General features: G+C 34.0%; 6 protein-coding genes across 14 annotated transcripts; 2 read left to right on the forward strand and 4 right to left on the reverse strand.

Moving 5' to 3' along the window:
- Positions 1–7,507: 7,507 nt before the first annotated feature.
- Positions 7,508–32,655, reverse strand: LOC140054950 (carboxy-terminal kinesin 2-like). 3 transcript variants are annotated; one of them, XM_072100092.1, is made up of 13 exons: positions 32,602–32,653; positions 19,803–19,976; positions 19,448–19,697; positions 18,404–18,463; positions 17,747–17,990; positions 16,791–17,169; positions 16,473–16,601; positions 15,512–15,802; positions 15,021–15,167; positions 14,145–14,283; positions 9,139–9,352; positions 8,862–8,937; positions 7,511–8,242 (listed from the first exon to the last, which is right to left on the reverse strand). In XM_072100092.1, the coding sequence occupies exons 2-13, from the start codon at positions 19,905–19,907 to the stop codon at positions 8,198–8,200; spliced, it is 2,079 nt and encodes a 692-aa protein (XP_071956193.1). In that variant the 5' UTR covers positions 19,908–19,976; positions 32,602–32,653; the 3' UTR covers positions 7,511–8,197. The 3 variants fall into 3 exon arrangements, 2 of the variants coding, with proteins under 2 accessions (XP_071956193.1, XP_071956194.1); XM_072100093.1 differs by having other exon boundaries at positions 7,512–8,242; positions 19,933–19,976; positions 32,602–32,655; XR_011846589.1 differs by lacking the exon at positions 9,139–9,352 and having other exon boundaries at positions 7,508–8,242.
- A 191-nt stretch (positions 32,656–32,846) lies between these two features.
- Positions 32,847–39,784, forward strand: LOC140055314 (lys-63-specific deubiquitinase BRCC36-like). The gene is made up of 7 exons (XM_072100625.1): positions 32,847–33,385; positions 34,778–34,897; positions 36,344–36,431; positions 36,872–37,025; positions 37,386–37,555; positions 38,332–38,403; positions 38,808–39,784. Exons 1-7 carry the CDS (start codon positions 33,281–33,283, stop codon positions 38,951–38,953), a joined length of 855 nt encoding a protein of 284 aa, XP_071956726.1. The 5' UTR covers positions 32,847–33,280; the 3' UTR covers positions 38,954–39,784.
- Positions 39,785–39,928: 144 nt separating this feature from the next.
- On the reverse strand, positions 39,929–63,362 carry LOC140055312 (uncharacterized). 6 transcript variants are annotated; one of them, XM_072100623.1, is made up of 24 exons: positions 63,199–63,362; positions 61,337–61,512; positions 60,814–60,981; positions 60,537–60,552; positions 59,964–60,106; positions 59,535–59,702; positions 59,108–59,275; positions 58,687–58,845; positions 58,257–58,424; positions 57,827–57,994; positions 57,397–57,564; positions 56,780–56,836; positions 56,422–56,500; positions 56,105–56,183; positions 55,444–55,510; positions 54,158–54,309; positions 53,322–53,692; positions 53,024–53,116; positions 52,754–52,852; positions 52,487–52,582; positions 52,226–52,315; positions 52,013–52,066; positions 45,408–45,458; positions 39,929–40,527 (listed from the first exon to the last, which is right to left on the reverse strand). In XM_072100623.1, exons 1-24 carry the CDS (start codon positions 63,317–63,319, stop codon positions 40,472–40,474), a joined length of 2,967 nt encoding a protein of 988 aa, XP_071956724.1. In that variant the 5' UTR covers positions 63,320–63,362; the 3' UTR covers positions 39,929–40,471. The 6 variants fall into 6 exon arrangements, with proteins under 6 accessions (XP_071956724.1, XP_071956720.1, XP_071956723.1 ...); XM_072100619.1 differs by having other exon boundaries at positions 59,964–60,131; positions 60,385–60,552; XM_072100622.1 differs by lacking the exon at positions 58,687–58,845 and having other exon boundaries at positions 59,964–60,131; positions 60,385–60,552.
- Positions 63,363–74,226: 10,864 nt separating this feature from the next.
- Positions 74,227–78,850, forward strand: LOC140055610 (uncharacterized). 2 transcript variants are annotated; one of them, XM_072100947.1, is made up of 9 exons: positions 74,332–74,345; positions 75,158–75,537; positions 75,751–75,923; positions 76,160–76,361; positions 76,743–76,907; positions 77,298–77,552; positions 77,996–78,160; positions 78,253–78,394; positions 78,631–78,850. In XM_072100947.1, the coding sequence occupies exons 2-9, from the start codon at positions 75,285–75,287 to the stop codon at positions 78,731–78,733; spliced, it is 1,458 nt and encodes a 485-aa protein (XP_071957048.1). In that variant the 5' UTR covers positions 74,332–74,345; positions 75,158–75,284; the 3' UTR covers positions 78,734–78,850. The 2 variants fall into 2 exon arrangements, with proteins under 2 accessions (XP_071957049.1, XP_071957048.1); XM_072100948.1 differs by lacking the exon at positions 75,158–75,537 and having other exon boundaries at positions 74,227–74,345.
- Positions 78,851–78,950: 100 nt separating this feature from the next.
- LOC140055611 (NSFL1 cofactor p47-like) lies at positions 78,951–91,460 on the reverse strand. The gene is made up of 9 exons (XM_072100949.1): positions 91,227–91,460; positions 89,382–89,527; positions 88,744–88,833; positions 86,925–86,999; positions 86,419–86,679; positions 85,815–85,952; positions 85,343–85,477; positions 83,118–83,177; positions 78,951–79,538 (listed from the first exon to the last, which is right to left on the reverse strand). The coding sequence occupies exons 1-9, from the start codon at positions 91,332–91,334 to the stop codon at positions 79,406–79,408; spliced, it is 1,146 nt and encodes a 381-aa protein (XP_071957050.1). The 5' UTR covers positions 91,335–91,460; the 3' UTR covers positions 78,951–79,405.
- Positions 91,461–94,145: 2,685 nt separating this feature from the next.
- On the reverse strand, positions 94,146–111,124 carry LOC140054444 (CCR4-NOT transcription complex subunit 4-like). Its single transcript, XM_072099428.1, has 17 exons — positions 110,878–111,124; positions 108,577–108,646; positions 107,517–107,585; positions 107,252–107,364; positions 106,619–106,708; positions 106,398–106,458; positions 103,832–103,918; positions 103,357–103,521; positions 102,537–102,604; positions 101,824–101,961; positions 100,846–101,321; positions 100,114–100,404; positions 99,249–99,524; positions 98,911–99,018; positions 98,585–98,692; positions 98,067–98,156; positions 94,146–97,166 (listed from the first exon to the last, which is right to left on the reverse strand). The coding sequence occupies exons 2-17, from the start codon at positions 108,601–108,603 to the stop codon at positions 97,159–97,161; spliced, it is 2,175 nt and encodes a 724-aa protein (XP_071955529.1). The 5' UTR covers positions 108,604–108,646; positions 110,878–111,124; the 3' UTR covers positions 94,146–97,158.
- Positions 111,125–111,630: the final 506 nt, after the last annotated feature.

Here is a 111,630-nt window from a genome sequence, read left to right on the forward strand (position 1 = left end):
GGATCCTCGAGTACGATGATATTGACTGAGTAGGCCTCATTTTTGCGTAATTATCGTGTCCCTCTGTCATATTTAACATAGCCTAAGCCTATATCCAGTAAATTCTTGAAGAGTTTGATATTGACTGTGTAAGTTCCGTGTGGCAATACTCGCGTTTGGCGATAAATAAACAAATGTCATCTACTGGGACTCGAACTCACGAAGATTAGTTAACAAGAAAACTAAACTATTTAAACTATGCATACAGAGCGCCTTCTTTTTGTTATTCGCCCTTTACAGATGATGCGAAGAAAGACTGTTTGTGATTGGTCAATACGCTCGGTAGTAAGCAGGTACGCGCGGCGCGCTGAACATCCGTTGATTCGGCTCGAAGAAGACGAATTATTATTAATTTACCTGATAATATTGTTATTATTATTATTATGTAGACTTATTGATGGAATTTCTTCTGTTAATTTAAAAGACCTAGGCCTATATGAAACGAAAAGATGAGTAAATCTGTGAGAATGAGAAAAAGTCACCCAAGCTGAGATTCGAACCCGGACCTTCTGCTTGTTATTAGACCACTGGAGCATTTCATCAAAGATTGTATAGCGCCGCTACTCAATTGTACGCACGTTCACCTGAGATCAAATTGATACACCCTCATCTATCAGTATTTTTATTTATGATTCTCCAGAGAGAAACATTTTATATATACATATAAACACATTAGGCATAGAACATAAATTCTAAACCGCCCGGTGATATACTGAAATTTAATTAATTTGAAACGAAACGAAATATATGAAAAAAATAAAAGATATATATAGGCCTATAGTATTTTCCGGAGAAATCTTATGTAGGAGAATTTTACATTAGCACTCTCGGAGTGCCGTTTTATAGTTTATAATGTACCGGTATATGATTTGTATGACTTAATAATAACTAGATGGTACGCTCGCTTCGCTCGCGTACCATCTAGGTCGTGCCCACAGATGGTTCTCGAATACATAATAATTTCAGCGTTAAAAAACTGGCGATTTCAAATGTACGTACCGCAGAACAATAATACGTGTTGTTTACAGAAACGAATAAATAGACACTGTGGATTTATGTACTCAACTAAAATTAGCACCCTGGGAATTACTTCCGAAAAAGAAACTTGTCACAAAATGAGACCATAATTGTTTAAGTCAAATTTAAACAAACTTAATTTGTGTTTTATATGTAACATTAGGGTTGAGGGATGGGAAAGAGGATGGGTGCAAAGAGGAACAATTTTTAAATATATTCTTTATCCATTTAGTAACGAAATATTAATTGTTTTCATGTTTTACAACTAATATACCACTAAACACAGTGAAACATTGCGTTGTGATACTTGAAACTATCACCGTCCTAGTCGATTGAAAAGTACAGTACATGTAACGATACATCACTACGACGTGTATATGTTTATATAATGTAAAACAATTTGTGAAAACCACCTCTATTCGGGGCAAATCATAAATTCGATTTAGTCGTCAATATATAATAAATTATCTAACTCAACTTAATTAGTAGGCCTAATGGTTTTCAATTATTTCTTAGAGCCAATTCATACTTAAGTTGGTTCCTACCCTACCCACCAAAGTTGTTCTGCGTTTAGGGCATGTGATGCACTGTAGGCCTATCCTCTACTGGATTTACAACGCTACTCATGCCAGTGAGGGAAGGGTGATGATGTGGGTGGTTTAACTGCAATAATAAACATTTGTACATAATATACGGCGACTGAAAACGCTAGCTCATTATCCGTTTAAAAAAAAATGTATATGCAACCTCTGCAGCACAGATTGAAAAAAAAATGGATCGAATTTCTGTTATGAGTATACAGTACTTGCCTTTACGACGCCTGCGGGAATAGACACTTGTGGAACAGAGATTGGAATGTTCCATTCATCGCAAATCAATACATTTGTAAAAACATATATTAAATCTATCAAAATAGCATTTTTTAAATAAAATCGGCCTGTCTTCAACATTATGATGCTGTACCCGAACTGTTCAACCGGTTTTCAGCTATTAAAAACAATTATCGTAGGAGGAGATAGGAAAATGCGAAGTGTCCTCGTATTATTGTGTGCGGGTATTTTTCAAATTGGACATCCATTAGACAGTGTATACCACGATCGGAAAACACCCCTATTTGGGGAAAATCGTTGAACCTAAATTCGTTTTAATCGTCAATAACTAATTATCGAATTCAATTTAATTAGTAAACAGGGTTACATCAGGTGGTTAAAATCAGTACCGAAAGTACGAACCAACTTTACATACCATCGAGTAAACATTCTAGAAATAACGTGCGATTTACCGAATTTTGCCCTTACGTAAATTTATATATAGATAGATAATAACATGTATATTGTGTGATAAATAGAATACAAAATATAGTACAGTATTGTGTTTATTGCGAGTCAGTGTTATTTGTTTGTTAGGATTGTTTTCTAATATATAATAGCTTAAACAATACAAACAATAAGTATTATTAATTTGGCAATAGACGATCGCAGACATTCATATTCATCAGCTGCTTTTGATGAAAAATAAGGTTGTTTAGAGAATTATACAAAATCCTAATCCTGCTACATGATTATGATTGTCCAAAAGATGTCTCTTGTTTCGGTGCCTGGATTTTGATAGGGATTTGGGAGGGCCTCTGAGAAAGGGACCTCCTGGTTTGTGATGGATGGAAAAGGTTTGTAACATCCATATATATGTTATTTTTTTGCCTTTTGTGTTTATATATATATATATATATATATATATATATATATATAAATCCAAAGGCAAATTACTGAAAAAATGACAATGCTGTGGGTATCAGTGGCTGGATCTCAATGGAGATACAAAATAAAAGCGATAAGCTAAATCAAAACGAGAAGTAAAACAGCCAGAAAAATATATATAAACACAACATATATAAACATCACAGGCACAGAAATAGATTCTAAACCGCCTGGTGATATACTGAAATTTAATTAATTCATTTGAAACGATAAGATGAGGAAATCTGTGTGCGGGTCCCAACCGAGACCCGAACCCGAACCTTCTGCTTGATATGCAGATGTCCTAACCATTAGACCACTGGAGTATTTTATTTACGAAGCGAGATCTTACAGTTAGTTACAAAGGTTAAAATGCAAATAATTGGATCATTATAATAATATAAAGTTTGAGGTAAAGTAGACCTTCTACTACTAGGTACCATTAGTGGTTTCTTCGTTGTAGTATACAGTTCTTCTACATAGCGTTTGGAAGAAGAGCATGAGTTAACGAAGTAACTGCTAAATGGTAAGAAATCTTTTTTCTTGTTCAATCTCTAATTCTGTAGGCCAAATTATGTTGATTGGTATTTTTCAGGGTGTTTTATGTTGGTCTTCAATTTAGGCATAGAGCGTTATATTACAAAATAGGCCTACAAGTTTCAATTACAAAATATGATAGGTAGTTAAAAAAACAAGTTTGTTACGAAAATACTCAAAACCATTCATTCTGCGGTCTACTATTATAGTCCGAGAAATCACATTTACAAAAATGCGTGATGCTGTTAGCCATCACTGGTACCATGTTTCACCAATGATGTTGACACCAGTCTACCACGATGAGGTAGCATCTCCAACTTCAGACTGGGATGTTTTTTGTTTGTTTACGGAACCATTTAAAAAAAATAATTTTTAAAATAATACATTTAATGATTTTAATTTGTATTTCCTACTAACCTAAACTTAGCAAAGTGAAGATAAGTTTACATTATCTTAACTATTCTAATTACAACTTACATTAACTGAGAAAGAAATATTATTTTAACAATTATCTTATTTTAATTATTATTATTGTTACAATATTAAAATCTATTTACCTTCACTAGGCATATAAGCATATTATTACAATTTATCATTCCGTATTCTTTTATGATAATAATATATTTACTTTTTACGTTTTTACGCATTTTTGTTTATATTGAAAGGAAAAATAATGTTGTTTTTCACCCATTTAAATGATTTATAAATTCTTATTTCTGCATTTGAATTCATCTAAATTTATATTACTTATTTAATCATTTATATTGCACATTGTATTAAATTGTTTCTCATTAATTTGTCTTAGAAAACGATATTCAGTATATTAACTAAATTTATTTAAATACCTTAATTTGTCTTACATTATGTTGTCTTAACTTATGTTAAATGTTTCTTAATCTTATTGTAATTTGTTTAACGCCTCTCTTCAACATTCTCCGAAAAGAATAACTCTCTACTTATTTCAAGTTTCCCTATAATGGCGTTTATTACTATGTATGCTATTGCGGATGGCTTTACTGTTGTAAGAAATATTTTATTCGTTATCAAATATTCTACAGATTCGTGTCTAACTGTTTCTATTCTTCGTTTGTTATTGTTGGTTGTAGCCTTGATCATAGCAATATCGCAATAAGTATGAACAAAATCAAGACACGTGACACTATTGATGTTTACTATCTGTAATATTTTGAATTCCATTTGTGCTATTTTTTTTAGGATTAAAGTAGCCAAGATTCTGGAGGCGATCACAAGCATAAGGGATGATGTGTTTAGATTGGTATCGTTCAGCACATTTCAATGCAAGGCAAAAAGATGCAATTGCCAATTCCTCCAGATCACCAAGCTTATATGCTGTATTATCACAATTTAGTAAATTTTCTATAATTGTAAGGCTACGATGAACTATATCATAATCGATTATGTATTCATAACGAATGAGTTCAGATCGAATATTAAATACAAATTCTACCATATGATCTTTGACTGATTGTGATTTAAATTGTGCCCATGGATTTTCAGATTTATTTTCTGATTTTATAAGTGTATCTATAGTTGACTTAGCAATAGCATTCTCTCTGACATAGGGACACCCCTTGTTTCTTGCCCTTTTATTCCTCACTTTGAGAAACCTAGCGTACTTAGCGGCGGGATACTCATTTGATCTCACCGTATTCCGGGCTTCCTCTAAAGAAGCATTAAATCTTCTTTTAAATATCAACTTTGCCATGGCAGACGATGTAAATGTAGCAAATTTAATAGGAAATATATATAGTCTTTCCAAACTGAATGTGTACAGTAAAAGCGTTTTATTTCGTTTTAATAAAGAGCAATTTAAAACACTGTTCACCGATTGAAAGAATTTGCAATTCTCACTTTCTCAATTTGGAATGTTCGTTAGTTATATTCGAATATTTGATGACGTAACAATAGGTGCGGCGCCTTATTGTACGCACGGAAATAACTAATGGAACACCACTATATTAATTGACAGCTCATGGAAACCATCAATACGGTACGCGGTAAAGAACACAGCGCAACAGCTGACGTGTGGTTTGTGGCTTATTCTAGCTGCCGTCATGATGCTCTTCAAAATTACGGAGCTAAAATTGTATAGCTCTATAAGATTTTTCACTAGTCATATAAAGAGCTGTAAAACTCTAAATTTACCAAAAAGATATGGGGGAATATAGAAAGATAAACAAAAACATAGGCCATAGGTTTTGATTTAAAACAAGAAAGACCAAGATAGACTGTAGAGACCTATTAATTTGTTTTGAAGAAAAGAAGATCGTGTATTTTGTTTTCTTTTGTTATGCACATACGCCTAACTACTATTTTTCCATTTTAAACCGTTTATATACGCTACTTACAGTGAATCTATTCAAATGCATGAATCAAGCAAAGAATATTATACAGATATTGCCTGCTTAAAGGTTAAATATAAATTTGACATCCCCGAGGGAATGATATTTTGTTCGATGGAATATATTTCCCTAAGCGCCAATTTTATATGTTACCGTTATATACAGTATAAGGCGATATATCTGTTAATATTACGTAGCCAACAACAAGTAGAATATCTGCTGAGTCAGTTTCAACCAACCATGTTCACGTATTTACATAGGCTATGTAATATAAAAATATAATGTTATTGAACCAGCTTTTGGTTGACCTACCATTACCTAATTAATACTATAATTAACGATTACGGTTACGATGATGTTAGTTATACTATGTTAGTACAAACGTACAGTGATTGACTTTCAAGATTACAGGTTATCTTTACGCACAGTAACTCTACACACTTCGAAATCAGTCCATTGAACACCATGTGACCTGCTCTGGCAAAGTGAAACATAAGTCGAAAATTAAAAATGTTCAGATTTTATTCTATCTAGTAGAAAATGTAATATCCTTTACTATGATACCAAACTTAATATTTAAAATAAAGAGGATCTTGAGATATCGTACGTTATGTCGAAGCATGTATAAAGAAATATACAAATAACAGTTTTGAGAAAATCATGATTGCATGTTAGTGTTATTTAAAAAAAAACACAAATTAATGTTTGTTAATCTAATAGTGTCTACTTTTTAAGTATCACACATTCACAAAATATGATACAATGAAGTTATTTTTTGTAGGATGTTGATTACTGTGACAATGTATACAAAAATATTTCCACATGCTATGTTAAGTACATACTTATGTTTCTTTTAAGTACTTAATTAAAATGGTATAAAAATGGGTAAATTAATATTTTTACACTAAACAACGGTATTATTCTTAAAAAATTAACTTAAATGTAAAATTAAATTAAGTTATACAGTACAACATTACCTACCATTTCTTCTACTGGATTTAAGTACGTTCTTAAAAGTATACTTAAATCTTACTGGCATCTCAGTTTTGTCTCTTAATGTTCCTTTAAATTTTGTTCAAATTTCTTTACGCCCTCATCCCTCATGTACTACCGTTCTCCTGACTGTCCTTTGCGCAGTCTTCTCAGTTATTGGCATTTATGTTGCATTGCTTTAGATTATTATATGTTCTTTGTAGGTTTTCTCTGCCTGCCCTCTCGTTCTATACCGACTTTAGAATGAGCTAGGTGTCAGCGGGAAACATACATGGGATGCCAAGACTCTCGTATTTTGACTCGTCTCCCGGCCAAACATGTGCTTTAGGTTTTACACATTTCTCCCGGATTACAAAGATAACTTAATTTTGATGTACAGTACAGGGTATTATGTGTTATTTCTGCATTAAAATACAATAAAAATGCTTACACACAAGCTTATACACACAAACAAATTTACGATATTTAAACCATTGTACAGAGTACAACAATGTGTGGTCTTTTTTTTTTCTTAACGGAAAGGTAGGGATTTCCCACATAGACGCCACGCGATATCACTTACGGTGACATCATACACTGGCCTCTTACCTCTCAATAATAGATAGCGCGCGATTGACCTAAAAAAATACCACCATCCTCCTTTTTAACGTACATGCACGATTATCCTTTGCAGAACAAACAATTAGGTGTTTCGTCGGAGCCTCGTCTGAGTTGGCCTTTACTGATACGCTAAGAAATGATTATAGTACAAGACTTTTTTAGAGTGAATTGAATAAAACGCAAGACTTAAAACACTTAATACAGTATAACTATCAGCATTTATTTTAGCAATATGGTGCAATAGCATCCAGTCATTTTGTCAAATAATTTTACCGTTTTTGTTATTAAAAGTACAGTACTAAGCAAAACGTTTATACAGTAGGCCTACTTACAGTATTTAAGAATGTTATATGCATAATTATAAAACAGTATATTAAAAAGTTGTTCATAGAGCAAGGACAAAATTAAGAAATTAAAACAGTATCTGGGTTAAAAGTTGAATTTCAGTTGTTTTAGCTTAATGCCTATAGTCTAGACTATGAAACTACACTGACACAAAACAAAGATGTGCCTAATATGGTAGTGATGTCATATTATCGTGTCCTTTGGCCACATCACATTTTTTGACGCATACAATTTGATAGTGTAGACAGAGCATAATATTCCATAAAATATTGGACTTTGATTAAAACCTATTTTATTTTCATTTTTTAACAAATCAAGCATTAGATAGAAGCAAAACACAATCAACTTGTTATTAAATCTACAACTTAATATATGCAGACTACAATGAAAGGGCATGCAGTCTAACCCTCTTGTGTTTGCAATAACCAGTGATGTAACCATGACACCAGACTTTATTAAAATCGGAACAATTCATCTAAAGAACTACTTCTACAGTTACAGTACTTGTAATTGATGGCAGTATACTGTATTAAAAAAAGTAGTAGAAATTGTCAGGTGGTTCATTATTTATTTCATCTTTTTCTGAGCTGTTCCAATATTACACTGATTTACCTAGAATTTAAAAAAAAGTTTTATTAAGTTAAAAAAGTTTTGGCAGTCCTTTATACAGTAAATTACATTATACACTACACTTTTCAATTGATGGCATCTAATTGGTTAATAGCAATGGAATAGTTCTTGTCATGCTCTCTAAAGCTTTTTTCCCATTAACACGAAATGCAAGTGATGTATTATTAGAACTGTCGCTGGTTATTGTTCAACTCGCTTGCATTGTATCTATGTCTTTGTGTTGCGTCCTACTGGGAACCAAGCTTAACTGCATTCCTAGGAGAATGATTGTCCTGCGCATGTATGTGCTTCCCCTAAATTTAATTGGTAGATGCACATTGATGTATAGTATGCCTGCAATGGCTTGTGTTTAAACTTGCAGACAAAGTCCTTGATTAAGTGCTTGCTTGCCTACCTTAACAAAGGGCTGACTGTGAAAACTGTGACAAAATAAAGCCCTTAGTCTCACTATATCCCATAACTTTATCTGGGAATACGGTATAGTCTCCAGATCCTCTTGGGATATATTTTGAACCATGCCCCTCAACCCAGTAAATATTTGTAAACTATATACTAAGTCTATAACCTACATCTTTACATCACAAGACTATTAAAGACCAACCTTTGTTGCGAACCTCAATGAGCACAGTGACTCGGAAATGTTTTCTTCTTTTGGTGATATGTTAACAAACATCAAACTATTATTAAGAAAATAGAAATGCATGCTTATACAAAAATTGATTTGTAAATTAAGAATTTCAACTTGCAGAACTACTGCACATTGTTTAATGAATTCATTTCATCAACTTAATACGATTTTAAAAACCTGCTGGTTTATATTTATTTTATAAATACTAATCCAATTAAAAACTCAATAATAACCCTAAATAATGTCTTACGTTTTTGAATTTCCACCAAGCGAGCTTTGTAAAAGGTATGTCAGCTTACTATTACGATAGGGGATATGAGACCCTTTATTACCAAGGGACATGATGACATTTCCAAGATTACTCAAACTTTTGTTGATATTTTTGGTTTCTCGTAATCGATCCCCACTCGATCCAGAACTAGTAAGACGCTCACTACCAGCAAGATCTATCAGGTTCAGAGTTCCTATTTCAGACAATGTTCAAATAAAGTAAAAGGCATTAGGAATTATAAAGTATTTTCATTTTTGTGGATATAGTACAAGGAAGCAGTTGACTGTGGATATAGTACAAGGAAGCAGTTGACTGTGGATATAGTACAAGGAAGCAGTTGACTGTGGATATAGTACAAGGAAGCAGTTGACTATGGATATAGTACAAGGAAGCAGTTGACTATGGATATAGTACAAGGTAGCAGTTGACTATGGATATAGTACAAGGAAGCAGTTGACTGTGGATATAGTACAAGGAAGCAGTTGACTATGGATATAGTACAAGGAAGCAGTTGACTATGGATATAGTACAAGGTAGCAGTTGACTATGGATATAGTACAAGGAAGCAGTTGACTGTGGATATAGTACAAGGAAGCAGTTGACTGTGGATATAGTACAAGGAAGCAGTTGACTATGGATATAGTACAAGGAAGCAGTTGACTGTGGATATAGTACAAGGAAGCAGTTGACTGTGGATATAGTACAAGGAAGCAGTTGACTATGGATATAGTACAAGGAAGCAGTTGACTGTGGATATAGTACAAGGTAGCAGTTGACTATGGATATAGTACAAGGTAGCAGTTGACTATGGATATAGTACAAGGAAGCAGTTGACTGTGGATATAGTACAAGGAAGCAGTTGACTGTGGATATAGTAAAAGGAAGCAGTTGACTATGGATATAGTAAAAGGAAGCAGTTGACTATGGATATAGTACAAGGAAGCAGTTGACTATGGATATTATAGTACAAGGAAGCAGTTGACTATGGATATAGTACAAGGTAGCAGTTGACTGTGGATATAGTACAAGGAAGCAGTTGACTGTGGATATAGTACAAGGAAGCAGTTCACTATGGATATAGTACAAGGAAGCAGTTGACTATGGATATAGTACAAGGTAGCAGTTGACTGTGGATATAGTACAAGGAAGCAGTTGGCTGTGGATATAGTACAAGGAAGCAGTTGACTATGGATATAGTACAAGGAAGCAGTTGACTGTGGATATAGTACAAGGAAGCAGTTGGCTGTGGATATAGTACAAGGTAGCAGTTCACTATGGATATAGTACAAGGAAGCAGTTGACTGTGGATATAGTACAAGGAAGCAGTTGACTGTGGATATAGTACAAGGAAGCAGTTGACTATGGATATAGTACAAGGAAGCAGTTGACTGTGGATATAGTACAAGGAAGCAGTTGACTATGGATATAGTACAAGGAAGCAGTTGACTATGGATATAGTACAAGGTAGCAGTTGACTATGGATATAGTACAAGGAAGCAGTTGACTGTGGATATAGTACAAGGAAGCAGTTGACTGTGGATATAGTACAAGGAAGCAGTTGACTATGGATATAGTACAAGGAAGCAGTTGACTGTGGATATAGTACAAGGAAGCAGTTGACTGTGGATATAGTACAAGGAAGCAGTTGACTATGGATATAGTACAAGGAAGCAGTTGACTGTGGATATAGTACAAGGTAGCAGTTGACTATGGATATAGTACAAGGTAGCAGTTGACTATGGATATAGTACAAGGAAGCAGTTGACTGTGGATATAGTACAAGGAAGCAGTTGACTGTGGATATAGTAAAAGGAAGCAGTTGACTATGGATATAGTAAAAGGAAGCAGTTGACTATGGATATAGTACAAGGAAGCAGTTGACTATGGATATTATAGTACAAGGAAGCAGTTGACTATGGATATAGTACAAGGTAGCAGTTGACTGTGGATATAGTACAAGGAAGCAGTTGACTGTGGATATAGTACAAGGAAGCAGTTCACTATGGATATAGTACAAGGAAGCAGTTGACTATGGATATAGTACAAGGTAGCAGTTGACTGTGGATATAGTACAAGGAAGCAGTTGGCTGTGGATATAGTACAAGGAAGCAGTTGACTATGGATATAGTACAAGGAAGCAGTTGACTGTGGATATAGTACAAGGAAGCAGTTGGCTGTGGATATAGTACAAGGTAGCAGTTCACTATGGATATAGTACAAGGAAGCAGTTGACTGTGGATATAGTACAAGGAAGCAGTTGACTGTGGATATAGTACAAGGAAGCAGTTGACTATGGATATAGTACAAGGAAGCAGTTGACTGTGGATATAGTACAAGGAAGCAGTTGACTGTGGATATAGTACAAGGAAGCAGTTGACTATGGATATAGTACAAGGAAGCAGTTGACTGTGGATATAGTACAAGGTAGCAGTTGACTATGGATATAGTACAAGGTAGCAGTTGACTATGGATATAGTACAAGGAAGCAGTTGACTGTGGATATAGTACAAGGAAGCAGTTGACTGTGGATATAGTAAAAGGAAGCAGTTGACTATGGATATAGTACAAGGAAGCAGTTGACTATGGATATTATAGTACAAGGAAGCAGTTGACTATGGATATAGTACAAGGTAGCAGTTGACTGTGGATATAGTACAAGGAAGCAGTTGACTGTGGATATAGTACAAGGAAGCAGTTCACTATGGATATAGTACAAGGAAGCAGTTGACTATGGATATAGTACAAGGTAGCAGTTGACTGTGGATATAGTACAAGGAAGCAGTTGGCTGTGGATATAGTACAAGGAAGCAGTTGACTATGGATATAGTACAAGGTAGCAGTTGACTATGGATATAGTACAAGGAAGCAGTTGACTATGGATATAGTACAAGGAAGCAGTTGACTGCGGATATAGTACAAGGAAGCAGTTGACTGCGGATATAGTACAAGGAAGCAGTTGACTATGGATATAGTACAAGGAAGCAGTTGACTATGGATATAGTACAAGGAAGCAGTTGACTATGGATATAGTACAAGGAAGCAGTTGACTATGGATATAGTACAAGGAAGCAGTTGACTATGGATATAGTACAAGGAAGCAGTTGACTATGGATATAGTACAAGGAAGCAGTTGACTATGGATATAGTACAAGGAAGCAGTTGACTATGGATATAGTACAAGGAAGCAGTTGACTATGGATATAGAACAAGGTAGCAGTTGCTACGCTCGCGCTAACCGCTCGCCAATTCGCCAATGGCGACTGGAGTCTCCATTTGGCGAAAATAAATATTGCCTCGTTCGCCAAATTGGCGAAAATACATTTCCCAAGCCTAGGCCTAGCCTGATCGGCGTGACTTCTTATGGGAGCGAGAATTTGCCACACTTCGGTACTTTCTGACAACATGTCACGGTCACTGACTCGGGTATACTTTTTACCGCCACAGCATTTTATGAAACGACATGACGATCGCCGCGTTCATTTTTTAGTTCTGTGTACACATGCGCAGTGCGATGACGTTTTAATGACACACAGCTAATGTGATTGGTTCGTGGCCGGCCGTCGACGTGATGATAGCGAATAAAAGGGGAAGTCCCTATTCTTCGACGTAGAAAAACTTCGAGAAGAAAACAAAAACATGTGGACGAATACTTCCGTAAACGTATAATCGGTTATGTTTTGTTGTTGGTGTATTTGAATCATTAGAAATAGAGAAAGTAGGCCTAGTACATATATTTCAGGACCGAATAAACAATGAAAAGAAATATTAATTTATGTCCTTGATTGTTCAGGTACAGTACAGAAAGAAAGTACTGCAAGTTGTAAATTGCTAAAAAATAAAATAATATTTTTTAATCGTAATCTTTTCCTTCGTGCGTGTTTACCTACTCAACAGCGAATATAAATATAAATTTCCCACCATGTAAATGTAGAGACACGATCCAACACAGGTGAACCTCAACGAACAGGCCAACTAATAAACATAATATTGCGAACGTCCAGTCCATCCAGAAACGATGCCGAAAAAAAGATCATGGCAATTCATTCTAAATATAGTATCAGAACGTTCAATCGGTCGCTCAAAAAGACTGCCGACAAAAGACCGCAATTACAGACCTAGTTTTTTTTGGTCACATGGCATGAAACGCGATACTCTGCTTTACAGCAATCTTTCACGTGTTTTATTAACTCAGTACAAGAGGGTGGCTGCCGGTCTAACGACGATTAATAAGATCGTGTACCTGGATTTTGTGTCACATGACATGAAACATAATACTCTCTTTACCCAAAACTGCTCACATGTACATGTTTTTCCCCCTCCAAATTCTGATCGGGCCTTTTTCTTTACGCATGTCGTAGGCCTAATCATTTTAAAAGGCCTAAGCCCTATGTTTGTATCTTAATATGGAATATATTATTTTGCATATATTTTGTTGGTGTCCTAGCCTAGGCCTAGGTGTCGTCGTTTTTATAATTTGTAGGTATTCCGAGGTAGGATTTATTAAAGAATTTATAGTATAGGCCGCCGAAACAGGCTAGCCTCGACTCTCTCTACTTGAGCCGAGGTCCACCAGTCCGATGTCGTTTCGTCAGCGGATTTCCGTCAAAAATTATTTGAATGTAAAAGAAATAAAATAACAAACAAATACATGCATTATTTATTTAATAAACATTTTTGCGAATTGTTATGGTTTTTTAAATTTGGCTAAAGGATTTTCAATTTGGCTAATGTTTTTAAAAACCTTTCCTTAGCGCGAGCGTAGAGTTGACTGTGGATATAGTACAAGGTAGCAGTTGACTATGGATATAGTACAAGGTAGCAGTTGACTGTGGATATAGTACTGTACAAGGTAGCAGTTGACTGTGGATATAGTACAAGGAAGCAGTTGACTGTGGATATAGTACAAGGTAGCAGTTGACTGTGGATATAGTACAAGGAAGCAGTTGACTGTACAATACAAATAGAAATAAATTATTCTGTCTAACCTTCACATACTTGTGATGTCAGTTCATTTGAACCATTCAGCTTTAGACGAAACACGCTATGTGATCGAGATGATCTTTCATTACAATCTGTTGCAGCAACAGAACGATTACAAGATGCTTTTTCAAGTAATTTCTTCACCTATTACAATTACAAGGTGTAAATATCATGATACTGTAGGTATTTAGTAATACTGTAAAAGTGATAATGGCCAAGAACGTTCCAATAACTAGCCAGTCAATTTTCATAAGCTTTACAATGGTGTTTATTTCGTAAAAATTGAGTAAATATTTAAAAAGTTATTAAATTTTATAAACTTACAAATCATTCAATTAGTTTACGAGAAAATCGCGTTTGAAGTTTGAAATTAAATTCTTTTTGATAAATGCTGAAAACTCACCCCGTAGCAACACAATATTTTGGTCTAAAGTAATCTGCCAGGGTAGTCGGTTTGGACGTATTTTGGCTGATTACGTGAATTTCTAAATGCCGACAAAGAGAGAATTTTGCCAGATCGGGTCACATATAATTAACCCCTATTAATGCATTTTTCTATGATTACTTGTAAGTTTTAATAAAACAATAATTTTTTTAATTCAATATCAAGAGGGAAACCCATATTCCATAAGAATTTCTTATAGAAAAAATAGTTGAATCATTGAACTCCAAATTAGCTGTAATGAAATTAATATTCAAATTAGATTTTTTTTTTACTCCCAACCGTAGACCAACCAATTGTGCGCGACGTTTTCATTATTGTAGCTTTACCTCTCTACTTTAACTAAAATAAAAATCTATAGTTTTAAACACATTACAGCTATCCAAATTATTCTGGTAGTAGTGTTTGCCTATTTAAAAAAGAAATTAAAAAAATGTACCTCGTTTTGAGATGTAACATCTACCAAAGTAAGATTGGTAACTTGAGAATCAGTTTTAATTTCATGCTTTAGTTTGTCTTCTCCAGACACCAACAAATCACGGATCATTTCATTGTAAATTTCCAAAAAGGATGCCTGCATTGTGTACTATGAACAAATGTAAAAGCATTGAAAATGTTAGTGTACAAAACAGGAAGTGAACAAATCATTGCCAAAAACTAACCTTAACTTACTCAATTCACTTTGCTAGCAACTAATTATTTGAAAAACTCTCAACAATGTTAGATGGACACTAAAAGATTTAACTGAACAACATACCTTTCTCAATTAAATATCACTTGAATGGAGCTCACCAGGATTTTAGTTTTAGAGTTTTTAACCTTGTACATTTAATTTGATTAACATAGTCTGCTAAATAAATTTATACTACACTTTGCAAACAACTAATCTAGAATTGTTTATTTTTACTAGAGCTTAAAAGTCATCCTTACTGTCCAACCATTAGCCTCTAATTCATCCACACATTTAAATATCTGTGCTACTGCTCTAGGAATCATTCCCATAGTTTCTTCATTGGGATTATTTGGACCTTCCATTGTATAAGTCTTTCCACTTCCGGTCTGACCATAAGCAAATATACATACATTGTACCCATCAAGGGCACTCTGTACCATTTGCGAAATTTCCTCAAAAACTTCAACTTGACTGGAATCTGGACTGAAAACTCTATCAAAGTCAAATGAATACTTGCTTCCACTTGATTTTCGATGCCCTACACAACTCTGAAAGAAAAAGCATTTGTTGTTTTTTAGTTTGAAAGTATATTTTTCTGAATATGCCATTTTTATGCCAGATTGTATTGTTTAATTCTCGCCTTTTTTAAAGCGAAATCATTATTTTTGTAAATTATTTTTGAGAAAGTTAAACTAGCATGGCCTATTCAATGTGTGATTTTATTAGATACTAGTGAAGATCCAATTTAAATTACAGTAGAACACCCTTCTTTGGGACACTTCTGTTAATGGAACAGGGACACTTTGGAGCGCACCAAATGATTGATTTAATGGAACAGGGACACTTTGGAGCGCACCAAATGATTGATTTAACCCACATTAAAGCTTGGTTTCAACTAGAACGGAACGCAAGGACATAAATTGACTAATTACAAGCAATGGATTATTCAAAAATGTTATTGGTCAACTCGCTTGTGTTGCTTGGTTAAGTATAAACTACTTAAATATTTATAAATCTTTTGATCAGTATATTATATATTTTAAAGTTAATGTGTGTTTTCAATTTATATGTGATTTATGTATGTGGTTTGGAGTATTGGAGAGCCACTTTGATAGTGCTTGCACTGTTGGCAATCCTCAGGGTACTCCATCCACGCTTGTTTGTATAATGTTGGTTCTTTCTGTTTGTATACCTGGAATACAAATAAATAAATCTGACCTCGTCAACTTTATCCATCTCAAGGACATTGCAATCAATTCCTGTAAAGTGTAGATGGTTTATCTCTCCACAGGTTTCCTTTTCTTCATGTAACAGAGGACGTACTCTACAAAACACACGTATGTTTCCCTGTTGCAATGTAAAATTAAAGAGAAAAATAACAAAAAAACAGTTAATAGTTGCATAACTTCAAATATCATACACATAACTGGTGGTTCCACTACTTCTACTTGTTCTCTAAACATGAAAGGGCTGCAAATTAACTTGTTAGATGAAACATTATTTTAGAAAGCTTCATACCACACATTTTATACATACTTTGAGTTCCTGGACAGTATTATGTAACTTCCTTCTTACTGATTCCGCCTCTTGTAAGTTAGACTCATTCACTTTTATGGTATCTAAGTGAGTTGCAATTTTAGCATGAAGACTAGCAATTATCTCCTCTTGGTGGGTACAAGTCTGCTGCGACTTTTCAAGTAAGCCCTTAATAGATGCCACTTCTGCTTCCATGCCTACTTGATCAGATTTCATTTGTGCAATGTTACACTTGAGACCAATACACTCCTTATGCAATACCTCTATTTCTCCCTCCAGTGATTTCTTTTTAAGCTCTAGTGATGAATTCCGTGCCTCTAAGTCTTCTGTTTCACATTGGTGCCTCCTCTTCATAGTGGCAACCTCGTATTCAAAATCTCTGCAATAGAAAATAATTTATGTGCATCATTGTACAGTCAACTCTTCTAACACAATTGGGATATCTGGGTTTCTGTAAATGTTGTCATTTCAAATCAAATCAGTCTTTTATTCCATTCTTCACATATAAAAAAATACAATAGCATTACGTCATTATCAAAAAGATGCGACATTATCAGAGTGATCAATTGGTGATCCCAAAGTTGAAAAAAGCAAACCCAAAATATTTTATTGCATAATTGAAACAATTGTGCACCAAAAATGTTCAATTTAACATGTTGTCAAGTCTAAGGTGCCGCAACCTATAGTCATAAAATAAGCACAGGTTTGTAAAACCTCCTTGACCATATAGTTCTGGTTGTAGAACAAGTCTCAAAGCTTGTGTGTACATTTAAGAACCAAGAGCATTATCGTAATCTGAGCAATATTAGTGCTGTAACAGACAAATGAGTGCCATTTGATTTACAGTTTTCTGTAACTTTGGGACTGTTGTCACTGTAGAAGTGCTTAATAAATATGAAATCACCCAATATATAATTATAAATAATACAACCAATAGTGCAGAAACCATTGTATACCTTATATTCCTTTGCAGTTGACTTATTGTCTGACAATTTTCAGATAAGATTTGATCTTTTTGTGCTACACTTTTCTGTAGACACACATTCTTCATGTCAAGTCGTTCAGTTTGTTGATTATTCTCATTTAGATTCCTTTGAAGGCTATGATTAGTCATTTCTCTCATCTCCATTAATTTTTCCATATCTGATAATCGTCCTTTCAAATCCCAAGCTGGTCTTTTTTTAGGAGCTGTAACCGATTCTAAAATAGATAGATATAGCAGATAAAATACCACTGAACGTGAAAAATTTATGTAAAAATATTGACTATTTACTGTATTCTTTATGTTAGGCTACTGAACCGAATTCATTTAAAATTGGAAAGTGCACATTTTGTCAATTCACAAAAAAAAACCTTAATCATTTTGTTAAAAAAGCGTTATTAATTATTCTTATATTCGAAACTTCGAAAATTTAATTTTACAAACTGTTGTTGATATTAACGGTTAAAAAAATAATTGAGAATGAGTCAAAACATTAATCCTCTTTTTTAGGGTTATTTTTCTTTTAATAAAAAAAAATATAGTTATTTATTTTTTTTAATTAAAAGAAATCTAGTTATTTATTTGTTTAATTAAATTGAATCTGCTGAGTATAACGAATGGTAAAAGGTACTTTTTGTAACTGCCACAGGTCGGTTTCCGGTTTTGCTTATTTTTGTACTAGCTGCACAACCTACAAAAAAAAACAGAAGGCATTTAATTAGATTTAAATTTTTAATAATAAATTTTTAATTTTATTTTCACACCAAACACAAAGTTACAGATAAGAAGTCAATATATTTGATCCACAGTATGGTCACCAAGAAAAAAAATGACAGTGCAAACCATTATTACCTCAGCCAGAATGGCGAGAAGTTATGAGGTCAATCAGTTCTGGGTGTTTTGCAAAGATTACTTAAAAAGTTTTCATAAGATGTTAAAGGATGGTTTCATAGCTAGGCAGAGGTTTGTGCTCTCTTAGCTCCCTTCTAGTTTAAGTTAGTATGCTTATTTCAGGAGGCTGCCCTAACTTTTACAGAAAATTTCATAATTACAACATACATATTTAAAGATGTATTGTCCCTTTGACTAATTCCAAAAAAATAAAAAATAATAGATTTCGAAAAAAGGTGGGTCATTTTGAAGTATCATAATAGTTATTAACTATCACCAAAAATTTTTCGAAAAAAAAAAAATTTAACTGAAATACAGACGTTTTTTTGGTAAAAAAATAACTTTGACTTCCAGTCAAAGTTTTCAATCAAAACATATCCCATAATGAAACGCGCTTGTTTGGCTACTCTGTATGCATAATCATAAAACTTCCTCATGATCTGTGTGAAAATACCTTCTTAACCGTGACGAGTTGTAAACAATCCTAATTTAGCATATGCATAATGCGTACTCATGGTTTGAAATCTTTGTTTACTTTCGCTCGTGACGATTTTCCAGATGAAATGTAATCAAACTAATTTACCTGTTAATTATGTAAACTTGTTGTTTTTGGCTCAAATTTTCGACTTAAAGTGAATAACTTTAATATTACTTTGATATGGCCACTTTAAATTTAGAATATTTTGACCTTCATTTTTTTGTGTTTCAAGGGACAATACATCTTTAAGCTATAGTAACATAATTACTGTATACAAAATAGTACTGATTTTATGAAAACATGTACCTGTTCTTTTCGTTGATTGTTTCTTAGCAACAATTTTTGGTTTCCTCAACTCAACAGACTTCTTGGGGAAGCATTTTTTAACCTCTGGTGCATTTACTTTTGTCTTTTTTGCAGCATTACTTTGTGAATTTTCAGGTAACTGGCGTTTAAATTGAGGCTTTGGAAGCTTAGACATGATTGGCAGTTTACTGGTTGGACAAACTTTTGCTACAGGAGCACTTGAACCATGAATGCCTGTAGTTGGTTGAGGCTTAAAAAGACATGATTGATTGTGAAAATGTTGTCATAATTATGGATACAATTATACTGTAAAATACTGTTAGTGTTATCAATGAATCGTTTCATACAAACTTACAGTATGCTTGGTTCCCACTAGAGTTGACCGATGGCAAGCGACAGACAGTTTGAATAATCCATGTCCTTGTGTCGTGTCTCTAGTGGAAACCAAGCATAATGACATAACAATATCATAGCAAAAAGCTTACACGACCAATTGATGACATTTTGGGATTTCCAACCTTATCTTGTTCTGAAAAATAGAATAGTAGACTTGCATTACAATCTATTTATTGTGTACAAAGAGTGATTAAGATGTGAACATTCATAAACAAGGGTTGGTACACTCCTTGAAAAAGAAAACGATGTTGCATACCCAGAAATCGTTCGTCGTACATACAGTATGGTGCTAAAATGTCTGATTTTTTTAAATAAAATTTAAAGGGAATTACCCAGAAACAATTTGAAAAAAATATATGTTTTCATGCAATACTATCAAATAATAAATTAATAAATTATAAAGGGGAAATACAGTAAATTAGGACCTACAGTATACCCCTACCTCTCCTGTGAAAGTATTGAAGAATGTTATTAGTGCTGGTGGGATTTGTAGTGCCGGGCAGGGCCACCCAGCATGGGCACAACCCTGCCATAAACAAAGGACCACAATGAACACCTAGATGTAAGTTAACAATGATGATCAAAGCCCAACAATACAAAATAAATAAATACAGTACTTAACAGCTTCATTAATTAAGCCAATTATTACTAAGCCATCTATCTATAAATTAATAGTATTTTTTTTGTTACGGATGGGACATATTTGAGAATATAATACAGTCTTAGAAATAAAAAAGAATAAGATTCAAAGTAGAATAAAATGTATACATATATGGCCAACGTTAATTATGAAAATCAAAAAGACTTAAAAAAAATTGTTTATTATGAAAATTGTATGCATCACAGACAGGACGGCAAATGGACATGACTTTTAAGAAGGTTTACATATTGTAATACAGTATTTCTCATTTAAAAGAGATTTTAAAATTTGTTTTGTATTATTTAATTATGTTGCCAAATTGTTGTTTTAGATGACTGTTTTGTGATAAATAAACAACAGGTTATCAGCCTACAGCACAAAAACACTTCTTAATTCTTAAAATAGTGCCATCCCATCCATAACAAAAATGTTCCATCTGTAACATTCAATAAATTTTGATAGTAATCGCTTTTTTAAATAAAAAATACAAGTTTTAAACATTTTTTTAAAATCTGTTGCAATTTATGAAATAAAAAGGATTTAAATGATGTCCTGTCCTGGCAGCGATTTCTTTTTTCGTACATAAGTTGGGGACCCCCTCATGAAACGTCACCAAATAAACATGAATAATTCATCAGTTAAATTTTCTTGTTCCGTGTGCACCCAAGCGTATTGCGATACGATTCTAGGCCTATCTCCGCTGTTGTTGCGGCGTGCGATTTCATAGAAGAATAGCTGCGTTTTGTGTGGATTGTCGAAATAATCAGCCTTTGGTTTATGGTGTTTTTAATATAATTTATTACTAAGAATTACGTATTAAAAATTATAGTTTCTATTAATACTATTAGGCCTAATTATTAGTCTCTAAACGAAAACCCATGTCTATTCTAGTAGTAGCTGTGTGTGTGACGTGTGTGTTAGGTATATGCCACAATCCGAGTAATAAGTCAGCAAAATTAAACAATAAACATTACATAAAAATACATTTTTTATTCTCGTGGGTCTAATCTTCCCATCTCATGTGTTCATATACGCGCATTTTTAAAGTTCCTTTGAGTAGATGCAAATTGTTTGATAATAAAATAGCAGAATCAAAAAAATACAGTACACAAATTATACACATTCCTTATTCTTGTGGGTCTGAGCTTTCTTTGGGCTATGTCCAATGAATTACTACTTAGTGTAATGTCTTGCCGATTAGCCTCGACTCGACACATTTTGCATAGTGGTGTGTGTGTGTGTGTGAAGAAGAGTGCGCGAAGGCAATCACATGAATTGACTTAGAATCCTAGGCCTGTAGAAAGTATCGTATCGCAGTTGTGTAATGATCACTTCTTGTTGCTATACGCTTGGGTGCACACGGAACAACAAATTTAACTGATGAATTATTCATGTTTATTTTGTGACGTTTCATGAGGGGTCCCCAACTCATGTACGAAAAAAAAAATCGCGTCCTGGCAAGTTGAGTTACAGCTGTATGTATGGTCAAACCAATAAATATAAGCTAAATCATGTACTATCGAATCTTTATATTTCTATAATAATTAAGTTTGCCTGCCAATAACTCAATGTATATTTCGTTTAAAAGAACGTATCACATTCAACCTGTAAAAAAAGAGAATAAATTACATAATAATGTAGATTGTTATTTACGTCCGAGAAAAAGAAAACCTGTCGAAACAATGACAATCAAAGCGCACACGGCGTTCCATACAAATTACCGTTATTGAACTAGCGGCCGCTTCGACCGTAATCCGTTCTCCCCCCTCCCTGAGCTGGCATTTTTCGGTAAAATAATTACATAAAATCACGTTTTTAAGTGAAAAATGTTTTGTATTAACATTTTAAAATTCAATAAAATATATTAAAAAATTAGTAAAAATAAAAAATAATATTTAGGCCTATTTAACCTCATTCGAAGAATGTCAATATTTTAATAGGCCTCTAGGCAGGATATGACCGGTCGGTGATTTTTATGAAACGCCCAGTGCATGCGTCTTTTAAGACATTTCGCGTAGTGATGTCCTAGTACATAAGTTCATGGTCTTGGTTTTTTGCTAGGCTCGCACTGGCCGATTGCCAAGTTGCCATGGGCAAAAACGTTTCTAGATTGGCGAAAAATCAAACGGCTACTTTAGCCATTTTGGCGATGACATATGATAAAATAGATAATTCAATAATCATTTTGGCGAAAGCATAAAGTCCAACTAAAAGGTCCATTTGTCGATCTCCAAGCATTTATTTTGTTCGTTATCACGTTGTTTACTTCAAGCTCCATTTTTCGTCAACTTGTTTCGGTGTACCAGGCGTCTCTTTGTTATTTCGAAAGATGGAGATAGCAGAGGTAGACTGCACAGAGAGACAGACGTTACACGACACATGGATGATGAAGTCTACCCAAACTATCACGTGTTGTGCGCTGCACAAACGATCGACTACGTAGCCGACGGTCGGCTAATTACCGGGATTGTCTATTTTTCGATAGGGGTGTACTTTTCAGACTAAAAAGAAACATTACTGTATAGTATCTTCGATGAATGACGTCTTAATCTTATCGAAATGAAAAATGTATGCGTTATGCATTTTAGAGTCTTCCAATTTAATGTAGTTTCATATTTTACCCTTAATAAACTTCCCTCGTGCGTCAGTGTAAACAAAACAACATGCGGGAAATGGTAGAGTCTAACGGGATTTAGCTAAACACACATGTGCATCTGAGCGGGGCCGGCCGCCGACTTCTGTGTTGTTGTTGTGTAAATAAATAATAATCGGGATAAATTTCTCGCCCTGACATAAACGCTTCGGCGCAGCCTTGAGGGATGGAAAGACGTGTACTCTGTGCTTTGGCCTATATTATCTTACGTTTAACAACGATACGAGTGTTCGTTTGCTAGGAATTTTCCTTAATATTTTTAGCATACGATATACCGTTGCGTTGTTGTACATAATTTTGTAGGCCTGGGCCGGCGGTTCTGCACTTTCGCACCTCTTGAGCATACCCAATTTAAAAACATTAACCCGCTGATCGGCGGTGATTCTGAGTGATTCTAGGACACGATTTTCGCCTGGTACGCCATGGAAGCCGTCACACGCAAACATGACCAGCCAAGCGTAAAAAACAAAAGTAACAGCGTTCAGTTTTAGGGGATTTCAGAAAACTGTAAAATGTTTCTTATTAAATTGATAACTGTATGAATGCTGAATGATTAAAAACAATTTGAACAATTGTTTTGATCATGTAAAAAAAATACAAAAAAAATATTTTTTTTAATCATACAGTGATTTAGGCATGGTTCTTTTTCTCAATGCCTTACAAAAATGTTCAGGGAACAGTGTTGACATAGATAAATTGACTAAAATGTTTTTACCACTATATTTCAAAAATTTTAAATTTTGGCTATAAACCGATTCATTTGGCTAAATAAAAAAATTTGACTTTAGCCATTTTGACTATAGATAAACTGATTTGACTAAAAAAATATTTTGACTTTCGCCAAATGGCTAAACAAAATGAATAGTTAGTGCTACCCCAGTTTTGTGTCATGAAAATAAATAATATATAATTACATATTACAATTAACAACACAGCCAAGGAAAGTAGTAATTGGTTATCCGCACTTGGCGGATAACCTCTTGTTATTGTCAGGATCTTTTTTTTTTTTTTTTTTTTGTGATTGTAAATATCTTTTTCATCTTCTTTGTTATTATTATTATATTAGTTATCCGCTTAGTAGCGGATAACTCCTTGTAATCGTCCTGTTTCATCATATTTTTTTTTTTTTTCTGTATTATACTTCTTTCCTTCTGTCATTTTTGTGCGTCGCGTTTCTCTAAAACTTGTAAACAGAACATATCGTAACTTTGTCAACATATCGACATTTACGTGAACTTGTGCACCTCCTATTTTTGAATGACGTCAGAGTTGCGCAACGTGACTTACGCGCGATTTTATGAATTTCAATGATTGATCATAGACTAAAAACGAAACATAATTTTGTTTTGACACTTTGTGAAAATTTAAGTCACATCAAGCGCAAACTTTCTATGGATTAAAAATAGCATGTTTCACAAAAAGTTACGCGCGCACGCGCGTTTAAAATTTTAGAGTGCGAAAAATCAACTTCTAATCAACTTTCTATGCGTTTCATGTCATTTTGAGCATGTCAAAAATTCCCACGCGCGTGAAACTTTTTACGCACGCGGTACACACGTAGCGTTAAAAACATATTTTTTTCGCGTGATTTATGTTTTTTCAGCCTTTTATAGTAATGTTACCAACTTTTAAACAATTTTGACTTAAAATTACGTCATACGAGCACGTCGAATTAAATAATTTGCACGCGTTTCTGGTGAAAAAGTTCAAAAATTCGTCAAAATTATGCCTATTTTTAAACAGTCATAGATTCTAAACTACATGGAGAACTTTTTTTAAATTACATATTCTGGAAGTTGATGAGTTGTAGATATTGAATCATGCATTAATATGGCTAACCGGACATTGTGACGTCATCGTATGGCCACGCGAATATAAAATATAGGATTTTTGTCTCTTTCGTCATAGCTCATCACATTTAATAGAGCGCATCTCCACTTATTCGTTGTCCATTTTCACCCCGATTTTAATATATTCTAGGTCAATCAACTATCTTTTGCATGAATTAAAAATTTTTTAATTTTTTTAACGTCATCATGCCTAAAAATTTAAATTACATTGGTCATTAATTTCATCTTTACAGTAAATTTTAATCTGTTATAGCTCGTAAGAATAAAATGTGATAATCACGATTAAAACGTTTTCAGGAAGCTATTGTATAGTAGATACAAAATCATGTGAAAATTTTGCCAATCGAATGTTGTGACGTCATCATATGGCCAGTTAAATACAAAAAGTCGTATTTTCATCTTTTGCGTTATATTTCATTACATTTAAAAGATAGATTCTGAAATTTCTACTTTTGCATTTCATTTTGAAACCGTCAAGATGTTAAAAATTACAATAAAATACGGGTCCCGTAATTTCACCTATTTTACACTGTTTGTGATATGTTTACAGATTGTACTGTGTTACTATGTATATGACACAAAATAACAGAATTCAGAAATAACAACATATCATATTCTTCAGTTCAGGTCATAATGCCTTAATATTTTTCTGTGTGCAATATTCTAACGTATGACGTGCACGTGGCGTTTGTCGAGCGGATAACTAACTCGTCAAAGTGACGAGTTTCATGTCTAGTTCTTCTTTCTTTCCCGGATTTTTGTGACCAGCATATCTCTATTACTTGTGAACATAACTTTGTATAACTTGGTAAAAAGATTGACATTGAAGTGTAGATGTGCAGCCAAGCTTTTGGACGATGTCATAGCCGTGTTGCGTAAGTTACGCGCAATTTTATGAATTTCTATTACTGATCATAACTATAGAACCAACAAATATTCTTTCATGAACCTTAGTGAAAATTTAAGTCATATCAAGGGCAAACTTTCTATGGATTAAAAATGGCATGTTTCACAAAAAGTTACGCGCGCACGCGCATTTAAAATTTCAAAATGCGCAAAATTAATTTCTAATCAACTTTCTAGGCTGATCATGACATTTTGAGCATGTCAAAAATTCCCACGCGCGCGAAAAAAATTACGCGCAAGGTGCGCACGGAGCATGAAAATCATGTGTTTTTATCTTGAATTGTAATTTTCCAGCCTTTCCTAGTCATTTTAAAAAAGATTGACATCATTTCAAATTAAAATGACGTCATACGAACACGTTGATTTAGACAATTTGCGTGCGTTTTAGTTGCAAAAGTGACAAAATATTGTCAAAATTATGCCTACTTTGAATCTATTATCAATTTTTTTAATTTAATATGTAAGCAGATATGTTGTAGATATGCATTCATGCAGAATCTTTACCCCTCGGATGTTATGACGTCATCGTATGGCCACACGTATGTAAAATATTGGATTTTTGACTGTTTCGCTATTGCTCGTTACATTAAATAGAGCGCATATCGCTTATACGCATTCCATTTCCTCATATATTTTAATACTGTCTAGGTCAATCAACTATCTTTCGCATGAGTTAAAAATATCTTAATTTTTATGACGTCATCATGTCTAAAAATGTAAAAAACGCAGTTCACCTTTTTTCATCTTTACAGTAAGTTTCAATCGGTTATAGCTCGTCAGAATAAAAAGTGATAATCATGATTAAAACGTTTTCTGAAAGCTATTGGATTGTAGATACAAATTCATGTAAATGTTTTGCCAATCATGTATGTTGTGACGTCATTATATGGGCAGTTGAATTCAAAAGGTCATATTTTCATCTCTTGCGTAAAAGTTCCTTGCGTTTAAACGAGAGCGCATCTCTCTTTTACGTGCCCAAAATTCCTCAAATTTGTATTAATGTAATTATTTAGATAATTATCTTAATATAAAATATCTTTATATGTCAATTTGATGACGTCATCGTGTTAATAATTGGATTTAAAAGATGGGTCTCGTAATTTCGTCTATGCTACACTGTATATTACATACAATGTATTCTGTAAATACTGTAATATGCTGTATGCTACAAAATAGGTACAATTCAACACTGTAAACATACTTAATTCATGTCATAGGATGGCATAACAATTGTCGAAGTTCATAGTTTAAAGTATGTGCATGTTGCGTTTGCGCGGATAACCCGAACTCGTCAAAGTGACGAGTTCAAATCTAGTTTTGCTATGTTATTCTTCTTTCTTTCCCAGAATTTTGTGTCACGTGTATCTCAAATTCTGATCAACATTACATCGTATAACTTTGTCAGAAGATTTACCTCTATCTGTAGAAGTGCAGGACAGCTCGTTTTTTTACTTTAGGGTCGCGCAGCGTAAGCTACGCGCAATTTTATGAATTTCGCGTATTTAACATAGACTAAAAAGCAAAAGTCATTTTGTAATGACACTTGGCGAACATTTAAGTCATGTAATGCGCAAACTTTCTATGGATTAAAAATCGCATGTTTCACAAAAAGTTACGCGCGCACGCGCGTTTAAAATTTCAAAAGGCGAAAAATCAATTTCTAATCAACTTTCTACGCGTTTCATGTCATTTTGAGCATTTCAAAAATTCCCACGCGTGCGCAATTTTTTTACGCGCGCGTGCGCACGTAGCGCAAAAACATCATTTTTTTGCTTGATTTTTGTTTTTCCTGTCTTTTTTAGTAAATTTACCAACTTTCAAACAATTTCAACTTAAAATCACGTCATACGAGCACGTAGAATTAAATAATTTACGCGCATTTTTGATGAAAAAGTTCAAAAATTTGTCAAAATTATGCCTTTTTTTAAACAGTCATAGATTCTAAACTACGTAGTGAACTTTTTAAAAATTAAATATTCTGAATGTAGATGAGTTGTAGATATCGAATCATGCATCGATTTGGCTAACCGGACATTGTGACGTCATCGTATGGCCACACGAATATCAAATATAGGATTTTTGTCTCTTTCGCCATAGCTCATCACATTTAATAGAGCGCATCTCCACTTATCCGTATTCCATTTTCCCCCATTTTTATATATTGTCTAGGTCAATCAATTATCTTTCGATTGATTCACCATTTTTAAAATTGTTATGACGTCATCATGTCCAAAAGCGTCAATAAGTTTGGTCACTTATTTTCACCTATTCTGCACTGTATACAGTATATAGTGTATACCGTATATACTTAGACGTGACACAAAATAGAGGGCGCACTCACATTTTTTTCAATGGCATAATCGTTTTTCTGCGCGCAATATTTTAACGTATGACGTGCACGTGGCTTTTGCGCTGCGGATAACCTAACTCGTCCGTAGTGACGAGTTCAAATCTAGTATTTAATTGTTTTTAATCATTCGAGAAAAAAATTCAGTGCACTCCATAATTTTTCTCGTGTACTGTAAAGTCACGTTGTCTCTCAGGACTAATTAATTAATAGAGTATTAACATTCTTCGAATGAGGTTAAATAAATATTATTTTTTATTTACTAATCTTTTAATATCATATTTTATTGAATTTTACAATGTTAATACACAAAATATTTTACTAAAAAACGTGATTTTATGTACTTATTTTACCGAAAAATGGAGTAGGCCTACAGTAGTTCATACAACTGCTGACTGAGGGGGAAACATGTTTTTTTGGCTAAAAACGATCACTTTCGGTGATGTTTTAGCCCTTATATTTTGGAATCTACAAGCCAGATTTTCCTAATTATTTCTTTAATTATAATTTATAATAATTTATACAGGCCTCGAATTTGGGGATTTTAGGGGCAAGGCCATTTGGCCTCCGGTTTTCATTGATTTTAGGGGCACCAAGGCCAAATGGGAGGGCACCAAGGCCATTTGTTTTAAATCAAAGGGGCAAAATTAAAAAATAGCTTTGTTTCCGGTTGAGGGTGGAATTTTTTTCAAAAAAAAAAAATTCTTCCCGCAAAATGTTTTGGGGATTTCCCCCTTTTCATCAGATTACGTAGTAGTAGTAGGACTGTCTACAATACATATCTTTTTGTATTTCATATAAATATTACGTGTATTAATACGATCTACTGTATAATAAATAGGTACGATGTTCAGCGTTTATAGTTTACCGTCCTGTGTTGAATGTTTCGTTTAGTTTTAAATAATGCGATAAAAAGGCATGTGAAGCCAACCAAGCAACCCCAGAACAGGTATAAAGACCCTAACAACAGCAAGCTTCTCAGCCTTACCATGGAGGTATAACCTCCATGGCCTTACTTAGCTAGCAGCCGACGGACGGAGAAAACATGATACAAAAACAATTTGTTTGTAGGCCTTACCTACAACTATTCATACACAGAGTGTTAACCACGGTAAAAATCAAGCCAATGACATTATGTAGTAGAATATAAATTATAGTTATTTTCCGAGTTTCGATTTCTGAAGTTTTTTGTTAGTATAATCCATATTTATAAGAATTCAAAACACGGACGGACACCGACCCCTTTCTCTCTCCCTGTTTAGCCTTCTGCACGTGTATTGTGGACTATACCATTTCCTTGAGTTCGGTAAAAACGCGTTTGGTAATTTAGTGTATGACGTTGTTAAACAAGATTTTTCGATGATCTGTCTGCTGGATTATTGAGGTGGGTGCGATAAAATATAAATATGATATACTTCCAACGATCTTCGGGTTGAGGTGCAGGTTTAACTTTGGTGCTAAAAGTAAACACCCCTAATTGTACACGTATAATGGACTACACCATGCAGGAACGCACATGGTATTTTCTTATCAGAGGATGCGTGTACGTCAAAAGGAATTGTTTTTCCAATGAATTGAATTGCGTGTGTTCGACCGTATCGGCGGCGGGAGGATAGGCTAGCTAGGAGTGCGTGTAATTTTTGTTCATCGAAGGCGGCTAGCTCGATTATTGAGGTGGGGTGGTGCGACTTTAATACATTCAGTAACCTCCGATCGAGGAACGTTTTTAGCTTGATTATTAAAAGTGTACACCCCTGTATTTTAATGTACTATCTATACCATGATTTACCACGCACGGCGGGCCGGGATGATTTTGATTACACAATGTTCGATGTTTTGTTAACTGTTTGTGTAAATAATAAATGCGTTTTAGGGAAATCCCCTTGCAACGAAGACAGGCGATAGTTTTGCGTCTCGTCCGAGTCGTGTAAACAAATCTTCTTGACATTATTTTCTATCTAATTCAGTGATTTTTATTGTGGTAAAACTCGGGAAGGGCACTCGCGGCCAACGTAAAAAAAGGGCAGGCCAGTAGTGGCCGTAGGTGCTATTCATTTTCGAGGGCATTGAGGCCAACTGGGAGGGCACCGACGGCACTGGCCGCGGTAAAATTCGAGGCCTGTTTATATACTAAAAACCGTGATATAAACTTTTGAATAGTACATCGTTATCCCTAATATAAATAGCATTTCCATAGAAAATAACGTTTTTCTGACGGCGACTCAACTTGGCCTAATCCCTAGCGGCCTAGTCCTGAGACATTGACAGTGTGACTTTGGACCTGCCTGGTGGTACACGCGAGAAAAATATTATGGAGTGCACTGAATTTTTAACTTGCTTGATAGATTCAAAACAATTAAATTATTAAATCATCCATCAAGCCCGGGCCTACTACTTTTTACTGGGCTAGACCTAGGCTTCAATGTGATGTGGATGCAATGTATAGATGGTCTACAAACTAGCAGTTGCCATTTAATTTAAAATGGACCTGAAATGGAATTTCGATTTTCAAGAAATTCACACATGTTATTTAAATGTATAAAATTAACACAAACCCATACAAATAAAAACAAAATGTATAGTATTTTGAGTAAAAACGAAATTTTAAGATACCATGGTAAATTAGCGAAAATTACTCACGCCATTGCAATATTCTATTTTAACGGCCGTCGGAAGCCTCTATATTCACGACGTCACATATACACACGATGATATATCGAGAGCGTGTATGCCGCCCGATAGTCAGTGAATGATCGACGGCCTGGAAAGATACGCGAAGCGTTGACACTAATACAGTCGACTCCGCCTAAGTCGAACCTAGGCCTAGCATTTTTTTAGGAAATCTGTAAGTCGAAGTTCGCGTAACTCGAATTTTTATACCGGTCCCATTAGATTCGACTTAGGCGGAGTCGACTGATACTAATTTATTCAATATCTAATGTTGTTGAAATATAGGTCCCTAAAATGTACTTCGTTTGTTCTAAAACCCGAATTTAGAAGGCCTACCTCCCAAACCTTTACTAGGCCTAGGCCCCCCAATCCAGCGCGCGGAGTCGATCCACCACCCACATCATGCGGCGAGGCTCCGTTTCATGTGCATCCAAGGACCAAAGCGATATCAACAACTTGCTTCGCTCATTGTCAAGCCAAAGTAAAAATATGAATAAAATTCGTTTTCGAACTGCCTGATTCGTGACAAATAAATTATCATCTCATATTACTAATTTAATTATGCTAAACTAAAAACTAAAGAAACTAACACATTTTAGCAGTATAAATTACGAACGATATACAAAATACAAAGTAATCCATTTTGGATATAGAAATGGTATGTCTCAGTATTTTATTGGAGAAGGTCTTTCCAAAGTGATCATTGAGAGTGTAACACAAGAAACCGATCTGGGGATTTTAATAGATCATAAATTGAATTTTTCGGCTCGTACTACAAAAGTTGCTAGATCTGCAAATATGATGCTGGGGATCATATGTAGGTCCTTCAAATATCTTAATAGCTCTAGTTACATGTATCTGTATAAAGCTATGGTTAGACCCAAGATGGAATATGGAGGTAGCTCATGGATCCCACTATATCAAAAAGATAAAGACAGACTGGAGAAAGTTCAACAGAGATCAACAAGGCTGGTGTCCGAATTAAGACACAAACCATACGAAGAGAGGTTGAAGGCTTTGGACCTACCTACGTTAGTATTTAGAAAGAAAAGGGCTGATGTATTACAAACATTTAATAAGTATGAGAAAATAAATGATGAGAAGCTCTTTGCAAAATCTAATTATAAACAAACTAGAGGACACAGTTTCAAAGTCTCTAAACCCAAGATAAAATTAAACGTTAGAAAGAGTGCATACTCGGTAAGAGTGTGGTAGATGATTGGAACTCATTACCCAGTCATGTAGTAGAGGCACAATCGGTCAATGAGTTCAAATCGGGCATTGCTAAATATTGGTCTGACCACCACATCAAGTTTCGCCCGTACGTACGTTAATGAAGAGTTTGCAGTTATGACGATGGAGGGACAAATGAGCTAGCCTACCCTACTAGGCTAGGCCTAGTTCTCAATGTCCGAAGTTCAAGGTAAATTCAAGGTAAATTGTAGCCTGGACTAGCCTCTAGGGAGATCCGCCTCTAGCCTAGCCTAGTAGGTTGGTTCACAGGCTAGGCCTAGCTTAGCTAGGCCGTACCGTAGTAGGCCTAGCTAGTTTTAGGGTCCTAGCCCTACTAGGCCTACTAGGGCTAAGCCTAATGTAACGGCGGCTGAGGAAAATCTAGGCCTAGCCTAGCCTAGGCCTACTTACAAAATAAATACTTGAAGAAAGATATATAAAATAAAGCAAATACTGTACTTCTTTAGCTGTTGTTTTGTGGTGGGTGAACTCCTCTGTAGTTGATTAACGTCGTGCAAGGCGAGCTGATGATATGATTTTTTGAATACAAACGCTTTTATGTGCCGCCCATGCGCAGCATGTGTGAGGTGTTACGTTGGCAAATCAGATTACTCTGATTGGCCAATTTTCAATTCATACGTAGGGACATCGCAAGTAAATAGGGGGCGCTGCACATATAGTAAATAGAGGGCGCTGCGCAATTTTGTCTCACCGTCGTACCAGGAAATTCCCGGTGACTACGTAATTTTAATAATTCTTCTTTTCGATATAGGTCTAACTAGGCCTAGGCCTAGAATTTGATCTTTGGCGCAATACGATTAATAATAATCTGTTAATATAGGCCCTCCAATTATTTCGTAACAGGGTCGGCTGTTAAACTGATTAATGTTGCTAGGCCTAGGCTAACTCTAGGCTAAAGTCTAGCCTATTCAAGTTGATTTTCAGCAGCAGCAAGGCCCAGGGATACCCTCTAGGCTTAGTAGTTCGCAGGAGTGAGTGAGTACACTTGCTTCGCTCTCAAGCAAGGAGGAGGAGGAACCACATCACAGAAAATAGCCGTGCCATCTAGCTAGCCTACTAACTAAGTCTACTCTGGCCCTACAGTGTCTATAAATTGAAAAAATAACAAAAGTCTACAATGGCAATATCATGTGTACATTTAAAAGCAGGTGCATATATGGTATGTCTTACTCATGCTCTGTCTACAGAACGAGAGGAAATCATGGGACTTTGCATTGGAGAAGTAAGTTTTCATACTTTTAGTTTCATACTTACCTAACCTTACTAGGCTATGTGCTGGATGATGATACTGGTCATGTTTTATTTTGGTCAGTAATGAAATATGTTTTCATGTTTTATAGGCCTATAAATAATATACCACTAAATACGGTAAAACATTTGCGAATACTTTGTTAAAACTGTCACTATATCATTTATAGTCGATTGAAATAGTAAATATGTAACGATATACCACTACAACGTTTATATTTTTTGTAATTATTAATTAATACAAACGTTGAGAAGCAACTGTCAGTAATATAATAATAAAGTTTATTTTAATTAATGTGTTTATATCAGCAGGGCCTACCCACACTCACAGTAATAAAGTTTATTTGTATATGTGTTTTATATATCTAACAGTACCCACAGCACACTCACAGTAAGAAATTTGCGATTCAAATGTCGACCAAAAATGGTTAATACGTATTTACAGTATTGTCAAAGTATTTCAATACTAAACTATAGCTAAAGATTTTAAGTATATCCCCAAGGACCCATAAATTTACCTATTTGTGTTACACCAAAATAATTATACTGTGACTTAGAGATTGGAATGTTGCATTCACCGCAAATCAATACATAAACGTATGTTAAATCTATCAAAATAATGTTTTTTAAGAAAATCTTCAACATTTTGATGCTGTAGGCCTACTCGAACTGTTCAACCGGTTTTCAGCTATTAAAAACAATTATCGTAGAAGGATAGTAAATGCGAATAATTAGGGCCTACCCACACTCACAATAATAAAGTTTATTTGTATATGTGTTTATATATCTAACAGTACCCACAGCACACTCACAGTAAGAAATTTGCGATTCAAATGTACATATTTTCAGTATTGCAATACTATATCTAAAGGTTTTCAGTTTATTCCCCGAGGACCCATACATTTACCTACTTGTGTTAAACCAAATAATTATACTGAGACTAGAGATTGGAATGTTCCATTCATCGCAAATCCACATTTGTATAAACTTATATTAAATCAAAATAGTATTTTTTTTAAAAAGTCTTCAACATTATGATGCTGTACTCAGTTTCAGCTATTAAAAACAATTATCGTAGAAGGAGACACTGTAGGTAAATGCGAAGCATCCTCGTATTATTGTGTGCATGTATTTTTCAAGATGGACTGGTTAAAATCAGTACCGAAAGTATGAAACAACTTTATATACCATACCATTGAGTAAACATTCTAGAAGTAATGCGCGATTTACCGAATTTTGCCCTTACGTAAATTTATATATAGATACAGAATTACCATGGAAGCACCAAATGTTTGTTGTTATACCATGGTTATACAATTCTTAAGTTCTTTATTAGATTATTGATTCAAATGAAATTTGTTTATAGGTTGATGTAAATCGTGTTGTGCATATTGTATCTGTTATAATGCTGAGAAGATCTGATAAACGTAAAGACAGAGTAGAGATTTCACCAGAGCAGCTTACACATGCAGCTTCTCAAGCTGAAATATCCTTTTTACTGTTTAATGTATTTTTTGGACCACATTATACAGCATTATATACACAGTTAACTACACATACCCTCTAGTCCCCCTCTAGTAGTTATACAGCATTATATACACAGTTAACTACACATACCCTCTAGTCCCCCTCTATTAGTTATACAGCATTATATACACAGTTAACTACACATACCCTCTAGTCCCCCTCTAGTAGTTATACAGCATTATATACACAGTTAACTACACATACCCTCTTGTCCCCCTCTAGTAGTTATACAGCATTATATACACAGTTAACTACACATACCATCTAGTCCCCCTCTAGTAGTTATACAGCATTATATACACAGTTAACTACACATACCCTCTAGTCCCCCTCTAGTAGTTATACAGCATTATATACACAGTTAACTACACATACCCTCTAGTCCCCCTCTAGTAGTTATACAGCATTATATACACAGTTAACTACACATACCCTCTTGTCCCCCTCTAGTAGTTATACAGCATTATATACACAGTTAACTACACATACCATCTAGTCCCCCTCTAGTCCCCCTCTAGTAGTTATACAGCATTATATACACAGTTAACTACACATACCCTCTAGTCCCCCTCTAGTAGTTATACAGCATTATATACACAGTTAACTACACATACCCTCTAGTCCCCCTCTAGTAGTTATACAGCATTATATACACAGTTAACTACACATACCCTCTAGTCCCCCTCTAGTAGTTATACAGCATTATATACACAGTTAACTACACATACCCTCTAGTCCCCCTCTAGTAGTTATACAGCATTATATACACAGTTAACTACACATACCCTCTAGTCCCCCTCTAGTAGTTATACAGCATTATATACACAGTTAACTACACATACCATCTAGTCCCCCTCTAGTAGTTATACAGCATTATATACACAGTTAACTACACATACCCTCTAGTCCCCCTCTAGTAGTTATACAGCATTATATACACAGTTAACTACACATACCATCTAGTCCCCCTCTAGTAGTTATACAGCATTATATACTCAGTTAACTACACATACCCTCTAGTCCCCTCTAGTAGTTTTAATTATGTTAGTGGTACTCAAGTCAATGCATTGCAAGTATTGCTTTTTAATTTCTATTTTTCTCACGACACAGATGACACATGTCATCTAAATCATAGCCTTGAATAGAATATATTCATGTTTCTTGTAATTTTCGGGAAAATGGAACAATATAATGATTTTTAATAGAACAAATTCTGAATCCAATCTGCCAAGTGCACTATAGTGCCAATTTCACAATTTAACAGTCAATCAGTACAGCAACACAGATTACGCAAATAAAAACCTCGACCATCACAGGATCTGATTTATTGGTGAATGTGAAAAGACTGAGCTGCTGGAGTAATGCATCAAAATACAATTGTCTTCATTAACATGAATTTGCTTACAGATTAGCACTTCAGACTGGGAAGCCATTGCGAGTTCTAGGGTGGTATCATTCGCACCCTCATATTACTGTTTGGCCTTCACATGTTGGCAAGTTTTCATTCTTTTTTATTTCAATGCTGAACATAATAGTTAGCTAAACAGATTTTTTTTACTTTCGAGTTCCTTTGAACAGGCCCATTGATATACCAGGTATTTTTAGCATTACTGTTAATTCAGCAAAGGATAACCAAACAATGAATATTGTTTTACTAGAAATATCAAACGTTTTTCAAAATGGTGTCTGATTACACAACTATTTAATTTAAATTATGTGCTCGGTTAGATTAGATGTAAAATGTATTAGTCTGTTACAGTATACCAAAAAAAAACCATCATCGGATCTAGAAAACTAAGACCTAAGGTATCTTAGTTTTCTAGATCTAGAAAACTAAGATATCTTAGGTCTTAGTTTTCTAGACACTCCAGAAAATCTGCCTACTGTAATTTTCTTTTTACATTTTTATGTTTTGTTGTCACAAATTTAACAGATGTTCGAACTCAAGCTATGTATCAAATGATGGATGAGGGATTTGTTGGATTAATTTTCTCTTGTTTTCATGATGACAAAACCAATAATTTGGGACATGTTACAGTCACCTGTTTCCAATCTACCAATCAAAGCCCTGAGGGTGAACCCCCAATGTAAGCCTTTTCTCTTACTTATTTTTTTTTTATAATTTACTTGTGCCTGATCGTCTGTAGTGTTACCCCTAAAAGTGTAGGCCTACCTTCTGATCTATCAAAACTACTGTAAGGCCAGACATAGACCTCAGGCTTATTGTATTGTTTGTAGAGAAAATTTAACCAGTTATTGAAAAGAAAGAAAGACATTTTGGTTAATTTTTTCACACAATTATTATGTTTTGTTTTTTTCGGAAATAGACCATCTGACCACAATTTAGGTGACACTTCAGCTGTAAAGCTGCTTTATTGATGAAATAGCAGTGTTTAAGGGCTGTGCTAAAACACATCATTGACAGACAGCTTTTGTATAAATTACAGGTATGAAAGACTTGAAATACCATTTCATATAGTACGAAATGAGAGTATTAATGAGCCATGTCTTAATGCTTTGATCCAACTACCAAGAATATTACATGATGAGGAGGAGGATGCATATAATCAGTCCCAGCTAGTAAAAAGCAACCATTTGGAAGTACATAATAGAGCAGGTATGCAATATAAGGACTGTATAAAGCTATATTTGTAGTTATTCAAATATTCAGCATGGTGTATATATAGACATTAGGGAGGTTTCGCAACGCTATGAATATGATAGCGTCACACATTTGGTAAACTTTTGAGCTGATCCCCATTTCATATTCGTAAAGCGTATTCATGTTTGCTAATATCACTAATCATAAGTACAAAACGTATAGTTTTTGGTCTATTTCGCATTGAATCAAGAATGATTATGATTATAATATAAACATAGATAATTTATTAAAAGATCTACTAAAAATGCAATTTTGATAAATAGCAGTGTTTAAAGTCTGCACTCGCTCTGACGTTACACTACAATAGGCCTGCCTGTACTTGCACAATTTACCGCAGTCCTATTTTGAATGGCGCCCTCAATGTTATGTTGCCATGCGAAACTATGTGTTACTGGCTTATGAAAACGAACACGTTTTTGTGATGTATCTGTTTTCGTTATCGTATCCGCAAGGTTACAAAACCTCTGTCTTGCGTACACTGTATACCAACATAATGGGTATAGTCATTACATAAAGGGTGTAATTCTAAATGTTGGTTTGAAAACCAGCCAATTTACAGATCTAAAACCTTTAAACCAATTTTTTTTCAATTTGAGTTCCTCTTTTTATCTCTTTGTGAGGTGAATTGGATAAAACAAAAAAAAGAAAAGCTTCAAGTTTCTGAAATCTCAAAATTTACATTTAAATACCAGTCTTTATAATGCATATCTAATTTCTGTGTTATGTTGAAGAAATGGATCAATTAAACGAGGGGAACATGGTGTGTGACAATCGGATTCTAAATGATGTACACAATAGTGCAGGTAATGTAAAATCAGATGGCAGTTAATTTTAATACAAAAGTCAGTGGATTTTGTAGCCTGTTCTCAAGATCTACAAAATACTCCAGTGCTGTAAAAAGCTAATCCCTTAGTTGTCTGCTGACATAGGGTATTTCTAAAATTGTAATATTTAATTCCCTTTATTTCAATGGACAGTTTTATTTGCCGTTTGTGACCATCCAACAAAAATAAAGGAAATTTCTCTGTCACTATGTTTCAAGAAACAGTAATTCAGGCTTTAATCAGGATTAATGGTCTCCCATTAATTCATTGATAACCAATCTTTATTCTAAATTCCTCAGACCATTTGTGTGACTTACTATAAAAATGTGGTTAAAAATAGGTTATTCATACATTTTTTTTGTATTTCTTTTACAAATATTTAGTATTTACCAAATCTGTATGTCACCAGCTTGAAGTTTTAACTGGACCTCTTATGCAGTGTCTTCAAAGTCGTTTGGAAAAAAACAAACATATATTGGAATCATTGAATAAAGAAAAGGAAAGCATTCTTCAGCAACTTTCAAGCTAAAAATAACATTCAAAATTCTTTAGAATAATATGGTTTATTCAAGGCTGTCATTAAATCTTCTTATATTATTTGAATGTTATTTTTACAGCACTTTTACCTTATAATAAAAAAAATAGGATAATTCCAAAAAAGACATTGGGAATTCAACATTTAAATCTACTGTATCATTTTCAAGAATCTGATTGACAAGACAAATTGTTGGAAAAGAACGCAATGTTAAAGATTTTTAAAGTGGTCGGAGACATGACTATAAAGTATACATTGTGGTTAGGAAAGTTGGTTTGATTGGTAATCATGTTAGCAAAGTTGCAGTAGGCCTATATAATATGTAATTCTGGTTGAGGAGTTAGTAAACAAGGAAGTAATGAAGTTTTGAGTGTGGTTATTTGAGAAACCAAGGAGAAAGACAAGTTAGACAGTATGCTATTGCCATTTTACTTTTTTGCTAAATAAAAAAGTATTATATATAAAAAGAGGGCAACAACATTATTTTTTAATAGATTTTTGAACAAATAATTTCATGAAAATTGTTTGAAAATTTTCTTTTTTCATAGAATGAAATTATTTGTTCCATTGCATGAATATAAACACATGCATTATTGTTTGGTAACATACCTACTTTTAACAAGGGCCTAAACCATTCGAAATGACAGAACTTGGACGCGAAGTAGAACTATTATACGGCACACCCTATAGGTTGATCGAACGTGGTCAGTCACTGTGTAATAAATGATATGAACGTCCAAAACGAAATCACATATAATAACATTGCACTATCGATGATTGCAGTAGAACATTTATTAATATCATTAGATTAACAATCTTGTTATCAAATAACCAAATGTTATAAAACAAAATAAAAGACTGAAAAAGCATTTTGCCTACATTATGTGTCTTTATTCATTAATCAAGGTTATAAAATTCATACATCATGAATTAAATAAAATAATCAATACAATATAAACAATTGTGCAATTGAACAGACATAGATCACAAGACCAAGACAAGTTGGGTCCTCTAAATATACTGAAACATTGCACACACAAATCTAAAAATAACATTTCAAAAAGTCTGCAAAAATAGTAAGTAAGTTAAGTTTAAATCATTACGAATTAAGCATTTATAAAAAAAAATCTGTGTATAAACTAATAGTAGATTTAATCATAAATCATTTATTCATAAAACATCTTCTTCATAAAATAATAATAATTGTGGTCCACAAAATGTTCTAGTGAAATCTTTAGTAGTTTATAGTAACATATCTATCCCAAAAGGATATTATTCGCAAAAGCCTTGCGTATCAAAGTTTTATTTTTAAATTAATCCCATTTAGACCTGTTTAGTTTACATCGAAAAGGCAATGTTATGAAATTGTTACTGTAACAGAAGTGTATCATTTATTATAATATTATTAATCAAGATCAGTATGCAACAGGAAAAAAAACTGACATCATTATCGTCGTCGTCATCATCAAGCCGTACTTTTTTGTAGATTCTTGTTACACATATGTAATAGAATTAAGAGGATTCATCATTGCCATGCAATACTTCATATCCGGTAGGCCTACACCAAACTACAAAATAAATTGTAAAATACATCGGAAAGCTGCATATGGAATATAAACAGCGATATGAAGATGTCACATGGAGGTTTGGAGTTATAAAGGCCATGTTACACGGGCGGAAAATGCGTAGCTTGTCCCACGTACAGTAAAATCTGTATCTATCCTCAGCGAAAACCGCCCTTTTGCTTCTCGCTTTGTGTAAATTGTCATAATATAAGGAATTCTATATTTTTTATTACCGTTACCGCTCGTCGTCTGTGTAAATTGGCATTAAGGCTGAGGCATGAAGTCTATAATTATGATAATAAAAATGTATGGCTTACATAGGAGTTAAAGTAATTGTCTTTACTAAATTCAATAAGCATAATCACAGAAAATGTAGATAGATTTTCACAATAATGTCAGTGCACATGAGAACACACATGATTTTCAATTGAAAGTGAATAGTAGACATTGGTAAATGGGGGTAAAACAAACCTATTCTGTTCATCTTTCCAAGGCCATAGAAGAACCAGGAGAAGAACTGAGAATAACATAAAATACAATCATTTTTTAAAAATAAAGTACTGTATTTTTTATATATGAAAAACAAAGTTCATCAATTGCCAGCATTTTAACAGCAGAAACAATTATTGAGACATTTACACACAATTTTAATTTTTTTTGTGGCTATTGAGATTATCATTGAATTATTGTTTTAAACAATTTTAACAATTATTTTTCTTTTAAATTAAAATGACTTGTAGTATATACTTAATAGGCCTTTAAGAATACTAGGTTTGCGTAAAAATAAGGTAGGTAGGTAGGTATTTTTTAATGTATTTGTTAATGAGATATTTAAATAAAGGAAAACAATACTTGTATATGGCACTTTTTTTCATCCCTTAAGACATCAGTATCAATATATGTTTTCCCTTCTTCAATTACATAGATAATCGGCCAGGGTAGAGGTACACCAATATTAACTTTTAGGCTTTCTGGTAGAGCAAATTTTAATAATTTTCAGCATAAAAAGAAAATCACAAACGTTACGGTCTTACTAAACACCACCAGATACCTGCCAGACCAACAAATCCTACCACCAGAGATCAGCCACCTGCTTGGAATTGATTATTAATGGTATATTACAAATTTCAAAGTCTAATTCTGTCAGATAAAATTGAAGTGAAAAGTTGAATTTCTCGCAGTCACAATCCCAGAATCGAATGCCTTTTATCATCCTATATAACGAAACGAACGCGTTCAACCGTGTCTCTTGTGTATTGTATACTGGTCAACTGTAAGACACTATCGATGCTTTTTTGTTACTAGGTCAGTCACATAAAAAAATACACTAATCGATTGCGCGATTTCTTTCATTTGTCATGTTTTTATCATGTTTCGTATGGCAAAAACGGTAACGATATCATAACAAGTAACATACAGGTACATAATGAAAGTAAACATGCAAGTTCATCAATGGTTTCAGGTACTTTTAATGCCAACAATTAGGTGCTAATTTAATCAAACGGCAACCATTTGATTTCTGCGGCAAATAGCGTAATTTAACAAATTTGCGGTCAATTTTCCGTAAAATTCTAAGAAATCGGGATTTTCTTTAATGATTCTTTCCTTTTATTTAGTAACATCGACATTTATTGGAAATCATGTTCGTCTTCGCATCCAATTAAACCTTGTTTTGCTAAAATAGCCTTCATTCATTAATTTTTGTTTGCTTCATTTTCTTTTGTACCAATTTTTTAAGGATGTCTTCGTACATTTTTATTTTTCTAACTATACTGCGTGGTCCGAAAATAAACAAAAAACTAAAATAGCTATTTCCACCAACGGCAAACGTAGTTGAAACCAAGAAGATGCAAGATGATGACTCAACGTGAACCCGTACATTACTTCTACCGCGTACGGTTGAAAATCTACCGATGAAATCAGAAATTTTGTTTTAAAACCCTTTATAACATTACTTCCTAAGATAGAAATATGGAACAATATCGTAATAGTGAGAACTAATGTTATCAAATCTACGTTTCGCGGTACATCCGAGGTAGATGAGGTAGATATCCAAGGCGGAGATTTGTCCCGAGGTTTTTCCATTGTGCTCGCCTATGTCAGAATTAAGCACAATTTACCATCACTAAAGGAAGTGTAGACGATGGTTCTCGGAATGATAATGACTCGAGTAAAAGGATTTAGAAGGACGTTCTGGCTTGGACGTTTTCGGTCGGTTACCATTATTAAAATGCTTGATATTCGTAAAACTAACTCTCTATTGTCCACCCAATCTGTTAAAGTCGAGTGGAATGTGTACTCGAACACTACGATCAACATCAGTCGCAACAAATCTCTATTGTCCACCCAGTCTGTTAAAGTCGAGTGCAACGTGTACTCTCGAATACTACGATCAACATCAGACGCAACCAATCTATGTTGTCCCATGGAGGGTTCCTCCATGGTTGTCCGCCCAGTCTGTTAAAGTCGAATGCAACGTGTACTCGAACACTAGGATCAACATCAGACGCAACCAATCTCTGTTGTCCGCCCAGTCTGTTAAAGTCGAGTGGAACGTGTACTCGAACACTACTATCACCACCAGACGCAATCGATCTCTTTCCACCCAGTCTGTTAAAGTCTAATGCAACGTGTAGGGCCTACTCGAACACTACCGATCAACATCAGACGTAACCAATCTCTGTTGTCCACCCAGTATGTTAAAGCCGAGTGCAACGTGTACTCGAACACTACGATCAACATCAGACGCAACCAATCTCTATTGTCAACCCAGTCTGTTAAAGTCGAGTGCAACGTGTACTCGAACACTATGATCAACATCAGACGCAACAAATCTCTGTTGTCAACCCAGTCTGTTAAAGTCGAGTGCAACGTGTACTCGAACACTACGATCAACATCAGACGCAACCAATCTCTATTGTCAACCCAGTCTGTTAAAGTCGAGTGCAACGTGTAGGCCTACTCGAACACTACGATCAACATCAGACGCAACCAATCTCTATTGTCAACACAGTCTGTAAAAGTCGAATGCAACGTGTAGGCCTACTCGAACACTATGATCAACATCAGACGCAACCAATCTCTATTATTGTCCACCCAGTCTGTTAAAGTCGAGTGCAACGTGTACTCGAACACTACGATCAACATCAGACGCAACAAATCTCTGTTGTCCGCCCAGTCTGTTAAAGTCGAGTGGAACGTGTACTCGAACACTACGATCAACATCAGACGCAACCAATCTCTATTGTCCACCCAGTCTGTTAAAGTCGAGTGCAACGTGTAGGCCTACTCGAACACTATGATCAACATCACATCAGACGCAACCAATCTCTATTGTCCACCCAGTCTGTTAAAGTCGAGTGCAACGTGTAGGCCTACTCGAACACTATGATCAACATCAGACGCAACCAATCTCTATTGTCCACCCAGTCTGTAAAAGTCGAATGCAGCTTGTACTCGAACACTATGATCAACATCAGACGCAACCAATCTCTATTGTCAACACAGTCTGTAAAAGTCGAATGCAACGTGTAGGCCTACTCGAACACTACGATCAACATCAGACGCAACCAATCTCTATTGTCCACCCAGTCTGTTAAAGCCGAGTGCAACGTGTACTCGAACACTACGATCAACATCAGATGCAACCAATCTCTATTGTCAACCCAGTCTGTTAAAGTCGAGTGCAACGTGTACTCGAACACTACGATCAACATCAGATGCAACCAATATCTATTATCCACCCAGTCTGTAAAAGTCGAATGCAACGTGTACTCGAACACTACGATCAACATCAGACGCCACCAATCTCTATTGTCCACCCAGTCTGTAAAAGTCGAATGCAACGTGTACTCGAACACTATTATCAACATCAGATGCAACAAATCTCTATTGTCAACCCAGTCTGTTAAAGTCGAGTGCAACGTGTACTCGAACACTACGATAAACATCAGACGCAACCAATCTCTATTGTCCACCCAGTCTGTTAAAGTCGAGTTCTACGTGTACTCGAATACTACGATCACCATCAGACGCGCGCAACCAATCTCTATTGTCAACCTAGTCTGTTAAAGTCGAGTGGAACGTGTACTCGAACACTACGATAAACATCAGTCGCAACCAATCTATGTTGTCCACCCAGTCTGTTAAAGTCGAGTGGAACGTGTACTCGAACACTACGATCAACATCAGACGCAACCAATCTCTATTGTCAATCCAGTCTAAAGTCGAGTGCAACTACTATCACCACCAGACGCAATCTCTGTTGTCCACCCAGTATGTTAAAGTCGAGTGCAACGTGTACTCGAACACTACGATCAACATCAGTGGCAACCAATCTCTGTTGTCCACCCAGTCTGTTAAAGTCGAGTGCAACGTGTGCTCGAACACTACGATCAACATCAGACGCAACCAATCTCTATTGTCAACCCAGTCTGTTAAAGTCGAGTGCAACGTGTGCTCGAACACTACGATCAACATCAGACCAAACCAATCTCTGTTGCCCACCCTATCTGTTAAAGTCGAATGCAAGTCCAATGTCGTCTGGAACAACATACTGAATGTCCCCGGGTTTCCCCTGTCTACTTTAACCCGATTGGGTTATTTTACAAAATGGCTGCCACCTTGACAATATTTACCATATGTTGACAACTAGTAGGTGTAAGTAAACAATACGGTCAAAACAAGCATTTCTAGTCATTCTTACTGAAACTTTACCATTATTAGATTGAATATAAATAGACGTCTTTTGAGTATTTTGACACCAAAATTGTTTGACTACATCCACTGGTTTGTCAACATATGGAAAAGTGGCAGTCACTTTGAAGCAGACCGGGTATTGAATAGTTTGAATACGTTTTCACAAAAAGGTCGATGATACCTACCGAGACCAGAACACAAACACAACGGACATAACCAATTGCTATTTAATTTTCCTGAAAGCAATAATACAGTAATATTACAATGAATTAACAACAGTCATTAATGCTGTTAGTGCTTAAGAACGTACGTAAATAAGTCAAAATACTATTTAATTTTAAATCCTATTGTCTTTATGGCTTATAATCAATTTTCTTTTGAGAATTGTGGAGGTGAGTTAGTTTAGGACAATAGTATATTTGGATACTGAAGTTCTTGTATGAAAACATTTGATATACTGAGAATTGATTAATTAAATCTAAAACCGTAAATAGGTAAGAATGAAAAAAGCCGCCCAGTCGAGATTCGATCTCGGAAACTTCTGCTTGATGCAGATATTCTAACCATTAGACCACTGGGGTTTTGATTGGATGGTGTAGTACGGCCGCGACTACAGTACTACATCTCAATCTTGTAGGCACGCGCAACATAGATCAAATTGATACTCCCTCTCTGATACTTAAATGAACTAGTTGCGCAAGAACGCTTACGTCGATAACCTAAAGGAAAAGTAAGCAGTACATACTTCTTAATTTAAATTCAATTAAAAGGACATTCACAAATATATTTTAATACGTCATAACTGCCTAATTGAGTTGTTTTTGCATCGACATCTATTTGGGAAAAATATTTTGATAATTTGAATATTGATTGGAAGTCATGTTGGTTATCTAAAGTTTGTAAAATGAAAGATAAAAAATTAATCTATATATAAATTTACGTAAGGGCAAAATTCGGTAAATCGCGTGTTATTTCTAGAATGTTTACTCGATGGTATATAAAGTTGGTTCGTACTTTCGGTACTGATTTTAACCACCTGATATTATAACCCTGTTTACTAATTAAATTGAGTTCGATAATTAGTTATTGACGATTAAAACGAATTTAGGTTCAACGATTTGCCCCAAATAAGGGTGTTTTTCGATCGCGGTATACACTGTCTAATGGATGTCCGTCTTGAAAAATACCCGCAGACAATAATACGAGGATGCTTCGCATTTTCCTATCTCCTCCTACGATAATTGTTTTTAATGGCTGAAAACCGGTTGAACAGCTCGAGTACAGCATCATAATGTTGAAGACAGGCCGATTTTTTTTAAAAAATACTATTTTGATAGATTTAATATACGTTTATACAAATGTATTGATTTGCGATGAATGGAACATTCCAATCTCTGTTCCACAAGTGTCTATTCCCTCAGGCGTCGTAAAGGCAAGTACTGTATACTCATAACAGAAATTCGATCCATTTTTTTTCGTTACTAAATGGATAAAGAATATATTTAAAAATTGTTCTTCTTTGCACCCATCCTCTTCCCCATCCCTCAACCCTAATGTTACATACAAAACACAAATTAAGTTTGTTTAAATTTGACTTAAACAATGTGTCTCATTTTGTGACAAGTTTCTCTTTCGGAAGTAATTCCCAGGGTGCTAATTTTAGTTGAGTACATAAATCACAGTGTCTATTTATTCGTTCCTGTAAACGACATGTATTATTGTCCTGTGGCGGTACGTACATTTGAAATCGCCAGTTCTTTAACGCTGAAATTATTATGTGTTCGAGAACCATCTGTGGGCACGACCTAGATGGTACGCGAGCGAAGCGAGCGTACCATCTAGTACACTTTAATTACAAACTGGTAAATAGAATTTTAGCAACAAACAAAAGGTTGTTTATCTGGAAACTAAAAGATACTAATATATGTGGTAGATGTGGAGCGGTACAAGATGAGGAGCATATGTTTTTTACTTGTAAATTTATTCAAAGTTTTTGGAAAAAAATAGAGATTGTTTTAAAAGGTACCAATCATATAAACATATCTTTTCAAAATCTGGTAATTGGAACAAGAAATATTCTTACTGATTTTATATATACATTTGCTTTCACGGTTTATAAACAAAAGATACTGGCTGATGTTACAAATAAAAGTTATTTTAATTTATGGAAATGTTTTAAACAAGGAATTCTATTCAGAATGGAATGTGATATAGTGTATAAAAGAGAGGAAAGCATAAAAAAAATGGGAAAAAGTAAAAAATATTATTTTAGCAATGTAAAAATGTATAATTGTTAAACAATACAGGCTAAAAACACGAGAAAATATTATTACGACACAATACTTAATGTTCTTGTATGTTTTTTTACCTTACTAGTTTTATTTACTGGTGGTATATGAGTTACAGTATATTTTATTTTGTGATGATCTAATGGCAATTGTGAACCTAAATTATGTGATGTATATTTTTATATAACTTTTGTCTATTTTTTAAATGCGTTAACTTTTTATATATGTAAAATACTCAAAATAAGAAAAACAAAACAAAAACTATAAGCTGCAGAGATAGTTTTCTACTACTGATACAAAATTGATATAGATTACTGTAACAATTGTAAAGAATGAAATAAAAGTGAGTGAATCTCACAAAAGACAAAAAAAAATCTATTTGGCCTACTCTAAAACCATAGGTAACATTCTGTCGGAAACGGATTCATGATCTCTTAAGATGATTTTAACTAGGCGAAATTGTTTGCGCAAATTGAAAACGTCAATCAATCAAACAATCAAGTTTACATTTATTTCATTCAAATCAAAATAACAATGAAAAAACATTTCTTTGAATATACAAATAGTTTATGAAATTAAAACAGACTGGAAAAGAAAGAAGTGTCTAAAAAATGATAATAAATTTCTTATAGTTTTGAAAGTGGCAAAGTCCCAAAAAGTAAAATAAAAAGGTAAAACCAAGAGAAACCAGGCCATAAATATTAGTAATAGCTTATAGTTATACGCATGCGTAGAGAGGGATTTGAAAGAGAGAAACGCATGGATTACGCTTACGATTCGCATAGAGAAAAATCGGCTATATGCATGCGTATGTTTCCATCTTCCGAATCCATCTCTTAAGCCTATTTTCCACTAGGCGAATTTGTTCACGCGAATCCAACGTTTCGAAGAGAAAAAAATCGCCTACTATCCACATGGATGAGCGAATAGTACGTTCATGTTCCAGGCCCGTAACCAGGGGGGGGGGGGGAATCGGGGGATCGTACGATCCCCCCCCCCCCCCCGCTGAACAGCGAGTTCCGCTTGGCCTCCCCCTTTTTTTGCTGGGCATACTAACACAACACGACGATTGTTCACTAAAGGCCTAGTCAAGCCTTAATAAATTTAATTAATACACTATATATATATATATATTTTATCTAAAATGTAAAAACCTAACACTAAAATTTACAAGATAAGTTCTATTTGATAACTGCTGAACATCGTGGTTCTGGAGCTAGCGAGCTGTACACAGAGCATAGTTGTTGTTTGGTTGACATAACAGGGTATTCCCCTACACAGGTCTCCGCGTGCGTGCGTGACGTGCCCTGCCTGCTTGATAGAGAAAGCATGCAGCTCACACGCAAGTGCAAGATGCAATGGTTGAGTGAATTCAGGGATCATCTTAATTCCATGGTTTTTTACCTAAACACCACATGATGGTGAATATGCCTGTTAAAGTCTCAATGATACGATCCCTAATGTACCATGTTGTTGCTAGGAGGCTTGAAAGGAGGAGGGATCTAGCCTAATTTCGGTCGGCAAGAGAATGCCGTCCTCTGACAATATAAGGTCGGCAATATTAAGGTCGGCAATTGAAATTTGTGGGCTGGAAATTACACCAACAATATAGTTCATAAAAAAAAAGAGAGTAGCCGGAAATGCGATTTGCGGCCATAGGCCTATAGAGAAAAAAAATTCGAGGGTATGGTTCCAGTGGCGCGCGGATCTAGCGGGGGCGTATTTTTTTTAAATTAAATAGATTTTAAAAACACGTATCGTTTCGACGGTCACCGATGGTTTGCACATTTTCATAGTGAAAATAGTACGTCGGAGCACATCGTCAGCTTGATCGCATTCCACCAAGCATGTACATCGACATCCTTTGTGTACTATCAATCTCTAGCGTTACCAACGATCATTCACAGTTAAGTGTAAAAGGAGCAAGTTCATAAAAGCCACGTGGTGAGCTTGGTCGCGTTCCACTAAGCAGGTCGGCATCCTTTGTGATCGTCACTCCCGTATTGTAGAGTAGCGGTACCTCAGACGATCAATAGAGTTGATGAAGCCACATGGTCAGTGCTACTATACTACGCGCCCATTTATTAAGTACAATAAAAACAAAGGCTAGGACTGTATGCCTATGAAAATTATCCCGTCAGGGATAAATTTTATTAAAACATATTACTATTAAAATATTAACAATGCTGCAGCATTTCATGACCCTTGTTGTTTTATTTGCTTTCCCGTCGATGATTCTCATAAACACATCGCGATGACATCATGACAAAAGAGGTGTTTTGTTTTTTTCAAATCACTAAATATAATGTAATCGAGCCGGACCGTAATTTTTAAACGATCGTTTAAACCAGGTCGTTGAATATGCCGTGATTTTAATTGGCCCTGTTCAGACCCATGGCGTTAGACCGTTTTAGCGTACAACGTTACTATCAAGGTCACGTTACAAACTGCAGAGAAAAAAACGAGGTGTTCAGACCCATAGCGTACGATTATCGTTACAACGGAAGTACGTCATCCAAGTTGTTTCTAGTTGCATATTCATGTGCTCTTACCCACGTGTTTTCATCATTATTTCCACTGTATACAGGCCTAGATCTCAGCCCTACAATTATGACAAAATTTGCCGTAAATAAAACATACCTCAGCATTTATTTAAGAAAAATATAGTAAAGCCAAATTTCTGTTTCTATTGTTTTTATTTTGTAGTAAAATCATTTTCCCCAGGCTCTTGTGTTACCATGGAGTAAAGAATAAAATAAAGCAGGCCTCGTAATGATGAAGAAAAAAATGATTGTGATTAGTCTATCCAGTCCAGTCAAAGATTATATATTCTTTGGTCCAGTCGGTTGAAAATAACCCTTAACTTGCTAATAAAAGGGAAACAGCTCCCCTTGTTTGTTTACTGATTTTTTTAGGAGTTAGGGGGTTTTCAGCATTAAACTTGTCCAGTCTAGTCTGCCTTGTATGAATGAGTGACTTGATGTCCCAGGCTAGTTTTTAGCTTGAATGAAATGCGTGAATGGCTCTAGGCCTAGCTAGGCCTAAAAGCGGATGGGATCGTAGTCCCTATGTTTAAATACAAGGTGCATGTATTTATGTCATTTGTTAGAAAATATAATGGTAATCAGTTGATAATAGTTTGTAGCCTTTGTAACAGTTGTATTTGTAGTGTAGTTAGGCCTTATTTATTCTGGCCTTTTTGTTATTGAAATCCATCTCACACATTGACGATACAAGATGTCAGCCTAGGTCAAACCTTGTTTCGCGTCATAACAGGAAACGTTCTGATTGGATACAACGTTGACTTACAGTTGCGTCGTACGCTAAAACGGTACTATCAACCGTTTTCCACTACAACGCTACAACCGTTGTACAACGCGTTGTACGCTAATCCCCAACTGTTCAGACACACATTCTTTTAGCGTCGTACGCTAAAACGGTCTAACGCCATGGGTCTGAACAGGGCCTTGTCAAAAACATGACCGTCAGTCGATGGCTCGGAGTTTCGATAAATCTCGCGTCGCATGTGTTACGTGGTGGTGGAAAACACTCAGCAAGTTTGCTTCATTATATGCATGAGACTCTGTGACGACACGCTTTAACGTGACGTCATTTTAATTTAGCTGCATGATGCGAAGAAGAAGTAGTCACTGCGATCGACCCGGCGCGCGCGCGTGTAAGAAAATAATACCGGCCTAGGCTATACTAGGACAAGTTTATGCTTATATAAAAGCTGAAAAACATCGTCGCGTTGTAAAAATTTAGATGTAAAGTACACAGGCAAGTTGTTAGCTTGCTTTGGTACCCTAGGTAAGTATCAGCTGCATGTTCCACATGTCGTAATTCGCGAGCTTTAGAGTGTTTGGTAAATGACATTATGAGATGTTTGTAAATCGTTTTAAACGACTTACAATGCGCTAGAACGCCAAAATTTCCAGGGGCCGTCGGCCCCTGGATCCCGACCGGGGGCCCTTGGCGGCCCCCTGTCCCCCAGCCAATGTTTGCTCGCTTTGCTCGCAAAGCTATGCCACCCCTATTTCAATATCCTGGATCCGCCCCTTGGTTCCACTAAACAACTTAACGATCCACCCCGCCGTCAAACCTGGTTACGGCCCTGTGTTCCACGCGTGGTTGCCGAGCATTTCGATTCGCATGAGTGCTCATGAAAGCGTCAGAGCTCATTTCCTGAGCTTTGATTGGTTGCGCAATATTTCGCTTCGCAAAAAGTAGAAACAATTCGAACTAGTAAATTTCGTGAAGCGAAAAATCAAAGGAACTAGAATTCGTCGAAGAAGGGAGTATGACAGACAGAAACTCGAATACGCATGCGCATAGCATGACGCTTTCGATTCGCGCGAACAAATTCGCCTAGTGGAAAATAGGCTTATGCGTATAAACTGACGCTTACGATTCGCGCGAAGAAAATCGCCTAGTGGAATATCGGCCTTATAAGGCCACTATTATTATACTGTATTCTATTTTTAAAAAGATAATATTCTTACCAGCAATGTTTCTGCAAATTCTAGAAAAAAACTTGACCAGACCACAACAATCCCCTATATACAGTACAAAATTCGAAAAAAAAACACCATTTATGTTCGTTTGCAATATGTAATACCATACATTTTTATATTATACAATGAATGTTTATGAGTTTAAAGGTTTCAGTCGATGTTATGATTAATAATAGAGTATGGTGGCGCAATTCACTTCACCTTTTGTATTTTCGGTCTCGTTGGCTCTTTCGACTTGCCCTATCGTGTTTATACCTTGATCATCATCATTATCATGAACAGGAGTTGAATCTGATATTTCCAAAACAACATATTGTGTAACTGATTTAGTAGTACAAAAATATTGTTAAAATCATTGAAGAAATATATAATACTATATTCATGGGCAACTAGTATTTTCTAGTAAATGCCTATGTTTTTTACAATTAATGTATTGTAAGTTTGTGGCGCAATTTACTTCACCTTTTGTATTTTCGGTCTCGTCGGCTCTTTCGACTTGCCCTATCGTGTTTATACCTTGATCATCATCATCATTATCATCATGAACAGGAGTTGAATCTGATATTTTCAAAACAACATATCGTGTAACTGATTTAGTAGTACATGAATATTGTTAAAATCATTGAAGAAATATACAATACTATATCCATGGGCAACTAATATTTTCTAGTAAATGCCTATGTTTTTTACAATTAATGTATTGTAAGTATGTGGCGCAATTCACTTCACCTTTTGTATTTTCGGTCTCGTCGGCTCTTTCGTCTTGCCATATCGTGTTTATACCTTGATCATCATCATCATCATTATCATCATGAACAGGAGTTGAATCTGATATTTTCAAAACAACATATCGTGTAACTGATTTAGTAGTACATGAATATTGTTAAAATCATTGAAGAAATATACAATACTATATCCATGGGCAACTAATATTTTCTAGTAAATGCCTATGTTTTTTACAATTAATGTATTGTAAGTATGTGGCGCAATTCACTTCACCTTTTGTATTTTCGGTCTCGTCGGCTCTTTCGTCTTGCCATTTCGGGTTTATACATTGATCATCATCATTATCATCATGAACAGGAATTGAATCTGATATTTTGAAAACAACAAATTGTGTAACTGATTTAGTAGTACATGAATATTGTTAAAATCATTGAAGAAATATACAATACTATATTCATGGACAACTAGTATTTTCAAGTAAAGGCCTATGTTTTTTACAATTAATGTATTGTAAATAGAATAATTCAGTTTATGCATTGCATTAAATTATGCAGTAATATGTTCTAATCACCTTTTAGTTTTTCGCTCTCGTCATCCTTTTCGCACTCCGCATTTGTGTCTCTCTCTTGATTATTGTACTGTTTTTGGTCTTCAGCATTTTTAATGTCAACAAATGACAGAGGCAACATCAGACAATCATCACTAAATGGATTGGACGACTCACTGGAGTCAGATTTTTCTTCGATATAAAGTCTCAGATTATCATCTCTTATAGTTTGAAGCCAGTATGTCAAAAAGCTACGTTTAACAGATGATTTCAATTCTTTCGTTTCAAATATTTCATTGTAGAAAAATAAAATCAATGGCTGCTGCATCTCTTCAAATCCCAACTCACACATAGATTTAAAAATACGTGTAATTCGAAGGTAATTATGAGAGGAACTGTAAGAATAAATAGTTTTCAGTTATATTGCATGTTTATAGACTGCCGACCACTATTTTGGTTAATGTATTTAAACTTTATGCTATCAATGCAGTATAATAATTACCTACAATCATCATTCTCCTTTATAAGTTTACAAAATATGGTATTTTCTTTTTGAACAAACTATTTCGTTATTTCGTGTGAAACCGTACAATGGTTAGGGTTATATTTATATTTCCATTCATATTCATATTGTTTATTTTATTTCATTACAATTTAATGAAAAATAATTAAAGATCATCATAATAGTTATCATCACCATTTATAGCGCACATTTTCTATGATAAACTCATAATTAGCGGCGCTTTACATAGTGGTTGAAATAAAAAGTCTAAGAGCTTGTTACGAGTCCGTCACATCAGCGACCCTTGAATAAATAATAATATATTATTACTACATAAATACAAAGAAATAGAACTTACCGGTTAAGATGTTTAAATCTGCTTTCAAAATCATCAGATCTACACAGTTTATAGGAACCTTTTATCAATTTAATTCTAATGCCGTAAAATCCCAACATCATTTCCAAGCTATTGATAAATCTCTTGCGAGCAGCCGGATCCTTTTGAATTCTCTGACATGAAAGAATATTTTTTACAATAAATGTAATATAGCCTAAATACAGTACTTGGATTTTTGAATGGATTTCCTAGAAATGTCTTACAAAACCATGACAAAACCTCGTATGTGAAATAATAAGTATTTATTTAAATTCAGAATTGTATTTATTTATTTATTATTATTTATATTTTACTGGTATCTGTGGCATATCCAATTTATTACGCATTTACAAAAAAAGAACAAATTCCATTTTAAAACTATCTTTTAATAGAATGGCGACATTATGCTTCACGAAATTAAATTTGTGGCGGATCTACAACACCATGTGTAGGCGATTCGCCAGTTCGTGTGATGACGACACAGTGATGTTGCCGCTGTTCGTCAACAGGGAGGAGATCAAAGACATGTTTGGGTACAATCATGGTGACATTTTCGGCTTCATAGGTTAGAGTTTAGTGTTCAGTGATGTCAAAAAATGATGTTTTACCCCCAAATAAGTAGTTAACAACAAAACTGTAACTCTGTTTTAATTGATATATCATGTGTTCACTTTTATCTTGATTCGGTGGGATTTTCTATGTTTTTGGAGGTTTGCGGAAAAATATTATTGCAACAAGTGTATTATATGTTATTTCTGAAGCAGAAAACAACAACAACAACAAAACACCTGATGCGGCTAAATTCATTATGTGAGATTTTATCTCTTTCATTCAAAGAATATTAAGTTGGAGTGTTCAACTCACTATACGTGTGTCGACCTCTGTAGTTGTAATGTTGATAGTGTTGAGCCGAGAAATGTACAAAAAGTCACATTGTGCAAATAACCATATTTGTGCAAAAATAATTCATTAATGTGCAAACATCAAGCCGTTAAATGCAAAAACGATCAGTTTCGACGTTAAATGTGTTTTGCCATGTTTGCTGCACAAAAGTGGTTATCTTATTTGTACATTTGAAGGCAAAATGGTGTTTTGTTACTTCTTCGTACTTCAATTCAACATCTAAGTAACATAATTTTTCTTTATTTAAATTTTCTAGAAGATATATATTTTTGGTACAGTTATCTGAAGTGATCACTTTTACATCTATTAGGTCTATTGTTATTTTTAAAATAAGTGCATTCACAACAAAAGCACGTAGGTCCTACCTTTGCTTCGTGGAGTTGTAGAACTTGCGAATACCAATTTACTCCTTTTTCTCTTATTGGGAATAACCTTTGAAAAAAAAACCAGAAAAATAATGAGTATTGTTTTGATTTTTACGGTAGTTCATTATTTTCCTTTTTGACAATATCCTCTTTCTTTTGTATTATCTGAGGCCATAATCCAAAGTGTGTACATCAAGTGATTTAAACACAGCGTGGGTTCAAACAACACGAAGACGCTTCTTGAGAGAAGTTCTCAATGTAAGCGAGTCAAATGGTTGAGCTTTTAAGGAATGGGCGCCATTTACCTTACCTAAAGAGGTACTTCACTTTCAGGGCTAGTTGCCTTAACGGCATGATAGTGAAAGTCAAAGTCTTCATGGATAAGTACTACGCCGTGTTTACACCCATAGGCTAATTCGAGACGAGTAAGGGGTTACCCCGGTGAACTGGTTCACAAAGTAGCCTTTGTATCAGGGGGGGTTACCACCTATCTGATAGGGCCAGTGATTAATTTAAATTTACTATTGGTAATCTTTGGCCACATGTGCCTAAAGATATAAAATAAAAACAAAAACTATTTTACTGTACACTGTTTACAGGAAAATTAGTGATAAAAGTTGTTGATAATAATCACAATCAAATGCTGGCAAAAACATCTTACCATTGTATGTAATTATGATTGTACTCTAGTACGTCATAATTTCCTTTCCACTTCTCGTGAATTTCATCAATAAACTCACCTATATAAGTGAGAAAATAAAATCTGTTACCGCACATTATAATATATATTACCGTATATCATAAGTATAAACAGTTAGAGTTAGTTCAATACATGACTTGCAATTCATACTAAAGACAAGATCGTATCAATTTGATATTTGTTGTGTCAGAAAAAGAAGCACGACGTATCTCGTTATCTATAAATTAATTATGAATATGCCTATCGTTATTACCAAACAGAAAGCACATTATACATACCTTCTGGTTTGAATTTAATCTTATTCTGGTAGAAAAGCCAATTGTCCTTAAGAGCTTCATTATCTTCACTCCTCATAGTCTTTTGAATAACAATACATTGTATTACATTTTATACTCCGTGTGTATGGGGCAAAAATACAGTACTATATAAATATAATTTCCAAACATTTTAAGAGTTGCTAAAAAAAACAAAATTTGTTTTTCCAATTTATTTCTACTTTTACGAAGAGGATCAGGAGGATTTCACACTCCGTATACAATAAAAACACCTTGAGACACAACTAGTGTTTTTAAATTGAACACTCATGAAATACCGTACAACAAAGAAAAAAACAAAAATGATCTAAATACTTCTTACGGGATAGCCATCTCTAAACTGTTTACAATCTCCGTTTTGTATTTTGGTTTGAAAGTTCTGTAACGACATATTAAAACGCACAATTAAAACACATAAAACAAATCCTATATCTCGTTTTTCTTTTTATTGTCCTTTTTATAAAAACATCAGAAAAAATGTATCTGATTTAAATGTATAGGTGCACATGTTAAAAAAATATGTTTGATATTCATAAAAAAATCGTTTGCAATTTACTTATATAAAGTTTATGCAAAAAAAAACCATTTGTACTGTATGTTTAAAAATAAAATAGATTTTATAATTTGAGTGGCCGGAGCAGGAGGACATTGTTTCTTAAAATAAAATTAGGGTTTTTTTTTTAAAGATGTTTGTCAGTTCAAATTAGTGTAAACTTATGTGTAGCGATTTCATAAAGTGTTAAAACATGTATTGCGCCTCATTTGCACACAGTATTGTCCTCTTAATAGAGGTGTCCCTTGACGAGGGCATCCCAAAGGAGGAGTTCTACTGTATGCCTTATGAAACGACCACTTGAATTGAAATATAATGATTGGAAACGGGTCATCATCAATTAAGGTCAAGGTGCTCGTTAAAACAATTGACTAATGATAACTTACTTTTGAAGGAGCAGGTATGACAGCTCTTGTAGACCTATTTTCGACATCCGTTATTGGTAAGTTCGCTTCATTCTTGTCATCATTTTTACTATTTTGAGATTCATGAGCATCTTCTTTTGAAATATTTCCATCGCTTACACAATCTACACTACCTACGTTTTCTGCAAACTTTGAAATCACAATCACAATCAAAATAAGTTATTTCAATGCAGTATTTTTATTTTTCAATTAAAGTATCACAATTTGCAATCTGGAAACCATTGGAGAATGCCACGAGAGGCATGTCAACTTACAGTGCTTTCAAGAACTATCGATATTAGTTCTCTTGAAACGACCACTTAAATTGAAATTGAAATATAATGATTGGAAACAGGTCATCGTCAATTAAGGTCAAGGTGCTCGTTAAAACAATTGACTAATGATAACTTACTTTTGAAGGAGCAGGTATGACAGCTCTTGTAGACCTATTTTCGACATCCGTTATTGGTAAGTTCGCTTCATTCTTGTCATCATTTTCACTATTTTGAGATTCATGAGCATCTTCTTTTGAAATATTTCCATCGCTTACACGATCTACACTACCTACGTTTTCTGCAAACTTTGAAATCACAATCACAATCAAAATAAGTTATTTCAATGCAGTATTTTTATTTTTCAATTAAAGTATCACAATTTGCAATCTGGAAGCCATTGGAGAATGCCACGAGAGGCATGTCAACTTACAGTGCTTTCAAGAACTATCGATATTAGTTCTCTTGAAACGACCACTTAAATTGAAATTGAAATATAATGATTGGAAACAGGTCATCGTCAATTAAGGTCAAGGTGCTCGTTAAAAAAATTGACTAATGATAACTTACTTTTGAAGGAGCAGGTATGACAGCTCTTGTAGACCTATTTTCGACATCCGTTATTGGTAAGTTCGCTTCATTCTTGTCATCATTTTTACTATTTTGAGATTCATGAGCATCTTCTTTTGAAATATTTCCATCGCTTACACGATCTACACTACCTACGTTTTCTGCAAACTTTGAAATCACAATCACAATCAAAATAAGTTATTTCAATGCAGTATTTTTATTTTTCAATTAAAGTATCACAATTTGCAATCTGGAAGCCATTGGAGAATGCCACGAGAGGCATGTCAACTTACAGTGCTTTCAAGAACTATCGATATTAGTTCTCTTGAAACGACCACTTAAATTGAAATTGAAATATAATGATTGGAAACAGGCCATCGTCAATTAGGGTCAAGGTGCTCGTTAAAACAATTGACTAATGATAACTTACTTTTGAAGGAGCATGTATGACAGCTCTTGTAGGCCTATTTTCGACATCCGTTATTGGTAAGTTCGCTTCATTCTTGTCATCATTTTTACTATTTTGAGATTCATGAGCATCTTCTTTTGAATTATTTCCATCGCTTACACGATCTACGTTTTCTGCAAACTTTGAAATCACAATCACAATCAAAATAAGTTATTTCAATACAGTATTTTTATTTTTCATTTAAAGTATCACAATTTGCAATCTGGAAGCCATTGGAGAATGCCACGAGAGGCATGTCAACTTACAGTGCTTTCAAGAACTATCGATATTAGTTCTCTTGAAACGACCACTTAAATTGAAATTGAAATATAATGATTGGAAACAGGTCATCGTCAATTAAGGTCAAGGTGCTCGTTAAAACAATTGACTAATGATAACTTACTTTTGAAGGAGCAGGTATGACAGCTCTTGTAGGCCTATTTTCGACATCCGTTATTGGTAAGTTCGCTTCATTCTTGTCATCATTTTTACTATTTTGAGATTCATGAGCATCTTCTTTTGAAATATTTCCATCGCTTACACGATCTACACTACCTACGTTTTCTGCAAACTTTGAAATCACAATCACAATCAAAATAAGTTATTTCAATGCAGTATTTTTATTTTTCAATTAAAGTATCACAATTTGCAATCTGGAAGCCATTGGAGAATGCCACGAGAGGCATGTCAACTTACAGTGCTTTCAAGAACTATCGATATTAGTTCTCTTGAAACGACCACTTAAATTGAAATTGAAATATGATTGGAAACAGGTCATCATCAATTAAGGTCAAGGTGCTCGTTAAAACAATTGACTAATGATAACTTACTTTTGAAGGAGCAGGTATGACAGCTCTTGTAGGCCTATTTTCGACATCCGTTATTGGTAAGTTCGCTTCATTCTTGTCATCATTTTTACTATTTTGAGATTCATGAGCATCTTCTTTTGAATTATTACCATCGCTTACACGATCTACACTACCTACGTTTTCTGCTAACTTTGAAATCACGATCACAATCAAAATAAGTTATTTCAATACAGTATTTTTATTTTCAATTAAAGTATCAGAATTTGCAATCTGGAAGCCATTGGAGAATGTCACGAGAGGCATGTCAACTTACAGTGCTTTCAAGAACTATCGATATTAGTTCTCTTGAAACGACCACTTAAATTGAAATTGAAATATAATGATTGGAAACAGGTCATCATCAATTAAGGTCAAGGTGCTCGTTAAAACAATTGACTAATGATAACTTACTTTTGAAGGAGCATGTATGACAGCTCTTGTAGGCCTGTTTTCGACATCCGTTATTGGTAAGTTCGCTTCATTCTTGTCATCATTTTTACTATTTTGAGATTCATGAGCATCTTCTTTTGAATTATTTCCATCGCTTACACGATCTACACTACCTACGTTTTCTGCAAACTTTGAAATCACAATCACAATCAAAATAAGTTATTTCAATGCAGTATTTTTATTTTTCAATTAAAGTATCACAATTTGCAATCTGGAAGCCATTGGAGAATGCCACGAGAGGCATGTCAACTTACAGTGCTTTCAAGAACTATCGATATTAGTTCTCTTGAAACGACCACTTAAATTGAAATATGATTGGAAACAGGTCATCATCAATTAAGGTCAAGGTGCTCGTTAAAACAATTGACTAATGATAACTTACTTTTGAAGGAGCAGGTATGACAGCTCTTGTAGGCCTATTTTCAACATCCGTTATTTGTAAGTTCGCTTCATTCTTGTCATCATTTTTACTATTTTGAGATTCATGAGCATCTTCTTTTGAATTATTTCCATCGCTTACACGATCTACACTACCTACGTTTTCTGCAAACTTTGAAATCACGATCACAATCAAAATAAGTTATTTCAATACAGTATTTTTATTTTCAATTAAAGTATCACAATTTGCAATCTGGAAGCCATTGGAGAATGTCACGAGAGGCATGTCAACTTACAGTGCTTTCAAGAACTATCGATATTAGTTGTCTTGAAACGACCACTTAAATTGAAATTGAAATATAATGATTGGAAACGGGTCATCTTCAATTAAGGTCAAGGTGCTCGTTAAAACAATTGACTAATGATAACTTACTTTTGAAGGAGCAGGTATGACAGCTCTTGTAGGCCTATTTTCGACATCCGTTATTGGTAAGTTCGCTTCATTCTTGTCATCATTTTTACTGTTTTGAGGTTCATGAGCATCTTCTTTTGAATTATTTCCATCGCTTACACGATCTACACTACCTACGTTTTCTGCTAACTTTGAAATCACAATCACAATCAAAATAAGTTATTTCAATACATTATTTTTATTTGTCAATTAAAGTATTACAATTTGCAATCTGGAAGCCATTGGAGAATGCCACGAGAGGCATTCAACTTACAGAGCTTTCAAGACATATCGATATTAGTTCTCTTGTTGAAACACTTCGTTACGTTTCTAGCTGTCTACGTCAGCTATGGAGTTTGGGTGACTGCAGTAGGCCGAGTCCGGTAAGCTTTCTTTGACGGTGCTTTTTGTTTCGGCGACATCCATTATCCTACCTTTTCATCTTGTTTATTATCATCCTAACTACTTTTATCTGATAACCTGGATCCCATAATTAAAAGCTTACTTTTTGCGAAACCTCCTTTGGAGAACTTTCTTTTCCAAAGTTTGTTTTCTTGTTATCCGCTAATTCAACACTACGTTCGCTTGCGACTTGCTGTCTCGTCCTGTCTTCTTTCGATTCAACAATATTGTCTTCATCATCTTCACAACATTCGTTGCCTTGAATCTTAACAACTTTGTCTAACAGAAAAACTAATAATTCAGAATCTCTGGTTCATAGAAATAAGTACATATAAGTGTACATACAAGCATATTAAAAATGACAAAATGCGCACATAAATTTTACAAAAGTGCTAAAAATGGTAAAAAAAAGGCCTTTTTACAATAAAAATAAATCTTTCTTCATAAATGTCTTCATTCATTAGAGCGCATCTTGTTTATTTTTTCCCGATTTTTTTTGAAATTTTAATATGTGCTTGCTCAATTAATTATTTTTTCCATTTTCATTTTACTATTTCTTACTACAATTTTGAATAACTTAGATCGCGTAATTTCACCTTTACTGTTTTATTTAAATATCTTACAGCTCTTCGGGATTAAAGTTCTATCGGATGTTGTGACGTTATCATATGGCCAGTTTAAGTTAAAAGTAGTTTTTCATCTCTTTCGTAAAAGTTATACACATTTCAAAAAGCGCGCACCGCGCTTAATATACGTGCCCAATCTTCTTCCAAATCTTACATCTTTTTGCTCAATTCATTATCTTCCGATCTGATTTTAACGTACGTGCATGTTTTTAAAAATTAAATGTCAGTAAAATTATAAAAATGCTCACCTATATTCTTCGTCAAAGTGACAAATTAAATTCCAGTTATGTCTGTTTTTATTTAACTACAAACATAAACATGAAAAGCAGCATTGTCTGGTATTATTGGCAACATTGCTGCCTCTCATTCCTAATGTTTATCACAGAGCTCGTTTGACATCGTGACATGGTCTTAACAAATCCCCATCTACAGGGCCGTAGCCAGGATCTGTTAAGGGGGGGGGGGGAGGTTTCGGACACTAAGTATTTGGGTCACTATATTTCATAGCCAAACATAATTAGCCTACTGTAGGTAACCGCAGCGTTCCATTTTTTATGTACGTCAGAAGGCTATATACTTTATGCATGCTGACTGGCAGTGATATATATAAACAATAGGTACGCGGTTGTCTGGCGGTGTGTACTTTGTACGAATCGTTCATGGCCTAGCTCGCTGTAGTGCGGTATTCGTGTCAATATCATGTTATATCCAGGGACCAAAAATGCGTATTTATTTTTCAGGTGAAAATCGGCAATTAATTTGCTACTACTCTTTGAAACAGACAGACACGTTATCGCTCGACGTACGCTCATACAGCAGGGAAGAAGTTAGAGCTATTCACGAACAAATTTACGATTTTTAAAATTTTCGAATAACCCTTGTACTGTGGGTTAAGGGGCGGGGGGGGGGGGTGGTTCGCCCGAATCTATATCTACAGCACCACAACATAACATGTTTACAATTATCACATTAAAACTAATTTATTTATAAAAGCATAACTTTCAATCATCATTCCCGTAAATTAGTCTCATTTTTTAAAATAATTTAGTTATGGTGTACCACGATACGAGCACCAACCAAAATTACAAATTTGTTTAATAAACCGTGTTTACGCGAAATACAAAGGCCTGTTGAATAATCCTACCGCTGCACCCCAACCATTATCTAGTTCCGTTTACACCAGACATTGTTGTATAATTATAAGTCTACATGCAGACACCATACGCCAAACTATGTCACCATGTATTTAATGAACAATACTTACTGGCGACTATTCACATCATGTTTTTGTAATTGCTTTTGCAATATGTCATATGAACCATGTTATAGGCCTACTTACTACGTTGGTCTCCAGAATCACCTTCAGAATGTTCCCTCTTTCTTGATTCGTGGTGTTTTTCGTGTTCATTACATTCCTGGTTGGTATCGATATCATTTAAGTCGTCATGAGCGCTTGCCATTTTGTTCTGCAATGCGTTAGTTAGGCCTAACAATAGCAGAATGTCGTTGTAACATTACACAAACACTAAGTACATAAAATGTATTATTTATAGCTATTTCCTCGTAATAATGTGTACTTTGTTAGTTATTGAGAAGAGGCGTATTTAAATATAATTGTCTGGGAATTTCCAGTTAACATGGTAGAGGGCGGGCGTCGGACTATGATTGAAATCTCCAGCGTTGGTCTTCAGTTTGACAGGGAGATGTTAGGTTATAAATTGGGTATAAAAGTCTAATTTTCTCGTAAAATCCCAAGTTTTGCAAGATGCAACATCAAGAAATGTTATTACCTATATACATAGAACCTACGGATGAAATTTTATTAGGGTACGTTCTTATACCATGGTGAGGGTGATTTTTGACTGGACTATAACAGACAGTGCTAACGAATCCATGTCTCTCTCTCCCCCCCCCCCCCCTCTCTCTTTATTTCTTCATCAACATTCTCACAATCACATAACATTCTGTCGTCGTCATCGCGTTGGAAGAGAGAAAAACACAATATTTTTTTTTTCTTTCAAACGTTTAATTGTATTATCACTACCATTACTACAATGTTTATTGCGGCATTGAATTGATTATTACTACACTACAATTTTTAGTTTTCTTAATGAATTCGTTGTTACTATTATATTGAGGTAGACGCAACGTTAAAATTGCATTGATTTGTACAATAAATTATAAATAGAAAGAGAGAAAAGAGAAAAACACAATATTTTCTTTTTTCTTTCAAACGTTTAATTATTATTATCACTACTATTACTACTACTACAATTGCGGCATTGATTTGTACAATAAAAAATTACTAATACAAAATAAACTACTACTACAAAAACAACAATGTTTTTTTTTTTAAAGTCAATGGATTCGTTGTTTTTTTCTTAATATTGCATTGAGGAAGACGCTTTCGTTTTGTCAGTTGTTGGCGCATCTCATCCCGCAAAGTATCGGCCATCGAAAGCAAACTGTCTTGAAACGTAGAAACCATATCGGTTTCTCGTTTTTGAAAATTTTCTATTACTTGTTGATATTTGATTTCTCTTTCTTCCGATTTGGTGATATGATTTTGGAATTCTATCAACATAGTATTGAATTGTGTTTGTAAAGTAGTCAGTTTTGTTTCTGTTTCACGCAAATCTTGGCGTGCCTGCTCCAATTGGCCTGAGTTGTTGAATGCCAATGTTAGATGAGGGTAGATTATTGACATCACTAATGAAACCTCTCGTCGATGGATACTTGTCCATTAGAGAATCTTCTAAGATTCTTTTTCGCTTGTACTGAAATTTTTCTTTTAATACCGTCATTTGATCTGATATCTGAAGAATCATCTGTCTTGACATCAATCATAAATGCACGATTAATTTGTAAGTCGAATCTTTCTTTTTCGTATGGAAGTCTGCCTTTAACAAAAACTGTGGCTCTACCACAGAGTCGGCAGAGTTAGTTCATCACGTACCTAAAAATTGATTAATAAAATTTGTTTTGTCAGTCTTAAGATGTAAATTGAATAAAATTGTTACATACTTTCAATTGTTTTTTTTTTCTAAATGTTTGGAATTAACTAATTTTATTAATATTATTCCCTGAATATCTTCCATGCTTCATACGACTATAATAATAATAATAATATAAGTTATAAAACAATGGATACCATCCATATAGCCTATAGCCTATATAGCTACCCTTTTCTACTTTGTTTTGTCCCTGGACCCTGCGCGCCTGCTGCCGGATAATATGAACATATTCTAGCAAGGTTAGAACTCCGAGTATAAATCAATTATAAATAAATTGCTAACCATCCAAATTAATAATAATATTTAGGCCTATATCTGTCTCCAACTAGGGCCTAGCTAGGCCCGCCCACAGAGCCTAGGCACTAGCTTCAGGAACAATAGTACCACTGTCAAATGCTTCATAAACACATAGCATGATAGACATCGTGACACGTGAACACGGGCTAGGCGCCGATCCAACCGATTTAACGGTATTTAAAAATCATTTTTTTACAGATAGGCTAAAGGGGCTACATACAATTTTTTGTTCAGTTGATTAATATTGTATCTTACCTTTATATAAAAAGGGATCCAAGTGTATGTATCTTTTCAATTTCTTTAAAAATGACTTTGAAAACCTGGAAATAACCGTAAACTTATATTTTGTAACAACAATTATGGTGACCGAAATATACCGAGAAACCGTATCCGGATATTCACCCCCTGGACATTTACCCCCCGGACAACTACCCCCCGGACAACCACCACCTGGACCACTACCCCCTTAGGACAACTACCCCTTTAGGACAACTACCCCCCGGACAAATACCCCCCGGACAACTACCCCCTTAGGACAACAACCCCCTTAGGACAACTACCCCCTGGACAACTACCCCCCGGACAATTACCCCCTAGGAACAATTACCCCCCGGACAATTACCCCCCGGACAATTACCACCCAGAAAACTATCCCTTTAGAACACCCTAACCACCCAGACCATTCAACAACCTGACTCTGCAACTATTAATTAATAACTATATTTTAATTCGTTACTTTGACGAATTACTATTCATTATTGTAAACAAAAGTAAAAGATTGAACATAAATATAGCCTGGTGGTATAAACTGAAGATTGTCACACATGATCATAGGATAGTCGAACGTATTATATAGTACTCCATGTATTTACTGTAAAGACTGGGTTCGCTAATAATAATAATAATTTTTGCGTCAGGACAATGCTTCGATAACCACTGGTCTTAAAAGAATTAATTTTTGTCTCAAATTTGTCATATATGTATTTTTGTACACTTGAAGAATAATATCACTTTTGATATTTGACCTCAATGTTCACTCACCGAATAAACGTCGATCTTTAAATAAATTCCCCTCAAATAAACGGTGACCATGTCACTCCCATGAAACATCATATGGAATAATCGGCGTCTATTTCCATTAGATTATACCCCCTCCCATTGAATAAACAACTTTCTTCCAATAAATGTCCACCTAAAACCACCTAAACAATAAACAGCCCAGGCCGTTTTTTCAATAAATACGGTACTTTAAATCTAGCACATCTAGGGTCTAGCGTGCTGTTAAACAGAATAATCGGTTAAAAACGGGTGTTTCGAAACTAGAGACCCGAGACCAGAGACCAGAGACCCGAGACCCAATACGAAAAGGGAGACCTAAATATACGAAAAGGGAGACCCACGTATGAAAAGGGAGACCCCACTATACGAAAAGGGAGACCCTAATATACGAAAATGGAGACCTAAATATATGAAAAGGGAGATCAAATATACGAAAAGGGAGACCCAAATATACGAAATGGGAGACCTAAATATACGAAAAGGGAGACCCACTATAAGAAAAGGGAGACCCCACTATACGAAAAGAGAGACCACACTATACGAAAAGGGAGACCCTAATATACGAAAAGGGAGACCCAAATATAGGTCTCCCTTTTCGTATTGGGTCTCGTGTCAGGTCTCTGGTCTCGGGTCTCTAGTTTCGAAACACCCGTTAAAAACAGATGATTTCATTTTTACAGAAACCGGTCCTATATATTTGTCTACTTTTGGATTGGAGGCGGGGTAGTTGACCGGGGGGTAGTTTACCGGGGGGTAGTTGACCGGGGGGTAGTTGACCGGGGGGTAGTTGACCGGGGGGTAGTTATCCTAAGGGGGTAGTTGTCCTAAGGGGGTGGTTGTCCGGGGGGTAGTTGTCCGGGGGGTTGTTATCCTAAGGGGGTAGTTGTCCTAAGGGGGTAGTTGTCCGGGGGGTAGTTGTCCGGGGGGGTAGTTGTCCTAAGGGGGTAGTTGTCCGGGTGGTAAACATCCGGGGGGTAACTGTCTAGGGGGTAGGTGTCCTAGAACCCCGAGAAAGATCGAGGAGTTGGGTTTATTTGATTACTATGTTTCCCGCGGATTCCGCGATCGAACAAAGAAAGTGCGCATGAAATACTCAAATGAAATTCTTGTGCGCAGGTAATATATTATTGTTTGTATCTTTTTTGTTAGACTTGCCCCAAGTCTGTATTATCTTTTTTTTATTTCGACCGCGATTTTTGTCTGAAAAAAGTATCCAAAATCAAGTAGTATACGTATGAAACGCCATATGTGCCAAAATATTTATCTGTTTACTAATATTAAGACAAAACTCCGTCTGAAACCCAGACTACTTTTTTGTTTACACCACCATGACGTCGTTTCACTAGTTCTGACCGATAGAGGGCCAGGTAATTAGCGGTGGCCAGCCGGCCGCGATTTTTTTTTCCGTACGAGAGTTCCTCCATCGGTTCGTTTCGTACTCAATCGACTCTCTTCGGTATTCGGTAAAGTCAGCTCACTGATGCGTGACAACATAATACAATTTACATTTACAAACCGCGAGCTTAATTTCACACAGGCTCTCACAATAGTAAAATAAATCTACACTAATACGAGTTTTGATTTGATGACATTAATTAATAAATACTAGGCCTACTTAGTAATTACATTAAGAACCCAATAGCATATTGAAGATATTTAGGTCTACGACCCAATAGTAGGTCGTATCAGATATTATTTTTTGAAGTTGAACGACCTTTTGTCACGAACGAGAGGCTCTTTTTCTTATCGTTTATGGTATTGTACTAGCCCATGGCTAGGTATTACTTTTGAATTTAAAATGATTATGTACAGTAGGAATTCCTATGCACAGTGTATGTTTTTTATACCTTTTAAAATAATATTATTAAATTAATATTTATATTGTAAGGTAATGGAAATTTTACGTTAAAGGTGTACGTATTAATTATCCCCAATCTTGAAAAAAAGATTTCAGACTTTTAATAATAGGCAACTTTGGAGTTTTAATTAAGTTATAGGCCTACAACTAATATTATTGTTTATTATATGTAATTTGGAAAATCATAAAAAATACATGCAAAGTAAAAAATATTCAATTACGGTACTGACACGACTGCAATAGTACAAATACATTTAATAATAACACATTTTTCAGGAAGCTTATAATTATATGTGATACTATCATCAATTATTAAATTAACACAATATTAAACGCTTTATAAGCAAGCATGTGTTTCTATACATTACAACTTACAAGAATACATGTTACTAATACCATAGAGATATTATAGTGAACATAATATCTCTATGCTAATACTAGGCCTAAATGTATACAATTTTTCAAATGTTACACTTAAAAACCTGAAGAAAATTGTAATTTTCTTGATAAAAACATCTGTTAGTGTTACTTCTGTACATATAATTTCTAACCTACTACTTCATTTTATTAAAATAAAAAATAGTACTAGACTGTAGATGGAATGTACTACATTGAAGCACACGTACGTAGGGCTAGGCTAGCTGGCCTTGCTTGTGACGACCAACAAAGTGCTGCTGCTGTGTGTGTGTGTTACTGTTTGTGAATCTGATGGTACATACATTGGTTTGTGGCTGCCTATACAGTATTATATTATTAAAATTCTAGGACTATTATTATTATTACAATGACGTTCAGTACTACTATTAATATTTATTATTATATTTACAGTGAGTATAGTATTAGGCCTCTAGTATAGTATGTATAAATTTGTCACTCGTGCAAAGAAGCTGCTCACGTTTTGTGATACGGGTTGGGTAGGTTTGGCCAGTATGCGTACCTTTTTATGGCCAGCGGGCGTCCCGGAAATTGCGCAATATGGCCAGCGGGCGTCCAATTATTGCGCAATATTTGTTCAATGGCAGCGTCCGCTCCGTGCGTGTGAAATACGTACAATGCGACACAGATGGCGCTATATACATAATTAATTTTATATATACAGAATTTGCAAGTAGGGCAAGGCTGAACTGAGGCCTCTAAAATCCAATCTATCTGTTCAGAGCAGGCTAGTAGCCAAAGTTAAACTGATTTAGTAAATTATACTACTGTATTTTAGGGCCTAATTAATAACAATAATTATTAATAGTTTTAACTATTATAATGTCAATCAAAAAACATTTTAAATGAAATTTCACATTATTTAATATTTTTTTTCTGATAAATAATAATAGTACGTGGCCGGCCGGCATCTCGCGCGGAAAATGTAAATATAACGCCCTCTCTGTCGCATTGTACGTATTTACACACAGAACAAGAAAATTTAACTGATGAATTATTCATGTTTATTTTGTGACGTTTCATGAAGGGGTCCCCAACTTATGTACGAAAAAAAAAATCGCCGCCCGCTGGCCATATTGCGCAATTTCCGGGACGCCCGCTGGCCATAAAAAGGTACGCATACTGGCCAAACCTACCCAACCCTGTAGCGTTTTGTGGTTGCTGTCACGCATCAGTGAGCATCGGTGGCTTACCGAAGAGTCGATTGAGTCCGAAACGAACCGATGGAGGAACTCTCGTACGGAAAAAAAAATCGCCAGCCGGCCATATAAAGAGTTACGACATTGGATTATAGTCGATCACGTGATATGCAGATCAAAATGTGTCAAACTTGTCTCCATTAATGCATGTAAAGTATAGGAGCAACAAAATACTTTCAACTTTTTCTTATATTTAAAAAAATGTAATTGCACATTTTACGGTAAAATATCGACGTGCACAGCGTACAGAAGTACTTGCGCCAAAGAATATTGCGCGTGCGTGCGTTAGTACATTATAACGTTCTATTGATTGATTTTGGAACAAAACATCCCATAACTACGTCCTATTAATAAAAATTATGTAATATTTTCAATTCATAATGCATGCTTTGATGACTAAATAAAATAATAATGTGTTGAGGATATATTTGTTAATATACTGAAAAGGGTATGAACAATATTAAAATAATAAAGGCAAATTATTACAAATGAAATGATGAACGAGTCTCTGAATGTTAATAACGTTGGCGGCGCATTTTGTGTAAAAAACACACAGAAAGCCATATACTGCATAAAAATAGGGGTGAATTTGTTTGTTTTTTGTATTGGTTCATTCTTTGATGTATCCTAACTTCCATGTAGGCCCTAGCATTTATTTGTTTGTTATTATAACAAATATATATATATTTTAACAAATCAATACCATTAATAAAATTATTTACTAAAATAAAAACGGAATCTAAGCGTTATTTCATTGACAACAAAATCTAAAAATAATGCATGAACGGATCATGAGTTTGAAAGGTGAGTGAGTAAACATCCTGAGGCAGTTTGGAATAGCCAAGGCTATGCGGTTTGTTTGATGCAGTAGTAGCATATTGCACACATCTTTTAATTGGATTAAAGTAGAATCTGACTTCGTACTCTCTCCTTTTATTTTACATCTCCCTGCTTTAACTTTAGAAACTTAAACTTTCAGGTAAAAGGTCTTAATGAAACAAAAACAATAATCTCAAACTCGACAAATTTAAATTAGGCCTAGGCCTAGGCTAGGCCTATACCTATCCCCAACAAAAGGCCTAGATGTGTTCAATTGTGGTTTAGTATCTTAAAACTGTGCATCTCTCTCCCTTTCGTGAGGAAACTCACTTCTATTTCATTTCAAACTTTCAGTACTACAGAAATAAAAATATCAAGATTAACCGGGATTCCGGCCCGATGCCACCTTGTCTATTACCAACGGCCATTGCCACCCGGCCAATTACCCGCCCGTCCTATTACCCGCCCGTCCTTTTTGCCAACCGGCCTTTTGCCAACTTAGGCCTTTTGCGGCCTGGCCTTTTGCAGTAATGGGCAGACCCGATTAAAACTTATAAAAACATTTACATTAGGCCTACATGCATATTGATTTCTATTAAATTCCTAATTTCTATCGGAAAATGTTTCAAACCATTGAGTTTGCATACACTTTTCTGACTCAATTTGATTTTGTCGCAACATCAAGTCATTTATGATCTGCCAGTTATCTGCCATTTCTCTGTATGATGTCTATAAAAACAAGAACTGCTGTTCTTTTTACGATAATCCCTGCATTTTTCGTACAGGAAACAAAAACCGAAAACACTTTTCATCCTAGAGCTATTAGATTACCATTAATTCTGTCTGACGGAAATATTGTTTTCAAAAGTTCAATCAGATGACGTCATTATAATTGTTTGAAGGTTTGCATGGCGAAATCAAATGTTGATATAAAGTTTGCGGTACACCACGTGTACTTATTTAGTTCTGAAAATAACTGTTGATTTTCTCGACGTTTCGATCAATATGCTTTGATCGTCCTCATGAGAGTGAGAATGTCATTATAATTAATATTGTGACGATACAACGTTCCAATTGTTCTTTTTGAACATGACGTCATTTGATTTGATTTGATACCGGACCGACAGACCGACATAGTGAACTATAGAGTCGCGTCCACGCGACTAAAAATACCAGGCAGCATAAAATGGTTAATACCTATTTAATTAGTTCTCGTAATTAACGAACGCGGACTGGGATTAAAGGCAGTGGTCAATTAAGTCTGTATAGAAAGGGAAGGGCTCACAACTAAAAAAAGTTTACCATCCCCTCTTGGGGAACCGTGGCCAATCGCAAATCGCACAATCACTGGCCCATTTAAAAAAAACTATAATTGCTTTACACCAAACCGGGTAGTAACAAAGTGCGAGGCAGCGAGGCACGCGAGGCAGGGAAGGCATGCGAGGCAAGTCAGAAATTTATGCGAGGCATCGTTTTACCATCATCAAAAAATGCGAGGCATCATTTTATCATTTCTCAAAATTGCAAGGCAGGAAATCACCGAAATTGAAGTAGCCTAGTAGGCCTAGGCCCGCTAGGCTAGTTTCCTTTTGCACCTGCCTTGTAATTTAACCAAGGCTTTATCCTGAATACCACAGCTTAGAATTAGTAGGCCTACTTTAATGAAGAAAAATCACATAAAAGTAACAATAAATCCATTAAATTGGTGATTTTACAGACGTTGTTTTTCTCGCATTTCGCACACTCAATGTTCAATATTTTGGTTTCTATGGAACGCCAAAAGAGCAAAATTAATTAGAGGGCTAAAAACTCTGTGGAATCCATTTATATTTAACGCATTATTTGGTGAAAATCAAGTACAATTTCAATAGATTTTGTCACTGTCAGTAAGGAAAAATGTTACTGTTGATAATGTACACGGTTTCGTTAACCTTTTAAAGAATAAAATAGAAAAATTCATCATAATATCCTTAGTAGGATGTCCTAGGTCTAGACTAGGTAGTGATGTTGATTTAGGATCGATTATTATTCTTTGAAAACAGAACAGTATCAGCAGTAACATATTACAACATTTTTATTGACAAATTAACAAATATATTGAAATAAAACGTGTTTTTCACCAATAAATGCATGAGAAATTGACGCATTCCACTGAGTTTTAGTCCTCTATTATCGTTGCTCTTTTGGCGCTCCATAGAAACAGAAATATTGAACATTGAATAAGTGAAATTCGCGAACAGTGTGCGAGAAACACGCCTGTAAAATCATTAATTTAAGGATTTATTTGTTACTTTTTATGTGATTCTTTCATTAAAGTACTCATGAGGTATACTTCTAAGGTGTGGTATTCACACGATAAAGTTAGTTATCAAATTTGGAGTAAAAATATAAGCGAAGGAAACTAGCGCCAGGTTTATTAGTACGTACATGGACAACAATAAATAAAAATCGTTCGTAATATACCTAGCTTACTAAAACAGGAATAGTGTATCATTATTAAATATTACACCAATTATTATTTTATCAAAATTGATTAAACTATTTTCTACATAGGCCTTTATCTAGGTTGGGGCTAAGCATATTAGCTAAAGTTTAATTTTAGGCCTAGTATTACAATTGTCGGACGTAAGTCTTTTTTCACACGCGCTCCAGAATTCTGTCGCAATTTTTTTCTTTGCGGCATGTTATTGGATCGGCATATCAGTTACCTTTTATTCACCGCCAGTTATTGAACTTGTCCTGGCAATCGCTGTTCACCTTATTTGCGAGAGAGGTACACGTGTTGTTCCTAGAGAATGGAATGTCAAAAATGTCTTTGGCACGCCGCTCAGAGAGAAGTCTGTGCGTTGCTGCTGAAACCACGTGCTATAGGAGGGGAATGCACCACAATCCTCTGAGCTGAGGGCTGAATCATTCCGCTACCTGCTAAATAGTAAAGAGGGATTTTCCATCTCTCGGGTCTACCGGATCTAGGCGCAGGGGTGTGACAAAATATTATTTTCACTCTGCTATGTTCGAGAGACATGTGAGTGAACACGCTCGAAATGCCAACAAACATTGGAGTCATTTGATGAGTGTGTCGCTATAACAATTATTGTTTATCGAAAGTTGAAGACTGTCGTTCAGATTTTTGAACCGTAGTTTGGGCACTTTTGTAAAAGTAAAATTTGACACGATATGACTTGAATGAAAAAACAATCGTTACATAAAAATAAACAACATGATGAGTGTATACACGAATCTATTTAGATACGCTTGTATCGATTGATTATTAGGCCTATAATATAGCATAATAGCACGTTAAGATATGCCTCGCACCTTTTTGAAATTGTAAACTATATGCCTCGCATGCCTCGCACTTTTGGAAATGATAAAATTATGCCTCGCACAAATATTTGGCATGCCGCGCATGCCTCGCTTGCCTCGCGTGCCTCGCTGCCTCGCACTTTGTCAACACTCCACCAAACCTATTCACCACAATACAATAGGCATAGTAGTAGGCCTATAGTTGATAACTTGCTAAACAACACGAATCCGAAAAAAAAACACTAGGCCAGCCTACTGTAATTTAAAGAGGTATTGTCGATCCAGTTTTTGGTCAATGAATAAATAATAAAAGCAGGCCACCGTATCCATAATTGACGCGAATACTGTGACCGTACCCCTAGCAACAACAATACATTGTATGCACTCTAACTGTATCACTATCAAGGATAGTGTTGCAATTGATTATAGGCCTATCCTAGAAGCAGCAGCCGAGAGAGACTCGGATCTTCTTGTTTAAATGTGATGGAAAGAAAAGAGGGTACTTTATTTATAATATACCTAGGCCTAGTCTTTTTGTTAACTGAACTAAAAAAAAAGTCATCATGATGATATGTACTGTAGGCCTATCATAGGCCTAGACCCGCTATGCCTAGCCAAGCTAGGTAGCTAGAGGGGAAGGCCTAGCCAACTTAGGTCTAGGCCTAGACCTAGTGCTAGGTACAGTAGGCTACTACTAAGGGAGCTATAGCCTAGGCCTAGTAGTAATAGCCTGCGCTAATGCACTTTGTCTAGGGCGGCCTAGGATTCCGGCGGCCAATTTTCTTTTTTTGTTTGATCTTTTTTTCTTCTCCACCGTGCTTCCTTGTTTGTAGATCAAGTGTTTTGATGAGTGATGGCCTTTCTTGTACTGCATGTGGGAGGTATAATAATAAGGCCCTCATTAAACAAATAATTTAAGTAGGCTAGGCCTAATAATAGATTTAAACAATTCAGTTTCCTGTTTGGTTATAGCCTAGGACTAATAGGATCTGGTCTAGCCTAGGGCCTATACCTAGCTATCTAGGCTGGAGGCCTTTCTATGTCAGTACTATGATGATTGGGAACTCTCTGAGTCCATCCATAACAAACATGATCATGAATTGATTGTGAGTATTGCCGGGCCTAGTTCTGTATTTGCTTACTCTGAATACAGTTATTCTTTGTAATGGTGTTAGTAAATATTTGAGCAGAAAGACCATGGCAACGAAGTATACATTCTAAAATACTCATCATATGCAACACATGTATTGAAATGTTTAATCCAAGCAAGATGTTTTAATCAACTCAAAATTGTACTTTATTATTACCAAGGCAAGAATAAAGTCTGAATTGTATTTGTGTCAACCAAGGAATATTAAATATCACAAAAGTTGACAAGAATCTTGTTATGTATCGGTGAATTCATTGAGTAGTAAAGTACAACTATTTTAATGAAACAATGGCATCAACCAAAAAGTCAGGAAATAAAATTGTTGTTCCACTAACTAAAAACCTGATGACAACAAACGAAAAGGTTTATCGAATGCTGAAGACACCAGAAGCACAGAAATCTTTAAATCTTAATGACAAAATGCCTTCAATCTCATCTTTCTGTGGTGAGCATGTACATTTAAGAGCAATAGATATGGCAACTTGCTCTAGGTTATCAATGCAATCAGGAGATAGTCTACAGGTGAATCCGTCAATTGCAGGTATCCTTGTTATGTTAATAATATTATTCACTTTCTCTGGTTTGTTATTGGTGAAACTATGGTTCAGAACGACATTAAATTATTTATGTACCGAGGACAGTAGTCCACTACTCGTCTTTTTTTTTTAAAATTAGTCTCAAGCCCACAGACCTATTATTAAGTCAAGTCTATATTAAATAAAAAGAAACATATTTTTATCATACAACATTTTAGGTACAACTCTTGCCTTACTAGAAGCTGCAGAGAAGGGTGATTCAAACAAGGTACAACAACTATTGAAGGCAGAATACTTCAATGTTGATTACAAAAGAAATGAAGATTTTCGCACAGCTCTTCACAGAGGATGCCAATATGGCCATACTCAAGTAGTAAGGCAACTTTTAAAGGTAGTGCACCGTACAATTATTTAGTATACATAATTCAAACAGTATACTCAACATTTTGACAGGGAAAATAATTAAATGGCGAGTAATAACATGGGTGCCTTAATTTTGTCTAAATACAATTACAGGATTAAAAATTAATATAAATAGAGAATTAAATATAAATACTTATTGTTTTGGTAATTTCATTTGGATGTTAACTTATTAAAATGAAATATTTTTATTGAATATGTTGTCAGGGAGGTGCAGACCCAAACTTTAGAATGAGCTCTGGAAAAACTTTATTGCATGAAGCATGTGTTTTAGGTCACCATGATATTGTTTTGCTTCTGTTGGACTTTATTCAAGATGTAGATACAATTGATAACCAGGGCCAAAATGCATGTCATGTAGCCGCATATCATGGAGAGAATCGGTGCTTAGCAATGTTAGCTAACAAGGGTATGCAAATCATTCTCTTTTAAATAATAAATAAAATTAATAAATAAATAATAATAAAATGAAACTATTAATATCCTAAATATTATTATACAAATAATGAACGTTCATAAGTTGGATGGTGAGAATGTTATAGAGCAGTCAATATTTCATTTAATGAAATGTTCTCTCGATCCATTCAACGAATGCAATACATTCATTATTTGTTTTAACACACCTACTGGCTTGAATGAATATTTATTCAATTTATCTGTCGGAAATCATTGACGGTTATTATAATTATATATATCGCATACTACAGTACACGACATTGATTTTCTAACACGATTTTCAAAACAAATTTTAATTAAAAAATGAAATAACTATAGGTTTTATTATTCATAGGTGCTGATTGTGCACTTTTTGATAACAGAGGCCGGACACCAGCTCATTTAGCAGCGCAGAAAAATCATCCACAAATTTTGGAAAGCTTAAGTATACATGGTGTTGACATTGAAACTGCTGATGAGAATGGTAAAAGGCCATTGCACTATGCTGCTATGCAAGGAGGTAAAATTAACAACAGAAAAGTGTCCAATTTACAATACAATACTTAGCAATGTTCCTGAATATTGCTTCAGGTGATGCATGAGAAGCAATCAACACTATCATTATATTTGTAAAGAGTTACAGTATCATGAAAATGCCCAATATCTCCGACTAGTCCCTGCCACAGGTACAGGTAATCCCAAATTTTAAACATGCCAATTCTCATTTTTGTGTAGTTTCCATACAAAAAATTATCTTACTGTATTAGCTTTGCTAGCAAGTAATTTTGAATGAGCATTCCATATGATGGTATCATGAATATTTCAGATCCCAGGTCTTGCATTACAGAGTAAATAACTTTGAATTATGGTTGCAATTTACTGTTTTAAATATATGATTTTTTTTTTTCAGGGTTGGAATGTCTGGTTAAATTAATCCAATGTAATTGTGATGCATCGGTACATGATGCTTTAGGTTGTATTGCAGCACATTATGCTTCGGCTTACAATCATATCGAGTGTTTACGCTTTCTCATCAAGCATGGTGCTACATTTACAAGTGTTGATGCATCTGGAAAGACCTTAGCTCATTGGGCAGCTCAAAACGGTGCTACAACAACTCTACATTGGTTATTTGAAAAGGGTGCTGATCCGAATATCCAAGATGGTATGAACAAAATTGAAACTAGATTTAATTCATCACTATGACGAATTATATTGTTATATTGATTGATTTTGTAAGAATCTTTAATAATTTATAACATATGAAAAATAGGATCTTGCTATTAAAGTAAATACAATAGCCGGTATCAAAATCCGATCAAAGATACCTCTGTGTATAATGTCATAAACCACCTTGTTACATAATAATAAAGACATGCGTATAATCTATACACTAAGAAATAAAATTGAACAGACAATACGGATGTAAAAAAAGTCTTATTTCGATCTCTGTACCTTGGGTTATAATAATGCATATAACCTAATTAACTGGTATTATGGTATCACAAATTTTATACCAAGCAAACAATGTAAATTGTAATATCTACACACAGATCTAATGTACTTTTTGTTTGAACCTATTTCCACAATCTTTTTTATATTATATAGACAATGGAAATACTGCTGGACACTTAGCAGCTGCAAATGGACATGCAAAGTGTTTTAATTGCTATCTTCAACACAGTGGTTGTTTAGAATTAACTAATAAACGTGATGAGAAAACTATCGACATTGCAAGAAGATTTGGACATCCATTTTTAATAAGCAGAGCATGTAAGTTGAGGCTATTTTAAAATAACCCAGGACAGATTATTACTGGTTAGTTTGGACTTTCACAATAATGTAAATATATTACTATATTTCAGGTAGTAATGATATTACTTGTGTACATTGTCAAGATAAATCAGATATGATTAACTGGGAAAAAAATCATCAACCAACTAGAGTACAAAGGTCAATGGCCAGCATACACAGTAACTCATACAAAACCACGCTTCCAGACAAACAGTACGTTATTTTATAATACTATACACTATAAATTGTTTTATAAAACAAATAATAAATGTACTGTATTCGTTGAATGGTAAGAGTATTTCTTCACAAGTTGAAAGGAATTTAAACTCATAAAATAATTTTCACCATCCAACTTCAACTCCAAAAAATGTACACTTTTTTAAAGTCTTAACTTGTAAGAATTGTCATCGGTTTTCATTCATAATATAGTATATTTTGATTATTTCCAGAAAGCTGCCTAAAACTAGAAAGAAAGTTTCAAAAAAAGAGAAATATAAACATGAAATTGAGCTACCAAAACGAGACTTGGCTACGCGTTATTTCACTGCCTAATATTATACAAATAATGAATGTTTATGAGTAATAATGGCACAAGGTGAATGGTTATAACCTTTCATCATTCACCTCATGCCATTATTTGTACCATTACACAACTATAAAACATTCATAACTTGTCATTTGAAATTGCACAAAAGGACAGCGCGCCTGCTAACATATTGATGCAGCTGGTTGCAACATTCAAGAAAGTTCACATCAAACAATGTAGGAGTATCAGGATCATCCAGCACTTGCTTTTATTTAATGTAATTCATTGTTACAGACTAAAATGTGAACAATCATCACAATGTGGCATTCCCAGAGCATGCATTCAACAGCCTAAATAAAATGTTTTATGTACCATATTACTGTACCAACATTTAGTTGTATATAACAGCTTTTTGTAATTTTGCACAATTCCTACAGAAAACAAATATTTATATACTATAAGATAAGTTAAGCAGAGTAAATTCTTGCAAAGTAGTGTAGTGTTACCCAATTATTTTAGCATGTAAATTGACTAAAAAATTATCTGTTTTGAATAATGCAATTTCCATGTGAACAATTTTTTGAACATCAAGAGAATAGTTGCTACACATTTTGCAATGAACGGTTATCGGAGTCTCTGTACAAGCACTGCATTTTGCAATGAACGGTTATCTGAGTCTCTGTACAAGCACTGCACGGTTATCTGAGTCTCTGTACAAGCACTGCATTTTGCAACTTGGCATCTTCTATTGTTTCATTATCCACTCTGTACTCCTTATTTGGAAATGTTGTCATTAAAGCAAAGTTTTGACCAGCATATTGAGGACGTGATCTGTAATAATTTTACTACTTAAGAAAAACACTTTTAAAATATGGTATTTGTGTTGCAAACAAACATGACAATAGAAGTGCAACTTTAATATGAATCATAATGTAAAATCAATTTTCATAATATACAAAGTTAATAAATAAAATTATATTTTATCTGCTACACTGTAGTATCTTCTTTCACTATATTATACCTACATTCGAAAATATTATTATACTGTAGTACATATTAACAATTTCTAATGAGAAAAAATAATAAAATTGTTGTGCCCTAAAATTACAATTTTCCATGTACTGTATAATAAAAAAACATCAATCTTATATAGCACTTACTACACAAAGCCTCTTAGCGCTTCACATTATTACCCAATCATCAAACACATCTGGAAACATACTCACACATGATGTTGCAGCCAGTAATTGGCTCAGTTGTGTTTTGATGAGGCAAATGTAAGTAAAGTATCTTGCCTAAAGAAATACAAACAATGCTTTGGATTTTGGATCTCGCACTCAATAGTCCAACACACTGCACCACACACCGTGGTCAGGTTTAAGTATTTTTAAATTTCATAGCCATCCTCATCACCAAAACCCAGAAATTCTATAGAACCATCATCTCTATCATCAAATAAAAGAAGTGTTAGATCATTTTTCATATCTTTTTTGGGTTGTGGGTGCTGTGAAAATTCTCTACAAACTATCACTTTGCTGGCCTCTGAACCATCTAATGCATTTGAAATTCCACACTTTAAAAACATCTTTTTAATTTTTTCTTCCGATACAGATTTCCAGGCTTCACTAACCCAGTTTATTACTTGACATCTTGATGGAGTCATCATAATTGCATCAGTTGCCTTTTCTTTATTAGCCAAAACCCATGTTTTCCAAAGTTTATCCAACTTATTTGTGAATGCCATGTTTACACAAGCATCCATCATTCTAGAAATAGAAGTACAGCCACCAGGTATACAAACTGTTGCAATGTTGGCATCTTCCAACAACTTGCATGTTGTAGTTGCATTGTAAGAATTAGGCCTATCCAATATCACTAACAAAGGTAGACTTTCATCAAACTCTCTTAAAGCATCAAGTCTACTAAGCAACCACTTACTTTGAATGTGTCCATTAGAAGAAGCTCCTACTCTAACATTAGCAGGCAAGCAAAAGTCCGGCTTAATTGAGGGAGGAATATCTCCATTTTGTTTTTTGAAAATAATACATGCAGGTAGTTTGCAGCCATCAGCACATACACACAAACAAACTGAAAATCCCCTTTTCTGTATTGTCAGTTTTTCATTATCATTGCTTGCTTCTATCAGCTCTTTACCTTCACCTCCATCAACATGTTGTAATACTTGTGTTGATAACTCCTTTTTATTAGCATGTATAAATTCATCTCTGATGTTACCAACATGTATTAACTCATTTCTGCCATCATCTGTGGACAACACTTTGATTAAACCTTCATTTCCAGATGTAGTTAACACTTTCATTAAATCTTCACTACTTGTTGGTTCAAATTGTAGTAAATCTTCATCAACATCTATTAATGGCATCTGTATTAATTCTCCATCAGTTGCACTTGCTATTGTCTGCTTTACTTTCTGTTCCTGTGAGCTTTCAATCATACTATTAAAACGAACAACAATTTGGTGCATATTTACAATTTGATGTGTGGATAAATGTAGATTCTTCCGCTTTTTAATGATTGTTCTTTGAAATAGTAACATTTCTTCCTGAGAATCATCTGTACAATGTTCATTAGATCCTGATTGCATTGTAACATTGGATCGGGTCTTCCATCTCTTCAACCAGCCATTTGATGCAGTGAAATTATTAATATTCAGTTCCTTAGATATTTCAAAGGCTTTTTTCTGTAGCATAGAATTAGTTACTACTATTTCATTACTACGCTGTTGCTCCAAGAACACTAGTAGTTTTTGGTCCATTTCGCAACTCAGTGGTTTTTGACCACAACTTATCTTTTTCTTTTTCTTTAAACCTGATGAACCACAAAGAAGAAGCAACTCTTGGTAATTTCGGTCCCACTCACGGATACATTTTCTGTCACATCCAAAAAGCATAGCTGTTGACGCTTGGCTTGAATTATTTTCTCGATGCCACTGTATAATATCAACCTTTTCTTGCATTGTCCAAGACTTCCTTTTGACAGGAACATGCTCTAATTTGTCTTTGTTATGTCTTTTAGGTGACTTTTTTTCTTTATTTTTGGCCAAATTTTCCTCAGAGAACATCTTTTTCCCATTCATCTTTCTGTACTCAGTTAAGAAAATCAATTCTTATACTTTCACCAAGGAAACTGATAAGGGGAATTCTATTCCTGTTTAGCTGTAAGCTATTAATATCAGCGAATGGCAAATAGTGAAGTAGCACAGTGAACAATATATTTCATATTACGCTACAACTCAAATTTGTTTGTAGAATGAAAAAACTAACAATAATCCTCCTCATCAAATATTAAGTATCTTACTATCAATAATTGACAATGGTCATTGCAGATACAACAAAAAAACAACTTGCAGAACTACCTAACTTCAATCTCTAAATAGCGAGCTAACGAATTGTGTTCAAGTAACCCTTTTACACTGCCAGGAAATATGCAAATGTAACACAGATCAGCAACAATCAAATGAGAAATTGGTGGCCAGTATAAAATTGACTGAATGAAAGTGGCTAATGAAGCAAAATGCATTTAGCGTCAAATTAACTTGATGCATGCCCATGTTCGCAATATACCGTACACAGTCGTTCTTTAGATATAAATCCGATTTGTTGGCATTAAAACAAATTGTAGTAGACTGGAAATATTGTACCTTTAGCAGGTGTAAAGAAATAGTATTATAAGATTAAAAATCACATTTTAAAAGACAATTTGTCCAGATTTGTTTTCAGTTCAGGAGTGTGAAAGGGGTATAGTATACTGTACGATAATTTAAATATTAGGTTTAGCAGTTAATGTGTTTACATTCTCAATTCAATGTACAGTAAAAATACCAATGCTGTTATAGTGATAGATGTTATACACAGTTAAATATTATTTATTTTCATTATGATATTGAAGATGTATTGTTTGCAAAACACACACAAAAATAATGAATAAAAACAAACTTTAAATAGGCCATTTAAATAAAATAAATACACGCAGAAAAAAAACACCACAAAATAAAGATTTTGCTTCTAAAAAATACCGGTGTCTGGAAGCCTGTTGATTATATTTGTCTTGAAGTTACAGTTTATTGGGTAAATACTTTAACAAAACTTTTGTAACAAATATTTTTATGCGACAATACATCTTTAATAATACTATGTTCATACCTATCTATATCGATCAAATAAATAATAGTTCACAATACAACTCAATCAATAGTGGCAAATGACATACACAGTGCAACACTATAATTACAACACTTAATTGGCTTATCAAAATGATTTCAAGAGGTCTAGTTTAGCAGTTCCTTGTCAATGAACGAAACTAAGCCATAAACCCTAATATTAATTTATTTTCATTAATAATTAAAAGTATATAACAGTATATAATATTTAATAATTCAGTAAAGGATACGCAACAATGAAATTTCTGATATTTCCTAATGTGTGAGTATTATTGAACTTCCCAACAAGTCTGTTGAACAAATTAAACAAACACTTTATTAGTTTAATTAATTAGTCATCATCTGATAATTCAATGGTTTATTAAAAATAAGTGGCATTGCAGAAAAATCTGAATTGCAAATTTACATTCAAATATAAAAAGTATAAAAATGTATATAAAATACTAGCAATTATACCCGCCCCAGGGTGGGTGTCAAAATTAGTTTAAAGCCTTCTCAGTACATACACCCGCTGCCAGTATCCTCCTATACTCACCAACTCCTCCACCTCTCTCCAATAACACCCCACACTCTTTTTAAAAAACAAATTCTTCCCAGTAAAAATTTAAATTCAACTTTAGCTTCAAAATGAAAGGGGTATACATAGTTATGATAGGCCTAAAACAGTATAAATGAATAGGTGTCATATTGGCTTAAAATATCTAATTTTGATACTGCAGCCCCGGCCTTCTTATCTCCTCTCACCATCCCAGCCAAAATCAACAAACCTTAACTTTTCCCAGTACAATTTCAATTATGTTGTACTATTTCCTCCAAATTCCAGTATCTCCACCCTTCCCCCTTCCAACATGATGTGTTTAAGACGTGTGTTAAGCCATTACTCCCAACCCATAACCCCTCAGTGGCAGTTTTCAAACGTAGTTTGTACATTACATTTTGCTATTGATTTTTGTTTTTCGTACCTTCTGTAGTAGATTCCATTCATTTTGATGAACTTTAATTGCAAAATAACGACAAACGTGCACGTTAAAATTTAATAATCGTGTGCTAAAAAATGTAAGTAATTTAATGCAAATTTGTGCAAAAATATACCTGTTTTAATCGGTTATAGCTCCCCCATTTTTTAAATTTTATTATGGAAGCCAATCAATTCATGTAAAATGTATATCTACTAAAATTTCTCTCTTTCTCTTTCTTTCTCTCTCTCTTTTTTTAAAAGATGGCCTCGTATTTTTATCTACAGATGCTATACTGTATATAACATAAAACGTGTATTCCGTAAATACTTTATGCTTTATGACACAAAATAGGTACAATTCATCACTGTAAACATATTTAATTCATGTCATAGGATGGCACAATAATTGTCGCCCTTTATATTTGAACATGTTGCGTTTGTGCGGATAACCCTAAATCGTCAAAGTGACAGTTCAAATCAGGTATTACGAAAGCCAGGCAACTGAAACTGCTAATTCTGTTTTTTCCAACAATTCCTCATCTTGTAGATTTAATTATTAATTAATTAATCAAGATCATGTAAACAATCTAAAAATCGATCTCCAAAAATTCTGTTGCCAAATCGAATGTTCAATGTTGTTATTAATTTTAAAATAGGTGGCGCTGTTGGATTCCGTGTTCAGAATCACAGTAATTTTTTTCTATATGCGAAAAGAATTTGTTAAAAAAAAAATAGAGAAAAAGTACAATTTAATGATCGTTAAATAGTGAGTATTATATAACACCTATATAAATTCCTGTCATTTGATTGGACGAATGTGGGTCACATGGCGTGCAATAGTACGCACTATTCAACGATCGTTAAATAGTACTTTTTGAAACATTTTTGTGTACGAAAAAAAAACGTCTAGATGTTATATAAAACAAATAATGAATGTTTTGTATTCGTGTAATGGTACAAATAATGGCACTTGGTGAATGATGAAAGGTTATATCAACTCGGCTTTGCCTCGTTGATATAACCTTTCATCATTCACCTCGTGCCATTATTTGTACCATTGCACTCATAAACATTCATTATTTGTATACTATTGCACACCACGTGACCCACAATCTTCCAATCAAATGACAGGAACTTATTTAGATGTTATATAATATGGCATATGGAAGACTCACAATGTAGATTTATGTATGTTGCATACACATTTGTGTATCGGACGTTGTCTAGTAAGGCCATGGATTATATTAAACCTAGTTCAGAGATCAACCACGGATTAACAAATGCTCTTTGTGATGCAACAATGATTTTGACACTGGCAATGAACAAACATGACCATGATCAGCAGCTACGATGAACAATACTTCTCGATATATCACATGATTTAGATTCTGGTCAAGCTGTCAGCTGAATTAAACTGTCTGACATTACAAACCCTGTGAAGCCATGAGTTTGGACAATTTTACTAAAGTAAAAAAATATATTGGTGTTTGATATTACCTAGATCCATCAGCTAATCTTAACTGGATACTCGTGTGTGGTTGAGATGTGTCTACTTGTATTGCTTGTTGGCCTACAGATCCTGAGCTTGATGAAGCTGCACTGCTGGCCGTAGCTATCACATTTGGTGCTGGACTATTAACAATGAATAAAGAGAATGAACAGACTGATTTACAACACACATTTTAAAAGGGCTGCAAAATGTACCAACTAAACCAATATAATTAAAAGAGGATTATTAAACTATGATTGAATTACATTTTTTTAAATTACATTTTGATAAATATATTAAGAATTTAATTCACATTTTTATCAATTTGCAATTAAATGTGATGGTGTACAACACTTATGAAAATGACACTAAAAAGACATGGAATTAAGAATTTGTTTTTGTTTTTACTCTTCCCACCTTTTGAATATAATGAATGTTTTTTTCATAGTTTATATTCAAATATGAGTGACTTTTCTGTACCTTCCTAGCAAATTACCGACACCAGAAAATGCTTTGACTTTGGGCTTAGGAGCTGTATACTCCTCTTCTCTATGATCTTCCATATCTAGGTGAACTTCACCACCCCTTGCCTGTTGTAAAAGTTCATGTGGTATTTCCCTATTTAAAAAGAAAATTAAGAAATATTGTTAAATCAAATGTGATTAAATATGTAAAAAATGTGTGAAAACTTTAAACTCAATGAAAAATAATTGGGGTTTTTTCATAATTGTTATATACTGTATTCATGTCATTTAATAACCAATCACACTGTTCACCTGCCTGCCATCCAACCTCCTCCTCCTGCCACCCCTTTGCTGCTGGCTATCAGGATTGTTGTACATCATGAAATTAATGAGGCAACATTCAAAAGCCAGTTTATTATTCCTATTTTGCAATCAATCATGGACACACATATTTAAATACTGAAATTTATAATTACTGAACTGAAATTCATATTACTGAACAGGATCAACAATTTAATAAATATAACTAAACAACAATAAACCCTTTCTTGTACTTGTCCTAGATCTGTGGTGTCCACTAATAGGAGGTTCAGCTGTAAATCTGACAAAAAAAACTATACCCTTTGCTTATACTTCCAAGGAATGTTGCATTTTTTTTATCTTTGTAATCACGCAACTCTTCATCGTTGATGGTAAATCCATTTTTCCAAAGCTTAACTTTACAGTGCATTTCTTTTTCTTCTTTTTTCAATTTTTGTCCATGTACAGTTTGACTTGGTTTATCTTCTGTGTCTCCTAATCTGTAGCCTACTCCAGCAAAATTCCTTGGTTTTGAAGCCATGATAGGATTGCTACCAGCAGATACTTCCTCTGCACCATGTCTGTGACATTTTAAATAGTAAAAACATTATAGTTCAAACTGTGAAATATTTACTTTAAATCACTGTTAGTGTTTAATAGAATACAATTATTGTAAACCTTTATTCAACTAATCTGTGGCTGCCATCTTGAATTGAATATGGAAAAGTAGCCCATACAAAGGCAGAACACAGATATACTCTTCTGCCCAACTTAATTGTACTGAACATTTTAAAACTAGAAAAATGGTAATTTAATAATGTCTTACTCTTTAGCTTTTTTAAAAAGGTTGTCTACTATTTCACTTGTTTTCTTCTTTTTTGGTCCAACAACCTGCTGTCCACTGAAGCCAAAGTGCACAAATATATTATTGACAACAGTATCCAAAAACACACCCACATAAAAAAAATACATTCTTTATATTATAATTGAACAACAATTTATTATTAATCATCAAATTATTATTAACTTAAATTAAATAATAACTCATACCCTGATGAGACATTTTGGTCACGGAAGGCCGCCGAAGGAAGCATTTCGCGAGTTTGAATAAATTTAGTGAAAACATTTTATTTGCACACTACAAACTGTTTCATGAAGGTGAAAAAAATTGCTAGGCTCTGATAAAATAGATATAAAGTGCAATATTCACAGGAAGAGACTAACTAAAAGTTTTGTGGTTAATTACGATAAAAAGAGAAAAACAAGGCACTAGCTAAGTAGCTCAAATGTCCTCTCGTGTACGGTCTTAGGCCTAGCTTATAATACCTACTGTAGGCTTAGTTTTGTAGGCCTAGCTTGTAAACATAAATTAATCAGACCTTGATTTAAAAGGAGCGCCATGGCGCTGACGCTCCTTGGCGCTCCTGAAAACGATCAAAGGAGCGCCTAAAATAGCGCTCCCCAACCTGTTACAGTGCGTCATAAAAATATATATAATGATAAGAATATTAACCCCGAATACAACACACTGTCTATATATAGTCGCGCAAACGATCTTTGTTATGGCTACCCCCGATAGGCTAGGCGCGGCTACGATCTTTGATGTTGCGAGAAAAATATCGTAAACAATTCATTCTAAATATAGTATCAGAACGTTCAGTCGGTCGCTCAAAAAGACTGCCGACAGAAGACCGTAATTATACAGACCTGGTTTTTTTGGTCACATGGCATGAAACGCGATACTCTATGCTTTACCGCAACATCTTTTTTTAACTCAGTACGAGAGGGTGGCTGCCAACGATAAACAGTAATTAAGATCGTGATCGTGTACCTGGATTTTGTGTCACATGACATGAAACATAATACTCTCTGATCTTAACTGCTCACATGTTTTCCCCTCCAAAATCTGGTCGGGCCTTTTATACACATGTCGTAATCATTTTAAAAGGCTTAAGCCTTTATGTTAAATAAATATTAAATAATATGGAATATATATTTATTTTGCATATATTTTGCTGGTGTCCTAGCCTAGGCTAGGTGTCGTTGTTTATAATTCGCTAACCCAAGGTAGGATTAAATAATTTATAGTGTAGGCCGCCGAAACAAGACTAGATAGCCTCGACTCTCTCTCTGCGTGAGCTGCTGAGGTCCACGGACCCGATGTCGTCTCGTCGGCGGATTTCCGTCCAAATTAGGATAACCGATGCGTAGGCCTAGCTAGGGTGGCTACAAAAATTGATGTCTACTATCTTTAGATAGGATTTTAATTAGAAAACAATACATTGTTTGTTTGCATTGTCCATGCTTCTAAATAAAGGCGATGACAATGGTGTTTACTAACCCTACGAACCACCCTACGATCGACGCGTAGATAATTATCATAACAATACATCGTAGACTACGTTCAGAGAACAATGACCTACGATGAATTTTACGTGCGAGAGTACCATTTCCGGCCATCTAGAGGTGTCATTTATCAAAATTCGGCTCGCCACAGGCCCAACCATGGTGGGCCTGTGCCTCGGGTACTTAATCAAAATAATGGCTCTCCTCAACATATTGAGGAGAGCCATTAGGAGCTCTCCTCTTATATTTATAAATCAAGGTCTGAATTAATATTAATATATTTTAATAAGACACTGTACCTATGATCTGATCCACCTGCATAAAAGCGTTGTCCTTCATCTTCATCATCAGTGTTTTGGTTTTTCTTCATATCATTGACTGTCACAACCCTGCAATTAAAAACATGAAACTTCTAAGGACTGTTTATGTTGCAAGTTAGTTTAGCGTTTAAAAAAAACACAAATTGTCGTGTCAGCAAAAACAAATTACAGTTAAAAACATGCAATCGATTGGATGTTAGAACTCATTTAACCAGTTATGCTGGCTGTTATGGGTCAACTACTATAGTACTTTGGAAACCCTCAGACCCAATTAGTCAATTCTAGAAGTGATAACTTAGATTCTGTTAATATCACAAACATGCCATTTTAACAAAAACATCAATTTTAGTGGATGATGACTTTGGGCATTTGACATAATTCACAATTTACATTTAGGTTGTTGCAAAAAGCAGATAAAAATCAATTTAGCAAAAATTGTGTATAAACAATACACAAATCTATTTGGCAAATAAATTGTTATTTGATGTTATGCAGCAGACGTAATTATATATTATCATGTTTATTTGATAATTCTAATTCCCATAATCATCCAATAAAATGACAGGAATCTATTCAGGTGTTATATATTAGGATTTAGTAAATTGAAGCTGATGTACCTATTTGACTTGGGTCTTGAAGTTGTTGGATTTGATACAGGAGGAGTAGCATCTACAATGTCAGGTTGTGGACGTTGAGTAGCGGCTGATTCATCGACAACGTCCATTGATGTATCATCTTCTTCATAAAAACTTCCAAGCGCAACCTATATAATTATTAAAGCAACATTCTTTATTATAGAGAAATCATATTAACATAAATATTAGTAACCATTAGTGATCTTTATCATCAAGTCTTTTTTATTTTGTATCAAATCAACCAATATTCTGAAAATTTAGTTTTACATTGTTTAAGCACCCAATTCCAAGTTGTTTTAAAATATAGCCGATTGAAGACAGGGTACAATGATCTTCAGAATTTGCAAAAAATGAGTATTTGAATATTCTGCACTTCAAGATACAAAGCTGTAAATTGGTATCTAGGGTCACTTATTACCAAATAATGCTCTGATCTCAAAATATATGTATTTCATATACTTTTCTATTTAATTGCTACCGAAAACTTTTATATTACTTAAAATTATGATAATATTTTGTATACTAAAAGTATGTACAGTATGTATAACAGTATTTACAGTCATATAAAAAATAATTATAAAGTTCTGTTTTACATAATTGAATTTTTTTATTTGTATTCTATTTGAAGTTTGGAATGTCAAAATGTGATTTCTATCTGTAGGTAGCTTGTACTGCCGTCCTCCATGCCCTTATACAACCAGGCCCGTAGCCAGAATGGGTCCAGGGGCTGAAGGCCTGGAAGCTTTGGCTCTCAGAGCATACTGACCTTAAATTTTGTGTTTTTTTCGCATGTGATGTGAAAAAATCTGGGCAAAAAGATTGAATTGAACGTGATATTGTGCGTCCAGAAAAGCCTGGCCAAAGCACGCGATTGATCAGTCAATTTTTCTGTCATAATATTTATAACCATCATCTCAATCTCACGCTCAGCAGTGACTTTGACATCGGACACAAATTACAAATCACAAAATATAATTCTTGCCTCTTGTACAAAAATTAAGTTTTTTAGACAAGCAGTTTTTGATAAAATACAATTTTAGTTACTTGTTACTTTAAGACTGCTCACCAACTTTTGACATTTCTGTCCTATCTTTTATCATTCCAAGTCTAAAAATAATTTTAAAATGTGGTCCAGAATTGGAACCGTGGTCCCAATTGCCTCCAAAATCACATATCTATCTGTATTTTGGGAAGATCTTTTTGGTCGGAGTTCACAAATTTTGGAAAAACTAATTTTTTACTAGATCGGCTGGACATTCGCTATATTATGTTTCGAAGTTGACCTAGGCATATATACTAGTTTAATTGATGTTCACCCTGTAGTGCCATTGTGTCTTTACCGTGGGAAATTTATATTTATATTCGCCGTCGAGTAGATAAAAACACGCACAAAGAAAACGATTAAGATTAAAAAACAATTTATTTATATACGCAGCTGGTGAATGTTTTTTAACTGGGTAATCTCTCCCATATAGGCCTAACTATCTATTGGGCCTACTAGCCTAGGAGGCCTAGGCCCTAGTTAGGCCTACTACTACCAGGCCTAGCCTAGGCCCTAGGCCTACACTTGTTTGTCAGTTTTTTGTTATTGATTTCCGGTGTATTTTTGGATTTTCCGATGTTAAAACATACTTCTCCACTTTCATTTCATGGGCTGTTTAGGAGGACTCTTATTAATATTATCTAGGTAGCTAGGCCTACCTATGCATTTTACTCCCAGTGTAGAGGTAGCTACACATCGTGGGTAAGTGGATTCTTAAAAGAGGCCTCTACACTCTAGGCCTAGGCCTAGGAGTAGTAGGCTAGCCGGCTCGCTTGCTTTCATACCTGTAATTGCCATCCTGATGATTCGAGGTAAAACTCGGCCCTCATTGAATCTACACCAGTGATATTAGCGAACTCGGTAATCATGTGCTTATTCTCTTCACTTGCCATAATTGGTGCCTTAAATACCTCCTGAAAGTAGTGAATTTAAATGGAGAAATCGCTACCACTTATTAGGCTACAACTAGCTAGGCCTCCTACAGCTAGCTACACATTTCATCATTTTAACAAAACAGATCCGGCCAAACCGTACCAAAGATTGTATAGCGCCGCCGCCGACCACCGATGATATGGAACAAGAATAATAAAACAAGAAATATTTCTTACAAATAAAAAAATATTTTTTATTTCAAATGTTTTTGAATGTGTCATTTTATTTTATTTTATAGTTATTTTACCTGAAAAAAAATGTAATTTAAAGGAACAAATACTTAAATTGTCTGTCAGACAATGGTTTTTGGGCCCGATTTTGGGTTTCTTTTCTCGTTTTATATGTGAATAAATATTAATTATTCATTATTATTATTTTTTTGTTACAGAAGTGAATACTCAATTTCTGTCACTTTAGTTAATTTTATTGCTAAGTTGAAGTCTGGGGGTCACTTCATCACCCTAGATATTTAAAGTGTGAAGTATCCTATTACAAACACAAACTTTAATGGACTGTTTCGATAATAATTCAATGAATATCTGACAGTAAATTACAGTCAAAAGTCATAAATACCAGAAATGCTTTGGGATTTGTAATTTTAGCATGACATGTCCTAATAGACTATTTTCCCAGACGTTTTTTTGGGTCTACAGTAGCAGCTGGAAATCTATAAAATAATTATAGTGGAGTTGCCATTTTCGCAAAACTGTCATCCTTAGAACTATAACTGCTGCTTGCTTTAGCTTCTGATTGAGTAGTCCAAATGGGACGTAGCGGGCTAGAGCAGCAGCGTGAAATAAGTCACAAAATAAACATGAGTATTCATTAGTCATATTCATAAGGTGTGACGTAAGAATTGATCTAACTACAATTAACAAATGCAAACGCTTTCTGTCGACCCGTCTGTGTAGTCGAATACTACAGTATTTGCATTATATTTCTTGAATAATAGTAAATATATACATTTTTAATTTGATTTTGAAGAAATATTCATTTATTTTTATTATTTGAATGGGTACCAGAACCAGAATGAGTAGTCAATTAATTTCCTCTCGACATTCACTAAGAATTTAGAAAAAAAACTTATTTGCCACTCAAATTTCAGAATTAGCATCATGAAACTGATCTTATCAAGGGCATTCATACACTTACATATATATATATATATATATATATATATATATATATATATATATATATATATAAATCCAAAGGCAAATTACTGAAAAAAATGACAATGCTGTGGGTATCAGTGGCTGGATCTCAATGGAGATACAAAAATAAAAAGCGAAAAGCTATTATCAAAACGATAAAGTAAACAGCCAGAAAAGTTAGCAGAGCTTTCGGTCAATACTAGCCCTTCATCAGTGCAAGTGAAGGAATTATATATATATATATATATATATATATATATATATATATATATATATATATATAAAATTAATTAATTAAATTTCAGTATATCACCGGGCGGTTTAGAATTAATGTTCTTTGCCTACTGATCGGTTTATATATATATATATATATAAATGTCCTCGTGAATAAAAATACTGAAAGATGAGGGCGTATCAATTTGATCTCTGTTTCGCGTGCGTACAACTGAGGACTAGTGCTGTTCCGCCGTACCACGCCGAGAATGTTAAAGAGTTGTTATCCAATCAAGTTCGAACAATACCATGAAAGCCCCAGTGGTCTAATGGTTAGGACATCTGCATATCAAGCAGGCGGTCCGAGTTCGAGTCTCGGTTGGGGCGACTTTTTCTCATTCTCACAGATTTCCTCATCTTTATCGTTTCAAATTAATTAATTAAATTTCAGTATATCACCGTGCGGTTTAGAATTAATGTTCTTTGCCTCTTGTGTTTATATATATAAAAGTATCTCTTCGGAGATCCCGCCTCGTGAATAAAAATACTGAAAGATGAGGGCGTATCAATTTGATCTCTGTTGCGCGTGCGTACAACTGAGGACTAGTGCTGTTCTGCCGTACCACGCCGAGAATGTTAAAGAGTCGTTATCCAATCGAGTTCGAACAATACCATGAAAGCCCCAGTGGTCTAATGGTTAGGACATCTGCATATCAAGCAGGCGGTCCGAGTTCGAGTCTGAAATTAATTAAATTTCAGTATATCACCGGGCGGTTTAGAATTAATGTTCATTGCCTGATGTGTTTATATATATATATATATAAATCCAAAGGCAAATAACTGAAAAAAATGACAATGCTGTGGGTATCAGTGGCTGGATCTTAATGGATACACAAAAATAAAAAGCGAAAAGCTAAATCAAAACGATAAAGTAAACAGCCAGAAAAGTTAGCAGAGCTTTCGGGCAACACTAGCCCTTCATCAGTGCAAGTGAAAGAATTTGGATAACGTCATAGTATAAAGCTGGCAAGTGCTGCCTGGGTGGACAGGAATAAAAGAAATATAACAAAGGGAGCCAGGGTGGCGTCTGAATAAAAGTAGAATATATATATATATATCCAATGAGCTATGCTCGACGCGATTATGAGATCATGTTCCGAATATGAGCACTGTTTCTATAATTTACAGTATGATTTATATATAATTTACACAGTGCTACGCAACATCATTGATTTATATATATATATATATATATATAAGAAGTTCATGTAAACACTTGTTTGTAAAAAATGCATGTAATTATGATGATGCAAAGTTGCCCCATTGATGCTTTCATTGTGGCAATATAGCTATTACTAAACAATCTTTTAAACAAAGTATTGAAACATAATAATCAAGCTATATATCAATTCTGTCGTGTTCTGCATATATGAAGGGTTTATTTGCACATATCTGTGATTTTACCCACATTTCAATTCCGGTTTTAATTAAAAATGAAACAAAAATCATTCTTTTAATATGTAATTCATAAATATTCCTTTTCATAATTAATCGGAAATATGGATGTACTGTAGCAATGTTAAAAGTAAAACAACGTATTGCAATTTCTTATTGAAAATTGAAAGAAACAATTATGATGTAACTTAGTAATGTCAATTAATGATGTAGAGAACATGCACCTCATCATTGTGTCATTGACTATTTACCATCTGGACTGATATCAAATTGATTGTTTAATTAAGTACAAAAAGCATATGCCTGTAATAATAATTTGTTGTCTGCTAATCAACAAGCTAGCTAGCTAATAGTGGATTATTGTGTATAGGGCCAACATAATCAAATCATTGCATATTGTTATTCCATCCCAAATTAAACATTTGTCCAGTAATTCTACATTTCTGTATAATATAATAATAATCATACATTTTATTATTCATGTGTTTAAACTGAAACTCACATCTTTTACGTTTTTACTCACTCACACACACACTGACGACAGTCGTTGGTACAACTTACTACCATTTTAGCACTCTTATAAACTGTTATATTATGTATAACAACAATCAATGTACACAATCCATATTTTATTGGAAACAGGGGGGGGGGAGGGGTACAATACTATATTCCAAGTATTCTAATAAGTATTACCTTTAAAATTAAATATTGCATAATGCCAGTTTGAACAAATACTGCAGTAGAATGTAATTTAATTGTCAAGAGGATAAGTTACACTTTTTTGGGTTAAAAGATTTATACAGTATTTTAATTTAAATTGTCTTTATAGCCTAAAATATGTGAAAAACATAAAAGAGATGTAGTATATCTTACAAACTAAACAGCACCCATTGAGATGCTACAGTATTTCGTATGATAAAGGTATAGCATAAGTGGGATGAAAAACCACACATTGAATGCAATATTTCAGAACAATTTGCAATCCTGTTTCTAACAAAACCTAATCAAAATCTAGTTTGTACTATAATGTTGTATTGCAATATGTGTTGCCGCCAGTGTGTATTGCACAATGGTTACCGTTTGCAGCTACAAACAATAATCATTAATAGAAGAAGTTATTAAGTATATTTTCATAAAGAAAAATAAATACACATTGCATTAGTATACTGTACTTGAGTAGGATAACTTATATTTGTGTTTCATTCCAGTTTCACAGATAAAATTAATAACAAGTTATGCAACTAGATAAATTATGTTATTTTTTCAAGATTATTTCAGTAAATAATATTTGAAAGAATATTAATAACAAAATAAAATAAAATGCAGTTTAGTTCATAATATACTGCACTGAGCATTCAATTATTTAGAATGTATGATTATACATTTGTTACCATCTTAAACATTTTATCAGCATATTTTTGTACAATAAAGGAAAATCAATTACATAAAAAACTGAAATTATGGGAAAATAACATGTATTATTGTTATAAACTAATCATGTATTTCAATGAACAGTATCTTAATAGGTTTTCTTAATTAAAACCAAGTTCAATCATCATTATAATAACACAAAGAGTGGGTAACAATCAAATTTTAAGCATTATTTAAGATAATTTTGAATATGGTGAAAAATAGGTTAAATAAAAATATGGTACAGCTGAACCACTATGGTACATAACAAACCATTGAATAGGCAAGTACATGTAATATAGTATAACAGTACCTACAATGATCTTTGTCATTTAATTGGAGGATTGTTGGTCAAATGATATTTAATAAATAATCTATGAAGCATCAAAATTGCATTTTTCACTACATGCATGCAAGTGCAAATTTGTATTATGCATGTTCATTCTTGTTATTTGTGAACGCAATCTTTGACACGACCAAAAAAGCAGACCCATGGACTAAAGGTTAGAGAGACAAATTTGGCAGACATAGAAACCCTGTATATGGCACAGAACTCAATCTGTTTTTGAGCGGATTTTAGAGGTTTAGACATTGAAGAAAAATTGAAACGTTGATGAATGCAATTCGATATGGGCTTAACCAATATAATGGGCTTAACAAATTATAAATCTAGTTAAGGTATTCAAAGGGCAACAACATGGACCCAAATTGCCACGTCGATCTGAGTCCTAGTTGAAGAATTAGTCTTGTACAAGGCATTAAAAGGAGCTAAAAGGATAAATTATAATTTCCAAAAGTTGAATCAAATGATACTATTGCTATAATAATAATAAATGGGGCTTATATAGCGCATTATGCAAAGCCTCAAAGCACTGAACAAAAAAAGTTTAAAAGGTGAGTTTTCAGATTCCCAAGATAAATTGATTCCATGTGAATTCATTAGACTCTTCTACAATTTTTATCTTGTTTGTGTTTGACAGTTAAACATTTAAAAAAGTAAACTGGAACTAAATTGTCAAGAGGACAGAAGAGGAGAGCAGAAAGGAGATAATTTTTTAATGTACCCTCCAATCAAATGACAAAACAATCTACGTAATGCAATGACAAAAATATTTCATTTGATGAAAGATGAAATGTTCTATTTTCACAATATTAAATATTTGTACCATTACACTTTAAACAGTTATTCTTTGTACTGTCTTGTTTGCAAATAAAGAGGTCTCATTAAAATATGGTATATTCTTCATGTTTATGTATATTTGTTTGACTAAATTGTTTTATTATTCAGTGGCTACACTGAACTTGGTATTATTACAATCATGAGTAAAATACAAGACAAACATTAATGCTTTTGACATTTTGAACAAAATTAATAACTTTAATTTCATTTATTTATTCATTAACTTAAATTCTTAGGATCTGCTAACTTTATAATTGATTATTAGCATACAATTGTTTTATTTATTGTAATTAGTTCACAGGTATAACTTGTTATTAAGTTTGTTAATATCTACTTATACTTAAGGTCAGTTTTTGATCAAATCATCCATTTTCACAGATCTGTGAAGACAAAAATACAAATTTGTTACATGGACCATTAAAATGATCAGTCTAAATGTAAATTTTGAACGTATATTTAATGATGTAAAATAAGAAGCAGAATACAGTGTACTATCACCTATTGATTAGTGTACCGAATACCTTGCTTCCATGAATGAGAATTACGATAGTGGAAAACATAATCCATAGTGCTATGGCAAGAGGTTGGAGGCTTACTCGCTCCATGGTTCTGGTGGTAGAATGAGTCTTAAAAATAAGTACTACAAACTGTAGGTCCAGTGTACGTATGTTTATGTGCACTTTCAAAGAACCTAGTACAGTACATTTTTTTTTTCACCATGTCAATTTTCTCGTTTGTATAATAGTTGAACTTTGAATTTGATATTTATTTACACAGGGCCCAGTTATGATCGGTGGTTGTATGTAGTACTAGTACACCGGGGTAACCCCCTACTCGTCTTGAAAAATGTACTAGGTTCTTCAAAGTGCACATGAGCTAAATGTGTACACTGGACAGTTTATAGTCCTTATCTGAGAAGACTTGTTCTACCAACAGAACCATGAAGCGAGCGAGCCTCAAACCTTTGCCGATATTAAGGCTACGTAATTACGGTTCCGCTGTCTTAACCACTCGACCACTCACTCATTTCATATTATTTATTCCGCCATTACCATCCACAGGCAAATTATCAAGAGGTTCTCTCTTTCTGTTGAAATTGTTAGCTATTCATCTTCATGGTTTCTTATTTTAATGGGGAAAACAGAAATTGAAACTAACATTTAATTTTTTTTCCCATTTAATCCTTGTATTTGATTGTATCACATTACCATATCATCAACCATCAACTATTCTGAGATATATGAACAAATTAAGTTAAAGCTTATCCAGTAGATACTTACGTCCTGTTACTGTGTGCTGCTTGCCATTTTTACTTGGTTTTACTTGTGTGTTGTGTCCTGCTGGTGTACTATGTGATACCCAGTTAGCACCTTAAAAATTGTATAAACATTTTAATTGTGCTTCTTTAATATAAAAACATTTTATCTATTTCAAAGCAATATAAATCATACAAAACCAATTTAGAGTATATAGAAAATGTACTTGTTACACTCACACCAGGGAAATGCTTCAATTATACAATTAACTATAAGAATTCAAGACGAAAATAGTCTAATGTAATAAATATACCATTTTGGCAAAAACTAATGGTAACAAAACTACCGGTTGATGGCAGTATATTCCATAACTAGTGGTGCTGTGCATATAGGTCAACCAAAGCAATTTAATTGTTTTATAGCATCTTTCCCTCTACTTTCTATTTATAGAGTTAAAGATAAAGTGCCATACTACTAATTATTAAACGATATGGACATCAGTTTGGTTCATCACCTTATAAACCAAATAAAAAGAAAATTACCTTGTGAATTGAAATAGGTTGGGAAGAGATTATTAGCAATGGGACTGTCTGTTTCTGTTAATGTTTGTAGAGACTGCAACCAATGAGGTGGTTCTTCTGTTGATAAATCTGAAGATAACAATAACAGTAATTTATATAAATAACAATATGTATATCTATTTTTTTATATCTATCTTTTAATTTAAGAAAATGTTTATATTTAATGTACTGTCATTCTTTGTTTTTTAAACCAGAATGTATAAATAAAAGAAGCTTGCTATATAACTACTTTTATTTAGTCTTGAACATGGTAACACCAACAACATTTTTAAAATAATAATACTTACTATCTCTGTCATGATTATTTGGTACACTGGGAGGTGCTGCTATGCGAACTATTGCAGGATCTTGTGTTTTCCAAGAACCGGTACTATTTTCTTTTGAAACCCAGTTACCTAACATAAAAATACTGTTGTTTAAAGATGCATTGTTCTCCAAAAATATTATAATAAGATTATTAAAATCAGACTTTGAATATGCCATTTTGCAATTTCAATAAATCTATTAACGTTACTAAATAAGACAGTTAAATTTAACCAAAAACACATTGTCTGACAGATAATTTCACTATTTTTTAATTGGGACAATATATTTTTAATTGTTGGCCCTGTAGGAATTTTCATACCAGTTGATTCCAAGGATGATTCATAATTTGCAGCACCAAAACTGATGTTAATATTGGGTAGTAATGCCCTAAAACCATCTTGCCAGCTTTTAAGATCAGATACATGGTTCTGTTGTCTGCTGTCAGCTGATTGACTATTGTGCTGCTGAGACTCATGAAATATATGATTTGAGAATCCTGGCAGTTGATGCTGTTGACCAAGGCCAGGGGGAGCTTGACTGTTATTTACTTGCTTTTGATTCATCTGCATTAAACTCAATATTTTACTACCTCCACCTAATAGAAAACAGTAAGCATTGTTGATACATAAAGTGCTTCATAATGGCAATGCCCCCACTTTTGCCCTCTGGGCCTATTTCAAAACCAGTTGAAATTGTTTCTCCGCAATACAATAAAATAAAGTTGATAGCTTTGAGTTTTTGTGCTTCATAATGGCAATGCCCCCACTTTTGCCCTCTGGGCCTATTTCAAGAACTGTTGAAATTGTTTCTGCGCAATACAATAAAATAAAGTTAATAGTTTTGAGTTTTTGTTGAATTACAATGTTAAAATGACAATGTATATTTTTATGAATTAAAAATATAAAATATAAATCAATTTAAAGAATGAACAACATAGTATCTATAGATTGATCAGAGAATCTAGAATTAAAATTTGATCATAATATGCATATAATCAAAGTACATGCCGGGCAATATATGTTTACAACAAAATATCTAAGTTTGTGTTATCTATTAGATTTTATAAAACCTCATGTATAGCTTTGCTATTTAGTTCTTCACTCTGCTCTAATCTAACCTGTCAATTGTTTAATTCTAATAAAACTAATAAACATTCATAAATTAAACAATATTACATTACTAACCTGGTGGATGTCTGCTGGGTATTGTGAAAGGACTATGATTTGATGGTTGGCTTCCAAAACCTGGTGGGGGTTGTGTTAAGCCTGGTGGCTTTTGTGGCTGATGCTTTAGTTGCATTTCTGTTGCAAGTAAATCGGCTAAACCCTTCTTAGATTCTTTAAATGGATCAAAGTCCAATTCATCTTCACTGTGATTATCTTCCTTTTCATTGAGAAAACCAAAAGCTTGCTGCCAATCTGTTGTTGAACTTCCTACCGGCAAAGAATCAGAACTCAATATGCCCTCACTCCAATCTGTGAATTTACAAAATAAATTGAATTACTATATAAAACAATAAAACAAGCATACAGTATTTTAAATTATTTAGTATTTAGTTCTTCTGCATTTTGTTGTTTATTTTTATGTTCATTTTTTCAATTTAAACACAGACTGTCCAACTCAAATGTAAAGATTGGTAAACTTTTTAGCTATGTGTATGGACAACTTTTTATTGATGATAAGTCTCAAATAATGATTTCAAAATTGTTTTCACTGTCTAAAGACATTTTTTTTAAATTACATATTTTGTTTTTTTTTATTTTTGATTTATTACATTTGGAAATAGCATATTTCTAATATAATTCTATTGATCAATTAATTTCCAAGTTCCAATTCAAATTACATTTTACACATTCCGAGACATTTCTGCTTTTTAAAAAATTGATTATAATTTGAAAGTATCTAGTTTAACATACCTTGAGGAGCTATTGGATGTATACCTAAGGAGTTTGAAAGTGCTGGTGGCGGTTCAAGAGCTGGTGGTTGAGAAGGTGGTAAATTTGTCATCCGATGTAAATTTTTTGATGGCATGCCAGAGCTGGGACCAAAAAGACCATTCTCTGAGAAGAATGATGAAGTTGTTCTGGTTGATGTAAATGGAGATATAGTTTGTGGAGGTGATGGATTATCATTCAACAATTGACAATTATTTGTTGGCCTTGCTGACATCATGAATGATGGCAACTCATCTTGACCTGGTGATGAACCTTGCTGTTGTATATTTGTAGGTAACACTTCTATGTAATTATTATGTTCAACAGTCTCTGGACTAGTTTCTGTTGGTGAGAATCTTTCATTCTGCTTTATATCTCGTTGTAATGTAGGCCATGCTTCCTTTGAGTTTGTACTTGGAGGGTGTGTTGTTGCCAATGGTGGAGAGCTCGGCTTTGACCTATGGTATAGACGTATCAAATAACAATTACAAAAAGTTTACCAGAAGCTATAACCGCAATACTCCAGTTCTCACTATATCATTGATATGAGAGGGTTTCCTTTAATATTTTTTATTTCGAGACATGCCTCCTCTAAAATGTAGCTGTAAGCAATGACTCTTAAAATATTTATTCATTTCAAATGAATTATCCTCAGAATGAAAAGTAACCCCCACTTAAAAAATGTATTAGGGAAGCAAGAGATGTAGATATGAATCAGATGTTGTGACATCCATTACCATAATCATATGACTATATGAATTTGAAAAATTGGATTTCCATCTCTTTTGATTATTCATGCCTGATAATCCTCAAAAGGAAAATATGTTCTTGCTCAGACTATAATCTTTCACAAGCCAAGCACAACCCTGATACTCTTCATATTTATGAGAAGCATACAACCATACTTTTCTTATCCTCATTAAAATTAAAAATATTTATGCATACTTGATTTAATATTACCTTGTTAAAGAAGAAGCTCTTGGTCTTTCTGAGGAAAATGACGCTGTTGTATTATTTGTTGAGGCCTGAGAAGGTACTGCACTATTTGATTGGTTAAACATATCATGAATCAATTTTTGCTCATATTCTTGATGTTTTCTGTAAGAAAAAAATTCTTAAATTCACAAAAAAAGCAACACAATGTTTAAAATAATGCATTGTAGCTTGGGTACTGGGGTGCACATGGGGTTTCTGGAGTAAAAATCATCAATGTTGTTAAATATAATTCAATAATATTATGTCAAAAAGCAACAATTTGGATGAAGTTCTCAGTTTTGTCGCTGCATCTTTGCTTGACAAGTTTCAGTGCTATTTACAACTCTCTATAAAAGGTAAGAGTGCCATTTCTTCTCAGCATTTTTTCATCTCAGCCCCAATATAGGATGGGTATTCTCAAATCAATTTTATATAGGTCTAAGCCACAGTTAATTCTGTTGCTTCAGATATAACTGAACATCGTCCGGTGGATAAATTGCCATTTCAAACCTTCTGAACAACAAACAAATTCATCCACCCCAGATAGATTTTCTTGGTTCTTTTCTCAATGCGCAATACTTAAAGCAAAATATCATTTCTCTATGAAGAAAAAATAGAAATCTTTCATACACTGGAAATATTGTTTACATTCAGAAGATTTGACACGTATCACAAAAAAAATGAATAATTATGAGTACCCCATTTGCATGTCCTCTTTTGTGAAACTTGCTGTTCCTTCACCTAATTCGTGTAAATACATACAATCCTAGAAAACACAAAATATAAATTGTTCACTCGTCAAGTAATTTACTACAGATTTCATGGTGACAAAAACAAAAGCTGTCTAGGTATGTTTTCCAAAAGACAAAATTGTTTGTTTGTTGACCTGACAGTCGTTGTAATCATTCAGTTATTTAACACGATAAACAAACAAAATATTAATAAATTTCACCATCAGCATAGAATTTTTTTTCTAATTGTAAGCTTCTGTCAAAATGTTGATTGATGAAATAAAGTTTCCACTCATAGCGGAGCGGTGGTTAGCATTAGCCCAGTTTAAAATCTTTATCTTCACCAATGCACTAGGATGGTTTTAGTAGCTGATAACAGTGCACAATGTCATCCTTCCAATTCCAGGCAAGGTTTAAAGATGTATTGTTCCCCAAAAACATGAAAAATGAAGATTAATAAAAAAAATTCAAAAAACTATACATTTATAAAAAAACAGGTTAAATCAAACCGAAAAACCCATTGACTTCCTTCCAGTCAATTTGAATATTTTTTGCTTTAATTTGACATTTTCAGGTTCAGTAAACGAAGGCCCTGATTGCATTTTAATATTTGCTATTAGTCAGATTGCATAAGAGTGATCTAAAAACTAGATAACTTTAAACTTTTGTTATAAATATAAAATAAACAGTTGTCTAAATATCTCCAAATTTGTTGTATTTTTCATTATTATTTCTTGTTATCAAATTCATCTATCTACTTTTATCAAAATCAAAAGATTGTTTTTACCTGTTTGGGACAAGACATATTTTTTAAGAAATTACTACAATATTTTGTAGTTCCAAGAGATGCCTTTAAAGTTCTTCCATCTACATGTACATTGTTAACTGCTTGTATTGCTCTCAATGCATCTTCTGCTTTTTGATACGTCACATAAGCGCTGGCACTTGGGCCCTTTCAGGAGGAAAGAGGAAAAATTAATTACAAAACATTTATCATAGCACAAATTTACTACACTACATTAACTACTAACCAAAATAAATAGGATACTTTAAATTTTCAGATGTAAAACAAGATTTCTAATTGGCTGCCAACCTTCTACAGATGATGTATATTGTAGTAATATCTGTATATGTACATATTTTCTGAATTATAATTTGTTGTACATCTCTCTGAATAAAGTGGTGACTGCTAGAGTAAGAGATAATATTATTGGTATGAAAAAAACATAAAGTGTGATAAAAAAAAAGTAATTCAAATTTACCCCTTGTCCAGCATATGCTGTATTTTGGTTGACGACAACTTTCATTATTTTACCGAATTTACCAAAATATTCTTGCTTTCTCAAAACCTTAAAATTTAAAAACACAATATAAATATTTATGTGTCTGGTAATATACAATTTTTATTTATTGTTTAGCTAAACCTACAGTACCAAGAAATAGGAAATTGTTAGTAGAATATAAATACATTTATTATTAAAGAGAAATAATCATTTTGAAAAATATAGAGTTTATCATGGAGGTATTACCTTTATGGTATATATTGAGTCATAATAACTTTTAATAGTCTTTATTTAATTCTGTACATTGTTTTGCTCTGTTCTTTCTTACAGTGAGGGTACTTTTTTCTCAGGATGTTAATACTATCTACAAATTATCATTTATTCTGAAGTATTCTGTTTCGGTTACTCTAGCTTAACAGGTACCGCCATAGGTACATACAGTAGGTATAAGGTAAACGGTGAATAGTTTGTCAGCTAGTATTCTGTTTCAGTTACTCTAGCTTAACAGGTACCGCCATAGGTACATACAGTAGGTATAAGGTAAACTGTGAATAGTTTGTCAGCTAGTATTCTGTTTCAGTTACTCTAGCTTAACAGGTACCGCCATAGGTACATACAGTAGGTATAAGGTAAACGGTGAATAGTTTGTCAGCTAGTATTCTGTTTCAGTTACTCTAGCTTAACAGGTACCGCCATAGGTACATACAGTAGGTATAAGGTAAACTGTGAATAGTTTGTCAGCTAGTATTCTGTTTCAGTTACTCTAGCTTAACAGGTACCGCCATAGGTACATACAGTAGGTATAAGGTAAACTGTGAATTGTTTGTCAGCTAGTATTCTGTTTCAGTTACTCTAGCTTAACAGGTACCGCCATAGGTACATACAGTAGGTATAAGGTAAACTGTGAATAGTTTGTCAGCTATTGACGCTGTAGTCCAAAATGTGATCTAAGTGAAACTAACATCCTTTTGGTGACTGAAAGTGACATAGCTCTAGATATAAATACAATTTTAATTTTAAAAATCGGGTATGGACAAAAAGGCCATTACTTCCTTTAGAAAACACATGGTTTACATGAATCTAACAAAGAACTAGATTTAATTTGTCACTATGACGAATTATAGGTTATATGCGTTGATTTAAATAAAGATAATTGATTGATTTAAGATGTATTGATTGATTTATTTTCTCAGAATCTTTAGTTATTTATAATATATGATAGGATCTTGCTAACGCAAATACAATAGCCGGTATCATAATCCGATCAAAGATCCTTCTGCGTATATAATGTCATAAACCACATTTGTGTTTTATCTAGATTTCATTATAAATCATGTGTATAATCTTTACACTAAGAAATACAATTGAACAAACAATACGGATAATAAAAAAAAATCTTATTTTGTTTCGTTTCCCAAGGTGAGACTCGAACTCGATACCTTGAATGCTACAGACACGAGCAAAGACCACCGAGCCATACACAACTGACTAAAAGTTATAGAAAGATTCCTCCGTGTATTTACTATGCAGCAACCACTTTGGTGCAGATAGATTATTACATACCGCAATGAATTATAATGTTTTACTATGATGACATCTTTAAAAATTTTTTTAAATGGTGCACTGTCAATATTTTAACTTTAATATATATATATATATGAACTTCTTAAGGAAGAAAGTTAATGTTAAGTTTGTTATTTCGGCCTAAGAAAATTGTATAATTTGTATGATTGTCAAAATTTATTTTTAAAAATTTAATATGCCATTAATGATGACTTAAGTTTTGTTCTCTTAATTTCAAAATAATTCATACATATGATACATAAACTTCAAGAAAATTAAATAAAAAATAGGTGTTCCTGAGCATTCTAACGATATATATTAATTTTAAAATTTAGCATATTTTCACCATTTTGTTAACTTACACGTGCGTAGCCTGTCACTTTTGACGTGCTCGTATAACGCTGTTTCGCATTGAAAAGTGAATAAAATATGATATTATTAAAGAAATGTTATACAACAGTAATCGGACAAAAACAGTGCGCATTAACGTTTGACGTGCAGTGCGCGTGCAAAAATCTGCGCACTCATGGCAATTTTATAAACACTTAAAATTGCCTGAAGCGTACTCTAATTTCATCGAAAATAAATTCTGACAATTTTTAACATTTTAAGCACGCGTTATATGCGCTACGCACGTAATTGTATTGCCATATGATGAAATATGACCTGAAATTTATGAGTACCAAATTTTGTTTAAAAGTGATTCATGCTTGTGAAGATATGATTACAAACGTGATTTCGTTAAATCGCGCGTAAACCGCGTAATTTTTGATTGCACACCGTGAAAACATAACCACATCGATTCCTGGCCATAAGGAATATACTCTGAATAATTGACTTAGCTGAAACATGATACCAAGATAATTCACGGACAAAATAGTGCTAAGGAAAGAATAAATAAATAAATAAATAAATAAAGATCCTGACAGAATCAAGAGGTTATATGCATATCATGCATATAACCTAATAATGCACTACATACCTCATTATCAGCTAGTCTTGTTGAAAGACCAACAACAAATACTAGATTTTTCTGTACAACCCTAAGAAAGATGGTAAGTAAACAGCAATCATTGTAAAGAATGAAGTTAGAAGAACAAGTGTGAATGCATTCCAATTATGTATTAATAAGCCTATCCACTTTAAAACAAACCAACTTTATTGCCATTTAAGATGTGTGGAACATTCAAGCAAAAACAGTACCTGACACTAGCAAGATGTTTCCTATTCTCTGATACTTTTTGCCGTCTTTGATGATCTTTCAGCTTTTTTTCATTCTTTATCCTTTGTAATCTATAATTAATGATAAGTATGTTTTCAAAGTACCGTATCCAAGTTAAAAGTGCATTTTTGGTTGTGAATTCTTATACTGTACTGTATATGGAAGGTTGTTTCTTAACTTGGTAGAGCAGTATAAAAATGCTCTGTTGTCTAATGCTTTTTTGGTACAATGAGGTAATTTTGAGATTGAATACTGTACATTTAGATTTAGAATGAGCATTTATTAAAAGAAAATAAAAATTAAGATAAAGACATTCATGTTTTTATCTCATCTGATATTTAAAGTTTTTATAAAAGTGAACTTAATAAAAGAATATAAAATAAAATATATAGTAGTATACACATCAACTGGCATAATAACTTTTAATAAACTTGATTGAGCTAACATTTTAAGAATATGGTTTGGGAGCAGTATGTATTCCATACAACAAATCTACAACGAATACATGATTCAATTCAATGGTCTTTCCAAATAGCATACAGTATTTTCTTTCTGTACTCCCTTTCTAAATTTACTGTAAATGTTATTAAAATATTATTTCAAAACAGTCTTACTCTTCTTCTGTCAGTGGTTTAAAGTTTGCTGGGTGTTCTTGGTAAACTTTCCTACATGCAGGACACAAACCATTTTCGTCTGTACGGATACGATGCCAGCAAAAACGACAAATCTATCAAGTATTTTAAAGTGAGAACCTTGTGTAAATAATCCTTTTTATTTAATTTTAAAATATGCCCCTATTTTATTACCTACTGTATATTAACTCAACATCTGACAGTTAATAAATGTGAATTACTATTAATATTCCAAAATATAACCTACCTGATAACCACATGTACAGGGAAAAAAATTCACATCATCAATTTCAAGAGTTTCCATGCACAATGGACACTAAACAAAAAAGATTTAAAACATCTCAACAAAGTTTTATACTTTTCCTTTCAATTTCAAAGCATACTGTAAACAAAATCATTTTTAACAATTATCAAAAACCAAATGTAACTCTTACAATAACAGGCAAAACTAAAAGTGTGTTTGGTATCAACATTTTTATATTTTGAATTTATGTGTACATAATTTTGTTTTGTAAAATTGCTATAGTGTGTGCAAACAATTTAAAGATCAATTTTGTTTGTTGTTTCTTTTTTGGTTTTTTTGGAGGAGGGGGGGGGGCACCTAAATTTCAAGCAATGCTTATGAAGAATGTACAGTACAGTGTGGATGTGAAAATGGATTGGAAGTGATTCAAAGAAAGTAACATTTTTTTGGACATTTTTAACTATGAAAGTTAGCTCTTCTGGTCAATTTGAGATTTAAAATGCGTTACAAATGAAACAAAACCAATTTAAAATGTACAGTAACTTTACTTTTATATTTAAAACTGTTAGAGTGTTACCAGCTTTTTTTAGATCTAATTTAAAAATAAATACTGTATGGTCATATTGTCACTTTTTTTGCCTACATAAATGATTAAAAATGTGAAAAATAAGTTGATTCTAATAATTTAAGCGGCCCGCTATAAATCCCAATATGCATTGTGTGGACTGATATTTTAGTTTTCTTCTGTGATTCCCCAACTTTTAATCGATCATGAAGGCCAAACACAAATAGAAGAATTGTAACTTTTTTATATAATTAACAAATTCTGCCAAAAACAGAAAGACAATTATGCAGCAACTAGACAACATCAGACTAGGCCTATAACAAAAATACGATGTCCGTACGTTGCTGCTGTTTTACATTTGCATACGTACATTTGTACACAAAGGTAAAAAATAATAGGGAATGGGTCTAGTATAACCTGTGTACTGTACAGGCATACCAGTACTGGGATGTTATGTAAAGAAAAATGTGATGGAAAGTGGATCTGTAAATGACTTACATCAGCTGGTTCGTCATTATTAATCATCTTAATCTTCAGACTTTTTTGATGAAATTAATCTCAAATGCTCCTGTAAAATAGTCAATAGTGTAATTAAAAAGAGTAATAAATTAGTATCACTTAAATCTACTGTATGTTATTTTAAAGAGATCATAGCTAGATGTCTGGTACTAACTATGCTATTTTCAAAATATAGTTATGCACAATTTTGACCCTATGAAAAATTTAAAAAAAACATATACATTATGGCAAAACGTAAACGGAATGAACTTGATTTAACTAGTGTTAATAAACTTTGAAATGTTACCAACTAATTATTGTGTTATTATTGCTTGGCTCGTTTATTGCTATCAAATTACGTCAAAATAAAGGAGCTTAAAAAACATGTGGTGTTTTTATTTGATTATGACACCTCTGCACATGCGCATCAATCAAAGCCCCGCTCTGCTATTTTTATCACCCATGCTGCTGCTAGCTCGCGATAAACAATAAACGACCAACATTATGCCGCTAAAAACACATTGAGAAACAATAATTTACTACTGTAACATGTTTTATTGGTACAGAAAATAATGTAACTTTTAAAAAAGGTAAACTGAATTAGCTTAATATTAATAAAGTAGGCCTAGTCCTATCAGTATTATTTAATTAAAACTAGCTTGACACAATCATAGCCTAGGCCTTCCCTACGCTAGACCGTACCGGGCAGCATTCGGACCGGTGATTCAAAGCATTTTCAGTGACAACGTGATGACTTTAAAAATATGTTTTCAGGAAACCGGACTTTCGAAAAACCGGAAAATATATGCCCGCCCAAGGGTGTCCGGTATTGGGAGAGTTGACTGTACAAACATAAAATAAACAATTTAAAAATCAAGGAAAAGAAAAGAAGCATTACATTTAAAAATGGATTAAATTGCATTAAAATTTCTCATCTATTAATCTAAATACAACTTTTCATTGTAGATACAGTATGTAACAACATACAGTAGTCTCAGTAAAATTTAATAAATGATTGACTTAGTAGTAAATGAATGACTTACTAAAATACCTCAGCTAGAAAATAATAACGCCTAGGTATTAGGCTAGGCCTCTAAAAAAGGTGCCCTTATGGTAACATGGAACTCAACCCAACCCAACTGTGTTGACAAAGCGCTCCGAGTAACTGAACACACTGAAAGGCACCCACAAAATTCCACATAAACTTAGTTGCTTTAAGTTGCCCATGTTCTACTTTTTTGGAATTGAAAATGGATGGGTAACCGCGATCAGTGATTTTACATATAAGCGCTCGCGCATACTGGTTTTTATACAAAATGAATCACATCGTGGGCCCCATAAGTTAACCAAGACTAGTTACAATCAGTTCTAGTGTCGATATAAGCGCTCGAATTGACGACATAGGCCTAGGCCTAAGCGCTCTTGTGTGTGTTACAGTAACCAAATTATTGATCGTACGTGGGACTCACATCCTGTGTAGCAGCAGTCGTTAAGTCTTTTACTTTATTCTTATGTTCTTTTTTTGCTAATAAAAATATACCATCTAGGCCTAGCAGAAACAAATGGTTTAGTACAAGCAAGAAAAACAAGATTTGAACTTGTCATTTGACATTTGTTGATGAGTACTGTTAGTGTTAGTTTAATCCGCACAAAAAACTCCACAGGCACCTAGGTTAGAAAATATAAAAAGAAAAATATTCATCATTTTAATGTTGATAAAACTATTATTAAAATATTTAATAATACTGTAATTCTTTTACATATATTATAGGGCTAGGCCCCTAGCCTAGTTTATTACATTTGTATCACGAACCAGTGGAAAGAACATTTATTTTAATGGTGAAAAATTATAAATCCAATTCATTTTTGTAGACCCGAACGTCTTTCCTTTATAATTATTAGATTTTTAGAATGGGCCCGATCATCCATCTAGCCTAGCATAATAACAGTTGGCCGCGAACGTACACACAGTTTTAGGCTTGAAGGTCCACACGCGTTGGTACCCAATCGTTTTAAGAATAAGCCCGATCGTCCATCAATCATGTAGTCTATGCCTACTAGGCCTAGTCTAGCCTAGGCCCTAGCTAGTAGTAGTAGTCTAGGCCTAGCCTAGTTAGGTGGTAGGCCTAGTAGGCTAGCCTAGCCTAGGCCTAGGCCTAGCATAATTCTAATTGTAATGTTACTAACTAAACAAACCTAATAAAATGTAATAAACAATGTATCACATTCACATCTCACCAAACTAAAATTATGATAGTAATGTTTCACATTAAAATATTTATATTTTACAGATAAACTTACTAATACTTTTTGTTAGTATATTGTCCAATTGCGGGAAATCAGCAACAGAAATTCTAGGCCTAAACACCACCGTCGTACATATACAATCGATGTACGTACACACATCATAAACGTAGTATGGTGGGAGGAGGCTAGTACTCTGCTCTGTGTGTGTATATAGGAGGCTAAGTACAGTAAAGCCCGGATGTACACACAGGTATCATTGATTGTAGAGGGCGTATGCTACAAAATTAGCATCCTCTGGAGAAAGTTTCTTCTCAATATGAATGAATTATTATTATTACATCTCAGCCAAATTAGTCAATAAAATACACGTAATTAGTCAAAAATGAAAACACAATGTAAAGTAAAGTTTGTTTTATTGCTGATTACTTCAGTAATAAATAATAGAGCAGCTCTATGAACTTAACATTCAAATGCAATGTACTTTTTTAACGGGCCCACTAGATACTGTTGTACAAATTAATGTTTGGGGATATTTATTTTCCATTACTTCATTGACGATTATTTGTGTAGACAGATTAGTAGAAGGTGAAAGAATATCCATGTTTGTTATTTATGTGCATAAATCAAGAATAATTATGTTATAGTCATGTATTGTAGTCATATGTGTCATATAATCAAATACGCAGATGGTACTGATTGGTCTATTGAAAAATACTGACGATCATGTGTATAAGGCTGAATATGTTAAATTAATGTCATGGTGCAATGACAATTACCTTAAGATTAATTTTAATAAAACTAAAGAAA

The sequence above is a fragment of the Antedon mediterranea genome, chromosome 7, assembly GCF_964355755.1.
Source record: "Antedon mediterranea chromosome 7, ecAntMedi1.1, whole genome shotgun sequence".
Taxonomy (NCBI): domain Eukaryota; kingdom Metazoa; phylum Echinodermata; class Crinoidea; order Comatulida; family Antedonidae; genus Antedon; species Antedon mediterranea.

Coding starts and splice junctions, on each gene's coding strand:
- LOC140054444 (XM_072099428.1), bottom strand. CDS start 108,603: ATGATTAATAATGACGAACCAGCTGAT. Junction 103,919..106,397: donor CAAGACTAGCTGATAATGAG/GTATGTAGTGCA, acceptor TTAAATTTTAAG/GTTTTGAGAAAGCAAGAATA. Junction 99,019..99,248: donor ATCATCCTTGGAATCAACTG/GTATGAAAATTC, acceptor TTTTTATGTTAG/GTAACTGGGTTTCAAAAGAA.
- LOC140055312 (XM_072100619.1), bottom strand. CDS start 63,319: ATGGCAAGCGCTCATGACGACTTAAATGATATCGATACCAACCAGGAA. Junction 52,853..53,023: donor CGAGACCGAAAATACAAAAG/GTGAAGTGAATT, acceptor TGAAAATATCAG/ATTCAACTCCTGTTCATGAT. Junction 40,528..45,407: donor GTGTTTGTGTTCTGGTCTCG/GTAGGTATCATC, acceptor TTTATTTTGTAG/TTTGGTGTAGGCCTACCGGA.
- LOC140055314 (XM_072100625.1), top strand. CDS start 33,281: ATGGCAATATCATGTGTACATTTAAAAGCAGGTGCATATATGGTATGT. Junction 37,556..38,331: donor GGAAGTACATAATAGAGCAG/GTATGCAATATA, acceptor GTTATGTTGAAG/AAATGGATCAATTAAACGAG. Junction 38,404..38,807: donor TGATGTACACAATAGTGCAG/GTAATGTAAAAT, acceptor ACAAATATTTAG/TATTTACCAAATCTGTATGT.
- LOC140055610 (XM_072100947.1), top strand. CDS start 75,285: ATGGCATCAACCAAAAAGTCAGGAAATAAAATTGTTGTTCCACTAACT. Junction 76,908..77,297: donor CTATGCTGCTATGCAAGGAG/GTAAAATTAACA, acceptor TTTTTTTTTCAG/GGTTGGAATGTCTGGTTAAA. Junction 78,395..78,630: donor ACCACGCTTCCAGACAAACA/GTACGTTATTTT, acceptor GATTATTTCCAG/AAAGCTGCCTAAAACTAGAA.
- LOC140054950 (XM_072100092.1), bottom strand. CDS start 19,907: ATGTCATTATGCTTGGTTTCCACTAGAGACACGACACAAGGACATGGA. Junction 15,803..16,472: donor AGATGGATAAAGTTGACGAG/GTCAGATTTATT, acceptor TTTTTCTTTCAG/AGTTGTGTAGGGCATCGAAA. Junction 14,284..15,020: donor ATGTTACATCTCAAAACGAG/GTACATTTTTTT, acceptor TAATTGTAATAG/GTGAAGAAATTACTTGAAAA.
- LOC140055611 (XM_072100949.1), bottom strand. CDS start 91,334: ATGGCAAGTGAAGAGAATAAGCACATGATTACCGAGTTCGCTAATATC. Junction 88,834..89,381: donor TCAAGACCCAAGTCAAATAG/GTACATCAGCTT, acceptor TTTTAATTGCAG/GGTTGTGACAGTCAATGATA. Junction 85,478..85,814: donor GTCGGTAATTTGCTAGGAAG/GTACAGAAAAGT, acceptor CATTGTTAATAG/TCCAGCACCAAATGTGATAG.